General features: G+C 40.0%; 2 protein-coding genes across 3 annotated transcripts; one reads left to right on the top strand and one right to left on the bottom strand.

Moving 5' to 3' along the window:
• The first annotated feature begins 23,989 nt into the window (after positions 1-23,989).
• SYT13 (synaptotagmin 13) lies at positions 23,990-62,955 on the top strand. The gene is made up of 6 exons (XM_060764180.2): positions 23,990-24,513; positions 43,238-43,460; positions 47,936-48,070; positions 49,673-49,986; positions 59,368-59,497; positions 61,771-62,955. Exons 1-6 carry the CDS (start codon positions 24,331-24,333, stop codon positions 62,073-62,075), a joined length of 1,290 nt encoding a protein of 429 aa, XP_060620163.2. The 5' UTR covers positions 23,990-24,330; the 3' UTR covers positions 62,076-62,955.
• A 12,624-nt stretch (positions 62,956-75,579) lies between these two features.
• PRDM11 (PR/SET domain 11) lies at positions 75,580-130,578 on the bottom strand. Of its 2 annotated transcripts, XM_060764192.2 has the most exons (8): positions 130,319-130,578; positions 110,968-111,065; positions 110,601-110,704; positions 108,151-108,413; positions 107,745-107,812; positions 93,378-93,565; positions 86,508-87,158; positions 75,580-85,727 (listed from the first exon to the last, which is right to left on the bottom strand). In XM_060764192.2, exons 1-8 carry the CDS (start codon positions 130,565-130,567, stop codon positions 83,566-83,568), a joined length of 3,783 nt encoding a protein of 1,260 aa, XP_060620175.2. In that variant the 5' UTR covers positions 130,568-130,578; the 3' UTR covers positions 75,580-83,565. The 2 variants fall into 2 exon arrangements, with proteins under 2 accessions (XP_060620175.2, XP_060620182.2); XM_060764199.2 differs by lacking the exon at positions 86,508-87,158 and having other exon boundaries at positions 130,319-130,577.
• Positions 130,579-144,179: the final 13,601 nt, after the last annotated feature.

Raw genomic sequence — 144,179 nt, 5'->3', positions numbered from 1 at the left:
GCCAACTCATTAATCACTGTGCTTATATATTGCTTAATAGCACTTTAATGTTCCGTTCCACCTGCTGCTATTTTGGTACTAAGAACTTGATAGAGCACTTTAAGGCGCCTGCCTCCTTGCTGCTAATCAGAGTTTACTACTGTTGCACTTTAAGACTCTAGCACTTTAGGTACCATCCTACTTTCGCGGCTGAACGTTTACCACTTGTATCACTACCATCCACTGAAGTGTACTGTTTCCACCCATGTGGTCCCCCACCCTCCTATGTATACTGTCCCTGATATTATTGACTGGTGAAAGGGGCAGGGGAGGAAGTGGGCTGGAGCCTGTGAAGAACAATGAGGAGGGGAGGGGGGATAAAGAAGACCAAAGCAACTGGCAAGAAAAAACGCCAACATTCCAAACAGCTGGTGAAACGGAGACTAAGACCTTGGTCATGAACTGCGGCACGGAGGAGGGGAGGTGTTCCACTAGCCGAGGGGCCCCCATAGAGGTCGTGGTGGGAAGGAGGAGATGCGGGAAAAGGAGACCTCAAATTCGGCTAAATTCGGACCATTTATCCACATTAACAATTCCAAATCGGTCTCCTAAGGTAAATTGGTGTAACCAGGTGAGCGGACCCTCTGGACTGAAGGTGGTGCTGTTGAACGCCAGATCTGTCAACGGAAAAACGACCTGGATCCAGGACCTAATCCTGGACGAGCGGGCAGATCTGGCGTGCATCACGGAGACCTGGCTGGATGAAGCTGGAGGAGTAAATCTGACCCAGCTTTGTCCTCCAGGCTTCTCCGTGCAGCACCAACCGAGATCCGGAGGGCGGGGAGGCAGGGTCGCAGTGGTCTATAGAGATTCCATCCATCTGACCAGGTGCCCCATCCCGCAGACCACAAATTTTGAATGCGTCTACCTGAGGGTGGGTGACCGGGACAGAATAGGGATTCTGCTAGTGTACCGTCCACCTCGCTGCACTACAGTCTCCCTACCTGAGCTAGCGGGGGTGGTCTCGAGCCTGGCGTTGGAGTCTCAACAGCTCCTTGTGCTGGGAGACTTCAATATCCATGCCGAGGCGACCCTCACAGGTGCGGCTCAGGACTTCATGTCTGCCATGGCAACCATGGGGCTGTCCCAACAAATATCTGGCCCCACCCACTGTGCTGGACACACATTGGACTTGGTTTTCTGCCAGGGATGGGAACAGGGTGGCGGTGTGGAGGAGTTGTCCATCTCTCCGTTGCCATGGAGCGACCACTTCCTGATCAGATTTAGGCTCACTGTGCCCCCTAACCTCTGCAAAGGTGGAGGACCCATTAAGATGGTCCGCCCCAAGAGGCTGATGGATCCGAATGGATTCCTGACGGCTCTTGGGGATTTTCCCGCCACCTCGGTAGGTGACCATGTCGAAGCCTTGGTCGCTCTCTGGAATGGGGAGATGGCCAGGGCTATTGACATGATTGCTCCGGAACGTCCCCTCTCAAGTAGCCGAGCTAAACCAGCCCCTTGGTTTACTGAGGAGCTGGCAGTGATGAAGCGAAGGAAGAGGGAACTAGAGAGCGTGTGGCGTTCGGATCTGAGCGAGTCAAATCGAGCACGGTTTGTGTCCTTTCTTAGGGCATATGCCGCGGCAATAAAGGCTGCAAAGAAAACCTTCTTTGCGGCCACTATTGCGTCTGCAAAGAACCGTCCGGCGGAGTTGTTTCGGATTGTCAGAGGTCTTTTAACTCCCGCCACCTCAGGCGGGAGCCCTGACAATTCGGTCACGCGCTGTGAAGCATTTGCTCGGTTCTTTGCAGACAAAATCGCCTTGATCCGCTCCGAGCTGGACGCCGCGTTAAATGCAGTCTCCGAGGATGTAACAAGAGCACCTGCTTGTCCTATTTTGATGGATTCTTTTCAGTTTGTGAAACCCGAGGATGTGGACAAGATACTTGGAGGAATGAGGCCCACCACGTCCATCCTAGACCCCTGCCCATCCTGGCTTCTGAGGGAGGCCAGAGGGGGATTGGCTGAGTGGGTAACAGTGGTGGTGAATGCCTCCCTTCGGGAAGGCAAGATTCCAGCGAGCCTAAAACAGGCTATTATAAAACCGCTGTTGAAGAAACCATCACTGGACCCCACTAAATTGGACAACTTTCGGCCTGTTTCCAATCTCCCCTTCTTGGGCAAAGTCATGGAAAGCGTGGTGGCCTCACAACTCCAGGTATTCTTGAGAGACACGGATTATCTGGATCCGGCACAGTCTGGTTTCAGACCGGGACATGGTACCGAGACGGTCTTGGTCGCCTTAGTGGATGATCTGCGCCAGGAGCTAGACAGGGGGAGTGTGTCCCTGTTGGTGCTCCTGGACCTCTCAGCGGCCTTCGATACCGTCGACCACGGTATCCTTCTGGGGCGCCTTGCAGAAATGGGCCTTGGGGGCATTGCTTTGCAGTGGCTCCAGTCATTCCTGGAGGGCCGCACCCAGAAGGTGTTATTGGGGGACTCCTGTTCTACACCACAACCTTTGACTTGTGGGGTTCCACAGGGTTCCATACTGTCCACCATGCTGTTTAATATCTACATGAAGCCGCTGGGTGAGATCATCCGGAGTTTCGGGGTGCGGTGTCATCTGTACGCAGATGATGTCCAACTCTGTCATTCTTTTCCACCTGCTACTAAGGAGGCTGTCGAGGTCCTGAACCGGTGCCTGGCCGCTGTAACGGTCTGGATGAGGGCGAACAAACTGAAATTAAATCCAGACAAGACAGAGGTACTCCTGGTCAGTCGCAAGGCCGAACGGGGTATAGGGTTACAGCCTGTGCTGGATGGGGCCGCACTCCCCTTGAAGGTGCAGGTTCGCAGCTTGGGTGTGACCCTGGACTCATCGTTGAGCCTGGATCCCCAGGTGTCAGCGGTGACCAGGGGAGCATTTGCACAGCTAAGGCTCGTGCGCCAGCTGCGCCCGTATCTCGGGAAGTCTGACTTGGCCACGGTGGTACACGCTCTGGTCACATCCCGCCTTGACTACTGCAACGCTCTCTACGTGGGGCTGCCCTTGAAGACGGCCCGGAAGCTTCAGCTGGTTCAGCGCGCGGCAGCCATGTTACTAACTGGAGCGGGTGGCAGGGAGCACACAACACCCTTGTTGTCCCAGCTCCATTGGCTGCCGATTTGCTACCGGACCCAATTTAAGGTGCTGGTTTTGGCCTACAAAGCCCTAAACGGTTCCGGCCCAAAATACCTTTCGGACCGTATCTTGGCCTACGAGCCCACGAGGACCTTGAGATCGTCTGGGGAGGCCCTTCTCTCGATCCCGCCTGCCTCACAGGCACGTCTGGCGGGGACGAGGGAGAGGGCCTTCTCGGTGGTGGCCCCCCGGCTGTGGAACACTCTCCCTGCAGACATCAGACAGGCGCCCTCCCTCATGTCCTTCCGAAAAAGCCTCAAGACATGGCTGTTCGAGAAGGCATTTAATTAAGTGCTATAACAATGTGGTAAAGATGACTGGAATGGAACAAGGAATATGAGATTGGTTATGACTCCACTATGAGACGAAGCGGATTTTTAGTATAGTTTTGTAATTGTTGTGTAGTTCATATGTGTTGTAATTGCCTCTTTGTAAATTGTCTTTTATATGTGTGTACACCGCCATGAGTCGCCCTAAAGGGCTGAGAATGGCGGTTAATAAATGCATCAAATAAATAAATAAATAAATATAATCTAGTGTGTCTCTTGGAAGGGCCATAGAACCAGAGTAGAGAATATCTGCATGAAGAAGATCCCAGGTTCAGTTCTCAATATCACAAGTGAGCCCAGAAAAGATTTATCTTCAAAACCCTAGAGTGTAAAGGGTTTTGTCCATGCCTGCAATACTAAGCTAGATAGTTAAAAGCTCTGATATGATATATGGCAGATTTCTAAACTGCTATTTTTAGTCTATGCTTGATGCAGGCAACCATTCCTTATAAGCTTTTCAAGTCCTACTATTCTGATTTCTTGACTGCAGTCTGATAAATAATACAGAAAAAGTTGAATTATTTCAATGTCTTTGTTTTCTATTAAATGTTATGTAAATCATATATGGTCATGATTTTTTTCCATAATGTTAACCTATAAACCTGCCTTGAACTTTGTCCTTTGACTTACTTCAACAATTATTTCAAGTCCTTGTTATTTCCTACTAGTAGTTTGGTGTTACCTGTATATCTGAAATTGTTGATGTTCCTTCCTCTCATTTTCTACTCCTCCTTTTTGCATGAGTTGTTCAATGTACAAGTTAAGCAGAAAGGGTAATAAAATGCCTGATACCATTGCCAATAATACAATTTCACTTCCTTCTGTCCCAAGTACATGTTACGGCAAAAAGTGCATGCTTTGTAATTTGGCCAAAAAAGTGTGTATTACTATGGCTGCATACTTATAATTCCTTCTTTAAAAACAAAAGTGTTAGAACACCAAAGCTTTCAGCATTGGAAAAGAAAACCTTGAGTGCACCTATGCTGTAGAATGAATCCACTTTAACTACCCATGCTCAATGCTATGAGGCCATGGGGGCTGCAGTTTGGGATCATGGGGATTACTAAAGAATGCTGATGTTTCACCAAACTGAAATTCCAGCATTGCATAGCACTGAGCCACAGCAATTAAATTAGAGATGACATCCCACAAATAGGAGAGCAGATGAACTCCCTCTGTAAGCTTCAGCTCCCCATGCAGTGACATGAGAGAAGCCTCCCACAAGGATGGTAAAACATCAAAAACATCCGGACGTCCCCTGGGCAATGTCCTTGCAGACGACCAATTCTCTCACACCAGAAACGACTTGCTTCTCAAGTTGCTCCTGACACAAAAAATCAGATAAAGGAGCAGCCAGCATCATGTTTTGACAGTGATGTTGTGGTTATCTTGTTTGACCTTTTATATCACATCGCAATACTCCTTAAGGTGTTTTCATTGAAAGTTCTTGAGATCTGGAGGAGGGGTTTAAAATAATTCTTCATTAATTCACTCAGTCATCCATTCATTCATGGCTCTCTCTGAAGGCTCAGGAAGTAAATTTGGGGCAATCATCCTGAACCCATATTTTATTCGGTTTTCTATAATGGTGGGAGTAAAGCTGGAATACCTTGACCAACATGAGCCTGAGTTATTACTTCCAACTAAAGAAAACCATCTAAGTTGATAGGCATTATATAAATGTCTGCCTTATTCAGTTCCTATTGATTCAGTAAGTCTACTCTGGCTGGGAGTAACAACCCAGTTCAAAGCAGATACTGTGGATTTTCTGCTTTGATATTCTGGGATATAGGGCTGTGTGGAAGGGCCCGTAGAGATGTGTCTTCATAGACTCCTAAATTTAAAGAAACATTTTATATAAGGCTTCTGAAAAGCTTGGAATTCATCTTAATTTTGAAAATTAAAAATGTCAATCTTATTATTTAATTATTTTTAACCAAACATTTAAACAGACATGTCTTTGAACTCCTATACGCAATTTAATACCTAATAATCTACAGTGCTTTTATAGCAGCCTGTATTAAACAAACATATCATTTTCACTTTCCTCTTCTGAGATCTATAGAAATGATAAAGAACAAATCAATACATATATATGTAACCAGAAGCATTATTTTTAGGACAAATAATATACAAATTACCTACTCACAAAGGGATAAAGAGCAACTATATTCATATGCAAAGAAATTCCCCCAAGTCTCATTAGTATCCAAAATGTCTACGAAGTGCTGAAAATGTAAAAATGTGAAAACATAATTTGATGGATGAATAACAATAACATGGAACTCACCCATTTACTAATTTGTATGCCAGGTAGGAGTCCCAATACTTGTTGGTCTATCATTATTGGCCTTCCACATTATTTTCTTCTTCCCAATAACATTGTGCTCATTTGAGAGCCAAATCATCACTCCTGGTTAAATTGTCATCCAAATATAACAAATTCCTTTTACTTGAATAGGATTCCCCTGAGTGAAATAAGATATGGATTCCACCAGGACCACTGCAACTTTAAGATGCTTCTCCAGGTTTGCAGTTGTTCTTGTTTGCAGTCTCCTCTTTGCTGAAAAAGTCTTCAATGGCTCATTTTATATCAACAGCATGTAACCTATGGCCTTTAGCTTCATTTCTTCAAAACTGTTAATTGAACCCTCTGTCGAGAGCAACCTACCCCTGGCAACCCTTGGGTGAAAAAGTGGGTTTGGGAAGCTGGAATGGGATGAAGAAGACAGAGAAATGGTGTGAGGGCATTTTGACGATCTACTGGTGTCAGTTAAGTCTGAATACCCTAAAGGCACCATATCCCATTTGATCTTGACAGGCCCGTAGCCAGGATTTCGTTTTTTTTTTTTGGGGGGGGGGGGCTGAATTTTTTTCAGGGGGGGTTTGGAAGGGGGCTGAGTTTTTTTTTGGGGGGGGGGGGCTGAGTCTGAGTGAAAGAGGGTCTAGCCTAGCAAACCTTTTGTATCATTACCCCAATACCCCCATGCATATGGGATATATTGAGTATGGTGATCAGATCATGATATGAATAAACATAACATTTTAAATAATGCACCAGTAAGGCCTTTTTGCGAACCACCATGAGAACTTCGGGGGGGGGGGGGGCTGAAGCCCCCCCCCCGGCTACATGCCTGGATCTTGATAGTTCAGCAGGGTCAGCTCTGGAGCCAATAAAATCCTGAACAGGAGATTGTCAGGGAATGGCAGGCATTGCAGACTATATTTCAGATTATGGAAAACCACATCTGTGTATCACTTGCCTAACAAAACCCTGCAAAATTCAGAATGTTGCCATAGGTCCCTAAAGGGACATTCACACACAGACATCAACCCCTGAGAGATTATCTCTGAGGAAATACAGCACTTTTGGCAGATGAAATAAAGATCCTACCCTAACTTGATATATTTACATACTGAAAGTGCTCTATATTGTAGAAATGAAGGCAAATTTTGCATGGAGTGATAATTCCTTCATGAATTATTATAAAGCTTCAGGGCTAAGATTTTAAAGAACTGTGTAGTGTATCATTATTCAATTAACTCAAATTGTTCAATTGTATCAAGGAGAAAACCATGATTCTAGTATTCATCCTGATGCCCAAATATTAATTAGCTGAGCAAACACAGGATTATGTAGTAATTATAGTCTGACATAGATGACTATAATTTAGTTTCTAAATTTTTTATCACGTAAATGCCTAAATTTTGTAACCTGAATCAGGAAAGATTCTTATTTCATTCCTATAGTAAGGATAACCTGGGGACCCACAGGTTGAGAACCACTGCTCTAGAGCATAGTTACATGCTTATCCCTTCCGATGTTCACTACTAGAGAACTTTAGAGCAGAGATGAAAAATCAAAGAGAATTAATTGAGATAAAGGTTGAAAAGTCAACACGAAGGAGGGACTTTTACTTGTCATTCCAAGCCTATCCCTTCATCGAAAATATCCTACAGCTACTGCTAATTATGCAGTTGGGAACAATACAGACAGGGCAAGAATGTCAAAGCTAATGCATAAAAGAACATATAAGAGAGCTATCCTAAATCATAGCTGAACGGCTGGAGCACCCACAATTTTGAGATTCCCCTTAGCCACTCTGAGGCCCCATCTACACAGCCATACAAAATCCAAACTATCTGCTTTATATGAATTATATTATATGAGTCTACACTGTCATATAATCCAGTTCAAAGCAGATAATCTGGATTTTATATGGCAGTGTAGATGGGGCCTGAGTGTGGAGCTTTTTCCTGGAATTTCCAACCTGCTCAAACGCAACCTGAAAGTATTTCCAGACCCCCCCCCCCCCCCCAACCTAGGGGATTTTAATTTGGTAACACATAATTCATGACCATGATTCACCATGGCTCCTGATTGTGCTCAGGGCCTTCCCAACTGTATGAAATTTTATCCTAAACATTTCTTTCAAACTCCTGATAAACTTGAGGTTCTACAGACCTTACTTATATGTATTTATTTATTTATTTATTTACTATATTTGTATACCACCCATCTCAGCCCGGAGGCGATTTGAGGTGGTTTACAGTTGGCAATCAATGCCCCACAAAATAAAATACAGTCAAAAACATTACATATAATATAAACCATATGAAAGCAATAAAACAATTAAAACCATAAAGTACAAGTCCTCAGCGTCTCATCATTAAAATCATTTTCCGTCGCATCGTCCAATCGTTCCATGAGTCTCAATTAATCAGTTATACTGTGTCTGAAAATGCCTGCTCAAACAGCCAGGTTTTAACTCTCTTTCGAAATGTTAGGAGGGAGGGGGCCAATCTAATATCCCTAGGAAGAGCGTTCCATAACTGGGGGGCCACCACTGAGAAGGCCCTGTCTCTCGTTCCCACCAATCGGATCTGTGAAGAAGGCAGGACCGAGAGCAGGGCTTCTCCAGATGATCTTAAGCACCTAGATGGTTCATAGGGAGAGATGTGTTCAGATAGGTAAACTGGGCCAGAACTGTTTACCTTTTCCTTGTTCCCGGGTAGTGCCATTTTACATTGTGCTATCAGGGATGATGTGTTTTACACATTAATCTGCACCAAGAAATAATTTTTTATAAGAACACAGGATGCCTCAAGAAGTAACATTTCCAATATAGACGTACAGACCCTACAGAGAACCTATCATGGGATTTTCTTGACAAGATTTGTTCAGTGCCTTTACAGGAGGCTGAAAGTGTGATTTGCCCAAGGTCAACTAATGGTTTTCCATAGCAAAATGGAAATTCAAAGTCTGGTCTCCAGAGTCATGTCCAAACCTCTGCATAACCAGCTGCTCAAGTCTTCCTGACACGAAAAAAGAACAAAAAGAACAACAACAACAACAACAACAACAACAACAACAACAACAACAACAGATACTGACATGATTAAATAAATGCAAAAGTTATTTACCATTTATCGCCTCCAGGTGGCAGTATTGCACTGGTGATGTGCTATTAAAAACAAACTTTCCTTGTGATATTCATAAACATTAGTTTGTTTGTTTCAGGGGGGAAAGGCATGGTTGGACAATACCTTTGAAAGGATAAGCTTGAATGCCTACAGATCCTCTCTGTCTGTCTGTCTGTCTGTCTCTCTCTCTCTCACACACACACACAGACACTAGGAAGAAAAAAAAGGAAATTCATTGAATGACCCATTGAATGACATCCAATGTACAGATCTTCTGTAGAAGTGAGGTATCATGTAAACCATTCTGTGAAGGTTGAAGATATTTGAAGAAAAACCCAGAAATCATAGCATCAGAGCCCACTGAGTTCAACCTCTTACACAATGCAAGAAATCTGGCTAGAGCAACCCCCAGCAGGGATTGCTCTGCTCTCTTTTTGAAGATGTCCAGGGAAAGAGGCCAACTACCTATTTAGTTAAGTGGCTCCATTGTCAAACAGTTCTTCCTGTCAAGACATTTCTTCATATATTCAATCTAAACAAATTTGTCCCTTCATCTCTGTGGCAGTCATTTAGATCTTTAAAGAGTGCGATCATGTCATCCCTGTCTTCTCTTTACCAGGTTGAATATGACCAGATCCTTCAACCTCTCATATATTTTGCTCTCCGTGCCTATTATCCTTATTGCCCTTCTCTGAATCTGCTCCAACTTGTCTATACAGGCAGTCCTCAAGTTACGAACAAGACAGATACAAATTCAACTTAAGAACAAACCTACAGAACCTAAGTCAGAACAGGTACATTTTTAAGGTTAACCCAAGCTGCAATAAATCTTGCCAACCAGAACGTTGACAGTTCAAAGCCCGGGTCAGGGTGAGCTCCTGGCCTTTAGACCAGCTTCTGCATACCTAGCAGTTTGAAAACAATTGTGAGTAGATAAATAGGAACCACATTAAAGCAGGCAGTTATTTGGGCATAGCAGTTCAATCAGAAAAAGGAGGAAGTTAAGAACAAAGAAAGCTCTTTGGCAGGGAGATGGAGAGACAGCACCCCCACCCCATGGCCGGAACTGAACACAGCCTCCAAAGATGCCAAAAGATGAGAAAGCCTATAAATAACTCATCTGTTGTCTGTTCTCATTGTATAATCAGCATTGAATGTTTTCTGTATATGTGTTCTGTGATCTGCCCTGAGTCTCCTTTGGGATGAGAAGGATGGAATATAAATACTGTAAATAAATGAATGAATAAATAAATAAATAAGTGTAACTCTAGCCATATACCTATATAGATATATAGATATATCTTTGGATAGCATAGGTGTTGAGATTAACTTCACAGTTCAGCAGCAGATCAGTTGCACAACTTCAGCGCCTTCCAGTAGCTTCTTCCTGCACAGTTCTTTTCAGTCAACTGCTCCCACAGCCTGCAGCCACGCTGGAACCTTTTACAAACACTTGAGCACATGCCCGGCCATTGTCAGTTTTACCATTGTCTTTCCTCCAGTCTAGATGATATTACAGACTCACCACAGCACGCAGTCATATCTTGTCCTAGCAGACAGGTTCTTTAATTACATATAGCCTTCGACAAAACAACAGCACAACACAAGGATAAATATACACTGTACATGGTTTCCTTATATACAATTCATTTACACATAGCAATCTCTGATTGGTTACCAACTAATTGACCCAACCCAAACCCAGGATTGCATCATTCACAATCACCTGGAGTAGGCCAGAACACATTCCCCAAATGATTCCCCATATACAATCAATGTATGACTCAGCATTCCCAAGAGAAGCCTATTAGCAGTGCATGACTCAGTTTATTACATTACAATACATTGTAAAACCTGACACCACTGTGGTCTTTCTTTTGCTGTGTCCATTTCAGAAGATTTGACCTCACTTTTTGTCCCTTTGATAGTTAGATTTTGAAAAAAATGGCTTCTTGTAGAAACAAGGATTGATGATGATGCTTCACTGGAGACACTTTTTTCCTCATGATAACTCCTTTGGGAGTGAATTTCCCTTCCTAGGAGTAGATTTCTTTCACTTCCTGTTGTCTAACCTTGTTCTTAACTATGAGTCATTTGTAAGTTGGATGTTTGTAACTTGGAGACTGCCTGTATCTTTCTTTTGTAATTAGATGCCCAGAACTAAAAGTAATACTCCAGATAAGGCCTGACTTGGAACCTCATCACATGGAGGTTCTTAAGCCGGGGAACCACAGAATTATCCATTAGGCATCAGAGCAAATCCATGGGCAAGTGGGGGGAACCATCGGGCAGCACCCCACATCACCCTTTACCATCACACGTGGTTTCCTGCCTGTCCCTGACTTAGTCAATGAGAAGATAGGTTCTCATGTTCTCAGAGCAGCCTCTCAACATGCTGCTGATTAATGCTGGCAGGCTCCGTTCTGGCTGCAGCATCCTAGAACTGGGCTTTTTGTCCTGTGATGTGGCCCTTAGTCAGAATATAGGAAACTGTTACTGCTCTTACACATTTGTATACAATTTGGAAATTATATGGAAATTTGTGTATATTCTTTGTTAGCCAAAGTATATGTTTTACAAACATAAGAAATGGGATATACATTTCAAAATACTTGTTTAATCAATGTTTTATTAGTATATTAAAATATTTTATTTTACTAATCAATCATCATCATCGTCAGCATCATCATTATATGCATTTACACCCCACTTTATCTACCCAAAGGGGACTGAAACATCCATCAATTAAACTGAAACCACTATAGTGGTTTTGTTTGTTTGTTTGTTATTGTGTACCTTCAGGTAGTTTCAGACCTTTGACAATCCTAAAATGAACTTATTTCAGAGTATGCTTAACAAGATTTGTTCAAAAAATCTTGCCATTATCTCTGAGACTGAGAAAATGTGACTTGTCCAAGGTCACCCAGTGGGTTTCATGGCTGAGTGGAGATTTGAAGCCTGGTCTTCAGAGTTACAGTCCAATCCTGAAGTAACTACACCATGCTGACTCTGGTTTGTACTCTTCTCAAATCTTTCTGCCTCTATAACGCTTGTACCACGTTTAGCACAGACTGATCTTCCTATGCGTTCATTACAGTTTCAGAGGTGCCTACTTCAGGTTGAATGGCACATTAATAGAAATAGGCCTTGAATAATTAGAAGGGATTTGTTCATCGTTACAATCCGCTGGGTATCTCATTACTGGACATAATGATAACAGAGCTCTTACTTGACACTTCGAGATATGGGAGGCTAATATATGGAGGGAAGGGTCGTTGTAGAGGAGATTAGGAATAGAGTCAAAGAAGTATAGTTGGTACAGTTAAATCAAATTGTTCCCTTCACCTTCCTCTTTCTAATAATAGCTGGTCAGTAGAGACAAATCACTCATATCTTGTATTACAATTTGCAAGCCTAATTCTGACAATATACAATAATTCCGATTACAATAAACTTGTAATTTTTAAAGAGTGTGGAAAGAGATTGTATCCCAGTCTTAAAGAAACATAGAGTGCATTAGAATTTTATGGGCCATGCCTACATTGAAAAAACTGTATATGTGACTTCCTGTGAGTGCTCTTTTTGTTGAGACATTGCCTCACAATTTTCTCTTCCTCTCCCTGTTAACACTTGCAAATTACCTTGCCTTGGGGGCAGCAGGCACCAAGAAAGATTGTATTGTAATATTCATCTTAATACCTATTGATCATATTCACTCTGAGCCCTTAAGATTCCCCTTTTTTCATATATTCGAAAATTATACTAAAATCTTAACAGGCAAAAAAGTATGGCCTCAAGCAAATAAAGGATGACAAATCCAAAATGTCTCAACTGCTTTTTGGTTGCATCAAGAAGGCTTCTTTGTTACAGGCCTAATATATCTTCCTCTCTCTTTCATCTGGACTTGTAAATGGGCAGAGATGTTATTGCAAAAAAACAAACAAAAAAAAAACAACCTTTTTTATCTCTTTTCTCTTATACCATGAATTTAGTGAAATCTTTGGAAGTTATATATTCAGAATTCAAAGGGCCTAAATACCCTGAAGGCACCAAATCTTGTCTGGTGTTAGAAGTAAAGCAGGGACAGACTTGGTGAGTTCTTGGACCATCTCTCAGTATTTCTTGCCTAGGAAAACCTAGGAAATTAATGTTGTTGCTATAAGTTTACAGGTGATCTGAAGACACATACACACATTCTGAGGAACTTTTGACTGAAACAGTGTGGTGTAGTGGTTAGAGCATGGGCTACAACTCTGGAAATTGGGTTTAAAATTCCTGCTTGACCATGGACAACCAGTGGAAGTAAAAAGTTACCAACTTTGAACAAAACTTGCCAAGAAACTCCCATGATGGATTTGCCTTAGGAATGTAGTAAGTCAGACATGACTTGAAGGAACACAACAGCAATAGCAAAAGTATATCCATAATTACCAAACAGCATTACCACTGACAAAAATTGTTACCTCTTTTCATATAAAGAAGATAGAATCAAAGCCATTTTTCATCTTTCTTCTTATCCTAACTGGCACATTAAAATCCATCTTCTGAAGTTTGATGGGCTATTGTTACTATTATTATTCTTAGTCGACAGAATACAGGAGGTGTGTATGTGTAAATCCTATTGTCATGTCATCATGGAGGAGCCGCAGGGTGTTCACAAATTTGTCAGGGCATCCAATTTTTTGGAGGATGGTCCAAAGTGTACTTTGTTCACTGTGTCAAATGCCTTTGCAAGGTCAATGAATGCCATGCACATAACGTTGATTTTGTTTCCTGCATTTGTTCAGAGGTGTTGTGCAGTGAACATCATGTCCACTGTTCCTCTGGAGGGATGGAAGCCATTTTGCAATTCTGAGAGGATGTCTTCTGCGATAGATAGATAGAAGGTGGTTTGCAAGGATTCTTGCAAGGATTTTCCCAGCAGAGGTTAGAAGGGATATCCCTCAATAGTTTTCATAGTTTGCCACTATTAGAAATATAATTCCTAAAAGGAGGAATAAAAGCAGCCAAATGTTTGGATTTTGGAGTGTGGAAGGTAGGGGGCTTTAATCCAGAAAGAAAGAACATTTTCCATTAAGTTGAGAGAACTTTTTGAAAGAACCTCCTTTTCTTTATCTCCTAATTAGTTTATAACCCAATTAGATCTTTTTCACTTTGCAGATGGCATGGCACTGCAGGAGGTCTAGTAGAGATTACCATGCCAAAATTACAAATGTCTTCTTCTCTGAAAGTGTTAATTGCCAAGAACAAGTTCTGGGTACACACATTTATTTGAATCGCCTCATGCTAGTTGTAAATTTTGAGAGTCATAGTTCAAAAAAGTGCTTTCCTTCTAAAATATTTCTTAGGATGCTGTTAACATATGTCCATTCTGTAGATAGCTTTTAACAACTGTGCAAAAGATAAAATGTCAGCAGATGATGTTTGTTACCTAGTTACCTACTTTATTAATATTTTATACAATTTTACTTTGTATCATTTTAAATATGTTGTTAGTAGGTATGTGCAATCAATAAAAATGTTTCTATTGGTAAAGTTACAGGAGTCAACTCCACTTTTCAGAATAGCAACACTTCTCGAGGGGAATTCAGAGAGTCTGTCTTCCTGAATGTGAACATTTCCAGTTTTGAAGAAAAGGGGGTATCATTTTCCTCCCCACTTTGCTGCAACAGGAGGTATTAGCAATTGTGTCTAGAGACAGACACAAAGCTAATATGATGATAGAAAGCCTTCAAAGAGGACAGGTTTTGGTTTCTAAAAAACTCTCAAGGGGATGTTGGGCCTTGCTTCTGGGGAAAAGGTGGGATGCAGATATAATTCACAACTGTTCTGTATGATGATATTTGAATGGCTGCCTAGGCTGAAGCATGTTGAAAGATGAAGAAGTACAAGGAGGGGGAGCAAGAGATGGAACTGATCCCTACACCAAGGGCCAGCACCAAGGCTATGGACTGCACAAGCGCAAGGTTCACATGTCCACAGGTTGCAGCCCTCCCCACCATGGCAAGATATAACACATTACTCTTAAGGTTTATTTGTTAGGTTTGCATAATAGAAATTGGCATACTTTTTCATGAATATTTATTTATTTATTTATTTAACTTGTATACCGCTACTCCCAATTTGGCTCGGAGCGGTTTACAGTAACAGATTAAAACAATACAATTAGCTTTAAAAATAACCATAACAATAACAATAGGCAGCGAGGACAGACATAGCCCAGGTTGTTCATCCATCAAAAGCTTGCCGGAAAAGAAAAGTTTTACAGGCTTTCCAAAAAGGAAGAAGGTCTCTGATGGTTCGAGTTTCAACCAGCAAGGCATTCCATAAATAAGGGGCTACGATCGAGAAGGCCATATGCCTAGTAGATGACAAATGATAGGTCCGGATGTTAGGGACTGCAAGCAAATTTTGATCTTCAGATGAGTAATCTCTGGGGTTGGTAGGGGGATAAGCAGGCCCTCAGGTACGCCAGCCCCAGACCATATAAGGCCTTAAAGGTTAGTACCAGCACCTTGAAAGTGATCTGTTACTCGATCGGTAGCCAGTGCAGCTGTTGGAGAATTGGGGTGATATGACACCTCGCTGGCACCCCAGCGAGAAGACGAGCCACCGCATTTTGCACCAGCTTCAGTTTCTGGATCACTGACAAAGGAAGGCCAATGTAGAGGGCGTTACAGTAGTCAAGCCTCGAGATGACTGCCGCCTGGATCACCGTAGCCAGGTCATTCCTTGATAGGTAGGGAGCCAGTCGCCTAGCCTGACGTAGATGGAAAAACGCAGATCTGCTCACAGCAGAGACCTGGGCCTCCATTGTGAGCAGTGGGTCCAATAAGACACCAAGACTCTTTACAGAAGATGACGGTGTCTCGCCATCCAGTGTAGGTAGCTGGATCTCCCTCCTACCCGGACAGCCCAGCCAAAGGATCTCCATCTTCGCTGGATTCACCCTCAACCTGCTGGCACGCAACCGTCCAGTAACGGCCTCAAGGCACTGATGGAAATTTTCAGGTACAGAGTCCGGTCAGCCCTCCATCCTCAGAATGAGCTGAGTGTCGTCAGCGTACTGGTGGCACTCAAGCCCAAAGCTTCACACCAATCGGGCAAGTGGTCGCATATATATGTTATCATGCATTTTCGGTTTCTGAGGGATGCATCAGCGGCTACCTTCAAGTGGTCTGGGATATAAGAGATGAGCCAAGAACAGCCTATGTGACTGCACGGGGACCCCAATAAGAATACCCCACAAATAATACCCTCACATATTCTGCAACAGCCCTAGCTATACTGTTTCCAATCAGAAGCTTTTCAAGCATTTTTTCTGAAGCAACTCTGTAACTGTTGGCCATGTAAGTAGATCTTTAGAGATTTTTTCTTTTGCTAATATATTATTTTCAATCTCAGTGGTCGGATGAAAGGATGCATTTGACGGAGGCTTCTGCTTTGCCTCCTCAGGTGCTATTTTAATTCATTTTAATCCTTCTGACAGCAGAGTGTGAAAGAAACCTTTACTTTGGTTTCTATGCAGTGTTGTTATTCCATTGCATGATTTACCTAGTCTCATTTTAATGAAAGCATACAGACACAATCTAGGGTTATATCTAAATAAACTATCAAGCTTACCTTCCGGCTTCCTGGGCTGCCCTGCTGAGAATTTTCTGTTTGCACGAAGTGCTGCAAACCAAATCTTTAGGGAAGATGATAGAGAAGGAAAGATGTGGTATATGTGACATTTTACTGTATTGTTCTGAGTTCTGATGGGGGAAAGTATTAATAAATGCAGACGCATAACAGTATTAAGACTATCAATTGCAGCCAGGTGGCAGTAATAGGCAGCTTGAAGGAGGACAATGAACTATGACAGAGGCAGACATCTCCCTTATGACCTCTAGAAAGGTCAACAGTACCATTCCATGTATTAAAAAAACAAACAGAAAAGGTTTTGCATTAATATTCTGCACTGCAATCTCTGTGACTCACAGCCCTGCAGCCTTTTAAAATACATTTACTAGTCTTAAGGAGTTAGGACAGGAATGCTTCCCAAAGGGCACAGAGGTGCTCAGCAGTGGTGACTCATGTACACAAAGCACCCCTCACCTGAAGTTATTTATCCTGTCCTGAAGGGTTTTTTTTAAAGGCCACCCGGTACAAACATAGGTCTTGCAACTGGGATAATCGAGGCAAGAATGGCTAAACAGACCTCTCAATTGCTTGTTTTGGGCATCTTGGCTACAGTATCTGGAAACTGAGTGTTACGTTCTAGTAACATCAAGCAGGAGGAAGTAAAGAACAAAAGCTGTCAGCCTTTTGCTCTGTAGGGTGACATTATAGACATATGCATGTCTATCAAGTGCAAGAAAGGCATGCTTCAAAGCCTCCAACAGTGGGATTATTTTAATAAATGTCTTTTTTTATGTCCCAGTCTTCTTTCTAGCTAGATTTTGATTAGCAACATCAGCATTAGGAAGGTGGTGATGGCAGGCTGAAGAAACCAGCTTTTGGGTGTAGAGTTGCAGTTTTGTGTCTGTACTAAACAATACAATGCATTAAACAATGATTGAATTGGGAAGCAGCATACATCAGCTACTGTAACCACATGTGCCTATCCACAACAGACAAGTTAAACAGCAGCTGACTCAATAATCTCTTAAATTACAAAATGTATAAACAGCAATCTAGACTGAAAAGCAGATAAACCCAGCTTGTTACAAAAACACAGATTCACAAGCTGTACTAGAAAATGGAAATCCTAAGAAAATTGAAGAATGGTTTTAAAAAACATGCACGGTGAGTCTGGAAGATGCCTTTAAGTGAGCTCTGAAAGGTTCTTTTTTTTCTTTACTTACACAAGTTTTAAATTAAAAGCTTCCTGGAACATGTTCAATTGCTTTTCTCTTTTGTGGTACAGGAACTTATTTGTATTCTTTCCATGCTATTTCTGCCTCTAGTACCAAATCTTCTGCTGAAGAAGTCACATCAAGAAATATATCTACTTTGTTAACTGAGGTATGACTACACAAGCCTAGCAAAGAAAGGATTAAGGTTGTCCAAAGTGGCAGAAAGCCTGATTTCTGGTTGATTGTTTAAATAGGTGAGCTTCACATTTCCTGTTAGTGATTTTTACGAAAAGAAGTGTCAAGACTTAAATGGCAAGACTGTTCTCTGCAGAATTGGATGCTTCAGTGGTCTGAAACAGGCAATTAAAAAGCAGTCATCTCAAAACCAGAATGCTTTTAATATTTACTTTTCATTTCAGGCTCTGGTAATGCAAAACCTAGACTGCACTTCATTCTGGTCCAATTCAGTGTGGTCATTATTATCTATAAAACAACATATGAGTCCAGGTGTCTAAAAGCCCACAACCTTATTGCATGGACATATCAATTCGAGGTTTTCTATTCCATAACCAAAGGAGATGTATCTGGCAGTAACATAAGTGAAGGTCTGCAGTGATAACCACCCTCTCTGCCCATGGTCCAACAGTATGGGAAGTCTAGTCTACAATGGTTGAATGGACAGCCCTCATTTCCAAGAGCACAGATGGCTATTAGTGCTGAACCTTAACTGTGGAAATCTTTCCCCAAAGAGATTAATTCTTAATGGTTTTTAGATTAGTGTTCAAGAGATTGGTGTCCCCTGACCCAGCCTTTTTAAAAGGTTTTAATTGTGGTTGCTTTTGTTGTCTCTGTTCTATCACAATTGTAACAGATGAGGGCTTTTGTAAATAGGATTGGATGATTGTAGTGCCTTTGATTCTAGAAACAAAATAAATCAAGGTGGTCTCCATTTCAGCCAGAAAAATGTCTGAGCCTGGCACAGCTCCTGTACAGCTTGACTTGTCAAAGAAGAAAATCAGCAGTACTCTCTGACCTGTGTGGCCGAGCTGTTTCATCTATTATCACATCAGAGTCTCCTCTGAAGCTCTTTGTCTGTGATTCAATTTGTTCCAATTCTGATTCTATATTCACATTCAAAACCTTGATGGTTTTTCCAGCTCCCTGTTCTTGGATATACTCCTCTCCTGCAGAGACTTGTCTTTGGCATCATTGCTTTATTGGATGATAGGGTTGCCAGGTGTCTTTTATAAAAGATGGCCCTTAGTTGAAGTCTAGAAAAGGTGGTCCTTATAAGGATTAGCAGGTGCCCTTTATTATAGGAGAGGCCCCTAAATTTGAGGACAGAAAACTTGCCTCTTTTAGGGTCACTGGTGGTCCTTATTATAATGAATGTCCTCTGTTTGAGGGATATTGCTTTTATATGGACCGAACAAGCAGCAAAAAATCTTGTATTAGGGATGTGAGCCCTTCCATCAGTCTATCATTTTATTTATATCTTACCTTTTCCCACTCTTAGACTCAAGGCAGCTTATAAAAGGCTAAGTACAATATGGCCCCTGTACCTGCAGGGAATGCTTCCTGAATTTACTCTGGAAACAGAAAACTATACATTATAGAAAACCCCATTGAAATGTTGGATGTTACCATAGAGTCTCTCTAGAGGATCTTGTAATTCTTAGAGAGGATGTCTGTCCAGAACATTTCTAGGTCCTCCTATGAAACTCTGGGCAGTTCCACACATACATTAAACCAAATGGATTTAATAAACCTGTTCCAAAGGGGATTTGAATCCATGCAGGCAGGGGTTTCCCCTTTGGTTGTCCACACGCCACCCCAAATACTTCTGGGATGGCATGTGGCCATCCAATCCCCCCCCCAAAAAAAAACCTCTTAAAATAAGAAGGAAAGGAAATAAAAATAAAAAGCATGACGGTATGTTCCCTCTTCCTACCTGAGGGAACATACCACCATGCTGTATAAAATCCCCACTTAATAAAGAACATACAACATCAAGATTAAATGGCAATAGGACAAAAATCAATTAAATTTTACTATAAAACAGACTAAAAACAATGCAGTTATTTTTGTTAAAAATCAGTTTTCAAAGCTTGCTGGAAAAAAATTATTAACCTGCCACTGAAAAGAAAACAAGAGCCATCCTAACTTCCCCAGGCTAGTGTTCCCAAGTGTTGGAGAAGCCACAGAGGAAGCCTTCTATGAAGGCAGAGCTTGGGCAGGCTCACATGTCTTCAAGACAAAAATGTGTGCATCATGTTATTTATGAATGTGGAGAATGTTTTAATTTTATAGGGAATTACATGGCTAGAATAATGGAAATCAATACTTTCATTTGGTATTAGAGGAGAACACAACCATGTTAATACTTATTTCCTGATTGTTGGTCCTACTTGTTATGAATTCCAAGTGTCTTTATTACTATATTTGAATAATTTGGAAGTACAACTGGGTACTGAACCTTGTCACAGCTTGATCACCTTGTTCCTGATGCTGCATGCCAAGCTGCTCACTTCGTAAATTATTGTATTACAGTTGGTCTTTCTGAATATTCTGCTTAGTCTTCAGTGCTCAATTTCCAATATGAGAATGACTCCAAAGATTTTATTTGCTCATTTAATGCATTTTAATTGCCCAGTAACCAACATTGTGAGACTCATAAATAAGCTGTTGAGAATAAGAAGGTATTTTTTCCAAAAACTAACAAGCAATGACTGAAGCAGAATATAAAACCAAGATACTACCAGAAAGTTATGATTCCCGAACTAAAATAATAGCAGCAGTGGTATTCAAATACTATTTTTTAAAAATTAAGTAAATGCCAGTTGACTTTAACTGTTGTCAGAAATATTATCATGTTTAAGTATGCCTCTCTGGGAGGGCATTCCATAAGATATTATGCCACATTTTCAACAATTGCAAATAAAAAGATAAATATTTGTCAAAGCTATAGCACTAGGCTGCACTGGACCATTCCCTCTGCAAAAACAAGACCAGGAACAGATTGTGGCCTGAAAGCACCTAGCCACCTTGGGTCCCACTCTGTGAGAAAGACACATACAACTGCAATCAGTCAGTCAATCAATAAACTAAAACAATGTTTCTCAAACTCTGCTCCTCCAGATGTTTTGAACTTCAGCTCCCACAATTCCTAATTGACTGGGATTTCTGAGCACTGAAGTCCAAAACACCTGGAGGAGCACATTTTGAGAAATACTGAGCTAAAGCAATACATGATAAAAGAGTTCTAGGGTTCTTAGTTGACCAGCATAAATCAATAATCTGAAATGGTGATCAAAAAGCCAATGCAGTTCTTGGCAGCATCAAATGAACATAGACTGATATCCTCTTGGCTAGTCCCAACTAGACTAGACCAATTCAACTAACTGTTGAGTGGTGAGTCAACACATACACAAATCCCTGGCTGGTTTCAGACAGGCCTTTCATCCACACCCAATCGGGTTTAAGAAATCTAATTGGGTGCAGGTTACAGTCCCCACACCTCCCCCAAAACCTTCACTTTGGGAGGGGGGTGGGATATCTAGATGCTCTGCTGTGTGAGTTCTCCTAGTACATAGAAATGATGTGCCAGGAAGGGGGGGGGGGGCAAGGAGTGATTTACCTCCTCGCCCTCTCTCTCCTGGTGTGTTATTTCTACACACCAGGAAGACTCCAGTAGCAGTTTTGTGGTGTGTAATTTTTCATTTTTAGGCCTTTTGGGGGGTGGGGGTGGGATGGGGTGGGTGCTGTCTTAGGTTTTTTAGGCTCCAGCAGATTGGAAATCCCAAGACGGCTGTGTGGACTGTGCATTGTATGATCCCCAGGCCCAATCCACACAGGGCCCAGATCTGAAATAAACCCAGATCTTATGAAAGATCATGGTCTTTCAAGGTGTAAAATTAATTTGGGACAGAGCAGAGTTTTCCTGCTTTGTCACAAATTAATTTGATTTTACCAGAGGCGTTATTTGGATGCCTCCAGTAAAAGTGCACAAGCTTGCATGTTTTGGGCCCTGTCTGGATGGGTCCCCACTGATTCAATGGAACTAACTATAGGATTTAGGTCGCAGTGTCCAGATCAAAGGAAGTAGTAGTGCCACTGTATTGTGCCCTGTTGAGAACTGACCTGGAAAACTGTGTCCAGTCCTGGACACCACAATTCAAGAAACATATTGAAAAGAAGCATATTTGCAGAGCACAGTGACCAAGATGATCCAAGAACTGTATACCATACTTATAAAAACAATTTAATTATGTTGAGTTGAAGGAAAAGCTGAGAGGTAAAATAATGTGTGTGCATGTGTTTGTTCAAGATGACATATGGTACTCCCATGGATTACATTGGGTTTTCATAAGTAAGGAGTACTCAGATATGATTATTTATTTATTTATTTAGAGCTTTTATATCCCATTCTTCTCTAACTCCGTGGACGGACTCAGAATGGCTAACAACAGCAAAAAATCAATGCTACACAAGTAATAATATTTTAAAAACAACATAGATAATAAATAAGTTATAAAATACATATAAAAGACAATTTTCCGAGTTAAAAACATCATCCAACTCAATCCAAACATTGTGGTCCAACAACTCTTAGTCTTTACCGGTTCAATACATCAATCTGCAAATGCCTGACTCCAAAGCCAGGATTTCAGTTTCTTTCTGAAGGTCAGGAGGGAGGGGGCTGTTCTGTCCTCTTTTGACATATAGCTTGCAGCCCCTGGTATTTTTTTGGCAGTATCCCCTCCAAGCTGATCCTATTTAGCTCCCAAGATCACACAATATCTGAAGATGGAGTGAAGTTGTTTTCTCTTGCTCCAAAGACTAGAATGCAGTCCAGTGATTTTCAAATTACAACAAAAGTGATTCCACCTAAACTTTAAAAACTTCTTTAAGAATTAATCAACAGTGGAATAGAACCATAGGATTGCGGCCTCTCCTTTTTAAATAAAGGTTGGGTGTGCATCTTTTAGGAGCGCCATAGTTGTGTTTTTTGGCATGTCAAAAGGTTAGATTAGATACTTTTGTGGCCCATATCAGAGATTACATGGTATCTTGTAATCTTGGTTTTATATTTACATGGTATTTATATTTACATTTTTATATTTATATTTACATATTTACATGGTATCTTGTAATCTTGGTTTTATATTTACATGGTATCTTGTAATCTTGGTTTTATATTTTATCACTGTAATGATACCAGAAAACTGCAAGAACACTAGTTTTATTTTGTCTGATATCCATATATATCCATTCTGACTTGATAAGGAGGAATAAGGAAAGGCATAAGCACACTTTGATTTCTGACAGAACAGGAAACTGAAACACAGAAAATCCAATTATTACTGCATGGTCATATGTGCTACTTCAGTATCCTATGTAGGACATTATTGCACAATGTTGCTATTCCACAGCAGCCATGAGATCAATGACAGCATCTACATTCCGACATGAGCACCTTCATTATCACACATCACTCAATGTATGCTGATATGCTGTAGCACCACACTGATACCTCTATAACCTCATAACTCTGCCTTCTTGCACGTCCAAGCTTTATGTGGTTTTTTTTATTAAAAAATACATAAGCAATTTTACAATTCCAGGTGAATTTAGAAAGCACACCAAATATTACTGTATATTAAAATATTACCAGCTCAGGAATAGCCAGGAGAGTGTGATGTGAAGCAAGAGAGGAGGAAAATCCTACCCTTATCACTTCAGTGCTGGTATGCCAGTACAGAAGCAAGCAACAAACCCATCACATCAAATAGGTGACAGGATTGTTGTGAAATTGGTTGTTTGTAATGGAAGAGCAATTAATGTGGAGACAGGGCAGACCAACAGTGGGATGTGCATGGCATCATGCTATAGGGACCATCATCAAAGGTTGCATGCAAGTTTGCCCCCTCATGCAATAAGGTCCACAGTTTTGCTGGGTTTGCCTTGGATCAGTTGAACTAAATTGCTGGGAAGGCATGAAGAATAACCTGTTGTATCTTCCCTCTGCTTTATGCAGGTATCAGCCTGACCCAGTTTATTATATACCCACTTTGTTTAATTAACTGCAGTTCCAAATTGCAAAATATCAGCATACTTTGCTGGGGCTATTTGCAGCAAGCCCCTTTAAAGGGTCACTTGGTGGCTTGGGTTTACTTTCAATGAGTTGGTCGGTACACGGCCCATCCCCTTCTTGCTGACGTCTGACTCTCTCGCACATCAGAGTTTTCCCACTGGGGCTGGGGAAAGCGTTTCAATGAAAGCTGCCTGCTTGCAGTCTTAAAGAGACTGCAGGCACTGGAAGCGCTCTGCCTCTGTTTGCTTCTTCCCCCAGAGCATTGAGACAGACATACCAGCAGGAAGGATGGATAGATCATCTGTCACAGCCTAACAATGTAGGAGAGATCCATTAGTTTCTTTTGAATCACTTTCCTATAGCAACTGCTGAGGAGGATCTATTCCAGTCATCCAAAGAGGCTAAAATCAGGCAAAAATCCTGCCAGAAGATGAAGGACAACCATGCTGGCTGAGTAAAGTTGAGGTTTCCTATTCAGGGACAATGGTTTTGTCTATTCCGGTCATTGCTCTGGGAGCTACCTTGGGGACAGCTACAAGCATCCTTGCATTATGCGGTCTCACCTGCTTGTGCAAATGCAAGCGAGCTGGGAAAGCAGACCCAGACAAGGAAAAGGGTCTGTGTGCTGAAAATGCCAAGCCCAGCGTGCTCCAGACTGTCCAGCAGGTAAAGAGCACTCTATTGATTTTCTTCACCTCCAGAGTCACAGTGGCTCAAGAAGGGCAGGTTTAGAGCATGGATGCCCAATGGGTGATAAAATCTGATTGATAATCATCATTTTTCTTTGCAGGTTTTCAGGGTGCAGCACGACTTCTGTGCAGGGAGGGGGGATGGAGGGAGGGGTTCAGGTGGCATGTGGGATTATGAAAGCCACAGACTGGTTTTGTTTTCTGAAAGGGAATGGCAGGGTGTGTATTTATGTGTGAGAAAGAAAAGGCAATCTTTCAATCAGTCTATGTGGATGCAGTCTCCAGACAGACAAATGAACTAGGAATTGTGTCTGAATGTTGAACAATGCTGCTTGATCTTTCTATCTATATACATAGGTATATATATGCCTCTGCTACAAAAGAACAATACCTCTTAGAATTGACTAGCATCTCATTTATATATTGAAGTATTTGCTCCCTCTTTACTATTAAACCTACCTAGATTGTGTACTTCAATACTTAATAATTAGTAAACATCATAAAATATTGATTTACAAAACCCAGTTAATCAAAATAAAGAGTTAAAAATAATAACAGCTCCACCAGAGTCCTAGTTCAGTTAAGAAGCAAAGTAAACAAGTGTCTGGTTGGAGAGCTATCATGTTGAGACCAGGTTGAGTTGAATTATGACAAAATGACAGCAAATGCCAAACACCCCACCCCTCAATTCAAACAGCTCTTGCAATGGGACACATGTGTAGGGCCTCTAGTCCTTATCTGAGAATATTATACTATTTATACTATTGAGTGCCCAGAATTGAAGCTTTGTTGTTGTGTGCCTTCAAGTTGACTTGTGGGGACCCTGGAGAGAACCTACATGGGGTTTTATTGGCAAAAATTGTTGAAAGTGATATTACTTTTGCCGTCCTCTGAGGTCCCTTCCACATAACCCTATATCCCAGAATATCAAGGCAGAAAATCCCACAATATCTGCTTTGAACTGGGTTATCAAGTTCAAAGTGGGGTTTTCTGTCTTGATATTCTGGGATATAGGGCTGTGTGGAACGACCCAGAGTCTGAGAGAATGTAACTTGTCCGAGGTTAACTCTTAGCTATGTACTTAAATCACTACACAAATCTGGCTATCTAGAGGCAGCTGATATATTATAAATGCAACAGAAGAATGTAATATGTATTAAAGTATGTGGCCAGATTTTAAGACAAGGCATAAATAAACATCACATTAGGCATGTGTTATGTTGACTGTTGATACTTTTCCACTGTTAATGAATTTATGTTGTGCACTAAAGTTGAATATCATCAACTCTGGCATGGTCCATGAGGTCATGAAGAGTCAGAAGTGACTGAATGAATGAACAACAACAACATTGCTAGATCTTACTGGATGATCCCAATGGGTGGTGATGGTTGTTGTTTGTCATCATCCCCAAATTGGATCCAAAGCAGTTTCAATATGCCTGTCAGGTTATGGCAACCCCATGAATTTCATAGAGCCTTTTTACTATTTATACTATTTATACTATTGAGTGCCCAGAATTGAAGCAATTTATAACCAGAGGTGAGTAGCAGTCATTGCACACTATTTTGAAGGACCTTCAATGAAAACATACAGATCCCATCACAGGTGTTGATTTGTTGAATGCACATGGGCAACTCATTCTTTTGTGGCTTCACATACTCAACTGGACAAGGTTCATGGGCTATCATGTCCACTGTTACTTATTTATAAAGACATTTTATATCATTTTCTAACCCCAAGAAGACCCCATTCTGTTTTTGGTTTTTGTTGCAAGACTAAAAAAGAATAAAACCAAATCACACATAATTAAAACTTAAAGTGAAAAGGAGCAAGTTAAATCTATCAATCACCCCACAACCTTCAACATTTTACAAGTTAGGGTATGTTTGGTTTAGCAACATCAGAATGTGGTCAAAATGGTAAACATGATTAATGAGAGAGAATATACAAGCAAGGAGAGATTGCAACAGTTTGCTTTTGCCCAATCCTTCTAGAAAGACAAAATAACATTCTCCCCTCTCCTTTTCCCCATTGAATTAACTAAGTGCGAATAACTGAATGTAATTTGCAGAAATTGAAGTTAGCTGAGAACAAAGGGGTAAGTGGGAGAAGGTGAGAGAAACTGTGATATTTCAAAAGCAGCTGAAAAATATGGGATGCCAGAAGATTAATTTGGACTGCACTGGTCAAATCTGAATAGTTGGAGACATGTCTTTCTTTTCATATATTAGAAGATACTGGCTATACCTAACATGGCATAATGAATCATAAAATTGTGGCTGTAATGACTAAGCTCTCTAACTATATAAGAGACAAAACATGATTAATTATAGAATTCATTGGTTACCAGTCATCATTATCTGCACACCAAAGGCCATATATCCTGATTTACATTATTTCTTAGAAATGTTTGGATTTTCCTCCTCCCTTTTTGAAGCTAATTTCTGTTTTATCTGTTTTTATTCTTGTGTTGTCTGTTTTTTAAAATGATTTTCAATAATCTGTTAAAAAACACTAAACCACTAAAAGCCAAGTGGAGTAACATTTCCACTGCCTTCACATCACACATAGTACCACATCACATTGCGAGCAAGAATTCTATAACCAGAGGTGCTGCTACAGAAAAGACCCTACCTTGTGCTCTCACCAAGCAGACCACTTTTAGTAATGGGACATACAAGAAAACATCTGAAGATTTTAATATACAGGCAGATTGATAAGAAAGGAGGTGATCTTTCAGATAGCCTAACAATCAGCTATGTAGGTAAGGTGTACTAAATAAGTATGAAATTGCTTATCAAGTACATAGAGACCTGTCTACTTCTGAAAAGTATGCCCCAGAGAGAAATTTGGCTGCTGCATTCTGCACCAGCTGCAATTTCCAAACAATTGTAACAGGAAGTCACACATAAGGCTTGTTATGGAATGAAAGACCTTGTCCAAATTTACTTTATATATAAGTTAATGTGAAAATAACTATCTCATTTGCTTAGTTCTTCTGTCTTATTTCTTTTATGTCCAAATGGCCATATCCGCCTGAATAATAGAAAGTTTGAACTCATTCTCTGGTTTTCTATGGATTCCCTTTGCTAGGTATTACAGTCTATCCACTATTCAGTCACTATCTATTCTTCTAGCCAATGACTGTAACAAGAAAATCCAAATGAACACAGCCAAGGAGTCCCTCCACCCACCCAGTTCCAAGAGAGGAAACAGTATTGTGTTTCATAGTTTGTGACATAAAAATTATTTACCAATCCACTTACTAAATGCAAAACTTTATGGTTAAAGATTATGGTGTATGTTTATACTGCTCTTCACGTGCATCTGGTTGCACTTTTCATTCATTCCAATTGTCTTTTTTTTAATGCCGTTCTTTGAATGTAGAGCAGGATTATAGTGAAGACTGGCCATATACCAGTGATACAGTTCTACAAATAAGATTAGCTTCGTTAAAAACTGATCATGGATCATTCACTCCTGCATTTTTGAAAGCTTAGGTCAAACACCCTCCCTTCATTAGATCTTTTAATATTTACTTAATACATTTGTAATATAGTCATTCCCACTAAAGAATTCACGATGACACGCATTAGGTTAGCCTGCAAGACAAATCACATGCTCAGATCCATCTTTACAACATCCCTTTGCTGAAAGACATTTGTATGCATTGCTATGCTTTCAAAGCATATTGAGTATACCACAGGCATTGATAGTAATAGTGTCATCCATTGATCCTGAGGGCAACATGATAGTTTAGGGGGTGTAGGTCAGGCTGTGTAGCAAACACAGCACTATATTCTTTCCAAGGATGAGAATGGCAAGGGGACAGGAGAGGAATGTTTGACAGACTGCCAAAGCTGCCCTTCCATATCTGCTGCCTGAAGTGGTTCCTTCACTCTGCCTCATGCTTGGCTGGCTCTCTGTGTTAGAAAGTTTGTGATTTTATTATATTTATAGACTACTTTTTTTTAAAAAAATGTTTGTTTTATTCAGATTTTTTGTACTGCCTGAAATTGGTGAAAATGGAAGCTGGAATGATCAATAGACATATAAATGAATATAAATGATAAGGGATTTCAGCTGGGGGTGCTGATACAGTTGCATCACCACTTACTACATGGCCTTTGGTGTTGTGTGCCTTTAAACCATTTCATAGAATCATAGAGTTGGAAGAGACCATATGGGCCACCTAGTCCAACCTCCTGCCATGCAGGAAATGCACAATCAAAGTACTCCTGACAGATGACCCTAATACAAATATATCTGTGGCTGAATGTATTTGACTTGCTCAAGATCACTGTCAAGGTTCCCATGGCTGAGTGGGGAATCAAACCCTGGTCTCCATAGCTGTAGCCAAATGCTGAAACCAGAATTGCTACTTTGGATTTGCTAGCAATGATTATTTTGTCCTGGCTTGTGCGGAATGAGAAAGCTGGATCAGGAAAAAATGTTACTGTTGTTGTATGCCTTCAAATAATTTCTGAATTATAGTGATCCTAAGACGAACATATAGGCTCGTTCAGTGAGGTTTTACCTTTGCTTTCTGCTGAGGCTGAGATAATGATTTATCCAGGACCACCCAGTGGGGTATCACAGCTGAGCAGGAATTCAAATCTGGATTCTCCATGTCCCAGTCCAACATTCAAACTACTACACTAGGCCAGTTGTTCTCAAACTTTTTCAGCTGTGGAGCCCTTTTTAAAACAAAAGTTTCTCGTGGAGCCCCAAGAAATAATAATAGCAGAAACCTTGGAGGCCATCCATTCCAATCCCCTTCTGTTATGCAGGAAAAACACAAAGCACCCCCTGAGTGGTGGGAGAGAAATGGAGTTTTGGAAGCAAAGAAAGCGGGAAGGGGTCTGGGTGGTGAGAAAAAGAGTCTGAGTAACAAGGAAAGTGGGGAGAAAGGGACTGTACCCCAGAAGGGTGCTGCTGCTGCTTTTTCGGCAGCTCAAAACTTTCCCAGCATTTCTCAGGAGGGGGAAAGAGGAGGCTGCTGGAAGCAACGTGATACCATGGAGCCTCTCACTATCACCTGTGGAGCTCCAAGGGCTATGCGGACCACAGTTTGAGAACCCCTGTTCTAGGCTATAGGACTTTTTAAAGGGGAGAGATACAGTTTGGCAAGACATCATATACAGCAAAACACTGATACCAACTCTTGGTGTCTCTAATTAAATATAGATATCACACTAGAAAGGCTGGGAAAATAATAATATGTTTTGAGTGCTTGGGAGAGTTTCTTCTCACTTTTCTCCTCCTCAAAGTAGACAGCACTTATTCAATGGACCTTTGGTCTGATTGAATGGGATTTTCTTCTCATTTAATGAATTTTAAGCACCCTAATGTGCTGCCAGGTTGCATCCATTATGTAAACTTGTAAAGAGTACAGTCAAGCCACCCCATTTGTGGGTTTAACTTGGATCTGATCATTCACTGATTTGATCAACATGGTATCTCAAAGTCCTACAGTGTGACTCCATGATCAACTTCTGCCAGATGTCTACATAGAGTTGTACTAGAGGACCTCTGTAGGAACTCGAGGCCTTCCAGCACAACTCCATGGTCAACTTCTGGTGGAAGACTCAGGCCCCTTCTACACTGCAATATAATATCCAGATTATCTCCTTTAACTGGATTAATGATAGTGTAGACTCGTATAATCCAGTTCAAAGCAGATAATGTGGATTATCTGCTTTGATAATCTTGATTATATGACAATGTAGAAGGGGCCCTAGAGATTCCAAAAGAGGTGCTTTTTTAGATTAAAAACTGTGGTTTCTATTTATGTTTTCCCACATTCATTGAGGTCCTGTGCCCTTAAGCCCACTGAATGAGGAGGGCTGATTCTACTTTTTACTATGTTCCCTTTTCATATGTAAAGTACTTTGTTATTTCGACCAGTCCTTATATCATCACTGTAATGCAAAGCATTCACAACATCCCTAGTACCCATTATCACTTGTAAATACAAGAAACCACGATTTCCTCCAGCTAATCCGTTTGCCTGTGCTTAACGTTAATAATGCATGGAGCTTGTTCCCAAAAGCTGTGCATAAGTCAGATTGATCACATCACATAGATAGACGAATACATACTACCAGTCTTGCTTCATCCACCATTCCCATGTTTTGTATGATTTCAACCCTTAACCATTTTAATCACATTTGTGTTGCTATTGTGTGGCACGAAACCTATGCTGTTGCATCGATGAAGACTATGGTTTCCCATGGTACTCTGCTTTTTATCTTGCAGCCAAGTCAGAAAAGAATATGTGTATATGTAAATCAGCACCATAAGTGCATGATTTTGAAGTTACAATTTCTCTCACAGCAGATGGAAAATGTCCTTAGATAACTTGCCTGTCTAATCTCAAGATTTGTTTTTGCTTAAAAAAGTACCTCACTTGCCAGGAACTGCACTGTTTTCCAATATCTGTTTTAGAAGAAGCACATATGTGTTCTAAATCCGAGGAGTATACTGACTGGTTTGTGTGGGAAGTGTATTTCATCCCTATCCATTTATACCAACTGCTTAGCACATATACTCTGTTAGAGTTGTTTTCCACCAGCAAAAAAATGAACGATATTTGGAAGGCTATCAACATCAAGCATTGTGGAACTCTCATACAGGGAAGGCTAGATTGTGTTTTCATACATAATTGCATTATTGCTTTTTCACACACTACTAAAATGCTGTGAATTTCAAAAAGGTTCTGAAATAATAACTGCATCTTGTCTAGAGCATTTTTTAAAAAGCACCTTTTCTAAGAAAAATGTATTTTTCCTTTGGGTTTCTGTTTTGAAATGAGTTGGCTTGCAGTGGGGAATCTTCTACTCTGAACCACTTGATGTCTGTTCAGCCTAGCAACCAATGTACTGTGAAGCCAGAGAAGAAAGCAGAAGAGTTATTTAAAACCCCAGTGATTTGACAGATTTTCCTGTGTTTTCAGACTTTATCTGTAGTACATATCATTATTGTTGATATATGTAGGTTGCCTTCCTGTTTGCAGTTATCTGGGGCTCTTCTTTCAAAGCATCAGCAACCATTATTTGGAAAACAGAGATCTTCAGTTTTCACCTAGTAAACAGAAAGCAGTGCCCTTGGAGAAGGAGTGGATTGGTCAATACTGGACTTACATATGGCTCAGAGGGAATCTATCAGCTGTTAGGCCATCATGGATTGCCTGATGTGTCTGGATTTTGGCAACGAACTGTGACTGTAGCAATGTTGTATGCCTGCAAGTTGTTTCGGACTTGTGGCAATTCTAAGGTGAACCTATCATAGAGTTTTCCTCACAAGATTTCTTCAGTGTAAATTTGGCTCTACCTTCCTCTGAAGTTGAGAGCAGGTGATTTTCTCAAGGTCACTCAGTGGGTTTCCATAGCTGAATGGAAATTCAAACCCTGGTCTCCAGAGTTGCATAATAATAATAATAATAATAATAATAATAATAATAATTTATTTATATACTGCTTCATCTTCCCGAGGGGACTCAGAGTGGTTTCCAAGTAACATCATCAATACATAAGAGTAAACAACATAAACGTATGATTAACAAAACAATATAAGCATAAAAATTGTCACCATAACACATATATATACACACATATATACAAACCACTGGTACTGTCTGTAGCAATAGCCTTCTCTGCAGTTTTAGTGATAGCTCCTATTTATATTGTGCTCTCAACTTCCAAATACTCCCACTGTTGCATGGATGATAACAGACTACAGGCAATCCCCAAGTTACGAATAAGATAGGTTTTGTAGGTTTGTTCTTAAGTTGAATTTGTATGTAAGTTGGAACAGGTAAATTTTTAGGTGTGACTCCATCCAAGTATATACCTATAGATTTGGATGGCGTAGAGAAGGGTCAATACCCCTGTGGTGTTTGTTTTGCTGCCTGTGTACCTGTTCAGATGATTTCACCGCACTTTCTGTCCCTGTGATAATTGGATTTTAGAAAATTTGGCTTGCTGTGGAAACAAGGATTGGTGAAAAAAGCTTCAGCTAAGACACCTTTTCCCCATGATAACTTTTTCAGGAGTGTATTTCCTTTCTGAGGGGTAGATTTCTCTCACTTCCTGTTTTCTCACCCCTGCTCTTAATTATTAGTTGTTTGTAAGTCAGATGTTTATAACTTGGGGACTGCCTGTGTACTCTTAACATAAGTATGCAGAAATGCATTGGTGTGCTATAAACAAAGATATTCACTTAAGGTCTAGGAACTGAGCAGTTGGGTGAATGCAATCAGAACACCAATAAAACTCTATATGTTTATCAGACCCCTTCAAATCTGCAAGGGAGTGAAAATCTTTTTCAGAAATATTTGCTAGAATAGCAACCAGCAATTGATCTACTTCAAAACTAATTGAACTCTTAAAGGTTTTTTTAAGGAACAGAAAAAAAATATCTCATACGAAATCAGGCTGTTCTCCATCTGACTCAGTAATGGCATCTCAATCTGTTGCAGCCTTCTTCCATCTTCAAAGTCATTGTAACATGTACCATGTTATCCTCCACCTGATCTGCTGTTGAGCTCCCTTCTCACTTCTGCTGGGAAAATCCTTGGAAGAATCCTTGCAAACCACCTTCCACCTGTCTCAGAAGACACCCTCCCAGAATCCCAGAGTGGCTTCCGGCCCTCCATAGAAACAGTGGACATGATCTCCACTGCAAGACAGTTACAAGAAAAATGCAGGAACAAAATCAACCACAGTACATCACATTCATTGACCTTGCAAAGGCATTCGATACAGTGAATCGCAGCACTCTCTGGACCATCCTCCAAAAAAAAGGTGCCCTGACAATTTTGTGAACATCCTGTGGCTCCTCCCCAATGATATGATGGCAAGAATCTTGGACAGCAATGGCCCCCAAAGTGACCCATTTAAGATAAAATCAGGTGTCAATCAAGGATGTGTTATTGCCCCAATCTTGTTTTCCATCTTCATTACTATGATACCTTATCTTGATGGGAAGATTCCCACCAGAGTGAAAATAACCTATTGGACAGATGGCAAGCTACTTAACCTCACCAGACTGAAAGCCAAAACCAAGGTCACAACAACACCTGTTATAGAACTCCAGTATGCTGATGACAACATGGTCTGTGTGCATTCAGAAGAAGACCTACAAGCCACTCTAAACACCTTTGCAGAAGCATATGAGAAGCTCAGCCTCTCATTGAACATAGAGAAAACCAAAGTGCTGTTCCAGCAGTCACCTTCTGCAATGCCCGAAATACAGCTTAATGGTGCAACATTAATAATAATAATAATAATAATAATAATAATAATAATAATCTTTATTTCTACCCCGCCATCATCTCCCCAATGGGGACTCGGAGCAGCTTACATGGGGCCAAGCCCAGACAACATAATACAGCAATAAAATCAAAACATATACAGCAAACAACAACAACATTATCAAAATGACATTAAAAGAAAAATCATAAAATAAACATTCCAATAAACACAATCACAGTAAGGATGACAATGAGCGGGCCACATATTCAGGATAAAAACAGTTAACAAACTATGATGAGATAAAATAGGAGTAGGGCATTTATATGGAACTCATAAAACACACAGAGTTGTAAGGCTAAACAGCCTATTTGAAGGGCACAAACTCCATTAGCAGAAAATGTTGAGGGGTGCAAAATATGCTGTGCACCTACTCACCAAAGGCGCAGCGGAAAAGCCAGGTTTTGAGGTTCTTTTTAAACATTTCTAGTGAAGGGGCTTTCCTGTTCTCCCCAGGTAAGAAATTCCAAAGTCGGGGGGGGGGGGGGGCACAGAAGAGAAGGCTCTCTCGCTTGTGCCCACAAGATGAGCTTGTGAGATTGGTGGAGGACCTCCCCCGAGGAACAAAGGGCCCGGGTTGGTATGTGGAGAGAGATAGGGTCACGAAGGTAGGTGGGTCCCAAACCGTTTAGGGCAGGGGTCCTCAAACTATGGCCACTTCCGGCCCACCAAGGGCACTTATCCGGCCCCCGGAGGAGGAGTGCCCTCCTCACATAGTGCCCCTCCCTTGGCAGGCTCACACTATCCGTCAGGGCCGATGGGCAGCGTGAGCCAGCCAAGGGCAGCTGCTCCGCGTGGCCTACTCGCACGTAAAGCACCTCGCGAGGTGCTTTACGTGCGAGTAGGCTGGACGGTGCTGCTCCTCCCTTGGCAGGCTCACTCTATCCGTCAGGCCTGATGGGCAGCGTAAGCCAGCCAAGGGCAGCTGCTCCGCGTGGCCTACTCGTGTGTAAAGCACCTCACGAGGTGCTTTACGCATGAGTAGGCTACACGGTGCTGCTCCTCCCTTGGCAGGCTCACGCTATCCGTCAGACCCAATGGGCAGCGTGAGCCAGCCAAGGGCAGCTGCTCTGCGTGGCCTACTTGCGCGAGTAAGCCACGCAGAGCAGCTGCCCTTGGCTGGCTCACGCTGCCCATCAGGGCTGACGGATAGCGTGATCCAGGCAAGGGAGGCTGCCCTGGCACTCCATGCAGTCATGCCGGCCACATGACCTTGGAGGTGTCTACAGACAACACCGGCTCTTCGACTTAGAAATGCAGATGAGCACCAAACCCCAGAGTGAGACACGACTGGACTTCATGTCAGAGGAAAACTTTTAACTAGGAAAATTGTGGAAGATCCAGGGTGGGAGAAAGAACTCTTGTCTGTTGGAGGTAGGTATGAATGTTTCAATTGGCCACCTTGATTACCATTTCATAGCCTGACAGTTTTTAGGGAGGATCCTTTGTTGAGAGGTGATTAGCTGGCCCTGATTGTTTCTTGTCTGGAGTTCCCCTGTGTTTGAGTGTTGTTCTTTATTTACAGTTATAATTTTAGAGTTTTTTTAATACTGGTAGCCAGATTTTGTTCAGACTAGAAATAGGAAGATTTCCCATTCTCTGCTCCTGGAATTACTGCCTTAAAGAGGACTAGAAAGAACCCCCTCTAAGGGCCCTTCCACACAGCAAAATAAGATATGTGCAACGTGCATAGGAATTTTTTTATTGATTTTTTTTTTAAAAAAAAACTATATTCTGGCCCTACAACGGTCTGAGGGACAGTGAACTGTCCCTCGGTTTAAAAAGTTTGAGGGCCCCTGGTTTAGGGCTTTGTAGGTGATAACCTGTACCTTGAATTGGGACCGGAAAATAAATGGCAGCCAGTGGAGCTCCTTAAACAGGGGGGTTGCCCGCTCCCTGTAGGATGCCCCAGTTATCAATCTGGCTGCCGTGCGTTGGACAAGTTGTAGTTTTTGGGCCATCTTCAAGGGTAGCCCCATGTAGAGAGCATTACAGTAGTCCAGTCTAGAGCTAACTAAGGCATGGACCACCATGGTCAAGTCAGACTTCACGAGGTATGGTCGCAGCTGGCGCACAAGTTTTAATTGTGCGAAGGCCCTCCCGGTCACCGCTAACGCCTGCATATCAAGTGTCAGTGCTGAATCCAGGAGGACCCCCAAGCTGCAAACCTGTGACTTCAGGGGGAGTGCAACCCATCCAGCACAGGTTGCCACCTCTCACCTAGAATTGTGAAGATGTGCATTAGAAAATGTTGACCATTTCTGCTATCTTGGCAGCCACCTCTCCACGAAAGTCAACATTGACACCGAAATACAACACCGCCTGAGTTCTTTGAATGCAGCATTTTTCCAAATGAAGCAGAGAGTGTTGGAGGACCGGGACATCTGATAGACACCAAGGTGTTTGTTTATAAAGCTGTTGTCCTCCCAACCATGGAATATGCCTATGTAGGCTCTCTACAGACATCACAGTCAACTCCTGGATTGATTCCATCAGCTTTGCCTCCAAAAATCCTGCAAATCTCTTGAGAAGACAGGGGGACAAATGTCAGCATGCCGAAAGAAGCAAAGACCACCAAGATTGAAGCCATGTTCTAGCATCTAGTCCAACTCTCAACCACTACTCCCTGGTGGCTCTCAAACATGACCTAATTATTTCAAAAATCCTCCACAAGTATGCAGGTCAGGCATTTTCATAAGTGATCTATTTCTTCAGCAGCAGCTCACTCGTGGCCTCATCACACGAGCATTTTTCCATTTTAATCCACATTAAATCTTGTGACTGCCTCCTGCAGAATTCTGGGGCTTGTAGTTTAGGGAGGTCCATGGCTTCTCTGGATGAGAACTTTAAAGGTCCCTCTCTAAACTATAAACTCTAGAATTCTGCAGGAGGCAGAATTGGAGTGCAAAAAAGGAAAGTAGGTGGTATTGTTAAATATGATCTGTAGTTTCAAAGCAATTACTTGTAGGGTTTGCATCATAAAACAGAGGGGGGAAATACACAAAATATTGCCAGGTCTGCTATCTCTATACAATAGCATATTAGTTCTCCTTTGAAGATGGAGGGAGTACTCGCTCTGAGTACTGTATTTACACCCCGCTCTTCTCTGGTGTGAGAAGAGTGGGGTATAAATACAGTAAATAAACCTGTTATTGTATGGTTCTGCTGCTAATTCTGAGATGCTCTCAACTGGTAAATATTGCAAAAGGAAGCATGGCAATGAACTGTAATGCTGTGTTGTTGTTCTGGAATGGTTCTTTGAAATGCCTTGGGGACAAAAAAAGGTCTCTAGCAGACATGCAGATTGGCAATCAAATGACCCGTCTTCAATGAATGCTACCTCTGGGGCACTGTGTGCATGTATTATTAACAAAACAGAAATAAACTAATGAAGAAACATTAATTACAGTTGAGAAGATGTTCTCCTTCTCTCAGCTGAGCAGTTAGAGTACTCTCTTTTGTTCACCTTAGTAAGTGCAGTAAAGGAGCACCATTCACATTTCTAAAACCTCTCATTTCCATTTGGAACAAAAATGAAATGGAGCAAATTAAGCACAGTGTAGGCTCCTGCTTTGAACTGAAATGAGGCTGTCCAATCAGTTTTAGGGCACATATTCACATTCAGATCTGACCAATGCAAATGCTGTCTACTATCCCTTTCTTTTCCAAAGGCTCTGTTACTCTGTTTGACCTGTTCTTTGTAGAAGGAGAATGCCAAATAGGTTCTCATTGCATATGCTGACATGCATATAGACAAGCTACCCAGCACATGAAGGGCTGTTCAGCCTGGTAATTGAATAAAACATCAAAATATTGAGCACTAGGAGTGTGCAAAATTCAGGAGGTCAATTCGTAATTTGGGTAATTTTGGCAATTCGGGCATATGGTACAGCTGTACCTACCTACATACCAGTATCTACCTTCATTGAAGTTTGTGTGTGTGCTCTCCAGCACAAGCAGCCTATTTCCACCCCCCACCCCCCCAAATGACAGAAAGACAACCAGTTTCTAAATTAGCAGAAATGGACCAAAATCTTCCCAAAATGGTACTCCGGATCTTGTAGTATGAATCCAAATGCCCCCCCTCCTAATCTCCTATAAGCTATAAAATGGAATGGGATGAGGGTACCCAAAATTCAAAACAAAACAGAATGGATTTCTATTGTTTCACACACCACTATTAAGCATATCTCTGTATTAATGAAAGTAATCTTTTTTAATTCTATCAGTCACCCATATATGATTGAATGTAAATTATGATAATTTAATTGTGCAATGCCATTTGGAGAAAGACAAGTCCAGCAAACACCTACGTTCCAAACCACACCTCAGTCAGAGAAATAAAAAAATCAGGGCTGGAATCCTATATATGAGGTGCATTTTCATAAGTGGACTTGTATATGAACTATTTAGAATTGCGAAGATGTGCAATGTTGATATCCAGTAGAGGTCTGCTACTACGTAACTATGTAGTAGCCAGCAAAGAGACTGACGTGCAATCAAACCAGTGCACAATAGGCCTGATGTGCATCACATTGCCCACCCTCCACAATGTTCACTGGACACATTTGCTGGTGACCTATTACACATCTTTGCAGTTCACTAACAGGGTTTTTTTTTTAGCTCTTCTGAACATACTTAAGTGTACATTTTTTATTGAATGAAAGGTCTTACAGATTCTGGTGCAGATAAGTTCACATTCCATGGGCATACTTAAACTTAACATTTATTGATTCTGATGTGGAATCAAACTTGTTTCAAGTTAGCCAGGTATGTAAATGTTCCTTAAGCCTCAGAAGAATAATTAAGCCTCTCAAGTAACCGAGCTAAACCAGCTCCTTGGTTCAACAAGGAGTTGGCAGCGATGAAGCAAAGGAAGAGGGAACTAGAGAGCGTGTGGCATTTGGAGCTGAGCGAGCCAAATCAAACACGGTTTGTGTCCTTTCTAAGGGCATATGCCGCGGCAATAAAGGCCGCAAAGAAATTTTTCTTTGCGGCCACTATTGCATCTGCAAAGAACCGTCCGGCTGAACTGTTTCGAGTTGTCAGAGGCCTTTTAAATCCCACCTCTCAGGATGGGAGCCCTGACAGCTCGGCAGCTCACTGTGAAGCCTTTGCTCAGTTCTTTGCAGACAAAGTCGCTTTGATCCGCTCTGGCCTGGATACCATGTTAATGGCAGTCTCTGTGGATGTAACTGGAGCGTCTGCTTGTCTGACTTTGATGGATTCGTTTCAATTGGTGAAACCCGAGGATGTGGACAAGATACTTGGAGGAATGAGGCCTACCACATGCATCCTAGACTCCTGCCCATCCTGGCTTTTGAAGGAAGCCAGAGGGGGATTGGCCGAGTGGGTAAAGGTGATGGTTAATGCCTCCCTTTGGGAAGGGAACATTCCAGCGAGCTTAAAACAAGCTATTGTTGCAATCCAGAGCAGGGAACGAGGCCCTAAGATAACTATCCACCACACTTGACTGTGAAAAACAATCCTTTTTTATTGAAGAAAAATGGTTACAAAATAAAGGAAAAATGCAAGTCAAAAGCCACAGCAAAATCAGCAAACATGAATTTAAATGGACAAAGCAAAACCAGAAGCCTCACTGTGAAATACTGGAACCTGTTAGCAATTCACTAACCGTACTTGATATCCTAGAAATCTTCCCAAACTATGGCCAGGGAACCGGGAGAACTGCCAAGGTCTTCATCAATTCTGAAACGATGCCTGAACTGAGACAGTCAGCCCGGCGTAAGGCAATTAAAGCTCAAGAATTGGTTCCGTGAACCGCCCTTCTTCTTTGAAGCCAATGTTTTTAATTCTTGAATTCGGGAGGATCGACGCAAACTGAGTGATTTACTTCTGTCTTCCCAAATTTGGCCCCTTCTGTTGTCATTACAGTTAACAGGTGCAGAAGGGAGGGAAAGGTCAAGGCTTCCCTCTGAAACATTCTCATGAACACTGGTACTTTCATTTTCCAAATCTACAGAAGTTCCTTCCTCACTAATTTCAGGAACATTGGCATTTTCCAAACCTACAGCAGTTTCTTCCTCAGGTTCAAGTTCAAACTCAGGTTGAACCCCAACAGCTATAATAAAACCGCTGTTGAAAAAACCATCACTGGACACCACTCAATTCGTCAACTATCGGCCAGTTTCCAATCTCCCCTTTTTGGGCAAAGTCCTGGAACGTGTGGTGGTTTCACAACTTCAGGTATTCTTGGACGACACGGATTTTCTGGATTTGGCACAGTCTGGCTTTAGGCTGGGACATGGAACTGAAACAGTCTTGGTCGCCTTAGTTGATGATCTTCTCCGGGAGCTAGACCAGGGGAGTGTGTCCCTGCTAGTTCTGCTGGACCTCTCAGCAGCCTTCGACACCGTCGACCACGGTATCCTTCTGGGGCGCCTCGCGGGAATGGGCCTTGAAGGCACTGTTCTGCAGTGGCTCCAGTCCTTCCTAGAAGGTCAATCTCAGAAGGTGTTATTGGGAGACACCTGTTCAACCCCACAACCATTGTCTTGTAGAGTTCCTCAGGGTTCAATATTGTCTCCCATGTTGTTTAACATCTACATGAAGCCGCTGGGAGAGATCATCCGGAGTTTCAGGGTACGATGTCATCTGTACGCAGATGATGTCCAACTCTGTCACTACTTTCCACCTACTACTAAGGAGGCTGTTCAGGTCCTGAACCGGTGCTTGGCCGCTGTGACGGTCTGGATGAGGGTGAACAAATTGAAATTGAATCCAGACAAAACAGAGGTACTCCTGGTCAGTCGCAAGGCCGAACAGGGTATAGGGTTACAGCCTGTGTTGGATGGGGTCACACTCCCCCTGAAGACGCAGGTTTGCAGCTTGGGTGTGATCTTGGACTCATTGCTGAGCCTGGAACCCCAGGTTTCATCGGTGACCAGGGGAGCATTCGCACAGTTAAAATTAGTGCGCCAGCTGCGCCCTTACCTTGGGAAGCCTGACTTGGCCATGGTAGTCCATGCTCTAGTCACATCCCGTTTAGACTACTGCAACGCTCTCTACGTGGGGTTGCCTCTGAAGACTGCTCGGAAGCTTCAAATGGTCCAACGATCGGCAGCCAGGATGTTAACAGGAGCGGCACTCAGGGAGCACACCACTCCACTGCTGCGCCAGCTCCGCTGGCTGCCAATTTGCTACCGGGCACAATTCAAAGTGCTGGCTTTAGCCTTTAAAGCCCTAAACGGTTCTGGCTCGACCTACCTGTCCGAACGTGTCTCCTCCTATGAACCAGTTAGAACATTAAGATCGTCTGGGGAGGCCCTGCTCTCGATCCCGCTGGCTTCACAAGCACGCCTGGCGGGGATGAGAGACAGGGCCTTCTCAGTGGTGGCCCCTCGGCTGTGGAACGCCCTTCCTGCAGATATTAGATCGACCCCCTCCCTGCTGACATTCCGGAGGAAAGTAAAGACCTGGCTGTTTGAACAGGCATTCGACTAAGCAGTGTGATTGATTGACTGACTATCGGAACACGGAATATTGGATAATGAGTTTGGATTCTGATTTCATTGATGAGACCTGATGGATTTGTTATACTGATGTAGTGATGTATTGATATTGATGTTTAATGATTTGTGGTGCTATTGCTTTTAAATGCTTAATGATTTTGTATTGTGTATACCTAAATTGTTGTAAACCGCTCTGAGTCGCCTAATGGCTGAGAAGAGCGATATACAAATAAAGTAAATAAATAAATAAATGATCTCATTTGCAACTGAAGAGGTTTTGTCCAGGATTACCCTTTCCTGTGCCCCAACACAGCTATAATTCCCCATTACCATTTTATCAAAATAAGCAATTAGCAACTATCAATAGATCCTTTAACAGTCAGCAGGAAAATGTAAGAGGTACTTGAATTATTATTTTAAATGAGAATTCAGGGGTGATTTAATAGAAACTTTGAAATGTAGAATGTGTAGCAAGGAAGTGAGGGGGAAATGCACAAACCTGTTTCCCCGTTTCAAGTTTGAAGTGTTTGTAAAAAGTCATTGACTCCAATTGCCAGTCAAATCTTGCCCCTATGTCTACTGGAAACTAGCACCAGCTTTCAGGAGATTTTGATGTCCTATAACAAGCTTTACAAATGTGTACAGACCAAGTCAATCAGGGAAAAGTGTCACCATTTAGGCATGTGTCAAAATGAGTATATTTCAAGATTATCTCAATTTCTTGTAATCTGTTTTTAAAAGAGTTAATGAGGATTTTAGTGTGTAAGATATAATTAAATCTGTCCTTATTTCTGAGGAAGTTTGAACATTTGCATTTGGAATATAGGAAGGAGTAAATCCTAGAGGGAGTTTTTCCTGTCATTTTAATGTCGTCTTTCCTGTTATTTTACTGTATATCATCAGTCCCTGTTTCTTGCATAGCTGAAATGAAACAGAGGTAGGATGGAACAGTGAAGCAATTGGCACATATACTCCTGGGACCTTGTCAGATGGGCAGGGGTAAAGCAGGGGAAATCATGGGGCACTGGAGGGAGCTGTTGTTTTTCATTTATATATTATTGTTGGCATTGCATGTTTGCTGCTGTGTATTTTGTTGTGAGCTGCTCTTTGGGGTGATAGGACAGGCTGTAAATAAAGTTTCATTTCATTTTCATTTCATTTCATCTCTGTTACCTGCCCTCAGTGTCCATCATTTCCCTTCCACAACATTTCCCTGTCTGTTCCCTCTTCCTCTTTGCTCATCTGTCTTTAGGGTATGAGGAGTCGGATGTACTGGCTCCGTTTCTCTATGCTGCCAGCACACTGCCATCATGGAGCCCTACTTGAAGTAGTCCTGTGTCATATGACGGGCTCGGGGGGGATGGGGGGGACAGGGACTCAGTGCCAGCAGTGTGCCAGCAGCACAGAGAAGTGGGGAGAAGATGCTTCTTGGCATCAATGTAATGAGGTCCCTAGTGTCCTGATTTTGTAGGGACAGTTTGGATTAATTCTCTGCCCTCCTATTTTTCACCTGCTTTAAAAAGGTCTTGGCTTCTTTTTCTTATTCCTGCTTTCCCCTCTTTGCACAAAATATATTTATTCCAAGGAGAAGTTGGAGTCTTGCTCTTCCTAATACCTTCAGGTGAAAGCAAACGGCTTTAGCCTCTTCTGGCTTGCATGTTTTTCCTTAATATTTTTTGCCATTTCCCCCATATTCTGTTGTTGCTCAGCAACCTGTGTCCTAGTGTTCATTAGTGAAATGTTGGGTAGTATGTAGTAGTAAAAAGCATCTTGTAACAGAAAGGCAGAAGGGACAAAATGATCTCATCAGGGGAAAAAAACAGTCATGAACTAGGAAACAAACTAGTGGATTGTGTCCTTGGTAGGTTATCTCTCTAGTTTAACATAGTAAGAATGACTGATGCTGTGTTGTTTCAGTTCAACCTTGAGAAGACAGCAGAACCTGTACAGCCAAGGACAATCCTAAAGTTTCCCAATATCTATGGTCCAAAGCCTGTTGTGACTTCATCAGAAATTGTTAACTATGGAGACTACACCTCAAAGACAACAAAAGAGCCAAGCAAGGGAAAATCTGAAAGTCTGGATGAAAAACGGGTGAACATACAAGTCAATGAAGAGTTATTTACTATTCCTCAAAATGGTAGGCACCTTGCCAAGTCTTGTACCATTGTTTGTTTGAATTAACAACCATGTTGCTTTCTCTGAGTATGGTGTCCAGAATAATAATATGGGATGCAGCATTATAATTGGCAAGTTAGTTAAAACCCCACAATTACATTCAGGGGTTTCACACAATATAAATTTGATGTTCCAGTACAGAGTGTGACCATCAAGGATTTGAAAAACATTGAGTCCAGATTATCATATCATCGAGCAAAATCTGTGTGTAATTGTTCACATCTGGAGATATATATCATCCCAATGGTTCCATTGATTTTTCCATCTTCATAGCTATCATTTTAACAGCACAATTTGTTTTAGGGACAGTATCAATCATTCAGTCTTCTAGAAGATTTTCCAGCTCACTTATTGAAATTTATAGATGGTTTATAGTGAAATTTATTGCAACCTGAAAAATCACTTGACACTGACTTTTTTCTTAAGGGCAAAGTGCCACTACTTCAGTTACTACTGCCTACATGATTAAACAATAAAAAATAGTAAGCCTTTCTGGAAGGCCCAAGAAAATATTAAGTTTGGTTTTCAGGTGGGAACAAGAGCCTAAAATGTATAGGAGGTGTTAACTGCTCAGTTGACTGGAAATTGCCTGTTCCAAGAAAAAGTTAATTTATATTGAAATCAATAAATAAAAGCCCAAAATGTGCTTTAAATTCCATTGTTCACACCTGCAAGTTAAAAGTATGATAGTAAGTAACATCTCTTGTCCCCTCACCCCTCCACCCCAGCACACCATAAGAGCTAGGCAAAGGAGCTTAGTTCAGCTACCTATAGATGAAAATGACATTGTCATTCCCATTTACCAGCCAATGGGACTGTAATGAGGAATTGTGACCAGGGTCCTGTTTCTGACTATCACAGCCTCTCTTACTGGTCATATGAGTCTGTAAACATAATCTTCCCTACAGTCTATCCAGAGCTTTTTCATGCAGTATGGTTCCTGGCTCTTAAGATGGGCTGTGACTACACATAATTACTGAATATGGAGCAGACATGGATGTGTACATCTACATTAGGAATCAATCAGTGCAATACAGAATGTCAACCATGTATTTATTTCCATGGAACAATAGTCCCAATAAAAATTTTCTTCATCTATTAGGATTCTGAATTCTAAAGAACAAAGGTGTGTATTCAAGGAAGTCAAATAGGGAAATGATCCTAAACTCTTAAAAGTATGACTGTTAGCTAATACAAGCCATAGTCCTGGGAATACTATAGAAAGGGGAAGGATGTTGAAGTTCTCCAGATGCCTCTAGAAATCCTCTGGAGAGAAGTATCCACGAACTTCCCTTGGGATTCATAGCTTCTATTAGTGTTCATAGATCTTTGGCACTTTAAATTATGTGTGTCTGTATGTTAAGTTCTCGACTCTGGACCTGTTTTGATCATGCCATAATGAGTCCAGTAGTATAAACCTGAGGGCAGAAGTACACCGGATAGCAACACAGGATTTGTTAGATCACAGAGGACTATCAAATATATCTAGTGGTAAGAAAAAAATGTAGGCCATAAAACTAGTTCTGTGAGCACAAGAAGAATGATGCATATAGCTATTTAGGCTAATATTACAGAGCCCCATACTACACAATTCATGATGAAAATAGAAAATTTAGAGGAAAGAAACAACATGGTAGCAGGTTAAATAAACCAGGTCTCCAAAAGCCAGTCTCATTTCAAAAGCAGACGTATGAGTAGTAGACAATCAAATGAGAATGATTTAATCTCAAATGTGCATTAAGGATTAAGGAGGGTACAAGATATGTGGAAACAAGATGGAGAGATAATTAATTGGCCAGAAGTTTTGGAAAATGGGGGGAAAGAAAATTGGTTAAAATTAAGAGGGATTTGGGAAAAAGTAAAAAAAGAGGGTGCAAAACCCACTGAAGAACTAAAGGTAGATAAATTGCTAAATGCAAGAGAAAAGACAAGTAAAGGAACAGTGGCAAAAATATATAATTTAATGGTAGAAGATAAAGAGTTTATGATTAGAGCAATAAGTAATAAATGGATTGGAGTTAAATCATTACAGACAAGAGAAATAGAGGAAATAATTAGGAACATGAATAAAATAAAAATAGAAAAATATAATGAATTAGAAAAAAAGATGATATTAAGATGGTATAGAACTCCTGAACAATTGGCTTATATGTTAAAAGGAAAGAATTCGAAGTGTTGGCATTGTAATAAAGAAAAAGGTACTTATTCACACATGTGGTGGGAGTGTTCTGAAATAAAAAAAATCTGGCAAATCATACAAGTAAAAATTCAGGAGATATTCCAGATAAGAATTCAAATTAATAATGATTTGCTACTTTGGGGAGTGTTGGATCATCCGAGTATAATAATTAATTGCCAGGAGTCATTTAAGGTAACAATAAGAGCAGCCCATGCAGTGATTGCCAGAGGATGGAAAGACAAATCGAAATGGGCGTTAACTAATTGGAATGATTATATGTACGACCAAGTGCTGTTAGACATTATGGGAATTATGACCAAGCAAACACCAAGAATGGACAAAGAAAAGATCATTACAAACAGATGGAAGGTCTACTTCAACTGGGTGAAAAATGGAGGAGCCAACGATCACATCAAAGAAAAAACACAAAGACTCTACCAGTGGCTGGATCTGCAAGATTAGCTAGAAATACACTGTGGTTGAAGAGGGAGGGTGGGAGGGAGGGAGGGAGAGGAAGGTGGAGATAAGGTAATATACACCAGTGTAAATTAGTATAATATCTTTAATATTTGTTGAATTATTTAGGTTTTATATGTGTAACACTTGGAATTTGGTTTACTGATCTGTGTGTATAATATAATAAAAATATCTTTTTAAAAAAACTGATGGTTGCACAAATAAAATGTCATTTCTTCAGGAATCTCTGGGGAAATAGAGCCACAAGAAATGGTCCCAGAAGAGGCTAAACAACTGCCAAAGCTTTCCTGAAATTCTCCATCAAAAAAAGTTTAAATTTGAATTGCAGATGTAACACTACAGCACAGCCTAAACATTATTAATTTAAAAACTAATAACTAAAATAGTAAAATAAACACTTTGCATCGTTAAACTTTTATTTGATGCATTCTAAAGGATTTATGATTAACATACAGTATAAAACTAGTGTAAATAAATAGCTAATTAAATAAAAGTATTGGATAAATCAAAGGCAGACATCTAAATTCCAATCAGAGTATAGAAGTGACTTACTACAAAGAACTAGTTACTTGCATTTAATTCTTTTCATCATAATAACAAAGTTAAAACCATTTTATCCTGTTCTTGCATTGTAATACAGAGATACAGAATGGGGGATGCCTGGCTTGACAGCAGTACATGTAAAAAAAGGTCTTGGAGTCCACGTGGACAACAAGTTAAACATGAGCCAACAATGTGACACGGCAGCTTAAAAAGCAAAAGGGATTTTGGGCTGCATAAATAGAAGTCATGCTACCCCTCTTTTCTGCCTTGGTCAGACCACACCTGGAATCCTGTGTCTAATTCTGGGCACTGCAGTTGAAGGGAGATGTTGACAAAGTGGAAGACGACTAAAATGATCAAGGGTCTGGAAAACAAGCTCTATGAAGAGCAACTTAAAGAGCTGGGCATGTTTAGCCTGCAGAAGAGAAAGCTAAAAGGAAATATGATGACCATGTATAAATATACGAGGATAAGTCATAAGGAGGAGGGAGCAGGCTTGTTTTCTGCTGCCTTGGAGACTAGGATACGGAACAATGCCTTCAAACTACAGGAAAGGAGATTCCACCTGAACATGAGGAAGAACTTCCTAACTGTGAGAGCTGTTCAGCAATTGAACTCTTTGCCTTGGATTGTGGTGGAGGCTCCTTCTTTGGAGGTTTTTAAACAGAGGCTTGATGGCCATCTGCCAGGGATGCTTTAAATGCAATTTTTCTGCATCTTGGCAGGAGGTTGGACTGGATGGTCCACGAGGTCTCTTCCAACTCTCTGAGTCTATGATTCTTTGATTAATAAGGAGTAACACCATTTATTTTATGGTATAAATGTATTGTTAGATATAGGGATGTAACCGCACTATATGGAGAAGGGCGAATATCACCTGGATCAGGTGCCAGTTTGTGCACTGCCTTGTGCACTTGATGGAAATGGTCCTGCAAGATCTCATGATCCATGGTGTCAGAAAGGTAGCAATCCCACTGTCTTTTCCATAGAGTGTGTTGCCAGTCAGAGGGTTCTTCCTTGAAAAGATAAACATAAACAATTACTTTTTTAAAGTAACTTTCCACGCTCTGGAAGGCAAAGACTGAGCCAATGGCAAAGGTAGAGATATCTGTTTTAAAGGCCAAACATCAAGAAAGTATCGTGTAATGATACCCAAAAAGAAAAAAATAATTATAATGTAGTCAGAAATTGTGTTGAATGGCTGACATATTTTACTAACTCATTTGTGCATATTTCAGGTGGAATGAAGGATGTGTGTGTCACCGAGCGCCTGAGTCCTGAGAAGGCCGCCTGCTGCAACCAAATGCCAGAACTTCACTATTCTCTAGGCTACAACCGACAGAAAAATGCATTGTGTGTCACTTTGCTTGAAAGTAAGGATCATAAATTACTTGACTGGGAATAGACTTCCCTTATGACTCTTCTCTTTTTGCCTTGCATGCCCAGCCTTAAGAAAACCTTTTTGGCTGCTTATGGCACTTTTTTTTTCAGTGAACCATCAGTTCGGAAACATAAGTTGATGTTTCCTTATTAACCAAGATATCATTATTATTATTATTATTATTATTATTGACACAAAAGCACAATATGTCACAGCAAACGAGATCTATATGCTGGATTTCGTATCACAAAATCACAAGCAGATCCAAGTAAGGTGGCTTTTTGCAGTTGACAGATCGTGATTTTGTCGATGTTTATTATTTCCAAATGTGGGCTGAGATCTTTTGGCATGGTACCCAGTGCTCCAGTGACCACTGGGACCACCTGTAGTGGTTTATGCCAGAGCCTTTCCAGTTCAATTTTGAGGTCTTGATAGCGGCTGAGTTTTTCCTGTTGTTTTTCCTCAATGCGACTGTCACCTGGTATGGCGACATCAATAATCCAGACTTTTTTCTTTTCCACAATCGTGATGTCTGGTGTATTGTGTTCCAAATCTTTGTCAGTCTGGATTCAAAAGTCCCACAGTATTTTTGCATGTTGTTGTTATTATTATTATTATTATTATTAGTAGTAGTAGTAGTAGTATTAACTCCTTGCTTTATTGCCCCAAAGAGGATTCAAAGCATCTTGACATAAAAGCATTAGTATACAATTTAAAATATACGAACATTAAAATCAGTTTAACAAATCGGTTTTAGGTTTAAAATTCTTAATTTCCTTTTTCAGATGTAATGGGAGAATGTAGAGAAAGTGCATGGGCATGTAACTTATTCCTGATCCAATAATCATGATGAATTGTGATTCTTACATCACAGTCAAAACTCACTTGGGGATTTTAATTCTGTGCCCCAATTTTCAAGATTCAAACTTAACACAGTTCCCTGGACTATATTGGCTCTCTCATTAGCAATGAAGTTTCCAAACTACCATAAAACATATATATGAATACTGCTAATTGCACGGTGTTGCTTTTATTCCCATCTGCCCAAATCCTAAAACAATTTGCACAACTATAAAGCAATACATTCAATACAAAGATAAGAGTACCACATATGTGAGAGTTCCAAGTTGTTCATGGAATTGAAGGAACCAAGCTAGAAGAACAATGCTTCAAATAAATTAGGCCTGATGTAGTCCAAGGAGGAGATCAGTCATGGTAAAAGTCTTACCCCTTTGTTTTTGTCTCACCAAGATGTGTCTAGTTCCCTCTTTCTTCCACTCAAGCCATTAGAATCACATTATTGGGAACCTTTCTTCCCAGAATTTCCCACTATGCTTAGTATAAAAACAAATTTAAATATCTTGTTGTAATATTTACACAGAGTTGTTGAATGAAGAAATGGAAGAGTATATGCATGGGTACACGTGTGGCATAGTGATTTGAGTGTTGGATCCTGGGGATCAGGGTTTGAATATCTACTGAGCCAACAAATCTGTGTAAGAAGCCTTAAGAGTTGCCATAAGTTAGAAACAAGAACATATGCTTCTGCTGGATTTAAGTGCAATCTGAGCCCCTTTCTTTTATGACCCTATAGTTCTATATGAAGCCACACTAGGAGACCAGAACACTGGCTGCGATTGCTACATCCTAGGCACTTTGGTGAGCAAGTCTGGCACTACAGAAGCTCAGACGATACTGAAGAAGAAACAGCTCCATGTGGCCTGGGAGGATGCTCTGCTGTTTCCAGTCAAAGAAGAGGAGCTGCCAGAGGGGACCCTGACCCTCACCTTGAGAAACTGTGACAAGTTCTCTCGGCATATCATCATTGGGGAAGTTAAGCCAAGCCTGGCTAGTGTGGGTGAGCCATATGGACCAGTACAGTCTGAGAAGATGAAAGCCTTTGACAAGGTAACATGGCATTTCATTTAGGCTTCATTGACAAAAGTGTGAGCTTGCCTCAATTTGTATACCCTCCAACTGATACCAAGGGAAATATCCATTAATTCTTGTCATCCCACTTTCCCAACTGCTGTTAAAATGCCCAGGTTTCTCTCTCCTCTTCCTCCTTGGTTTACTTCAAATGCTGAAAACTGAGTTCAAAGTTCTGAACTAATTTGCACTCAGTTGACTCAGAGAGAAGGAGGGAGTGGGTGGAGTCTTGTCCTTCCTAAACTCAGTATATAAATTCCATAGATTTTTTAAAAACACGTATTAACAATACTAGTTTTATGTGTTTTATGTGTTTTTCTGCATGAACATTTTTTGCTTTGTTGCCTGTCCACTCTCTTTTGACCACATGTGTCTTACTTTTTATTTACAAAATGCTGAAGGCCATATAGCTTGCCATTTCATGTCTAAGCAGCCCATTTAGAGACAGTCACTAGGTGTGTGGGAGTTAATTCATAGATGGCATTGGCTACATTTTACTACTTGAGACAGGGCAGCAAATGGTGCATATAGCACCTGGAATCTGAAGCAGAATTTCCCACAAGCACTTCTCTCCGTTGTCAACATTTAAAGATGTTGACCTATCATGACAAACCAAGTTTCTAGAGAAAATGAAGTTACAAGACTTGATTCAAAATAAAAAAATAATTTAGAATGCTAGAAATAGATTATTAAAGCTATTGAATTTTTATATACAATAAAAACCCTGCATCTATGAAGGATGCATTGTTGTCCAAACCATGGTTATGTGAAGCTACAGATATGACCAAAAATCATTCGGTTACCTCACTTCCAGTCCCAGCATACCATCAAATTACATTGGTAGACTTAAGATATTCCTACAGCTTTCCTTCTTTGGAGTCTTTAAACAGAGGTGAGATTGACATCTTTCAGGAATTGTATGTTCTGACATGACAGGAGGTTGGACTAAATAGCCATTAATGGTCCCTTCAAACTATAAGATTCTATGATTAGATAAGTAAATAAACATGCTCCAATGAGATAAGTGAGGTTGAGAGCTATAAGTGGCTGAACAGCATCCAATGAGCTGTCTGACTGACACATTATATAAAGACAATGTATAAAATAAATAAGCAGCTCTATTTATTTCTTCAAAATAACCAGGAAGCCAAGAGTAGGAGTTTTGATAGTCTGAGGGCACCTTTCCAGCCTGGAAAAAATAATTTTGGAATTGCCAAGACATGGGTCGCCACTTGCCAAGTTGTCCTAGGTCAGTTGCTCCTCATCCTAGGGGAGAGATAACGGGTGGCTAATTGCACCCCTGAAACAGATGGCCTCTGTCAATTTAACAGATGGTCTCTAAGAACACAGAATAACACAAATGCCAAGAAACTGCCTGTGCAAAATTAATACAGGAGATAATAGCCAATTATATTGTGATGCTGATGGTAAAGTTTCTTCTACACTTGACCCTCTTCACAGCCACCCACACACACTTCAATGAGACCGCAATTCTCCTGCAAACCAGAACGGAGCAGGTTAACAGGCTCTGTGGGTTGTGCCCCAGTTTCTGCCATGGAAGATATACATAGAAAGCCAGGTTTGCGTCATTGGGGACCTGAGAGAGAGAGGCAACCATTACACAGCCAGCCGAAACAGAAATGTTGAATCATTAATCAAGAGCTAGAAGTAGGAAAGAGCAAGTGGGAGATGATCAGAGAGAGGAAGAGGCATGGGTTTTGTCAGTGAATTTCTGAAAATAAGCTTGTTAGGATTTCATGAAATCCTCAGATGTCCTTGCAACAACAGCACGGCTGTAAAAAATGACAGCTCTGTCTCCTTTATCATTCTCACACAGAATCCTAGAATGAGCTCACAGCTAACCTGGTTAAGGGCATCAATTGCATTCATGCTGGTTCAGAACAATGCTTCCCATTTCATAAAAACAGCATGCATCACAACAGTCGAAGGTTACTTTTGCATTCCTTCCTCTTGGCTTATATAAAATAAAATGATGGTATAATACCACCCCACAATATGCATTTGAAGCAAGGCCATCATAAAGATAGCTCATAGGATATGCACATTGATTTGTTTAGGCAAGATTACACAAGGATCCAGATTGTGAAGAGAGAGAGCAGCAGGCTCTGCAAGCAGATGTTGAGGCAGCAGCATGGAAGACAAGACAGACAGCTCAGACCCAAGGGGCATATTCTGTGTAATTTCTCAAGCCAGAGCTGGTCCATAATGGTTTGCAGCCTGAGGCAATGGACACGATCACATACTTGTATATAAACAGACACACATTCTATGACAGTGACATTGTATCCCTGTATACAAGGAAGAACAGTGTCTTCCTTTGCACTTGTGGGATATAGATCAGGTTGTAAGGAACATGGATGGTATGTGGTATGCACAATTCTGAAATGAAACATTTTACCACCATTCTTTGGCTTCTCCCAGCAATTGGCACCTGAAACATCCACCTCAATTTGCTTAATGGTAGGGCATGCCATGGCCCAGCTTTAAACAAGCACTACCACCTATTTTTTACAAGCTGAAACAAATGAGAACTTATGTGAGGTGCAAGCGGGGGAACATCTTGCTTGGTTATGTTCCAGCCCAATTAATTGGGGGGGGGGGTTGTTTGGATTTTCTAGTTCACTACCAAAATACTTCGGCTCAACCTTGCAATTAATCTGATGTAATTGGCAATAGCCTCCGCAAGTTAGCACTGATGAAAAGCTGCAGCATGTTTTACAGTGGGTAGTAAATTTATCTTCCTGCTGCCTTCCTGACTAATCACTTAATTTAGACATGAGCAATTGGAGGCATTTTGCCAATCTAGCTCAAAATATTGAAACAACTTCCTTAATAATAATAATAATAATAATAATAATAATAATAACCTACGTGCATCATTCGCAAATACATCACACAGTCCTAGATGCTTGGGAAGTGTTCGACGTGTGATTTTGTGATACGAAATCCAGCATATATATCTCGTTTGCTGTGACATACTGTGTCTTTGTGTCAGTAAAATAATAATAATAATAATAATAATAATCTTTATTTGTACCCCACCACTATCTCTCTGAAAGGACTCGGGGTGGCTTACAAGCACTCTTAACTGCCGCATATAAAATAAACAATACATAGAACTGAAAACAATAAAACCATGAAATTACAATCACCTATTAACTTTCTTCCGCTGCTTCTTCCACTCCACTGTCCATGTGAGCTCTTAAGATCCTGTCTCTCTTCTTTACCTGTTCCACTTTTATTCTGATTTATTATGTCCTTTTCTCTATATTTATAGAGCAGTCCCTGAGTTACAAACATCCAATTTCCAAATGCCTCCTAGTTAAGAATGGGGATGAGACAAAAGGAAGCGAGAGAAATCTACCCCTAGAAAGGGAAATTCACTCCTGAGTTATTATGGAGAAAGGGTGTCTCCTTTGAGGCTTTCTCACTAATCCTTGTTTCCACAATAAGGCAAAATCTTTCAAAATTTAATTATCACAGGGGCAGAAAGTGAGGTGAAATTTTCTAAACAGAGGCACAGATAGCAAAACAAACACCACAGGTGTGTTAACCCTTCCCTACGCTATTCAAACTTTGCATATATATATATACACACACATACATACAAACATACACATACACACATGCATGTACACCCCTTTGGAGATATTATATATAGAGAGAGACTGGGGTTACACTTTAAAAACATGCCTGTTCCAACTTAAAACAAACATTTAAGAACAAACCTCGTTTGTAACTTGAGGACTGCCTGTACTTGCTATGTAGTGGGTAGCACAGCTCTTTGTAAGTAGCACATCCCTTTGTAAGTTCTAAATATTCATTTCTCACACCAGTAATTTGTGGTGGCTATAGTTTATTTGAAATGGCTCTTTTAGTTCTGGTAAATGGCAAGGAAAGCAAACATCTCACATGCCAGCAGGCATTTTCAATTCCACCACATTTAAATAATAAAGTAGGACAAATTATTAAGCAAGCTCATTATCATTCAAATACAATATGATTCATATGTGAAATATTTTGAATCCCATAGAATAGTTCTTGAGGATCTAGTAATGGCTAGAGAAGTGTTCTCTCTAGGGGCTTCATCACAAAGACCAGGAGAAGCATCCTGCTTTGCCTGGCTTCATGGCAAAAAAGAGAGGAACAGCAGGGTGAATCTGTCGCCCCACACACAGCTCCCTCTCAGCGATACTTTCCCTATCACATGTGGGAAGTGTTGCCATTCTGCAGATGATCCGTACTCAGGGGCGGCTCAACTCATTACGCAAAGTAAGCATTTGCAGTATAGTTGATTTTGCCCAGGGGCGCTCTTGAGGCACTCTTGGGGAAAAATAGACCTTGCCATATGCGAGTTGTAGTTACTGGGATGTATAGTTCACCTACAATCCAAGAGCATTCTGAACTCCACCAGTGATGGAATTGAACCAAATATAGCACAGAGAACTCCCACGACAAACAGAAAATATATATCAGTGATTGGTTGGGGGGGGGGGGATACTGTTTGCTTACCGTTGAAAATTTCTTAGGGCCGCCTCTGTCCGTACTGGCTCCATTAGGGCCAGCACATCATAGGAAGCCTCTCGTGTTGTGGGGGAAGCATCCAACAATGATTCCACCCCAGCTGGAGGTGGAGCCTCCACTGGAAGTCACACAATATCATGTAATAACCAGCATGGGGCTACATCCCCAAGATAGGGTGGAAGCATTGTAGGATGCTGATTTAGGTGAATGATGAGGTTGTTAATCTCTAGTTGATCCGTGGTAAACTTCTGTCTGAAGTTCTATTGGAAGTGCCAACCTTTTGGTCAGCAGTCCTGCTGGCACAGGGGTTTAACCCATTGTACCATGGGGACTCCTAATTAACCATATAATCTCACTGGAAACATACAAAGAGCGCTTCTCTAGACATCACTACATTCTCCAGAGCAATTCTGTGTACTGCGCATGATGAAAGCTCATGACATTTCAGATAAGAACAATAAGATACCAGTTTATGTGAAAATCAAATTGTGTGAAGAGTACCATAACAGATCCTTTGCATAATATGCAGACAATCTGTACTTCAATGGGATTTTTTACTGGATGAGTCCTTTTCTTATAGCCTGCTCTTGCTTCATTCAACAATATATAGAGAGAGGTTCTAGTCCAGTGGTTCTCAACCTGTGGGTCCCCAGGTGCAGGCATGTCGCCGGGGGGGACGGGGACTTGAGGGGCTTCAGCCCCCTTCCCCCCCCCCCCGAAATTTTCAGGTTACTCCACGAGAAGGCCTTACTAGTACATTATTTAAATGGTTATGTTTATTCATATCATGATCTGTTCACCATGCTCAATTTATCCCATATGCATGGGGTATTGGGGATAACGATACAAAAGGTTTGCTAGGGTAGATCCTCCCCCCCCCCGAATCAAACTCAGCCCCCCCCCCAATCAAAATCCTGGCTATGGGCCTGGTGTATTGGCCTACAACGTCCAGAAATCCCAGCCAGTTTACCAGCTGTTAGGATTTCGGGGTGTCGAAGGCCAAAACATCTGGGGACTACTGTTCTAGTCCAAAAAAATGGCCGCATACACATATGCAGTAAATCAGTCAAGGAAGACTCTTTCTTCTCCTGAAACAACAAAAGATTTTCAAAATGATGCCTAGAGGAGTTGCAAACGCAATTTGTATACAGGCTTGGGGAAGATGTGTCACCAGTGTTGAGAGCTCTCACTAAAGACATGAAAAACCTTGACACTGATTTTCCATTTTGAGTTTCTCTAGGGTTGCTAGGCTTTGTAAAGCTGTGTGAAGCAGGAGTGATTCCAAGCAAATAAAGGTTGCCTGGCAGCTAACATTCAAAGGAGAGAGCACCTGCTACCTCTGTGAAGGAAACATAAGTGTTCCCATAACACCTTCCAGCAACTGAAATGAAAATTGCTCTGAAATATTTATAGCTTTCTGAATATGGATAGCAGGTCACAATATTGCATGATCTATTTTCTTTTCAAAATATTTAGATTAAATTTTGTTGTTAAGACTTTTGTGTTTAAATTAAAAGATAATTTATTAACAGGAAATTATTGAAATTACTCTTTAACATCTATTGCCATTGTTTTTGTTTGTTTTAGCTTTCATTAAAAAACTCTATAGGTAGAATCATGGAGCTGGAAAAAAACCCCAAAGGGTCATCTAGTCCAACATAGAGGGATAAACAATTAAAGCACTCCTGAAAAATGCCCATCCAACCACTGTTTAAAGACTTCCAAAGATGAAGCATCAACCACCCTCTAAGGAAGAATTCTACTGTTGAACAGCTCCACATTTGCGAGTTTAACTTTTGAGGATATGATTATTTGTGCATTTAAATATTATGTTCTTTCACAGAATCTCTAGTTGAGGGATCCCCAGACTAAGTCCCACAGGCCAGATACGACCCTCCAAGGTCACTTACACAGGTTACCCAAAGTTTGAAATGACATGAAAGCACACAACAACAATCCTAATTAACTTGACTATCTCATCAGCCAAAAGCAAGCCCATGCTTCCCATTGAAATACTGGCAAGTTTATGTTGGTTAAAATTGTTCTTCATTTTAAATATTGTATTGTTCTTTCATGGGTTTTCTTTTTTTTGCACTACAAATAATATAGGTGCAGTGTGCATAGGAATTTGTTCATTTTTTTTTTCAAACTATAGTCTGGCTCCCCAACAGTTTGAGGGAGCATGAAATGGCTCTCTATTTCAAAAGTTTGAGGACCCCTGCTCTAGATTCTCCACCCTGACGCAAATCTCAACTCCCATGAAGAGGAGGGCTTGACACACAGCTATGCAAGGCTCTCAAGCCCCACACAGCCACATGTCCTGCAGGATGCTCCTATTCATGGGAGGACACGGTGACCCGCCATGTCATACTGTGAAGAGAAGTGCTAGATACACAGCTGTGCAGAGTTCTCTGGAGAGGTCTGTACAGCCACATGTGATTGGGAGGGCTGGGACCAGGGTTATGTCACATGGCTGGTGCCCAGGACAAAGCTGGAGATAAGCACCTAAGGGGCTACATTCGGCCCAGGGGCCTAGTTTGCCCATGCCTGTTCTAGAGTCTCCTTGGCAGAAAACAATGGTGGGAGTAATGCAAATTATTATCTTTTGTAACTGGAACAGGTGTGATGACCATAATGAAAAGCTGATCGAAGTTCTTACTCAATGCCAAGTCCTTGAACAGTGCCAAGACCAAACCAGAACACTCTTGTCTGGGAGCAAGCATGAGGGGTCTAATGTCCTCTGTGCAAAAGACACGGCTTGGAAAGTTTGCAAGGGATATTTTTAAAAGCTTCATTTTGTTTAGCATGCTGAGGACAGTAGGCAGGCCAAATGTTAAAAAGACTGATAAAGTTGGCTCTCCATGAAAGCAAGTTAACTTTCTGTAAGTGTATCGGTTGTTTTTCACAAGGTAAAAGCTGACTGAGAGACCTAAATAGTGTGGGTTTTTTGGAGACCCATTGATCTCTCTTTATACTATTATTTAAAATTGACAAGGAGATAGACTTGGATGTAGGTAGCAATTTTTAAATGTCTTTTTGATCTGCTGACAAAAGGCTGTAATGTGTTCATTCTAGACGACTCCCCTCTGCCGGCCGCGTCTTTTAGAGGTTAAATATTCTCAGAGATAACCTTTAATATATTTTCCTTTTGTGTAATCAGGAGTGGAAACTCTGTCAGACTGGAACTGCTCATTCTGTTTCTCTCTGATAATTGTAAAAGATCACTAAAAAGTCAATTTTGTTTTGTATTATAGTCAGCGAGTCAAAAACTGCTTCAACTCTTTGGGCTGTAAAAAGACTGTGCCATGAAATTAAATCAATCCAGTTCTGGAGTTTCTGGCAGCCATGAGTTGGAGGCTCCTCAAATGCCATATGGCCAGGATACTGTGCAGGGAAGAAATCCCTTTTGGTGAAGGACACTGGCTCTTTGACCTCTGGGGGTTATTCATGCCCTTCTCTTCAGGCCCTTAACGCCAACCTTAACTAGATGGTTACTCTATTGCCTCTAGCGCTTTTCTGCTTCTTTCTGCTCTTTCAAAAACATAAATGAACATTGCACCCTCTTTCCATTAGTACAAATAGTAGCAGCAGCCATGTTACCATCAGCCCATACTTTTGCTCTGCTTTGAGAGATTATTGAGGAAATTCAGAAAATATGACAAAAAGGAAATGAAATGAGTGTGGGTGTGCAGAATACACAAGAATGGCCAAAAGTCTGCAAAGTCAATTCAGTTTTTTAAAATAAATTGCTTCCATGGAAACTTCCAACCTAAAACAAAAAGCATTGAAGTTGTTTTTTAAAAAAACTTCCAAGATTAAGTAGAGATATATAACCAAAATAATTCTCTGCATAATTTACAGTAAATTTCCTGAGATTTCTGACATCGGTTGTTGAGCTATTGCTGTTGTGGTACATAATAAGCTACTAGGGGGTATTTCTTAACAACAGGCAATAACCTTCTCCTCAAATTAGGTTGCTAAAACACAGAGACATGGATAGGAGACTGGAATGCCAGTTCAAGTGAAGTCCATTAGCTCAGTTCTGGGATGTGTGTGTACATGCCTTCAGATTTCCTGTTGGTTTATGGAGATCCCGTATGTTAACATAGTTATCTCAGGCAAAGGCTTTCTGTGACATATAGTCTACAGTATCTCATTTTCTTTTGCCGCTCTTCATCCAAATACTAACAAGATCTGAACCTTCTTCCAAGATTAGATGGGATTCAATCTTTTCAGGGCATTTAAACCAGTTCAGCTCTGGTTGCTGTTGCTGTGTGCCATCAAATCATTTCCAACCTATGGTAAACCTATCACAGGATTTTCATGGCAAGGTTTGTCATTGTTTCCCTCTGAGGCTGAGAGAGTGTAAATTGCTCAAGGTCACCAGTGGGTTTCATAAGATTTAAAAAACTAGGGCCAGTCCTCTTTTTGAGGCACCCTTTTACACACTGATAGCTCCAGTTGATAGATAAAAATAAAACAAAATTAAAACCAAAGTAACCTTTTAAACATTAAGTCTGCCAGTCAGTAGCCCCTGATCACAGGGGAAGTAGCAGATTGGCAATGGGTATCACACTACTGTGATAGTTTCCATCTCCATGTGATAAAGTCCAAAGCCATGGGGATTTATTATGCCTTAACCCCATGGATTTCATGGGGTCACCATAAATCGACAAGTGATTTGAAGGCAGACGCACAAACAGTCCTTTCAATTTTCTTTTATCTCACTCTGTAATTAGCCACTTGTCTCCTCCACATGGACAATAGTAGAAGACATGTGGTAATTACTTTTCTGTTTGTGTTATTGGATTACAGGAGCCAGATGCAGGTTATGGAGAAGTTCTCCTTTCCATCAGTTACCTGCCAGCAGCAAACCGCCTGCTTGTGGTACTCATAAAGGCCAAGAATCTCCATTCTAAACAGCTGAAAGAGCTTCTTGGGAAAGGTGAGTGAGAAATATGGGCATCTTAAGGGAATGTAACCAAAAGGAAATGAATGTGTCACTTAAATCCTATTACAGTATTGACATTTAATTACAGCCTATGAAAGTATATGAGCTGGGTTGTTGTAGGTTTTTTTCAGGCTATGTAGCCATGTTCTAGAGGCATTCTCTCCTGAGCTGTGAGCCATAATGTTCCTTTACCTGAGAAGTCATTAGATGAGTCAGAGGCATCACAGGGTCTGGAGCTCGGCAGCTATGGGTAGTTAGGAAATACTAATACACAGCTAATTACATACAGTTGCTTTTACAGATGCTGTTTGATGGTATCTATACAATTCTTTATATCTGTCTATTATCTACATGCCTATCTATCTATCTATCTATCTATCTATCTATCTAATCTGTCCATCCACCTATCAATCCATCCATATAGCCATACACACTTGACCACTCTATACTGGCACATTGATTATAAGATCACTCAGTCACGAGAGCACTCTGGGCTCAGCACACCAGTAAATTGTATTACTAGAGTCATACCGCAAATATTGTACATGTACATTATGGAAGATAAGAAGTGATCAAAGCTATAAAGGTTGAGTATTCCTTATCCAAAAATCCAAAATCTGAAATGGCCCCAAAATTTGAAAGTTTTGCCACCAGCCACCCATTTCAGTAATTGCAGCAGTGAATGTAGCATTCCTGCTTGTTTTTTTGTAAGGCAGAAGCAGATAAAAGACAGGCTCCCCAGAGAGCTCCCATACAGTAGTATACTGTACTGTATTTTTTAAAAATCAAGTCCATGATATCCTCAGTTTGTGAGATCCTTAGTATCTTCAGCCTCATGTTTCATATGCAACATAAATCACAAAACAATGAGATATTAGGGTCTCTCAAAAGGCAGAGCAATTGATGCAGTTAATAATAATAATAATAATAATAATAATAATAATAATAACTTTACTTATATTCCACCCTATCTACCCAAGGGGACTCAGGGTGGATTCAAACAACAAAAAGGCAAACATTCAATGCCTGAAACAACAATAAATACAAATACAGTAATAAACCTATCAGAACTCAAAATAAACCAACATATACCACAATAAACCCAGATATACCAAAATATATGACCAAATTATAACATTATAACATTACAAGCTAAAATTAAATTAAATTTAACTTAAATTATATCAACATAAAAACATGAACCTTGCCAGTGATACCAACAAGGCCAATCGGGCCAACAGAGCCAGAGTATAAAATCAATTTCCAGTCAGAGGTATATTAGCTGTATATAGCCACCTAATCCTCCTCCTCTCCATATGCTAGCGAGCAAATATGAGTTTTTAATTGTTTTTTAAAGGAGAAAAGGGAGGGGTCCCTTTTTAATCTCTATAGGGTGGGGGGAGTTCCAGAGGTGCGGGGTGATCATGGAGAAGGTCCTCTCTCTCATTCCCACCAGCCATACTTGAGATGAGGGTGGGACTGAGAGTAGGGCCTCCTCCGCTGTCTGCAGTGTCTGAGTTGGTTTGTAAAAAGAGACGTGATTTTTGGATAAATAAACTTCTTGTTTAGACTTGAGTCTATCTCCAAGATATGTCATTATTGGAAATATTGCAAAATTTGAAATACTTCTGGTCTCAAGTGTTTCAAATAAGGAAGAAGGGATACTCAACTGATAGCAGATATGATGGAACTGTCATTCATGTTTCTCCACCGCTCCTGTGTGAAGCAACATGATTAACCTTTTGTTGGACATTAACCATTTCTGCACAACTTTGTAGACCTCATAAAGGATTTATAGGCAGATGAGTTAGTTGGTAGGGAAAAACTATTTTAAATGCTTTTTCCTTTATGGAAATGACCCCCCACCCCAACACCTTTTAGCCTGGCCATCAGCAATTACTGATATGTACTAGTAATTGCTGTGACTTTATGAGCCTTATTTACAAAACTAGAAGTAACTGGAATTGAATCATTTTTTGGGAGGAAAGACAAAAAGCATTTTGTTGAGGCTTAGAACATCTTAGAATAAACTTATCAGTGTTGTCCTTACATATCTTAGAGAGTGTGAGTGCCCCTTTTCAGTTAGCAGAATGGCAGAAGGAGAGAGAGAGAAACTCTTAATTTCTTTGTGTGAAGAAGTAGTATGGTGAGAGGAGTACTTTTGCCCACCTGCACCTTTCTTTTAGAAGGCCAGGAGAAAATGTCTGAGAATGTGGATCAATGAAGGCCAACCCTCAAATAACGTAGTTTCATCCTTTTTCCTGCAGATATATCTGTTAAAGTAACACTGAAGCACCAGGCCCTGAAACTGAAGAAGAAGCAGACAAAGCGTGCAAAACACAAGATTAACCCAGTATGGAATGAGATGATTATGTTTGAGGTGCCCCATGATCTGCTCTGTGCCTCTAGTGTGGAGCTGGAGATGTTAAGTCAGGATGGTGATGGGCAAAACCACTTACTGGGCAAGTGCAGTCTTGGCCTGCATGCCACTGGAACAGAGAGGAGTCACTGGGAGGAGATGCTGAGAAACCCCAGAAAGCAGATTGCTATGTGGCATCAACTTCACATGTAACTAAGGTGGTAGGAATGCTGATCGACTGTCGGTCAGTAAACTGGTTTCAGTGCTGAGGAGAGAAAGAGCTGTTTCAACATCCCCAAAACTTGAATTAGATCCATTCACACGATCAAGCACAATTCTTCTACTATTTCTGTTGCCCCTAAATATTTCTTCCTAAAAGAATACTTTATACATTAGCTGAGCAAGGTGTTGAGTGGTTCATTGATACATAATAATTCCTAATTTAGTTGCATGATCATTTTTTCACTTTTTTAGGCCTTAGCACCTGGGATAGAATTTGTTTTAATTTTTTTTACTAATTTATATATTATTTTTGAAAAGCAAGTTGAAATGAAAGTAGAAATTATTCCAGACATTAAAAAAACGAAAACGATCTTGTTGCAACAAGATTCAATATGTCCCTTCCAAACGTGGCCAGGAAATAAACCTAAAACCAAGAGGAACATGACAATAATCCTGTTCTTGGAACCAGCATCATTAGTGAGTGTCTAACTCTATTTATTCACTTGCTGTTTGCTGGAAAAAATATTTTATCATTTTACAACTCCTAGAATCATCCAGGCATTGTGCCCATTGTGCCATCTACATTATATACAGTCTACATAGAATAAAAGAATAGATATCTACCCAAAGGTACTTAACAATTTAAAGCCATTGCAAGAACACCCCGAACACTCCCAGTCTTCAATTTTGGAAACTAAGTAGTGGTGGGCTAACTAGTATTCAGATGAAGGATCTCCAAATAGAGCTAGGATTGAATCTGAAGGCTTGAAGAGGTGCTGCAAGTCTGAGTTAAAAATAATGAGACCAATGGTTTCAGTATAAGGCAGGTTCCTACATGCTATTATGCCCCCAAGGAAAACAAGTGACCAAAGGGAAGGAAACTGAGATAAATAACAAGTTATTAATAGTTAAACTTAAGGTCAAATATTTGACATGATATTTATTAACTTGCATGGTTTTTGTTATATATTTAGCAACCCTGAGGTTGCAATTGCATACCAAAACCCAGGACCATGGCAGGTAGGAATGAGTGGGTTGAACTCTGCTCTGCCCTGTCAAAGATAGTATTCACACCACAGAATTATAGCAGTTTGCCACCACATTACCTGTCATGGCCTAATGTTACAAAATTCTGAAATCTATAGTTTTATAACATATTATTTACCCTTCTCTGCCTTGTGAGCTCTCATGCCACAAGTTATTTTTAGAGTACAGCTTTCAGACTCTGCCCATTGTGATAATTGACCAGAAGTTGAAGATCTGGTCTATCAGAATTGATTTCTGATTTATTTTCTAGTTTGCAAAAGGCTTATCCCAAGTCTAATGCAGTTCCATGGCAAAACTGCACCCCCCCCCCCCACCAGCCAAACTCAGCCTAGTATGTGTTTTGAGTTATTGTTTCAAAGTAAAACAAAACAAAAAAAATTAGGACAGAACTCAGGTCAGATCAGGTCATTGCTTTCCAAGGTCCTGAAGGGATCTAATCCATTCTATAGTTACTGGTAGTTATGCATCTCTGGACTAGACAGTCATCCAGCCGCCCCAGTTTGGCAAGGACAGTACAATTAATCCTGTGTTATCTCACTGTTTTCTCTGAAAATAATCCAGTTTCTCCTGTCCTCCTTTGCTTCATCCTCAGTTAAATTTAATTGGTGCAAAGTGATATGAAATACAAATATAGTTTGCAGTCAGTTAAGTATGCAGGGAGGGGAAAAGAAGAAGGAGCAGAATCTTGCCCTTCCCAAGGTGTTCTTGCAAGAGCAACCGGCTGTGGCCTCTCCTCAAATTTGTGTTCTTCCTCCTGCCAATTCATCTGATGTTGCTGTTTTCATATGTGAAAGGTTGAAGGGTATGATGTTATAGCTGCACAATCTGAATTCTAAGTTTCTATATAATAATATATATTCCTCCTCCTCCTCCTCGATTTCACAGTCAACCAGGCATTACTGACTGAAGGTTTAGATCATCAGTTATTTGCATTCTAGTTAAGAACCTAGAATGAATCATTGAATAACATGGTACATTTCAAGTAATGCAAATTGTTTATTGTTATTACACTACCTATAGCAATTTCATTCAGATGTTTTGTCAGTCCATTTGAAATTGCTCCTAGAGAACCTATCAATACTGAAAACACAATTATTTTCTCTTCTCAAAAGCCTTGGATAGGTTTTGAAATTTTCATAATAATTTCCTTCCCTATCTATAATCCAAGCTCCCCTGTTATGTCTGACAGTTTATGTTCTAAATCTTTGCCAATTTGAATCTTAACATTTTTGCTTCAATACTTTTGACAACCTTTTCAGACCCATCAATTCAGCTGGCAAATCTTATTCTTTGCATAAATGCCAAAGTACAATTGCACCCAATTTATCATGGTATTTCTTATATTTGTTCTGTGTGATCTTGTAGCAGGAATTGGTAGGGTGCACAATAGATTTATTATTGTTATTATGGCTATTCCATTCAAATTCTACCTTCTCCTCAAAATTGAAACTTAGCAATACTAAAACAAATGCTGATAAAATGCATGGAAAAATAAAATAAAAACACAGAAAAGTTTGTTAAAAGACACTTAAGCTAGCCACATAATTAAGACAAATATACTAACATAAAAATAAGTGTAGCAGAATACAATTAAAAGTACCTAAAACCCTGTTGGAATAGAAAAGTTTTTTTCTCACCTTCAGGTAGGGTGGAGATGTCTGGACCTCCATAAGGATGAAATTTCAAAGCCACCAAGAAAACTTCCTCCTTTGTTCCCACCAGACTTGCCTATGAAAGTAGTGGGACCAGGAGAAGGTCTTAAAGCTCCAGTATGCTACAACTCCCACTAAGGCATGGATCATAGTAGTGAAAGAAAAACTCTGGGCTACTTGACAATGATAACTTTTGGTTTTCATGTCAGTGCAGTGATGGGGTGAATTTGCTCTGGGTTTTAGACATCTTGGATCTCTCTTTGAGAGAAAGACGGGATATCAATTAAATAAATAAATTTTAAAGAAGCTGCTGGTCAAGGTGCCAAATCTTGTCACCTCAAAATAGGTTTAGCAGTTTGTATAGATCCTCCAACATGAAGATTTAAACTCAGAGCATGTTCACTTTCCAAGGGATGTGGAAGCCACCCACTATCACATAAATAGGAGTATAGCATCTTGATACAGGGAAGTCATGCTACCCCTCTATTCTGCCTTGGTCAGACCACACCTGGAATACTGTCTCCAATTCTGGGCACCACAATTTAAGGGAAATGTTGACAAGCTGGAATGTGTCCAAAGGCAGGCAACTAAAATGATCAAGAGTCTGGAGAACAAGCCCTATGAGAAGTGGCTTGAAGAGCTGGGCATGTTTAGCCTGCAGAAGAGAAGACTGAGAGGAGACACAATGGCCATATATAAATATGTGAGGGGAAGTCATAGGGAGGAGGGAGCAAGCTTGTTTTCTGCTGCCCTGGAGACTAGGATGCTGAACAATTTATTTATTTATTTACTTTACTTTACTTATATACCACTGTTCTCAGCCCGAAGGCGACTCACAGTGGTTCACAACAAATAAGAACAGCAAAAATTCAATGCCACAGTGTAAAAACAGTTAACAACCTAACATATTACATAATTAATAAACAATGGCTTCAAACTACAGGAACCTGAACATTAGGAACAACTTCCAAACTGTGAAAGCTGTTCAGCAGTGGAACTCTGCCCTGGAGTATGGTGGAAACTCCATCTTTGAAGGCTTTTAAACAGAGCCTGGATAGCCATCTGTTGAATGAGATTTTCCTGCTTTTCCCAAGGCTGGGCTGGTTGGCCCATGAGGTCTCTTCCAATTCTGTGATTCGATGATTCTTTCAACAATGATGTTTAGCCTGCAAATCTATATAATTTGACGAGGCATATAAAGCTGTGAGTTAGCTATTGGACAAGAGCTGCAGTTTGATATGCTATCCTATCTGTGTGAGCAGCTCCTATGAGACCTTGGATACTGCATTAATTCATCGTCTAAACATTTGCATAGTAATATACTGATAGTCTCTTTCCTGGTTGCTTTAGCTGGGAGCACTAAAATGGAAACTAATTGGCACCATTATGCTTGCTTCAAAAGGAGCTCTGGAAATCCAATTGGTAAAAGTCATTCCCTTAAAAAAATATAGGTGTGCAACACAGAGGCAGAGCTTAATTTCCTTCTTTATTTTTCAGTTTTTAATTCTCATGAAGAGCAAGTCAAAGACAAATACATCCATTAACTGAACTGCTGTGACATAGAAAACATTAGTTCAGACCAAGGATGCATTAAATTGCTGAACAGATTACTGTCCTCATGGTTGCTTCTAAAGATGCAAATTATGTGGGGTTTTCTTTGAGGGGAGGTAGTCAGGAAAGAAAAAGAAAAGGTAGGAATTAATTCTACATTTTATCTTTTAACATAAAAATATGAGTGTCCAAGTTACTCAAAAAGATTGCCTGTTGGAGAACATACATACATACCTTATTTAGTAAGAATAATTGGAAATATTAATTTACTATTTTTGCCTGCACTGATTAACTTTCTTATGGTATTTTCCTCTTTGGCTATTTATTATTATTATTATTATTATTATTATTATTATTATTATTATTACTTTATTTGTACCCCGCTAGCATCTCCCGCAGGATTCGATGCGGCTCACAATAGGCCGAAGCCCAACACAATGCAACAATACAATATCTAGCAAATAAAAACAGTTAAGCAGAAAACAATAACAATATTTGGACAAGTGAAATTGTATTGTCGAAGGCTTTCATGGCTAGAATCACTGGGTTGTTGTAGATTTTTTGGGCTATATGGCCATGTTCTAGAAGTATTCTCTCCTGATGTTTCACCTGCATCTATGGCAGGCATCCTCAGAGGTGTTGCGGTCTGTCTGTCAGGTTGATGATGGTTCTTGTTTCAGTTGTTGCTTTTGGCATTTGTGAACCATATACTCCAAAAACCTATAGCAACACAACTGTCCAATGCAAACAATGTGAAAAATCTGAAAGTTGTTGGTTATGTTGGACTTGCATTTTAAGGATAAGCAAAGCAATCTGGTTTCTTTACTGGTCCTATTAGATAACTTTTCAAGAACTTGCCATCATTTTGGAATTTTATTAATAGGAAGGAGAAAGTTAGTCTAGTCTCCGAAATGTTTACGGATTGCTTTACCACTGATCTTTCTTTTGGATCAATTTAGTTGTTGTGACCCACAATTGCCAAATTGTGCGGCTGAAGCAGAAACTCATTCTTGGCAAAGTACAAATATAAGCCAACACACTCTTTGGTCATTTGTGTCATACCTTTCCACATTAAAGATGTACCATGTAGAAATTGAGGCTGTAACAAAAATACAATAGTACTGATGTCAGGTTCAGATCTAAGCACAAAGGTATAGATTTTTCCAACTGTAGATCTCATGCCAAATTGTATGAACACACTGCATGATAAGGGTGAACAATTCGATAAAATTAACTAACTACATTTGGCAGAGCATGTGTACACACTGTTCCAGCACGGCCCAATCTGAGTCCTTTATATCTATATGAATTGGTTCTTTCAATTGTTGCTCACCACAGTGAGTCACGATCACCATTGTGATGTGCGCTTCTATTAGATTTAGTTTATCAAATCACCTGCACATACTGAAATCACATGTACTTTACCTGCGCTTTGTAATGTGATGATCTGTCTTAGTCTTTTTTTCTGAAGCAAATTGATTTGTAATGTGAATTGTGATGTAGCAGCAACAAAGGAGAGGAAAAATAGCTGTCAGCAGGAGAGGAGACAAAGGACAACTTTGGTCATATATTTACCAGCTCAGCTTGACTATCTAAAGGCAACAAGGTGATATGGCTTTTTCTTGTATGTGCATATTTGAAGGTCAGTTTGAGAGATGTCTGAATAGATCTGATGTCAGAATTCTGCAAACACACACACAGTTTGGAAGGCTGTAAAAAGGCTGGGAACATTCATCTGATAAAATGTAATGGATGGGCCCAGAGGGACAGATCGCATTGGCCCTTTCAAATTATATATTTATTGTTTGAAAAAAGCAAATATTTGTTGTTGTCATTGTATTCAATGTTCAAAGCACAAGATAAAAGCATGAGAGTTGGTATCCAATTTTACAACACAAGAAAACCAATAAAATTCAGCCATAAACAAGTGGAATCAATGTGTTGCTTTGTTTATATGTATGTTGTCTCAGCTTCCCGCAATACCACTGCAATACATGCAGTTAGAAAATCTACATTTTTATTAGTCTTTTAATGAGTGTTTGAACACTGTCAGTAAAAGATGATTATACAACCAAAGAACATTATAGTAGTGATCATAGTAAAACATCAGCACAGACAATACACAAAAGAACTGTAATGATAACCACAACAAAACTATATTTGATGGTCGAACTGAATATATTTTTGAGCAGTCTTCTATTCAGATAGAAGTAAAGGTTCCCAAATCCTTAGTACAACAGTCGTCCTGACAGGCTTTTTCCTCTATGGTTCACATTTAGCTGTCTTCAGTGTCTTATTTGTTGTATCAAATAGATTTTAAGAACTATCTGCTAAGATATTGCTATGTTTTAGTGAAGATCAAAGAGGAAACAGAAAATCTAAAGACACAGGTACAATGAAAACTTATGACTAATATTCATTCTAGACATTCTAGTGTTCCCTTGAGAAGTTTTCAGTTATGTAGTTCTCTGAGATCTTATAAGAGCATGCTGACTAGCAGTCCCATAGCCAGGATTTCAATTCGGGGGGAGTCTGAGTGAAAGAGGGTCTACCCTAGCAAACCTTTTGTATCGTTACCCCAATACCTCCATGCATATGGGATATATTGAGTATGGTGATCAGATCATGATATGAACAAACATAACAGTTTAAATAATGTACTAGTAAGGCCTTCTTGCAGACCACCATGAGAATTTCGGGGGGGAGAGGCTGAAACCCCCCAAGCCCCCCCCCCCCCCCCGCTACATGCCTGGCTATGTTCGATTGTTGGAAGAGTTGTATGTGTGTTATATTTCTGAACACTCAAAAACTGGGCAGCCATATGCTGGGGATGGTCTAACTCTGGATTTCCCACATGTTATAGGCAGGTTGGATTAGATGACCTAAAAAATCACTCCTATTCTTTGATTACTCAGTTCAGTGACGAATATTACTGTTGCTGCAACTGCACTAGGATATTTGTACAAAGCAAAACAACTTTTAAAGGCATATTTAAAAATGAACCTGTATTGCTCAGGGCATCCTCATACGGATCTCCATCAAATACATATATCAAACATACATTTTTGAAAGTAGAAGCACGTTGGTATATATGTTCCAGTTTATCTAAAGCTGTAGTGTTTGTGCTGCAAGTTATTTCTGACTTAATGGGATTTGTTCAGATGGCGTTGACCCAAAGTCACCAGGTAAGTTTCCATGGCTGAGCAGGCATTCAAATCTTGGTTTTCAGAGTCATAGTTCAGTGCTCCAACCACTCCATAACACTGGCTCTCTAACCAGTTAAACCATCCAATATCCTACTAATTCCAGAGGAGAAATTCAAACATTTTCTTTATGAGATCACGGATACTAAAAAGCCATTAAAATAGATTGTACGAGTGACAAACAATAATCTATATTTCCAACTTTGGCGGCAGAATTCAAAGACATAGCCGTGTGGGCCTAGATCAATATATAAAGAGATCATGTAGCATCTCTGAGGCTAGTAAAAAAAAAAGACGGAACTAGACAAGGGCGTGAAGTGTAAAGCTATAACATAGAATACCATTATTAGGACTGTGCATGCTATCATATTTGCCATATCTATGTATTGTTGTTAGAGCTGGACAGTGAAGACAGGTAATAAGAAAAAAAAATCTACTCATTTGAAATGTGTCATTAGAGAAGAGTTCTACAGATGCTGCAGACTACTTAAAAGGCAAATAAATGAGTCCTAGAGCAAATTAAACCATAACTCTTCCTAGAAGCCAAGATGTCTAAACTGAGACATTCCTACTTGGGGCATATGATGAGAGTACATTTTGCACTAGAAATGACAATAATGCTTAGTAAGATAGAAGGCAAAAGAAAAACAGTATGACTACAACTGACTGGGCCTATTATGGTTATTTATACCCCGTTTTTTCTCTCTACTTGATGAGAAAAATAGACATGTCACAAAGCAGTAAGAGCTCCATTCTTGTATGCATATTCTTCTTTTCCCAGCAGAAAACCTGTAGTCACTGAAAGAGACCATCAGAAGGGAATAAATGCTGTGTCCAATTTGGCTATACCCAAATATAAACTTCTATTCTGTTCCACCTTTCTACCGTTGACAGACAGTGTTACGTTGGCAGAGTCTTTTATTCTTCAATAGCTTTTCAGCACAGTTTCAACACTAAGCAATTTAATCATCATTTGAGGATACTGCACATTTAGCACAGTGCAAATTAAAAACACTTCATGCAACAAACAGGGTTTGCTACACGATCATAGTGACAAAATATTATGCTGCAATAAAAGCTTGTGTCAGTAAGGGAGTAAGTACAATACTGATGTATTTTAACTCCAGAAGCAGCATCTGAGCACAATCACAATGATTTAAAGAACGGCATCTTTACGTTGCTTCAGAAGACTTGTTTTATACACATACTAGCTGTACCCGCCACCATTCCTCCCTCTTTCTCTCCTTCTTTCCTTCTATTCTTCCCTACCTCTTTCTTCCCTTCCCTTTTTCTTTCTCTTTCTTCCTTCTCTACCTCTTTCTTTCCTTCCTTCTTTTGCTCTTTGCTTCCATCCTTCTTTCTCTCTGTCCTTCTTAGCTTCTCTCCCTCGTTCTGTCCTTCAGTCCCTCCATCTTTCCTTCCTTCCCTGGTGGAGGCTCCTCTCTCACCGGACCCACCATTGCACCGTCCGTTCTTAGCTCCTGCTATGACTGGAAGAGGGAGGATGGTTGGCGGTTCCTCTTGCACTTTCTGAGTACTCACACAGGAGGGGGCTGGGCCAGGGAAGTTGTTTGCATGCATGAGCTGTATCATCTATCTTTTTTTAGATTTTAAAGTTCTTTTTGCTGTTTTTGGTGATTTTTTGAGTGATAGTCACTCCTTGGGTTAGTAGGTGCCTTGTGGCCAAATTTATTATCATTTCACCCAGTGGTTTTTGAGTTATGCATGTCCCACAAACAAACATTACATTTATATATATATAGATAAAGGTATCCCGACTTAACTGATTAAATGCCATGCTGAGGGGAAGATGTATTGCAGAAGGCAAGAGCTTCTACCCCTGGTTTGCTGTTATCAGCAGAGATCTTCTCTCTCAAATGCCTGGGACAACTCTGACTTTGCCTAAGAGAGAGTCCAAAATAATTTTCTGCATTTTGAAGCTTTGCCAGGAGTTCTTCATATGCTGATTCAGATCAGGAAGCAACTAAGAGGCCACTAGATTTAACAAATATCATATTGCTGAATGTCAATTACACTTACCTGCAGTGACTATTTCAAGACACTCTGCATTCAGCCTTTCCAGAACATGGAAACATCACGAATTCTTACCATTTTTTCAGTGGAAGAGTTAGGGGAAAAGTTTTACCTGTTTGTTTCTTCTTCTTGCTATGTTGTTGCAACTTATCAAAATGTGAATCCCTGTAATTAACAACCCCATAGGAATGGAACAATGGATGACGAATCTGGATCATGTTTTTTAGTGAAGAGACGCTATTGAATGGTTATTATGGTAATTGTATACTAACTGTGTATTAGATTTGTTTATTAGCTGTTTTATATTGGTGTATTAAACTTTGCTGTGTCTTGTGTCCTGTAAACCGCTGTGAGTCGCCTCTGGGCTGAGAACAGCGGTATAGAAGTAAAGTAAATAAATAAATAGTCTCACAAACTCAGGCTTTGGTATCCTCTAAGTTTGTATTCTTAATGCAATCTTCAACTTTTCATTTCTGCCTTAATCAGGCCACAGAGCTGAAGACAGTTCCTTTGTAATTATACAGAAAAGACCATCATATATACCAAAATGCAGAATGATACATGTTGATCATGAAAAGACTTCCCAATCCTACATTGTGATTGTGCCTTTATCAGGCCAATGAGAAAGGTGTAAAATCCTTTCCAAACGCAAAATGGTTCAATTTTCTTTTAGAGTCCCTCTGAAACTTGAAGCATCTTTCCTTATATATAATGACCCAACTTTTCTTAGTATTCATTGCCTGAGAAACCCCTATGAAATTCATGAGATTGCTGTAAGTCAACATGCAATTTGAAGGTACCTGCACAAACACTCATACTGATGCTTTTCTTTATGCTCCATTGGTGGGGGCAATTCAGTTTGACCTCACATTAGAATCCAAGTTTTGGGAACTGTGGGATCATAACATGGAGCTCCGATGAAATGTACATTGTTCTGAATTGTTGGTTTGCATTTGTAATCTACCCTAACATTTTTAACAGGCTGGGATATCTTCTAGAGTCCTATATGCATACTACACTATGGGAGAAAAGGAAGTGCGACTTTACTGAGTTCCTTTTCAGAAAAATATAGTGGAATTATGTGTACAACACAAAACAGAAATACCTTATTGTAAATAGTTTGTGATTTCCACTTTTATAGGAGGATAAACTGATTGTCTCGTAGTTCTTTCATGAGTCCTCTAACAATTACAAAGCCGAAAGCTCAATATTGTCTATATGTTTATGAAATGAAATCCTCTCCTGGATTTTAGCCATGTGCTTTTCCAAGGCCTATTTGGAATTGACTGAAGTTGAATCTAGGATATGCATACATTTCACAATACTGCACTCATATTATAGGTAAAGGTTTCCCCTTGTTATTAAGTCTAGTCGTGTCCAACTCTGGGGGGTGGTGGTCATTTCCACTTCTAAGTCAAAGAGCCAGCATTGTCCATAGATACCTCCAAGGTCACATGGCTGGCATGACAGCATGGAGTGCTGTTACCTTCCTGCTGGAAGGGTACCTATTGATCTACTCACATTTGCATGTTTTTGAACTGCTAGGTTGGCAGAAGCTGGGGTTAATAGCAGGAGCTTACCCTGCTCCCTGGATTCAAACTGCCGATCAACAAGTTCAGCAGTTTAGCGGTTTAACCTGTTGCGCCACCGCAGCCTTCACACTAACAAATTTGAGATACTTTGGGCAGTCAGTGAGACAATTAGCTTCCTCAGACAGAGCTATGGAAAGGGGGGGGGGTGGCAGGATAGCGGGGAAATTTTTCTGTGCATGTAGAATTTTCTTTGCATAGGATTCCATCTTTAAAGAAGATGGATAATTTACTTATTTACACACAGGATCGCCTCTTCCCGCTTCTAGTTCAACCATCCGTAGAGGAGACAGAAGGCATCATTCTTAAGGCAGACATCACTTCTGTGGGCTCCTTTCTTTTCCTCTCTATTTCCTTACTCTTAAGGAGACATAATGCATAGGGTCCTCAAACTAAGGCCTGGGGGCCGGATGCAGCCCTTCAAGGTCATTTACCAGGCCCTCGCTCAGGGTCTACCTAAGTCTGAAACAACTTGAAAGCACATAACAACAATCCTATCTAATTAGCCCACACTTCTCATTGAAATACTAATAAGTTTATATTTGTTAAAATTGTTCTTCATTTTAATTATTGTATTGTTTTTAAATGTCTTTTGCACTACAAATAAGATATGTGCAGTGTGCACTGGAATTCATTCATGTTTTTTTCAAATTATAATCCGGCCTGCCAACAGTTTGAGGGACTGTGACCTGGCCCTCTGTTTAAAAAGTTTGAGGACCCCTGGCATACACCATTTCTTTCTTTGGGTTCCTTTTCTTTCCTCTCCCTCCCAATCTCCTTACTCTCAGTTGCAGAAGTCTGAAACCTACTAGGCACAAGACCTTCCTGTGGTTGGTAAAACAAAAGTGAAAACAAAATTTAAAAGCTAGCAGTAGCACAATTTCAAAAACCAAGATGACTATGATGGAGAAATGACAGAGAAAACAAAGTTGCGGTATCTTGAAATTGTGGTATTCCTAATAATTAAATTAATTAAAAAATTACCATTACCATGGTTTGTTGTAGGTTTTTTCAGGCTATATGGCCATGTTCTAGAGGCAATCTCTCCTGACGTTTCGCCTGCATGTCAGGAGAGAATGCTTCTAGAACATGGCCATATAGCCCGAAAAAACGTACAACAACCCAGTGATTCCGGCCATGAAAGCCTTCGACAATATACCATTGCCATGCTCATTTGGAAACCACCCATAAGAACACACATCCCTTCAAGTCATTTTTAAACACTTTTTAAACAGTTAACAAACAAAGCATCACAGACAACAGGCAGAAGTCTGTTTATGTCGTTTGTTAACTGTTTTAGAAGTGTTTAGAAATTGAGGGGCGGGGATTGTGTGGGATGCCGCTTAATGAAAAGGTGGTATCATGTGGCTCTACTTTACTTCACATCAAAGATGGTGGATGTAAGGGCTTGGAATACTTGAGGGTAAATGTTATAGCAAAACTTGATTCCTGGTCAAAGGCTTTGATTTATTTTACAGGGAGAGCCATCAATCTTTTATTTCTCACAACTGTGTCCTTTATCAAGAAAGTCTGAGATCTTGGGCAGCATTATGACCCTTTCCACAGTAATGCAGTACAGTACAAGCCCCATATCCACAGGGCTCGTACCTATGGTTTCAGTTATCTACATCTAACAAAATGTGTCAGTATTTTTAGGTCCTCCAGGCAACTATGAAATTTGACCATAGAGATGAGAAGATAAAGCTGTTCTTCCTAAGTTTTCTAGGTGTCATTTTTTTGTTCCATGGAATTTGCTATTGGCTGCATTTTTGCGAATCCATGCCAACATCTGGAATGTATCTCCTGAAAATACAGAGGTCATATTGTACTGGTTTGGAAATCTTGTTTAAATGAGAAAATAGAAATTTGTGTCCCTAATAAGTACGAAAAATCTGCTGTTACAAGCTGAAAAAAACCCCTGCAATCACTGTTCTAGACAGCCAGTATATTCAATAAACACAGTGAACATGGGATCGTAGAGCCACATTCTTCTTATTCAGTGCTAACAATAAGGAACCACTCTTGTTGACTGCCAACTAATATCTATACCACCACTCATCCCCATGAAGGAGAAGCAGTGATTTACTTGGAGGGAAAAGAAGCTCATCAAGAAGCTGTCGCCCATTTGCCGTCGCCCTGGCTGCCCCCATTGTTTGTATGTGACATGGGAAGCCTCCTATGTTGTCGCTGTGGTGGCATACATCGAGTCTCCTTCCTTTTACCATGGAGCCCCGCTAAAGTTGCTATGCATAATGGGATGGGAACCAGTGGGTTCCATGGCCAAAGAGAAGGGGAACTGGCATTGCCACCAAATTCAGCCCCCTCTGGTGAGGTTGAAAGTCTCTCAAACAGCGTCTGTAGCTTCACGCTTAAAATAAAAGATGACATTTTGACATAAATAATGCCTTATACATCTTGATAAATTGAAGGTTTTTTTATTAATAATCATCTTACATTACAAGTATGATGTATGACAAAAGCCAAGTTCTCGTGTACATACTGATATATCAACATAGCTCTATTCGTATCCAGTGTCCTAGCCCCTCTCACACAGGTACTATAAAGCATAGTCCGTAAAATAATAACATTTTAAACATTGTCAGAAAAAGTGTGATATTAACATTTTAATACATATGTAATAATAGATTTCTAAATTGTTCCTCCCCCTCCCCTCCTTTACATGTGTGCATGGTCAAACGAACTGTTTGAGACTGGGGTTGTGAGGGGAAGGGGTGAGGGGAAGGCCAAACACGAGGAGGTATTTCCATCCCCTTGATGCTTCTGAGTTATGCAAGGGTGCCTGAAGAGGAGAAATCCAGCAGCCCTCCTTGTTGCATTTATACAATTAGAGTTTGTGTGATACGCCTCCCCAGTGTGGGCTGGGGCAGCTTTTCTGTACATGAGGTGCAGTGCTTGAGGGATTTCAATACAGAGTGAGAGTGCTTTGTTGGCAGCATGCGGGCCAGAGAAGAGTCCAGTAGCCATGAGAAGGTAAAACTGTTCATGAGGTTGATCCTGAGGAAAACATTTTCTAGGTAGCTGTTCTTGTATGGATTGACACTCTACAATCCTGAAGCGTTTCAGGTAGGCCTGGTTTGTAACTGAGGTGGGTTTCCAGAGTTGTGTGGTGGCAACGCCCTGATGTATCACAAGAAGATAAACAAACCTCCATTTCCAGAGGTATGTGGCACAAGTTCGCTCAACATAAAGCTGCACAACACCAGTGCAAGTAGTCACTTGATTGAAGGAAAACCGTTTCTACATTTTCCAAAAAAATCCTCCCAATGATCAGAGTAATTGTAACAACAAAACTTGCATAAAATATTACATAGTGCCTGGATGCTTGAAGTCTGAATGTTTTATCCCTCCCCCCCCCCAAAAAAAACAAACAAACAAACAAACATATTTTGGGATACCTGTCTTACCAACAGAAAACAATTTTCAGCTGCAGAATCAAAATGGCTTTGTCGAAACCTGGGCAAAGAAAGGGAAAGTTCAGCTCAAAGACCTCCCAGCATGTATTTCACAAAGGAATGATCAATGAAAATGGTGGTTGGATCTGCAACAAATGTATGATTTTGTTAGTCATAGTTTTAAAGGATAACATCACATCAACAGTGTTTTTGTCAGAGTGGTTCAGTTGTAATGCCTCAAGCCAGAACTACTGAAATGAATTCAGCATTCAGGATAGTGTTTGCCATCTGATGACTTCAGTTCATTGTTCATTCTGAAGCCATTTGAATGGCCAATCAATTTACCTTCAACAATGAAAAATTGTATTTTCTTAAAAAGTGTAAGCAAAGAGTATACTAGTAGTGAAGGTACAGCAATACAACTGCACATACAGGGAACATCTGTGGCATGACTCCCCAGCTAAATACATTCACCTTTTAACATTGCACTTAAACGTTTTCTTCTTATGCCAGATCCACTTTCCAGATACTATCTTCTCCCTCATTTTTGAGTCTCATTGTCTTTTATAAAAACAAAATAATCCAGGTTGCACAAATGTAAGTGCCGCTGAAAGTCAATAAGGCTTGGCCAAGTGCAACTAATGCCTGTATTCCACTCAAATGTATCATACCATTTCAATTTGCTAACTACAAGGCAATACCAATTAGGTACAGCACAAGCTGTATTTCCACCTGCAGTTAATTAGCAAAGAGGGAAAGTGCACAAGTGGATTGAATACATATTATCCAAAAGTGAGAACACAGGCATCTACAATCTACGTTGCAGCAAATGCGTTCACTATCATTTATCACAAGATATCCCCAGTACTGCTACAGAGGCATCTGTTAACACACTGTGAACCCTGTTGGTATGCCTTTCCAACCCATAGCAAAATACTTTTCACTAGACAACTTTCTTTCAACAGGCAAACACTGGAGTAAAACTAAATGCCACACCTCTAATTTTCTGTGCTGTATACCTGTCGCTTAAACACAGGGCCAGCCTTTGCACCAGAGCAGTCAGTTCTCTAAATCTATTTATATCTATTGAAAACATATAAATATATAAATATATAGTCTATTATATATATAGTGACATGTAGCCATGTGAATTAATTTCTTATATGGTGTGGTCTATATGAATTATTACATGGGGTATGCTATACAAAAGCTATAGGCATAATCTAGCCACTGATTTCAATGGGAGGATGAAGCTCATACTTAAGTTTCTCCCTCTGAAATCATGTGAGCATCAAAATGCTCAGCCTTAGTCAGATCATGTCCAGTGAGAGGGCAACCCAGAGAAAGTTGGTTGAACCAAAATCCACCTGAAAGCAATAGGATTTAAAAGCTCAAGTCCCATGGATTTCTTTAGATTGCACCTTTTGGGGAATCAGTATTACATATATACACCAGGTTTCAAAGAGACACGTTCTAACTACTTACAAAGGGAAATAAGAATTGCATAGATATTACTGGTGTGAAAGTATTATTGGAGTGAAAGTACAATGGCTGGAGAGCAGAGTTATGTATTTCTAATAGTTGAGGAACTACTTTTATGGATTGAGTTGATTTTTGTTGTTTAAATTGAGGAGGGAGAGTGGCTATACTGGCTGGGGATTCTGGTAACAGCCATCTACAAAAAAATAAGTTCCAAGCAATGCAGTAAACAGGGGAAAAGTGGGCATCAGCTCTACTACACAAAATAGAAACAATGTTAAGTAGAAAAATAACCTGAAAGACTTTTTTAGAAGTTCAGCTTGTGCTGTAGGATCAAAATGTCTGAATAGCCTTTAAAACCCCATCCTGACAAAAATGCAAGGAACGGGCACAATCAACACAAGGATCAGTTTTGATGCAGAGGGCATGCCTCTATAAGAGGACAAACTTACATTATCCATGCATGCATCCTCACTGTGCTTTTGCAAATGTAGAAATAGCTTTGGTTTTCTGTTTAGTTGTGATACTCCCTGTTGAGTTTGGCTTTTGGCCCTACGACTTTGATTCCACGCATTACTGGTAGGTTGCATGTAAGATGATACAAGTATGTGTTTGGTAAGTTTCAGCCAGACAGAAGCATGCTGCTGTGATAGAGCCTGAATTAAAAGATATTTTGGAAATATGCAACAGAACTCCAACATGGTAAAAGTCTTAGTAAGGAGTTAAGGTTTACAGAGTGATATGCACGAATTATTCACAGAAACTGAAAACAACAGAAAAACTTGATTACAAACTGTTTCTTTATATTATTCAGAAATATAAGCGCTCATATATTCTTAACTATAATATATTGTCTGAACATAACAGGCTGATTAATTTGGTTTCTAAAGACTGGATCCTTTACAGATTGTCCATTTTGATCTCCTTTTCACTGCAAAAGAAAACTATACAATTTTTTGAGTAAGAACCATGCAAGCAATTATCCAATGGATAAATATCCAATTATCCAATGGATAATGTTCCCTTGTGCTCTTCTGCTACCCTAGACATCTACAAATACTTTAACAGCTGATGCCCTCTAGTGTACTTTATTTTCACTGCATTTTACCTGATCGAAATTACAACCAAACAGATAGCTAGAACATAAACAACTGAGTTTAGACAAATATTTGATCCAGTATAATTACCAAAAGTTCTATCTCTCCAAAAGTGACATGCGAGGGCAATGAAATCCTTCTTTGACCAACAACACAATCATTTCACTTGAAGCTTTATCGTGTTTCCACACACCTGGGCTATAGACATTCATGTCTCAGGAGCTCTTTATCTGATCTAGCATTGCTGACATGCAACCCACATATCAGATCAAGCTTAACCACACACAGGCCCCATCCACACTACTATGCAACACATTTTAAAACTGCATTATATAGTTTGAAACTGCATTATGTCATCGCTATAGATGAGAACACAATCACTAAGTCCTCATGACACTGCTGTCCATTATATGACTTTTTTCAATTAAAGCAAGAAACAAGCAAATACTATAATGCAGAGTAAAAGATTGTGTGTTTAATTCTTGGGCAGGCTCCAGTCCTGAGTGCTATTATATTTCTCCCCTCCTGTAATCCCCACCCCGAGGCTTCCCAAAAATCTGGTTTGGAGCATTTCCTAGCCCCAAGGAACAAATTGTGAATACACCATATAAGGCGTAGCTGAGGGAGACTAAAATTGCCTCAAAGGATGGTTTCCCTGGTTTGAAGATGATATGTTTGACTGAACTAGAGATTTACTCTAGGAATCTCTTTACAGGCAGTAAGCAACAACCAGGTGTAACATGTTTTAGAAGCAAAATTCTACCATTTCTATCAAATGTTAAAAACTTGGATTATGACTAAATCACACAGGCAACAATTCTTTAAAGTGACAATTTTGGCAACCAGCTGTGGAAATCCCTCATGTGTCCAACAGAAAGATATTTTTTGTAAAATTGCTAAGATAAGACTGTAGGTGTAAACAGAGTTATATAGTTTTGATCATGCTATATTAAGACATGAACAAATAACACTTTTTTAAAAACTGTAATGCTAGGAAATATAGAGTATGATATAGCCAAGGTTATTTAAACAAGACTGATTTCAATGCAAGTGGATTAAATACATAATTGCTTCTTTCACTTAAAATAATAATACTTTAAATTGATTAACTTTGGTGGATTTAGTTACAGCATGGCCAGGTTTTTTTTAAATGCGGATGTCTCTGAAAATCCTGAAAATGGAATAGAGGAAGATTGCAGGAAATTATTTTTCTGTTCTTAGCAATTTGTCTGTTTTATTATTCTCTCACACAAAGAATATTGTATAAGCATCCCACAGGTAATTTAATTGTGTGCCTCCTGAAACCCGTTAAACCTTGAGCATTGATCAAAACATGAATTTCCTTACCTAATTAGCAAACATAAACAACTATATATCTGTGAACATTGAGTAATATCTTACTCTTGTGTCATAATCCAGTAACAACTTGTACGATAGAAAAAGCATTCTTATCCAAAATAATAAGCAAAATAAAGTGTAGCTTACCCTAGCACTTGCCAACAATATTTTTTTAAATGTATGGAGTTTCTTTTGACATAACTTGTTTTAATATAAATCCTAATTTGGATTAAATCTGTCCTCTCTATCCAGTCCACCATAACACTAGCAGCTACGGAAAGAGAACTCTATCACGTATAAACCATATTTATATTTTAAAAATATTTTTGACCATAATTTGTTATTCAACCAGATCGCTGGACATGGCTAGACAAAAGAATTTACAGGAACTATAAAATGATTTTTCTTTTTAAAATGATTTGGCTTTATATAATCAGCCAAGTGCTATGCTCTAATTGAGTGAGTAACAATTACCTTTCAGTTAATATTGTTACTAGGTCGACAAAAACTAGTTTGAATGGGGATTTCTCTGTAATGTAATGCTGGTCTAATGTAAAGCCTATGGTACACAATTGGCTTTGAAGATATCAGTGTTCTCCAAATTACTACAGTTGTTGCTATGTTCAGAAAACTGATGTGGTATAATCCTTTAAAATGTGCTCTTTGTTGTTGTAGCATGCTGATATTTCTCATAATGCTATAGTTACAGTCAACAATGCTCAAAACTATGTGGCACTGCTATTTCCTAAACAATCTTCCTTCTTGCTCATCTTCAATCTCATTTTCTACCAGCAGCTCAAAGTGAGTAGTAGTGGAGGAGGAACTTTTGAAGTCCAATTCAAACTGTTGTCAGAGAATACAAGAAAACATCTTCTTCTTCCATGGTAGTGGTTGTGGGGAATGGGGTTCTGGAAAGCTGAATTGACTAAAGATGTATCTATACTAAGCATTTATATTTCTGTGTAAAAGTTGCTGCATTCTGTACCTCGTGCCATTTGCTCCCAGATCCTGCTTGCCTCAATCCATCTTCCATTCCTTATCCCTCCCCCATTACCCAGTCCTGTATATCAGTATGACATGACAGAAACAGAAACTTGCACTTGTTTTGTTCAATTAAGTTGGACAAATATTTGTCATATCATATCTTTCATGTAACCCATACTTCTCCTTAATCTCGAAATAGCCCCCCTTTATGATCCTTACACTGATGTACACTTGCTACAGACAACTCCTAACTTGTAGGTTTTCTCTTTTTTTTCTGGAAGGCGGGGAAAGCCATACTACCTTGACAATTGCATTTACTGTTATAATATTGTGGAATCAAGGCTACTTTCATATACCATATCAAGTTCCTGTATTTTTCTTTTCAGTAATGTGTCTGGAGTCCTGAAAGTAAGAACCAAATACGCATGAAAACAATGCAGGACAAACAAGAATTAAAAGAGATGCAGCAAAGGACACTGCTGTAGATATACCCCAAGAGAGACTGCTTTAACATGCTACATCATCACTTAAAACATACTGTTAAAAATAAAATTATATATCTATATAAATGAAAAGCGATAATCTAGCAGCAATGGTTCCAGAGATATCTTAGCACCAAGACCAACAGGAAGGGGGTGGGAAAAATGAGGATGCTGGGAAGGAATATAGAAAGGTTCAGTGTAACTGACATCATTGTGGTAGGCTTGTCCAAAACAATGCAGACTGGCATGAGGTTAGTCCCTCTGGAAACATGCCATCCTAGTAGTTCTTCGGGACAAAAGGATTCCTTCCATTCATTTCTGTGACCATCTAGCACTATTATGATACTGCAGTCAGCAGGACATGGCAAACAGTTGTGGAGATTTTGTGCTCATTTAGGCTTATTTGACCTGAAACACTGAAGTTAAAAAAAAGATATCTCCACAAATGCATTTATCATTTCATCTACAAATCACATTTTGTGCACCTGCCCAAGTGCATCCTTTAAAAGACCCCAAACACAGAAATATAGCACCTTTCATTTTCCTTTTGCCATACAATGGAAAATTAAACCTTAGTCAAAGGAGGATATGTGAACCTATCAAAGGACATTGCCATGTGATAACAACCAAATATGGTTCTTGCATTGATACACCCTGCCACAGAAATATCGCAGGCATTTCATTCACTTATATATATATAAAAGAATAAAACAGAAGACACAATCTATTTATGATTATAAAGACTGAGTATAAATAACATAAAATTAGTATACGTTTATTTTAAGCCAGTGTGTCTCTTTAACCTATTGTGGGTTTTGACTCACTGGCTATCTAGCTTCCACAGCAGCCCAGGTTTTCAGTAAAGAGTTTAATTTCTTTCTTATCCCCTATTATATAAAAATATAAATGCAAAAACAATCCCTCCCCCCAATTTCCCAATTTCTGCATTATGTTATTTTCATCTGAACATGCTATCAATATTGTAAGATATATGCCTTTGTTAGTAGAATTTTCACAGGAGATTTGCCTTAAGCTGAAAATGCCCACTGGAGTGTAATACCAAAAAGGGGGCATCACAAGCTGATTGAAAGAAATAAGACAAACAATCAAAAAGTTAACCAGATCATCAGAAGAATGGATAAGGAACCACTCTGACCTAAATTAAATTAAGGAGTTGGAAAGGACCTCCACGACTTACACAGAGGGCTCAGAAATCCCAGTGATCATAAGGAAAGGCGTGTAATGGCTCAACAGCTGACTAAAAACAGGGAAAAGGCAGAGAGAAAGCAGACATGGACACACAAATTATAGCAAGAAGTAGAGTGACATTGACCTGTGATGTCTAGCTTATAAATTGATCAGTTTGAAATACAGCCTATGGCCCCAGCATGTTTCTGAAGAATGAAATGTTGCCACCTACATTGCAGCTGCCACGGTTGAAGATGTCAGTAAATGTTAAGTGTTGTCTTTAAAAAATCTTCTTAGCTTTCATCTGATAAATTTTCAGTGTGGCATTTACATATATATATATTTCCATATAACATATCAAAGCTTAGAGTATTGATTTTTAAAAAAAAGATTCAACAGCTTTCTAAATGAGAGGCATTCCTTGTTAAATATCAGGATAAAATTCTGATCCGTGGTCCATACTCTGCAGCATAGGTTTCTGATCCAGGGAGGACATCCTACTAAGCATTTCTGCAGACAGTGCATAACTATTGCTAGATTTCTCTTCAAACCAACTATCTAATGCTCTCTTGGCTTCAAAGTTGGCAATAGGTGGTCCATTAACAGCAATTGTCAAAAGGTCACTGAGCTGTTCTAGGGTAAGTCGAGAACGATTGTTTTTACGCACTCGCTGAAGGGCGTTACGTCCTTTTTCACAGCAGGCTGTCGAAGTGGGAAGGACTTTGAGGATCTGGATTATTTTATTTAAAAGAGGAAATCTCTGCCTATATTTACAAATGTGACTGATTAGATCTTTAAAGCCATTTTTGGTATAATAATCCACCTTCAGTTCTCGCCACTCCATCAGCAAACTCCCTCTGGTGTCCATGCCTTCTCTGATGATGTCAGTGGAAAAGGTTGGCACTGCTTCCAGATGCTCAAATATTTGCACCATGTCTTCCCTACCATAGCTCATAAGCTCCTCTGCACTTCTTGGCCAAGTTGCAAGGTCAAACACCTGGCATGCTTTCACAAATGCCCGGGTGCGAGGCTCAAACCTTTGAGCAAGAATGACCTGGGTCTTCTGGCATATCTTTTCTCGAATCGACTGGAATTTGGCTTCAGCCACCCGTAGGTTTTTCACAGCAACACCGTTAAAGCTTTCACGGAAGTTCTCCTCAAATTCCTGCAAATACTCACCAGGGGAATCTGCTAGCCTGCTGATCTCTTGGATGGCCTCCTCTATCTTGTCATCCACTTGTGACACAAGGAGGTATTCACCTTGGAAGATGAAGGCAAGACGTGAAAGTACAGCAATTACGTCCAGCAAAAAGTATATCAGCTTAATCGACTGGTAGTCCATAAGGAACTGCAGGAGAGCCAAGGCAATGGCAGATGCATCTGCTCTTTGTGTCTGCCCACTGACATCTTTGAGATGGGCCACCACTTCCAGGTAATCCTTGATCAGTGCATTGAGGACATTTTGCTCCCCAATGATCCATTTGACAGCTCTAATGTCTCCCAAGAATTCAGTTTCCTCACAAAGAGTAGCTGCAGTGACTCTCAATTCACACATCAGCCTTGGGGAATAACGGTAAAAACTGAGCAACTGCTTTAGGTTGTTCTCTAGCTCCTCTAGGCATGGAAGTTCTTTCCCACTGATTGCATCCAATACTTCCAAGTGTGGCTTGTGTACCATGAGGGGTAAACAAAGCAACCAAGGCAGAGTTTTTCTGATTGTCATGTACATGTTAGCTCTAAGACTAGCAGTAATGTTAGCACCATCTATTCCCAAACCAACACTTGGCCTTTCATCTTGCAGTCTAATTCCCAAGGAGGAAAAGGCCCTGTCCAATGCTTGGATGTAACTATCTGTTGCAGAAAACCCCAGCTCTTGGAGAGAGAGAAATTCAGTGGCTGGTGGCCCATCACTGCTGATATACTGTACATAAACAGCAACTGTGTCAGCAAGTAGATCGTCACTCTGCCCATCCAAAATGATGCTGAGGAAGGGAGACTGCCTGACTCGTTCAACTAGGTCTTCTCTCAGAGCTCGAGCGATATGATGGATTAGGATTTGACAATCTCCCTCATTCATATACTGATCCACCACTTTGAGTTCACACTTTCTCAGTAGTTCTGCAAGGGGCCGAAAGTCACAATAAGGCCGACCTTCCATAGCTAAATGATAGGCTGTGTTGAAGAGCAAAGTCATATTGCGGCACATTTCTTCTGTCTTCTCGGGGTGCATCCTGAGCCTGTAGAGCTGCAGGCACTTTTTGTGGAGGTTGCTCTGGCTATGAAGTTTTATAGTGTGTATCTTAAATTGCTTAGAGCCAATGATAAAGGCTGAAGTCCGAGAAGATTGCACTGTGTACTGCCGGCAGACATGGCACCACATTTCATTCAGGGTAGGGGAGTACCTCAAAAACCAAAACTTTTTAAGCCATTCTTGCTTGAAGCGTCGAATTCTCCTGGTGACGGCAGACATCTTGGAGGGCTCATCTGTGGCTGTTATCATGTCGTTCGAGACTGACTCATCTGCTGAATCCACCTCCTGGTCATCATCCTCCATGATGGTGGGAACAGACATGATAGTTTCTGAAGCTGCACAAGGATAACAAACAAACAGAAAGAACAAGAAGTTTAAAGTAGAGTGCTTAAAAAATTAACATAAAAAAGTAGAAAGCTGCTACCTCCCCCTCCCCCACCGCTTACATGCAGTTGGGCTATATATCATTTTCAGTAAAACTAAAACTATTACTGTAACACATTTTGGTCCATAAACATTTTGAGACCTTTTCATTTTTAGTATCGTGATTTCAAATAGTCAAATAGCAAACCTCAGTCTCATTTTGACTATTTTCTTGTTCACAAAAAGCATAAATGAGATACACAATGGAATAAAATTTGGAAGTTCTTCAAAAAATAAAATACACTTCAATCAGCAGATTAAAGAACAAGGTCTTTTACAAGACTGAAAAGGGAAAAACCCATTATATAGTTCACACACATCATGAGCTATTACACTTCCTGCTTGATATAGAAAGCCAATCATACTTCCTGAATAACAGCATGCTATTATTTCTCCAGTAAGGGAAAACATCAAGAATACAGCAAACAAATTCCCTGCAATGGATTTTCTTTTTTATTGAAAATGCACAGATTACAGTAAAAAGAAATAATAGCGTTTCATCATTACAGACAGAAACTCAGAATTAGTTGTTTTACAGGACTGTGTTCCTGTTCCAGAGGCCCAACAATGAGACCACACTGAGTAAAGATGCTTCTCAGAACAGTAAGAGCTTGACATTGTTTAGACATTAATGGCAAAAAGGACTCTCCTTATACAGAATTTGCAGGATACTTTTATTGTGTGCAACCTACCTGTGGGATATGAAAATGCTTGGTACTCAGGTACCTGTGGAGGTAGTAAAGGCGGTTCCACTAACTTGCCAGATCTTAACATATTTAGTTCAGCCTGCAACTCACGAATCTTTTTCTTTAACCGTATGCAGTTGGGACATAATGAAGTTGTTGGGAGGCCAAGGGCTTCATCGTCAATTGGTGCCAGAGTGAGATCAGTGGGGCTATTCAATTTAAATGACAACGGTTCATCACCTTCATCTTCCAGTAGGCCAGTTTCTTTGGACACAGAGAAAGAGGGGCCATGGGGGACCTTCCACTCATCTTCATTTCTGCTCCCACTGTGATTTGGAGAACTGTGTTGCATACCAGTTTCACAGCTCTCTGAGGCATTTTGCTCTCGGAATCTAGAAGACTTTCTAGTGGAAGGAGCAGAATTTCTTGTGACCTTATGTTCTTCCATCTTAGTTGACTCTAGAGATGCTTCTAGGACATCTTTGAAGATGAGATCTATTTTCTTTTTCTTTGCTTGAGGTTGAGATACACCTTCTTCAAAGCAGCGTTTGTAGGGACTCTTCCCTTGCTTTGATATTGTGAGCTCGAGGGGATAGATCATTTCCATTTGATTTTCTGTGTTTCTTTCAGATCTTTCCCTTAGTGATTTTTTATCCCCTAGAAAGACAAATTAGGAATTGTGATTATCAGTGGGAACTGTGGAACAGTTCATATCCCAAATAAGTGATTAGAATTTTTTTGGGTATTTTCACTTACATGAATAATTAATGCTAAGGATACTTACTGGAATAACACTTCAGAAACTAAATGTGGAGAATATTTTTCTCAAAAAGTCAAGCAATATCTAGATAGCCATATAATATTTGGCCTCAGACATTTGAGAGAAGACAGACTATAGGCAGCTGTTTAATATAACTGGTAGCTTCAAGAATGAAACTAAAACGATCAATATGTTAGTTTGAAGAAAATGTAGTAGTAGCTTTGACTTGGTAAAAGTTATCAGGCAAATGGTATACAAACTCACAGATTCCAATGTGAAAACAATACAGATGAAAGAGCTTTTCATTCTTGCCCACAGTGATGTGAGACGTGAGAAAACAAGGAAATTACAATCTCATTTCCCATTTTATGTGTTAGCAAACTGAAATGGAACTTGGTGAATTCCAAAATTGGGTTCTGCTTCTAGTTCCACTAGATTGCTAAATGTTATTTCCTCTGTTAAAAACTATTTTAAAAATATACTAGCTATTACACAGAACAATGGAAATAGCCAAATATCCTTACCTGGAAATTCAAAAGATGTTGGGTTTGGCTCAATTTCCATCTTTCTTCTGTCTTGTTAATTACTCCAAACATCCAGAAACATGGTTGCTTTCCAAACAAAGTTTTTATCTCGTTCTTTGCAAATGTTTCATTTTAAAACACACTTGTGCAGTATCATAAATGTGATAGAAGTAAATATGGAATATGTGCAATCGACATTTGGAATGGCCCGGTATACGAGTTTGGATCATGTGATTTTATAACACTTTATTTTAATGTTTTATTAGGTGTTTTTTAATTTTTATATTTTCATGTTTAAATATTCTCTTATTTTAGGCTTAATTGTCTTATTGAATGTATGCATAGTTATATGTTTTGTTTAGATTTGGTTTTTATGTATGTAAGGCATTGAATTTTTTCATTATTTGTTGTAAACTGCTTTGAGTCCTCCCAGGGGTGAGAAAAGTGGTATATAAATATTGTAAATAAATAAATATTCTACATTCAGGCACCATTAATTCTGAACAATTGTAACAATATCTTCTGCTTGCAATCTAGACTAAGAAAGGTGTGAGCCTCTACAATTGCTTAGATACAATACAAAACCTATACTCCTAAATTTTAGCATTAAGCTAAGAGTTCTGAGGGTTTGCATCTTATAGTTATTTTGGTCATGAAAGGAATTAATTTTAATTAATTTAGCCTGTCATATCATCTTCAGCAACTTGGTGACAGATTTTTAACCATGCAGTCTAGACCCACATATTCTTTTCTCCATAGGGCCTCCAGGCAGGGGAAGCACCGCACCAGCTATGATTGATGTTTTCCCAAATCATTCAAAAAAAAAAAAAAAAAAGGATTGAGAGAGAGAGAGAGAGAGAGAGAGGGAGAAGATTCTGTTTCCTGGTAAAGGAGAGGTGGAGAGGTGGAGAAAAGTGAGCAGCAGGAAAATATGACTGGACCTCATGTTAGAAATAGACTATTCAGAACGAAAAGAGTGCAAGTAACAGAAAGAAACTGAACCTGGATGGAGCAGATGAAGGAAGAGAAAGAACATGACTGTGAGTAAGTAAAGGGAAAGATCACTCAGCTTCAAGGTAGCTGGGTGCATTTAGGGGTTGGGGGGGGGTGCTAGGTAGGTGATGGGGGAGAAACAGTAACTAGTTGGTGGAAGGGAAAGAGCATTGGGGCTTGTGACACTATGCTTGTATACTTACACAGTCCCATTACAAGTACTGATCTATTAGGATGGCAGTCTTGAAATCCTACTACAGCAATATAAAAAGTCAGTTCCATACCGCTAACTACTAGACTTGTGCATTTGTATGGAATTTCTATCCGTTTCTGTGTGTTTCATTCGTATGCCCCCATTTTCATTTTCGGGCCCCACTTCTGAAATTGGGTGCCTACATAAATGGGTATTTTTGGAAAAATTCAAAAAATATATGAATATTTCATGCCTGCCAGGGCTGCAGGCTCTGGGAGGCACAGGCACATCTCTCTTCTCCCCCCTTAACTGTGTAAAGCATCGGGGGGGGGGGGGACACACGACCTTACTGTAACTCCAGCAGCGTGTGTGGACACAGTGCATCTTCAGGGCTTGGCACTCCGCTTCAGGGCCTGCTTGCCAGATGCACTCTCCTTGAAATTCCCACTTTTTATTCTTTTCACTGGTGTTTCCGTACCAGAGGGGGGTGTACCATTCATGAATTCCGAATAAACAAAATGGTACGAAAACACGAATGAAACGGATGAAACAGTAACTAAGCCCATGTCTCCTAGCTACTATTAGGGCATAACACTGATTAAAGGCCTAGATTTGAACAGCATTTTCTTTTAAAATTTATTTTGGTTAATGTTCTAATACAATGTGATAGAGTACAGGAAGGCCCTCCATATCCATGAAGTATTTGTTCCTGAACTTCAGTGAGTACACAAAACCATATCTAACAATCCCTATTGAAATGAAGGATTTCTAGCCCACAAATACCATAGAGTCATATCAGAGGATTTTGAAAATGTCTACAGAAGACATATATTTGTGGGATGTGAAAAAATTAAACCATAATTACTTGTCCCATGGACACTGAGGTCGCACTGTAGTTAACACATTGGATTCTATTCAAGTTTTCAACTAAAAAAAAAGGTTTGCAGCATCTGTGAGTGTGAAAAATACATGTGAACATTTTGGGAAGTTTAAATCACCCAGAGGACCAAATGTTAAGTACAACTTCTCTAAAAATACATTCACATCCTTTGTTTTTAGCAGTTTTTAATGACCCAAGCTTTCTATTTGGTCAATTAAAAAGAAAACTGATCCTTAAGAAAAAAAAACTGTAGTAAGGACGTATTGGCTTCATATCATGTTTGGTGCACATACTTGCTATTATCATACACATACACAAATAACAGTGAGTCTGAGAAGAATCCCATTTAAAAAAATATATCTTTTACCAAGTCAAAGCATCAAAATAGCACTTGCATATATCAATGATGGCTCTTAATTATTCCAATGAGTTTTCTTTTCTGCCAAAAGAGGAACTCTTGGAATTCACTACTAGGTAATAGAAAACCACAAAAGCGATACAACCAGTTTCACGCATTCTGAGTAATATTTCTTTACCGCATCATTTACCCATCCAAAGATATCCTCCCATTTCTTTGCAAATATACATTTCAAAAGATGATTCGAGAATTGTGCAACATCTAGCTTTCTGGATGTTGTCAAACTGAACTTCCCATCATCCCTTATCAGTGGCCATGCTGAATAGGACTGGTGACATTGCAGTCCAGCAACTTCTAGAAGGCTACAACTAGACCACCTTTTTGTGGACATGCTACTGCAAAAGGGCAGGGAAAAGACAAATCTATGGTCCCGCCAATATATTTCAGTGAAGCAAAACAGAGAGCCAGCCTGTCAACCAAAACCTGCTTTAATCTGAATATGTTTTTAAAGGGTGGGTTAATTCTTTTAACACAGAGAGGTCTAAGATTCACCTCTGAGGTATAACCTCAGTGTTCCTTGGCTAAGGCATAACTAAATGACACAGAGAGAAATCAGGAACAAAAAAAGGGAAGATTACTTGTTCCTGCTGAGAGAAGGTATGGGTCAGAAAAACACCCAATAAAGTTAAAGCCTTAAAAATGGGGTTATCAGCAGTATTTTCTGTTTTCTGTATTTTCTGTATTAGCATAAAAGCTTACACACACTGCAAAGGATATCCTCTACTTTAGAATTCAGGGCATAAAGCTGCTCTGAGTCCCCTTTGGGGTGAGAAGGGTGACATATAAATGTAGGAAAGAAAGGAAGGAAGGAAGGGAGGGAGAGAGAGAGAGATTCACCCAGAATTCTACTAAGCTCCTGTAGAAACCAGATTATAGACATGTAGAGTTGGAAAAGACCACAAGGGCTATCCAGTCCAACCCTCTGCAATGCAGGAATACACAATCAAAGCACTATTTATAGAGGGCTCTATCTCACTCCAAGGTCGCATATTTATTGCTGAATAGATCCTACTATCAGGAAATTCTTCCCAATGCTTAGATGGCTCTGTATTCAGCATGACATCATTTCAAATATTTAAACATGGCTATTGTGTCACCTCTTAGCCTTCAATTCTAAACATACCCAGCTCCTTAAGCAAGTTTCCAGAACTAACTAAGCCTGGTTTTATGATCATATCTTGTTGCATCAAGTTTCATAAAAACTGCTTATCTGTAAAACAGCATTTTCTTTATTCTGAACTGAATTTTCTCTAAATTATATTGTGACTCAACATTGTCTAACATTGTAAAGAAGTGAGAAACCTCCATTATCCATTTGCTCTTTCATTTTATCATCACAGCTTCTACCAATCTGCTTATGTGCGATAAGGCCGTAGAGTTCCAGAATATATACATTGCCTTTCATCAAATGAATTGCAACAATTTCCAGGATGCCGGCGCCAGAATTACTATTTTGTGATAATTGGTTCAAGATATTCTGCTATTATGAAGCAAACACTGAAAGAGTAATTTTTATGCATGTAGAAATAATTATAGCTTCAGAAGTACTGCAGCATATCCCACAAGCAAAAATGTGGATGGCCCCAAACAAATAGCAGAATCAGTGTAGAGAATACATGTGCCAAATTGTACCTTTTCAACCACTATTTGCTTCCTGCACTTCTAATATAGTGGTAGATCTAGGCTCAATGCAGATATGGGCCTTAGACCATAACACATTGCTTTATGCTGAGTGATATCATACACCTGCTTAAGTTCAAAGTTCACTGGTAACAGACTTCTAGGATATCAACCACATGAGCATCTCAACTATCTTGCTAGAAATCTTTTAATATTGCTTTAACTGTTTTTGATTGGCTTTAGATTGTGTATTGTTATGTTATGTTTGGAGGCCTTGGCCTTTGTAAGCCGCATCGAGTCCTTCGGGAGATGCTAGCGGGGTACAAATAAAGATAATAATAATAATAATAATAATAATAATAATAAATCTTTTTAATTGATGGATAACATCAGAGTTGGAACCTGGGATCTTAATGAGATGCTACTCCCATTCAGCTACAATCCTGCTTAAGATGGTTAATACATAAAAGTAGTTGATTCTTTTAAAATGAATTATCTTAACCGTTTACACCATTAAAACTACTGAGTGGGCACGTTTCCTATGGAAAGACAGTCCAACAGATTTGCAACTCAGTAGTGCTCTCAAGTGCATTTTCAAATACTGTTTCATATTTCAGGAACAATTTGTACATGACATTTTTACAGTTCTAGTGCAACATGTTTTGCACGTGTGGAAATACCCAGTGTGTGGATGAAGCAATCAGAGGAGGATGGAAACTCTGCAGTTTAACTTTGTTCATCTACATTTCTCTCTCTTGCCAATATTGGTAATTGCTGGATTTCCTGCAGACTGGGAAAAACACATCTAAAGTGATTCTTGCACACTGGCCCTTGCTTGACCATGGGAAAAAAGAGAGCTGTTCCTGAGGTGGTATCCTAAGGCTAGTGGACATAGATATATTTGTGGAGTAGTCTGTTATTCCTCCTGAATACACAGACATTATTTTAAGAATGCCTGGAGTCTTTATCAGTGATAGAAAACCCTGGATTGACCCTCTCCTCACTCCAGATCTCAGCTATGATTATCTACACACCTTGCTGTATTTATTATATGGACCTGACCAGAGTCCTGATACACATTTTTGTCTGTTCCTCTTTGTCACACGGTAACATTTTTTAAAAAACGTTTTCCACTAGTATATCATGCTTAATATGACGTATTCAGGACCAGTCTTTTGCAATGAGACAAGTCTGACATAGAATGTATCATGAGACAGAAATCCAGTGAATCAAGGGACACTTCTTTCGAGGCGGCCTGTCTCCTGGTTGCTATTAAAAGACACTTGTTCAGACACATCTATTCACACATTAACTACCATTACTTTTACATTTGCTTCAATCAAAATATATGCTTGATGATACCAGATTTTTTAAAAATCAAAAGCCTCTTTGGTGTATGTAGTTTTCAAAAAGATCGCTGCATGCCTATCTTATAAGCATACCCAGATGGTTTTTTAAGCAGTGAAGAAAGGGATAAAAAACACCCACCTCTTGTGAGGTTTCTGTTGATGGTCTCCTGAGACATGCTGTGCAACCTCTTCATATAATCTTCACTGTACCAGACCCTCAGTCTCTCCCCTGGCCTGATGTCCCGACAGGTTCGGAAGTAAATCCTCTCACTGTGCTGGAAGGCCATCAGGTTCTGTTCTCTCTCCTCTCGGGAGATGGCCACATACCTGAGGACAAGGACGAGGCAGGCATTGACTCACTAGCAAGGCTTAATCGAAATTACACAAACCTCAGCCACAGTCGCAGCAGGGGTGACCTTCAAAGGAAGCCACAGATGCAGAAGTGTTGGATGGCATGAATAATGACATGCAAACTGACAGAGCTACGAGAAAATAACATGCACACCTCAGGAATGTTAAAAGATTTCTTAAATCTCATCTAGGCCTGTTGTTTCTGCTTGTGAAGAGACTTAATTGCCATTGATACCTGAAGAATATATAACCAACAAAAAAGTGTATACCTATTTGTAAAAAGTTTACAGTGGTTTAAAATACAATGAATGCCCCCCACCCCCTCCCAGGGACTTCTCTCGCCATCTCACTCTTTGAGCCAAAGGTGCTTTTTTAATGGACCACTGAAGGGAATTGCTGCTGTAAATAAGCCATTTTGACCACACACACCCCTTCATGAAGTGTTTGGGAGAGACAAACCCTGTACCATCTGATGCATCCAACAGAAGGATGCAGCTGTGGATAGAGCTGGATGTACAAGGAGTAAAAGCAGTTCTCAACCAGTCATGTGCTGCCATAATACCAGTGTAAAATGAATGGCCGGAGTACCCACCCAGTGAAACATAAGTTTTCACAAAATTAGTATCACTCCCATACCTTCAGAAAATCAGTTATCTTTACATTCACTAACCCAAAAATTAAATACGAGATTGATTGCTGTGTTCCTTCAAGTTGGATGAACCTATTATAACATTTTCTAGGGATGTTCTGGTCAGAGGTTTGCCTTTGCCCTCTTCTGAGACTGGCTTGCTGAAGGTCCCCATGTGGTTTCCATGCCCCACCAGGACCTTAAATCCTGGTCTCCTGAGACATAATCCATTGCTTAAATCCCTATGCCTCGCTGATAACGATGTTTAGATATGTACAATAAATTCTTATTACACAGTTTGTCATATTTCAAGGATCTCAAAGATACAATGTGTTACTTATAGAAAAGCATACATAGCAGCCCTTAGTGCTAGGACACCACTCTAAATGGCTTACAGCTACTTATTTTTTTCTCACAAACATCCTCTAATGTAGGAAAACTCTGCAGTAGCTAACTGGCTCCTTGTAGCCAAATGAGCTCAATGGCTGAATACAAATTTGATCTTGAGTCTTCCTAGTGACAGCCTGGCTTCCATTGTTACAAATGAAGGGAATGAGAAATTGAAGTTAGCAGTCATGGAAGATAGAATTGCTGGATCATGGTTATTCTGAAGCATAGGCTTCTCTTTAAGCTAACTTGCTAATGAAGTTTCTTCCAACTGAGGAGCAGGGAACTCTGCAGCATGCTGTCAATTTTCCCAATTTGCTCCAATGCAATAGCCTTAAAGCATACAACCTTGCCAGTTTGTGAACCAGTATTCCTGTTCTATGCAGAATGTTGTCAGTCTGAAAAAACAGAGCTCCTGTTTCTAGCAAAACATTCCAGAAAAAAAAAAAACAAAGCTGCTTAAGGCAAAACCTTCCATTTCAGGAGATGAGAACTCATTTCACTGCAAAATCTTTGTACAGTTAAAGCTGATCACAGATGGATGACAAGACAGAAAACTACAAGCTGGATGGCGAATGACTGAAGTGTACCCAGTGGCCAGGGGTTCCCCTCCTCTGCTCTGGTTCATCATGACATTTTCAGGTATTTGCATTTTTGTAATCTAAATGCTTAAAACATCCAGAAGGTTGGAAAAGTTAATTACAAATGAAACATTACAAACTCTCAAACATTCTATTTTTACGTAATAAATAAAAGAGACTGGCAGAGCAAGGGAGTGTTTCAGGAATTTAAGAGAGGTCTTCTGCAGATTTAATTGAAATTAATGAGGATTGCACATTTGTGTACATAACCAAATAAGAGAGGAGCAGAGGTTATGCTGTATTACTTCTGCGAAAGCAGGAGCAGCTCCTGGGAATAAATTTTAATAGCTGGAATGGTATTAACTTTTACCCACAATGTAATTTATCATATTTTTGCTCTGAAACTTTCATTTCTGCAAACATATTTTTAATCAAAGTGCATTAGGTCAAACCTAATACCAAAGTTTGCATTATAATTTACATTTTTGGTGGCAGAAATAATTAATCACAATGCTGGGGAAAAATAGTTTCCAAAGTAGCTACTACAACTTTTGAGCCATATTTATGTAACAAGCAAGAGAGAGCTAGAACAGTTTAGAACTTGCCATACACAAAATGAATATAATCACTTAAGATTATACATATACGGATTGGATTTAATTAATCAAACTTAATTATCTACTGATCATGGAAACTGTGTTCACTAACTCCTTCAACTTGGTACCTTACAAATATTGGAAGAAGTGTATGGGCACGCCAGGCACAAAGAACATAGCTGCTTTTGAATGTGTAATTTAGTTTTCTCACCCAGCTTCATTGCCATCGATTGCAAGAACAGAATGAAGGCAACCAGACAATGGGTTGAGTGTTTTATCATGCTGAGTGAAAACTCTCAAAACTCAAACATTTTCAAAGAATTTTAAATATCTAGTCATGTATACGTGGCACATCCCCAAAACCTGCTTCAGAAAAAGTGTTCAATACAAACTGACATAAATTCCTCATTGAGTATATTGTGTTGTTGTTGTGTGTCTTCAGGTCATTTCAGACTTATAACAACCTAAAGGGAAACGTATTACAAAGTTTCCTTCACAATATTTGTCCAGAGGGTAGTTTGTCTTTGCCTTTCTCTCAGACTGAGAGTGTGTGATGACTTGTTCAAGATCACCCAGTGGGTTTCCATGGCCAAACAAGGATTTGAACTTTGCCCCCCAGGGCTGTAGTCCAACACGCAAGGTCTTGTCATTGCATATACTTACCTATTTTTCCTGAAAATTATTTAATGCCAAAGAAGTGTCACTTGTGTTAATTTGATGAGCAGATAAATAATTGTCAAAGTTATTACATGTCTGATTTTGTTTAAGCAAAACTTCAAGGCAGACACATGGAAAAAATAAAATATGACCAACAAAGAGTCTGAGATGTAAGCATTACACATTTATTGTTAGCAAAAGTAGCCATAAAGATATATTTCCACCATATTTAAATAGCACCAAGTCAAGCACAGCAATATAATCAGGGCATTTATAATATGCCATATTTTTAAACCATCACATAAAACGAAAGGTTCCTAGTGGGGTGATACAAAAAAGCATTTCATATACCACATAAATTTTTTAATTGTGGAATGTATAACCCACTTCACTCGACAAAAGTTTAACATGCAAATAAATCTTGGTGGGGCGACTCAAGACATCAGTGGTGAGTTAATAATGGCACTTGCTTTATTCAATCCATGTATCATTAAAATGTATACTTTTCAGAGTTAATTAGCAAAATGAAGTTTTGTGACGCTAACAGCCTAATTGCTTTACTTTGGAGGTGGAATGCCTCAAGCATAAGACCTTCATTATTTACTTCACATTAACTTGCAATTAGCTCATGCTATACCTGGCTCAAAATCTATATAAATGCTTAATGGGGTTAAATCATACAATCTTGATATGTATCTTAGGTCACACGGATTCCTCTTTGATGTCAAAAAGCTTCCTCTGTGATAATGCGTGTAAAGTCAGTCTGGTCACAGTCTCACTATGTTTATCTTATGCTTGCTACAAACAGGGCTTTAAAGACTATGCTTTTCTGCAGTTGTCCTTTAAGGGCATTATCATTTTATATGATTTTTGTGGTGAATTATATTTTACATGTAGTAGCAGAAGAGGTGCAGGTATGGTGCACCTGCACATCAAGTATTCTACACTTTAAAGAAATGTAATGGTTATTTGATTCAAAATGTCCATAGAGGCCCAGCTGAGATACACTGGAGATGGATTTGAGAGTTTCCACATATCACTTTGGGGTGATAAGTGGAAACTTTTATCTCCATTTGCTTGTCACTATCTTAAATAGTAAAGAAAACAAGCAAATCTGTGCTATCACAAAGACAGAATTGCATCTAATATAACTGCCATTATAAATAAAACAGCCATTCCAAAGACATCAGGAGGGCAAAACTGGTGTTACAAAAGCAATGTTTGAGATTGCTTCCGCTGCTTTTGCAAAAACAACTCATTCCACAGTTCTCACAGGAAGTTTTTGATACAGTACAGCATGCTGTAGACCAGTGGTTCTCAACCTGTGGGTCCCCAGATGTTTTGGCCTTCAACTCCGAGAAATCCTAACAGATGGTAAACTGGCTGGGATTTCTGGGAGTTGTAGGCCAAAACACCTGGGACGCACAGGTTGAGAACTACTGCTATAGACATTAGATATACTGCAGTAATATTGTCTTGAAAAATTGCAGTTACATAAAAAAAGGCTGTCCAGGGCCAACCCTTCTTGAAGACGTGTTGTTACAGGTTAAATACATGATTTCAATGCAACCGATTTTCAGGAAGTGTTATCTAGATTTATTTTAATGTATTACAATAGTATATTACCTGAAATGAATATTTTTCTATGACTTTAACACCTGAGAACGTATATATAGGAAATTCAGTAAGAGGCCATTTGCTTGTTTTTTAACAAATATTTTTTATATAGTTGGCCTTCCACAGAATGGGAAAGACGTGCATTAAAAGGGTTTATAATCTGACAGCAGAAAGAGAGTGGGGAAAAATGTGAATTATTGGGAAAGGACTTTAAAATCTGGCAGCAGAAGGCAAATGAGAGATGTACATTGTTGGAAAAGAGGTTTAAGATCTGGTAGAAGAAGGAGAGACTCTGTTGTGGGAAGATAGTAAATGGAGTGAAAGGCTGACCAGAGATAGGGAGAAAAATACATTTCGTAAATTGCGCAATTATTTTAAGTGCAATAAATCATAAGGACAAGGAAACCAATCTGTATGCGCCTAGGTTTTTATTGAGGGAGAACCATCTGCGGCCCTCAAATTTCATTATTTATTATTAATTTATTTCCAAAGCATGTTCGACACGTTAGGCACTATATTTTCAAGCCTACTTTTGAGGTGCCACAATTTATATCACTCTTAAAGGGAACTCTGACGGACTTTCCCAATAATCATACTCAATAGCATTTCTTAATGCAACAGCAGTTAATGTTGTTTCGGGTTAATGTCAAGGGCACTAGCAATGGTGCTTTCTCTTTCGTGACCTAGTAGTCCGAACAAGAGGAGTTTGCTTGGGATAACTTTGGTTAAGCACTACCTTAAGTTCAGAAGGGCTTTCTGATGCTGTAGTCTGCTGGTTATCCCCCTGCCTACTGTTAGAGACCTGACCACTGTGCACATTTTGAAGCTCACTCTTCATTTTAGTCAAGGTCTGGCACATCTGGATAACCTGTCCAGTTAGATCAGACACATTCTGGCTGATTACATGCATGCTATTTGCCATGTTTCTGTGGATTGCTACCAACTCGTGACAAAACTGTCTGAATAAGTCATTCTTTGGCAGATGGGTGTCAAGCAGCTGATCACCAAAGCCACAGAAAGGTGGACTATGAGCATATGACTGAGAAGGCCTACTGGTGGAAGGGAAACATGAATTTGGGTGCTTTGATTTTTGCCTTTGGCTAATAAAAGCAGAGTGATCCAATAGAGATGAGGAATTAAGAAAAGATGGTATGGAGAGATGATCGTTTTTTCCTGTTTCCTTCTGTAGTGATGAAAAGCCATGTTGACACGAAGGGCCTGGGACTTCCTCAGCTTCATCGCCTTGGGGAAAAACACAAGAATACCAAATTACTTGCACGAAGGCATTATTTAAACAATTGTTGTTTCAAGACCTTCAAGTAAGTCCAAGATTAAGCTTGAGATTTTAGTAAAACACAATAGTTTTTTGTTTGTTGGTTTTTTTGGTTTTTTTTTTTTTTTGTGCAGATTCTAGTAAGTATAACCTCTCGTGTTAATATAGTGTTTTTAAGAAATACAGTTTAATAAACCATGAGAGAATTGACCTGGAAGAGCAGGCGATGTAATCAGGAATTAAAGATGAGAAGTCAGTTTAGCTGGGCCATACTAACAAAGGAAAAATAATAAAGGCTAGGCAGTATCAGTGGATATAATAAAGATCTCTAGAATTGTGCTTCTTGGGAGAAGCCACAGTTTCTAATTTCCTATGGGCCAGCACTAAATTTTATCCCTTTGGCACAACTGCTTTATTTCCTGTAAACTTGCCAAGGATTGGCTGCCAATGGCTGATCCATGGACTGTCACTTTGAATAGAAATATTCTAGAAAAATTGTCTATTAGATAATGTTAGATCGTGTTCATTTCTAGAATACTATTATGGTACTTCAGAATCTTTTTGAGTCTTCACAAAGTCTTTTACTTTAATTAACTAAGTGATTGTGTATTACTGCTTTTATACCACTAGATGCAAGGCAACTTTCTGTTCTCATTATTAAGAGAAACCAAAATAATGCACTTTCTGCAAATGAAGTCTCTGAAGAATACTCCTCACAAAAACATCCATAACTGTTAGCACATGATTGCAACAATGAGGTTCCAGGAGCTTCAGGGTCAGCAGCAATCACTTTTTTTGTTTATCTTTCCTACTGAAGGAAGTTGTACCCTTAAGCAGTATTTGCCATTTTTTAGTAGTTCAGAGATCCTAAAGCAGCCCACAGATCAATGATGGAGTTCACGCTTTGCATGGCAAACGTCTCAAGCATCACCTAATAATGTTAGGAATGCATGTGACTGATGTTTCTAACAAGCTGCAGTAGACAGGACTCAACAGATAGACTAAGTCTGTATAAAATCAGCTTGCTATAATGACACTAATCCCTCAAGAATGGCTGTATGTACAAGCCCATTTCATACACACCACAGCATTCTTTCCTAAAGTTAGTCTCTGTAGCTTTTTTATTTTCCATCAAATACAACCAAGAAGAGTAACCACATGAATACTGAATATCAAAACGGTTGAAGAGGGACTTGGTCATACTTTACTAGTGGGTTAAGTGCAAGAATTCTGTTTAACATATACTGTGAAATGATTAGTAGTCCAGGCTAGAATGAGGTATGATCTAAAAAGACCGTAGACCTGTTTGCTTACTCATATTGTAATATCAATCCTTACTGTACCTAATTGAAGCCTGGACCAGGACTGGGGGCCTGTGGCTATATGACCTCCCATCCTAGCCTATACTACTACTGTCATACCTCTGGAAGGTGAACACCAAAAGGTCTTATTTAGAGTATAATCTACATACACCAAAAACCTGCCCCCAGATTTGGTCTACTAAGGCTAGATCTATGCTGCCAAAGAATGCATGTTGAATTGCACTGAACTGCATTACATGGGTGTACAGCAGGCCTGCACAACTTGGGAGTAGTAACGGGTCGAAATTAAATAGGCTAAGCCTCTGGGGGTCATAAATAGGTTTTTAGCCCCAAACTTTCCAGGTAAGGTATAATTTAATAGTTAATTAAGATTGCTGTTGCTGTGTAATGTTGTTTCAGGATGACCCTAAGGCATTTTATGCTAATATATAGGTTTAAATGTTTTTCAGCACTGTCAAATACTTGGTTTTATTATGTACTGTTTTTAATGTTTGTATTGTTTGTATTTTATAAATGCTGTTAGCCGCCTTGGGCCCTTCAGTGAGGAAAAGGTGGGATAAAAATTACCTAAATAAATAAATAAATAAATAATAAGTTGTACAATAGATCCAGCCTATATTAACTGCTTAATACAATACACCAGAAGTGTATTAGTTGCTGTAGGCCTTTGCATGCTTGGTGTTTGCTCTCGATAGTATAGGGCTAGATCTAGATTTAATCATACTTTGAAAAGATACATTGAAATCAATAGGAATTTTTTTTTCGTGTCAGGAGCATCTTGAGAAACTGCAAGTTGCTTCTGGTGAAAGAGAATGGGCTGTCTGCAAGGATGTTGCTCAGAGGACACCCCCATGTTTGATGTTTTACCACTCTTGGGGGAGGCTTCACCCTTGGGGGAGGCTTCTCTCACATCACCACATGGGGAGCTGGAGCTGACAGAGGGAGCTCAACCTGCTCTCCCCTGATTCGAACCGCTGACCTATCAGTCAGCAGTCCTATTGGCACAAGGATTAAAATAACACACTCATAAATCTACTCTAACCTTCCCAGCCTGGATTCAATACCTAAATATTGTGAATATGGTGCTCTGAATCTAGGATTACCTTTAACACATTACATATTCATTCACACGTTTATTAATATGAAAATTCTTGATGGGAGATTAGACACAGGCATAGGAACTACCATGTAAACTGGGTATGTTCACCTGTATGTTCTATGCCAATGTCTTGAAAGATCAAAGCTGGCACCACTACAAATTATGTGAAATACAGACAACTCATGTGGTTTCCCCTTTGCACAGTAATGATCCAATTGTAAACATTTCCACACTTATGTGTTCCTTGACTAATCGCTCATGGTTCACATACTGAACTTCTTAATGGTAAAGAATGACCACTCTTTTCGTTTTCCTTCTGTATGTTATAATCCATAAGTTTTTAAACATATTTGTTGTTTACAACTAGAAGTGTTCATAATATTAATACTTCGTGATAATCTGGCCAGAGAATCATAATTCATACTTTAGTTACAATACACTGGAATACTATCTGTTTAGAAAATAAGAATTGGGATGGCAACAGGGTAGAAAGATCAAGTGGAACGGGAAAGATGAAGCAGATAATATAGCTTCACTTTTGTGCCAGGAGGTTGTAATACTTACAGATGGTTGATGGGCTGTCAACCACGTCCAGATCCGCTCTCCGGAAGCCGCGTATGTGGTGTGACGAATGCGGCGTCGACTTGATGGCTCTCTCGTGGGCGGTCAGGACAATGGCCGAGGGCCTCCCCAGGCTGCTGGGACTGGAGAGGGACCTCTGCATAAACGCCAGTTTGTCTTTGGTCCTTCTCTTCATGTCATCCCATCTGTGCTTAATATCTTTCACAGACCTGGGGACTCGGCTCACCGATGTGATCTTTCTGGCTATACCTTCCCAGATCTTTTCCCTGTCTGTATGGGATAGACGTATTGTCTCCCTTCCAAACAGCCTGGCTTCGTTCCATGTCACTTCAGTGACCAGAATGTCCAATTCCTCCCTGGAGAATTTGGGTTTCCTCTTTCGTTCGGTAATGTTCCTTGGGTTCAGTATCCCACAAAGCATAAATGGGCAAAAAGAAATAAATGGGAAGTACTCATACTACTACAAGCAAGACGCATGACCAGATGTGCAGAGTTCCAGCTTGGTGAGCCTCCTCTCCTTGAATTAACACAATGTTTTCCATTACACATAGAAAGTGGTAAATATTTTAACTGTCAAATAGCCATAATCAAAGTTGTATATTTGGGAGTAGAGATGGACAGGTGAAGATGCATGTTATTGTAGGAATTGCAACTTTTTAAATATTTTATGTTTTTGCACATGTTTGTTTCTGTATTTTATCATCCAATTAATAAAAAGGTTTTTTTAAAAAATGATCACATTTAAACAAAGCACAACCACTCAACAGTAACACAAAATGTTATTTGGTGCAGTATTACCAGATTTTTGTTTGTACTGCAGAAGATTAAAAAAATCATCTTTTTTCAAATAGCTTATGAATGAACACAATTTTGCATCCTCAAGACTCATAATATGTTGAATAGAATGCTTGCATCACCTGTATGAATTTCTCTAGAACAGCCAAACAGATTAGTACAGGATGAATTTATCATACCACAAAAACCATGCAATTGAAATTACACTATCTTTGTTTCTAAATGCCTTTAGTAATCTGCTGTATTTTATCTAACATAATGGTAGCATTTCTTGAGACTATTCTAAAATTAAGCAATGGGTACTAATCATAATGGAGATATATTCCACCCAACTTTAGATACAGGTATGTCTCTAGCTTCATTAAGGCTTATGCCTAAATAGAGTCATTGCCTGTAGGACTCAAAATAGAAGGTATACAATGGGAACTTTGTAAATGTGTTTAGTCAACTTGAGTTCCAAAGTGGTTACAAAGTATTTTTCAGCTGTTTGTAAACAACAAATGACAGTCAAACATTGTTCTAATACCTGAGGGATGGGGCTTACATATACGGTACATTGCCTCCTCTTCTCCAGTTTTATTTTCAGGTATTTCATGCAAATGTCTATATATGCACATTAAAATGTTTGTCTCTCTGTACTAATGTACAAGAAGTCCAGCCCACCAGCGTTTTGGGTTCTTCCCATAACCATTTCTTAGAAGGCTCCAAATAAGCATGGGTTTTATGAAAAGCTCATAGGGTTCATTATGGAAACGTTTTCTCCTCATATAATTTCAGTACTGTTCTGAACTACCAGCATGTATCACAAAGTCATTTATGTATTCAAATATTTATTTATTAAAATGTTTTTAAAAGGAGAGAAAACAATGTTTTCAATTTTTCTGAAATTTTAAATGTTTTAATCCTTGTAACTAATGCAAGTCATAAACAAGTTCTTTCAGCAACACAGTCTCAAAACTGTCCATTTTTTTAAAGAGAGTAAGCACAAATAATCATCAGGCATGGTCATAGTATTTAATTGAAGGATGAAGCAACTCTTATTTACCTCTTGTAGCCCTATAGATGCAACTAGCCATGTAGAAAAAACATATTCTACATCTAGTAGAAATAAGTGGCTTTGATTTCCTTTATGTCTAATCTCCCATTTCATAGCTAAGATGACAGAAGCTTTTTGAAAGCAGCGGTTCTCTGATTTTTCATCCTCCAGATGTTTGTTGCTTCAGTTCCCAGAATCTCAAACTACTGAAGTTCACATCTGGAGAACAAAAGATTGAGAACCACTGCAAGGAACAAAGCAGGCTCCAGGAAAGGAAAGTATGAGCCAGTTATAGCAAGAGACATTTGAGAACAAGAAAATAATGAGGTCATAAACTGAAAAACAAATTATCCTTAAGACTCTACAGTTCAGACAACAATGTTTCATATGAACACTAGAACACACAGATAAGTTCTTTCGTGTATTATAATATCAGATTGCTTTTTGAAAGAACTAATGGGATAATTTGCAGTTGGACTCTAGACTGCTTCTCTAGAGCACTGCTTCTTACACTGTGGGTCTTGCCAAATGGGGTCCCTTAGCTTGGGATCACTAAATATTTGGCAGCAGTAAAGGGTTTCTGAATACCACCTAGACATATACATGAATCTGTTAGTAATATGCAGTGTTTATAATCAACTCTGCAGAAATTGCTTCAGCTGTACTTCATTAAAAAGGAAAATCAGCCTGTTTAGCAAGTCTTGCAAATGCTGATTTATTATAAGTAAATGTTTGATTTTTAAAACTATTATCCACCTGGGTTCACATGAAAATTTCTCAGGTGGAAAGGGGTCATAATATAATTGCTCAGGCAAAAAGGTATGCATGTGGAAATGGTTTAAGAAGTCCTGCTGTAGAGAACCAAAGGTGCATCTGCTCCCTGACTATTCCACAGCTTCAGAATATTTTATAGATAACAAGCAGAAGCTTCGTTGGCTTCTATTTGCTTCAAACTACATGAAAGGAGATTCCACCTGAACATTAGGAATTACTTCCTATGAGAGCTGTTCAGCAGTGGAACTCTCTGCCCCGGAGTGTGATGGAGGCTCTTTCTTTGGAGGCTTTTAAGCAGTGGCTGGATGGCCATCTGTCAGGGGTACTTTGAATGTGCTTTTCCTGCATGGCAGGGGGTTGGACTAGATGGCCCATGTGGTCTATTCCAACTCTATGTTTCTATTAACATTTCTTCATTAGCATTAGCAAAGGCAACAGCAAGACTAACTGATGGAGTCCCACTGAATTTATTAAACCCTCAATCTGAAAACACTTGGCCAAATCATGTCAGGAGTGCTTTGAATGTGATTTTCCTGCTTCTTGGCAGGGGGTTGGACTGTATGGACCACAGGTCTCTGCCAACTCTATGATTCTATGAAACATACCATTTCTAATTTGTAATTAATAAATAAAAATAATTAAACAATTGAGCTGTGGTTATTCCAATGTAAGACTGTCAATTAAAATTTAAGTGGTACAAGTAACTTTAAGAACTCTAATAAATTCTCTCTATTCTCTGCTTTGTCAATACACATTCCTATCCATGAAAGCTTCCAGTTTTTCTTTTTCTGTCATCTGAAAATTGAATTATCAGAATTCTGTAGAAATTAATTCCCCAAGAAAATGCACAAGATAGACCATGGACAAAACTGATATACATTTATTTCTAGTTCATTTATTATGATGTTATCCTAGACCAGACCAGATCAAACCAAAAACATTTAACATTATATAAAACCTACTTAAGTTATAATATTTAATGACAAAAGCAGCTAGGCTTATATGTTCTTATGTTTGCCAATTCATACATAATAGATTTACAAATGGTAATCTTCTGAAAACTATATGATGGGGAGGGAGGGGGATGAGAAGCTAATATTGCCTCTTCTAAGATGCCAACTGATGCTTGAAACGAAAAACCAAACTAGGACCAAACAATCATAGATCATTAATTAGACAGTGAGAGTGAACAAATTCTTTAGCAAATGTGAATTTAAGGTTGCATTTTCACCTATAACCTGTTTGTGGGCATCCAATGGACAACTGGTTTGCCACAAATCACTGGACTAGACAACTTTCTGGTGTGCTCCTACTTAGGTCTTAAGTTTTGAGGGCTAATTCTCAACCAAGCAAAAAACAGCACCATGCATACTCAATAAATAAACTTTTGAAGAAAGGTCAGGTTTACCAAAGAAAATAATAAATATTTTACAAATGTGCCCCTCCCTCAGGAGTGCTATGGGGAGGACTCAAAACAGCTCACTGATCGATTGGACATTATAACTAGCCAAAAGAGATGAGTATTTCTGAAAGTTGAGAGAGCAAAATAAAGCAGCCTGGAAGAACACATAGCTGTCTGGCCGGAGTCCTGAAGAAAAATGCAATCCATAAGGTAACCTTTAGTTCAGTCCCACTTCTAAACGTTTCATACCTACAGACATTTTGTATTTATAAGCATGTATATTCTGCTTTCTATGCTCCAGTTGAATTATCTTCTACATATTCTACACACTACACAGATGAAAACCATTTTTAGCATATTTTTCAAAAATGGTGGATTTCAGGGGTTCACTACATGGGTTTATGATTTCTATCCAGTTTAAGGATACCATATAAATACCAAACACTATCTGCTTATTTGGAAAAATCCAAAACTATTATTAGTATCTCCAAGGTGTTTTAAATTCAATTGTTATGGAGTTCCATTTTGTTTACAGTGCACACATTTAAAGGGAGATTTTGAGAGAAAGATTGATTTTCTCTCGAAAATCTAAGTTTGGGGCATGAGAAAGCAATAGTACCACTGTAAAATAGTGTAAAACTTGTACCCTCATAGGATACATTCCAGCACACACACACACACCAGGCGATGAATTAAAAGTTGTATAAAATCCTATATTTTTACTATATTCAGGTCAGAAGCTTTCCATAAAATCTCACTGGAGGACCTAGAGAGGCGCACAAACACATCCAGGGCGCACAAATACATCCAGTGGAGATGTATTATGGAACGTGGACAAGTGAAATCATGAAATCTGTGGATATGGAAGTGACACTAAACTTTTTTTTAAGGATTGGTCAAAATCATTTAAGTAAAGTAAGAACACATTATACTTTCTGCAAAATTAATGAGAAGCCTTTGTAAAGGCCACACAGAGGCATTTCATCCACAATGGGATGTATTACAAATACTTTTTCTTTAATTCTACTATTACAACCATTAAAGCTAATAACAGACTCAAACACAAATGTTAAAAGCAGATTGCTATGGTAGAATTTACCAGTTTAGAAATAGACCAAAAATGCAGTTTTCCCAAGAATTATAGAGTTATTATTTAAAAATACATTTTAAACAAATTGGAAAGTTAAAAAAGCAATGGAAATTGCACTTTTTTCCACCCCCAAATGAAACCAGACAACTGAGTGCAGAAGAAGCAAACGAAACAAATATTTTCTCCTAATAGGATGTTTTAATGATAATAGTGACTTCCAGAAAAATGACCACAAAATGGAAGTAATATGTACTGTTCTTTCTGTAGGCTGTAAATACCGAGGTGGAGGGGAGATATGAATGAAAATTAAACTCACCTCATCCAATTTGATGTAGTTTCATCTGTTCCATCTATGGATTTGTAGCGGTTGTTCTTATCAACAATCTGGGGGAGAAAATACAAGGCATAACCAGAATAAGGAAATGGCTCTGGCACTATCTTACAGTTACTGTATTTCCTAGACAACATCAGTTGAGACCTGGAGAAGGTACTATTAAATTGTTTACTTCTAAGCAGCCATTCCAAGCTTACTTTAGCAGTATTAAAATTCCACCCCAGACATCCAAGCTTGCTTTTCCAGGACTTTCCATGGCTGCAAACAGAAAGAACTACCCATGTAACTATAAGCTACAGGCATTCATCATCTTAAAATTCTGAAAGCATCTATGCAACCAACTGCTACAAGACACATATCACTGGGAAAATGAGAGCAGAATACTAACCAGCCAAGAAAAGAATCCAGCTGATTTGTCCTGACTGGAGAGTTTCCCTTCATATGGTCCATAGATACGCCCTTTGGGGATAACCTCACCCACGCAGCGCACATCCCGCTCCCCATTTGCCTCTTTCACCACTTCCATGCCAGGTGGGACAGTCAGTGCAGCTCGGTCAGGGATGCCAATGGGTACAGGGACATCTGACAGAAACATGGGGGGCCCATGATTTGGACATTCATCCACAAAATACTCCTGGCACAATTCACAAACTGTAGGAGGAGAAGGAAGAAACAGGAATTATCTTGGCCCACTAAGGTATCAACATGTATCAAAAAGGGGACTACTTTTCACATCAAAGCTTCGTGGTGTGGCAAGGAATTTGCCAGCAAGGTTGTAGGCAGGCTTTGTGAAAAATGTTCAGGAGACTTTTCAGTGAAAACCAGTTTCTAGCCTAAGACCTTGGGAAGAAGAGATATGTAGTCTCTGACTTGGACCAATCAAAATAATTTCAGTCCAACTATTGTTTGGGAAAGCAAATAATTAATTCTAAGACACAGGCATACTTCACAGCCTTGTGGAACTGAAAAGAAATTAACTCTACCATTTCCAAGAAGCAGGATGAAATGCCTACCATTTTCCCCATCATAATGGCCCCATCAAGCTGATATGGCTTGTTTGACATCTAGTGAAAGCTCTTCTGCTGATTAATATACAAGGAATCACATTGTCCCCAATTATTAAAGCTATATAGACAAATTACTACCCTCTGTCTCATTCTGAGGACATGTTCAGAGTGCAAAGATGAGCTTTTGAGAGAATGGTCAAATACAAATCCCTGAATTTGAGAAAATGCCTCCTCAGAGCCAGATATCAGCATGTAAGTGTTCTCAGAGACTGCCAGCGGCCACTGTATAGCCAATGGATGCTCAGATGCACAAAGAACATAGCAGGGACAACCCTGTGCATGCCATAACAAGTACACACTCTTTGAAAAAAAAACTGGTATTAACCCATACAATTCCTTACAAAAATTTGAAGTAGAAATTAGTCATGGGTCCGGTTACCATTTCATCAGTTTATTTTGTGTTTTTGTTCTGTTTGTTTTATTCAGATAGCACGAAACGGTTCAACCCCCCACAGTAAAAAAATAGTGAAACAAAAAGGAAAGTAGCAACGGTAACTGTGTGGCTGCCTGCTTTTTGGGCCACGTGGCATGGCCCAGAGAGTATTTCTGTGTTGTTTTATCTCTGAGTCGAGTCGGGCCAATCAGAGGAGAAAAACATAATGACATGCACTGCTCAATGTAATCACTGGAGCTTGCTCCTGTGCCTATTTGCCTTGCTGACAGCCAGCCACTGATTTTTGCCTTAGCTTGGCTTTTATGCTTGGGTGCTGGTATCTTTTTAGTGTCTTTATTTTTATTTCATTCTTTTTTTATTTAAAGGGACTGGGAATTTTGAATGGGTATGGGTGGGTTGTTCTGGGTGTCACCGTATGGCACTGGTGCACGCATCCATGCTGGGCTTTTGGGGAGAAGGGCGTCTGTTTGATAGCTGATCAGATTTTTTCTTTTCTTCTTGTTTCTTTACTTTTAAAATATTTTAAAATCTTCGGGTGTCTCACAGAGCCGTAGTCAGGGTCACCCTAAATTTTTCTCCTCCCTTCCTCTCCTATCCCTAAAAAGCCTTGTGAAAGGTATTAATTATAATTATATTACTGTAATAGCAATTCTAGCAAAAGGAAAACCCTCCAAATCCACTTCCTTTACCTCCCTCTCTAGTACTATATTTGCATTACTTCTACTTCTTATATATTTCTCTCTGTGAGTATTCTGCCTCCTGAATTTTTTTAAAAATAATTATTTTTCAAAGGAAAGTAGTTGTTGGTCTTCAGTAGAATAATTTCTCCACCCTTGAAAACATTATCTATCAAACGTTCAATTTCTCTCTCTGTACCTGGCCTGCCTCGTTCTGCCCTCTAAATCACTGCATTTCCAGGAATAGTTCCATCACATCTGTGATACATTTTAAGAAAAACAGCCATAGCGTTGGGAAAAGGTGTCATCTTCAAAAGACTTTGACCAAGTTAGTGGGCTAAAAGTGGTAGATATGCCCTCCATGTGTGGTGATTTTAACCCTCTAGCCCTAAAGCTGAGGAGAGGGGGAGCCTGGGAAGCCCTCCCACTGCCTCTAATGGTCTGAAAATGTTCATTCTTCCAGATGCGGAACAAAAACGCCCATTCGGAAAGGTGCACCTTTTGGAAGCGGCACTTGAAAACGAAAATGGGGCAATATAAATGAAACAAACAGAAATGGATAGTGGTTCTATACAAATGCACAAGATTAGTAGAAATTAAAATAAGGATTCTAAGCATTAAAGAGAAACAAGTTAACATCATGGTTACAGACATAGAATTTGCCTTCAAAATGTCACTGCATTTAATTCAAGAAACTTACACCAGAAATCAACTTGCTGAAAACTCTTCGACATGATCAAATCCTGTTTTCCTTTCAGTTTTTTAGGCTCCACATCCACAGACTGGGAATCCACCTTTCCAGAGCTAATCAGAAAGCAAAATAAAAAGGTGGAATATTAAAGTTTTATATTGTGATGTAAAACTTTAGTAGATAACATTTTTTTTAAAAACTTCCAGACAAAAAGTAGATCTGTGTTTTTTTTAGCATCCTTGTATTACTTTAGTCGGTTATTGTAGTTCTGAATGCTTTGCAATATGCGTGAAAGGTACACAGGCACTGCTTGACAAACAGATCTGTGTGGAAAGAAGTGGGATTTGAAATATTAAGGCTCAAGGAATTCTCTTACCAAAGTTGTCCATATTCCTCTTCCCGGCATGGAGAGCAGGGTTCTGTCTTGATAGTCACCATTTCCCCCAAGCAATCTTTCAGTTTTTCGCTCATCTTCTGTAAAAAATTAAAAAATGGATTACACAAAATAAATCATTTGGAAACACCAGTTTGCACATCAAAAAACTACTGTCATAGTGACATAAAAGGCTCTCCTTACATTGAACATGGGCACTTATGGTTCAGCATTTTCAATTCTGATCAGCAACAAACAAGTTTCATGCAGCATTTTTCCCAAGTTACTGGTGGAGATACTCCAAATTCCTTGGTGATCTCTCACTGACCATTAACCAAACCAACCCTGTATAGCTCTTGAAATCTGACAACCTCAGGGGTGTTCAGTGGTATGCTGGATATAATATTCCACATAGTCCTAGTGGGGAAAACCTTTGTGACAAAATAGATAATGAGAACAGAGGTGATATGATAGGCCATTCTCCACTTGAGAAAAGGCAGGATAGGAACAAACAACTTTTTAGGGCTATGGTGCAGTACTGTCCTGTCAAAAATAGGGTTCAAATGGAAAGTTACTTGGGTTCCACAATTGGTTACTAACTTTAGGAAGTGATTAAGAACTGACTTGCTAGCATTAGAACCATACCACAAACCCTCAAATCTTCTCCCATCCCATTCATTTTCATCAGGAGACCGTTCATATTCTCAACACTATTTGAACTCTATTGTAAAAATGGCACAATTGACATTTTATTCTTCTGTACTAGATAGGTAGATGATACTGAGACAGTTCTTGACATTAGGAAACTAACTGATGTAATGAATTATTTGATTATTTATGAAATCCATACCCGGTCTTTTTCTTAAGAAAGGATTCAAGGTGGCTCATAATATATTTATTTAAAGGGTTAAGCTAAACATTGGTTTACAGAAGTTAAAAACAAATGAAATATAACAGTATTGTTTAAAATTATTTAAAATAGTTGAAAATATTTAAAACATATTTAAGCATAAAACAGTTGAAAACATCTAAAACACAGTAAAAGATTTAAAATGCAGTACTATGTACATGTACTCTTGTGTGCTTTCAAAGTTGTTTACAACTTATGGCAATCCTAAGGCAACCCTATCACAGGGTTTTATTTGGAAGAGGTTTGGCTTTACCTTTCTCTGAGAGTGTGATTTGCTCAGAGTCAACCACTGAGTTTCCATGACTAAGCAGGAATTTGAATCCAGGTCTTCAGAGTTGTAGCCTAACACCCAACCCACTACACCATGTTGTCTCTATGGTTAAAATCCAAAGCCCTCAATAAACCCTCTGCTTGAACAAAAAAATCTTTACCTACCATCAAAAAGAGATGGCAGGGAGCCAACTGGTCTTCCACGTTTGTTGAGGACTCCAGAGAGTGTGGCTTTTCCCAGACTGTGGAACTCCCTTCTGTGGGAGGGAGCCAACTGGCCCTCTTGCAGAAGGGAGTTCCACAGTCTGGGAGTAGCCACACTCTCTGGAGTCCTCAACAAACGTGTTTCTGAAAGAGGTACAACTGAGAAAAAGCGCTCCCTGCAGACCTTAAGATGTGAATTGACATGTAAAAGGTCTAGTCTGGTCTCAAGCTATAAAAAGGCTTTAAAACTGAAAAAAGCACTTTGAATTTTATCCAGAAATTGACCAGCAGGATAGCTAATGCACTCATTTAAACAGTGCAGGCTCACCTTTGACTACAGCTGAAACCTAAACATCCAGACTTCGATCTGAGTATAGTAGTGCAATCCCATTCATTACAGGAGGAATCCCTACCTGTGTCTTGTCTGGATGAAATTTTAATTTGTTCATAGTCTTGTAGCCTTCTGACGGCAGACACTGGCTTAGTACAGAAAGGTTCTTTGGAAGATGGAAAGGAATGATAGTGTACTGATGACACTGATCTACTAAACTCCTGATGATTTCTCCCAGTGATTTCATATAAGTACTTAGAAGCATGAGGGACAGAACACCAAAAGACAAGCAAATAATAAACACAACATACCAGAACTCTTAATTAAAAGAGTTCTAGTATGGTGTGTTGATTTGAGTGTTGGATTAGGATCCAACATAGTTTAATTCCATTGACTGTTTAATATTATTTTAATCTTAACTATCTGTGTTACACTGGAGGACCTAGAAATTCCTAGAGAGAACATATTAATAAAATCCATGGATAATCAAATCCACAAGAAGGAAATCCACAAATGTATAGTCATTTGTAGTTTTTAAAAAATATTCCTTTAGCAGCCGAGGAGCTCTGCAGTATGGCTTTTCTTATGTCATTTGGGATCATGGAAGATCACCATCACTGGAAGAATATTCTCTAGTTTTCTATTACTGTTCCTATAAAAGGTGACATGAAAAACTGTATTGGTATAGACTCAGTCCATCTAACTGAAGACTTCTAACATTAATGAGTTGCCTGAAAAGGAACCACATTTCAGTACCCCTGTCATATGCTAACCGTAGAAACAACTTATTTATAGAAGTTTGGAAAACCAGCTGTATTCAGAAACATCTATTTTTAAAACTTCAACAAAAGCATGAAAAGCTGAAAATAATTCGTCTGTGCTCATCCTTATTTGCGCCTCCTTACAAGTCAACAGTGATTTCACAGTACAACTAAAATTCTTCTGGGGTAATAAATCTTTTGACATGTTTGTAGTCCTCTTAGACAGCATGGTCGGCACAGGTCACTTTGACCCCTCATTTCCAGTCTAAATACTACTCCAGTACCAAATCATAAGTCCCTGGATTCCTGTATACTTTCATTGTTGTTGCTAATTTCTTTGCACATATATGTGAGAAAAAGAAGAGTGGAAGGAGTTTGAGCCTGGTGTCTTTTAAGGTTATCATACTGAAGTCCAAACATATATTGAAAAAACACAGTCCTCTAAATTCTACCTGTTGCTCTTGGTTCTCAAAACCTCCCATCCTACATTGTAAATTAGAATATATGGAACATCTTTTTGTGACAGATGCATCTGTAAACTTATGGGATTGGTAGGATCCAAACACAAATATCCGCTTAGGCATACAGCTCTCAAGTCAAGATTGGAGGAGTCATTCTCTTGAAGTACTGCAGAGGTATTTGATAAATAATTTGGTGTGGGAAGGGTAAAATAGGAGGAAACTCCTGTTTTAATATAATCTATCCTTGGAAGACAACAAGCAAGAGGAAAATGTAACATTCAAACTTTTATATCAGCTCATGGGATTGTTAAGTTACGAACTTGCATAAAAGCTATGAGGGGCGAAGAAAGAGAGAAAATACCATACCCACTATGTTAAAAAACTATTTTTCTTCCTTTGTGTTTTATTTATTTATTTCATACATTTGTATCCCGTCCTTCTCACCCCCCGAAAGGGACTCAGGGTGGCCTCACAATCGGCAACCATTAGATTAGATCAGGGGTCCTCAAACTATGGCCCGGGGGCCGGATACGGCCCTCCAAGGTCATTTACCCGGCCCTCGCTCAGGGTCAATCTGTCTGAAACGACTTGAAAGCACACCACAACAATAATCCTATCTCAGAAGCCAAAACCAGGCCTACACTTTCCATTGAAATACTAATAAGTTTATATTTGTTTAGATGGTTCTTCATTTTAATTATTGTATTGTTTTTAAGTGTTTTTGAACCACAAAGAAGATATGTGCAGTGTTCATAGGAATTCATTCATGTTTTTTTCAAATTATAATCCGGCCCTCCAACTGTTTGGGGGACTGTGACCTGGCCCTCTGTCTAAAAAGTTTGAGGACCCCTGGATTCGATTTTACATTGTTTTTGATGCAATTCTTTTCAATCCATCATACATGTCCTCCCCTCATGTATCTGTGGGCAAATCTTTGAGTGAACTTCAAAAACAAAAGAATATAGGAAAATAGGAAGGACCACCTATTAGAGAAGGAATAATACCTAGCAACATTTCACAGAAGAAAGTAAGATATGTGTGGCTATGCAACATCAGAATGTGGTCAAGATGGCAAAATTATTAGTGAGGAATAACACATAATCTAAGAGATGTTACAAAGGTTTGCTTTTGCCTGAAGAGCAATAATCCTCTTCTTCACTGAATTAAATGAGTACAGTTTTTTTTTTTCACTTTGAACTCAGTATGTAGAAACTGAAATCAGATGAGAACTGAAGGGGAACGTGAAGAAGATGGAAAATAGGAGCTAAAAAGTGGAAAATAGAAAATTAATCAGGCCTACCCCAGGTAAACCAGGCTAATGGGTGAATATGGAATTGAGATGGCTCTACTACAACTTTTCATGAGATATTGACTTTCACAAGCAACAGCTCAAAGAAAAGAACTCATGGAGTGAAATAATGATAAAGGTAATACAAGTCAAGTAATTTTTAGGATTTTCCAGAAGTGTGTGCACGTGCCTTCAAGCCACCTATTGACTTATGGCATCCCCAAGAATTCCATAGAGTTTTCCAAGGCAAGAAATTGTCAGACCTGGTTTCACATTGTCTTTCCCTCAACATAGCCTACAGCAGCCCCCATATTCGCTGTGGTCTTCCATCCAAGTACTAACCTGAATTGACCCGGCTTATATGATCCGATGTCATTAGGGTATTTCGATCACATTATTTAAGGAATACCCCATGTAAAATAGATAACACAGACTTTGCAGTTCATTTTAGGACTGGAAGCAAGAAACGTACCCAGTAATTTTTATAGTGATAATGAAAGAGAGCATATAATAAAGCATGAAATACACAAAGACAGATGAATTGTGTAATGCAGCTATTTTTCAAGATGGTGAAGAATTTTGTCACAACCCCAAAACTGAGTGATAAATATGGAGTTCAAGACACTTTGCTTACTTTAAAAAAAAGGAAAATGGGGAATTTGTCAATTTCACTCTTAATGAAGGATATAGAGCCCTTTCACACTACATAATAACACTATGCTTTCACTTCAATTGTTATGGTTCCATCCAGAATTCGGTCATTTGCAATCTGTTCTTGTTGTTGTGTGCATTCAAGTAATTTCTGATTTAAAGTGACCCTATCATAGGCAAGAACAGTGAAAGTACGTGACTTGTCCAAGATCTCCCAATGAGTTTCCTTGGCTGAAGGGAAGGAAAGGTCTGAATTCTGGTTTTCAGAGTAGCTGTCCAACAGCAAAATCATTGCACTATGTTGAGTCTCGAGACAAGATGTCCCCAAACCAAGGTCCATGGACCAGATGCAGTTCTTCAAGGTCATTTACCTGGCACCGGCTCCCACCCTAAACTTTTGACTTAGTGTCACCCTAAGTCTGAAATGACTTGAAGGCTCGCAACAACAATCCTAATTTACATGACAGAGGTATTGCACTAATCCACATATTAAGTCAGCATTTTTTTACGTGTTTTGTACTTGTACACAAATATATGTAGAATATCTATTCTTGGCATCTGAGACAGCATAAACTGAGCAAAACATGAAGACAAAAATCTTTTTAAAAAAATAACACTAGCATAGTGTCCTGGAATACAAGACAGCAGCAATGCAAAAAAAGTCATAAAGAAAAAAAATTCCATGCGTGCAACTGTTTTTGAAGGGAGTTGTTTCCTCTCAGATTTTCAGTGCCAAGCAGTATATACCATGAATGCTTTACAAAACAATTCAAAACAGAAATGTTTGCTCTAACTCTTCCAAAGTCAGAATGTATGATGTATTCACACCCACACTTTCCATTTTAAAACCCAAATACTTTTCCACGTTTCTTGCCAATCACTGTGCTGCTGACCCCTTTCTCTTCAGCAATTTGGGTTCTACTGCATTTCAGTGCAGGGATTGTGAAAAGAAATTCCAAACTACCTATCATTGCACAGCTTTACTGAATAGAAACTTTATTTTTTCCAGGAACAATGGCTACCACAAGAGATTTCATGATTGGTGAATCCTTGATGAAGAAACAACCAGAAATAAACATTTCTGAGAATAGAGAAGAAAGGCCTAGTGAAAACAGACTACAGACTCTTTATATTCATGACAAACAAAACCTGAATTATGTTGAAAATTAACAAATGTATATGCTTTCATTTTATGGTTTCAGATATAGCCAAATCACAAGACCATCAATTATCAAACACTGAAGTCGGGTTGTTAAAAAAATTAACAATAGAAAATGTTCACAAGTGTGCTAATTAGAACGAGTTGCAGCTGAAAAATGGCCAGGATGATGAAAACAATCCCTTCTCAGTATCTGATCCCATGTCGTGTGGTCAAATAAGCCCCCTGCTTTACTATGACCAAAGAAATGGGTCAAACACTAGAGCATCAGTGGTGGAAAACCTAAAGTGTGCCTGAACATGGGCTAATGCTGTGGAGGGGCAGTGAAGAAATCAAACTTTTCTGCTACCCTTATGTCTGCAAGCAGGCCTACAACTAGACTGTTTTCATAAAAATAGGGGAGAAGGGCTTGGGTGTCAATCACTATAAAAGAAGTTTCTGTGGAAATAAGTTTTCAATTATAAAAACAATTTATACAATTAAAATAGGAAGTATAACTGAGGCTCACAAAATAAATCAAATAAATTTGCAATACAATATTTTTCCAACTAAAAATTAAGTAAAGAGACTGGAAAGTTAATGCATATAATGTAAGTCATTCCATCATAACAATCTAATGCACTCAATTAAGTCCAAAACACCATGACTTCTCTGTAAACTTGTGGAGAAACCGTTTCTTTGACATTCCTTCCAATAACATGCTGAGGAGGGCATCTAAAACGATCAAAGTTCTGCACGCCATACCCTATGAGGAGCAGCTTAAAGTGGTGGATATGTTTAGCATTCAGAAGAGAAGGTTGAGATAACCATGTTGAAATATTTGAAAATATGTTATATTGAGGACGTAACAGGTTTATTTTCTATTGCCTTGGGGACTGGAGCGCCTTCCACACAGCTGTATAAAATCCACATTGCACTGGATTATATGGCAGTGCAGACTAAGGTAATCCAGCCCAAAGCGGATATTGTGCATCTGGAAAGTTCACTCAGTGAAATGCATTGGGTAGGATGAATAAAATGAAATCAATCTGAAGTATGACCCTTCAAGTTCCTATCAGTCTACGTTGACCCCATGCATTCCATAAGGTTTTCTTAGGCAAGGAATACTCTGGCAGTGTCTTAAAATATAATCTACAGCACTTAATATCCTCTGCTACCAAGCCCAACTCTGCTAGGGTTCTGGGTTCTTGTGTCTCCAGGGTATTTAAGCAATTTTGATAAAATTATCTGTATCTAAACTTTTTAGAAGAAGGAAGAAAGAAACCTTTTGATGAATAACCTAAAAATTAAGAAAGTGGAATCTGCTTTCAAAAGTCCTGTTTTTTTCTACAGACAGAAATCATTCAAATTCTTACAAAATTCTGTCAACACATGAGAAAAGCAGAACAATGGCCTTCAGACTGTACAAAATCAACATATATTCAAATCCGCAGGAATTGTCCTCTTGGTTATCCTACTATAGCAGATAACCTGAATGTTGTTACATACAACAGGCTGCCTCCAGAATCACTTCCAATGCACACATGAAGAGCAAAATGGAAATAAATGAGGAAAGCAGATTAAATTGTTTCACCAGCTACCCTGACATGTTCAAAAAGCACAGTTTTACAGGTTTTCAATAAAATGGAAATCATCAGAAAAGTGGAGACTGAAGAAAGAAAATGCATCCTGGAGTGCATTTTGAAATAAGCTTTCAAGGACTCTTCAGAAGATTTTTTTTAAAAACTTTCTTTACTTATGCCAAGCTTACTTGACCTTGTTGTTTCATCTCACATGTACATAATAGTACTTTTAAATAAAGGGTTTGCTGAAACATGTTGAATTGCAAGAACACATCTACTCTATTAACCGAGGTATACCTGCACTACTTTTATTCATACATATTGGTTCTCAATACTTTAGCCATGGCCTCATCAACCATTAACAAAATTAGTAATAGATATATTGTGCAAAAGTGCCCAGAGAACACTTGGTGAAAAAATGTGTGATGTCACGAGACCTGCTGGTAAAACAAGCAATAAAATAACTACACTATATTTTCAGCTGAGACAGGTAGCATATGTAGAATTGCTTTGTAAAGAAGCATTAAGCTTTGGTTGCACGCTACAGAGCACAGTTTGATGAAAAGCAATAGTGACTGCAAACAAGTACCAAAATCCTTCCTTGTCGCTTGCCAAATAAATATCTTACCAAAGCAAGGTATCTTGTGGCTTACTTCTAATGTTTTAATTCAGGTAAACAAATGCTGGAGCAGAACAGAAAGTGTTTACAACCCTTAATACCCATGCCCAATTTATACACCATATTTTCTTTTAATTTACCTGCCTTCATTAAATCACTTTTCCTCCCATGGACCCCCACCCCAAGGTTCTATCATACTGTAAATGCATAGTAGAGAATACTGACAAACATAAGGTTGCCAGGTAGCTATTCCCCCATCCAGTCAAAAAATATTAGTCATACTAGCTTAGTTCTTTGACAGGTCACTTCAGGCCACAGCCCAAATTTTGACCACACAGAACATTTAGGAGACTCTTTTCACACATTGTTTCTATGTTGCTTTGAAAAAAAATGTTTAAAATATTTTCTGGGGTTTTTTTGTTTTTGTTTTCTCTCTCTCTCTTTCTCTCTCTCTCTCTATGTACACGTGCGTTGAAGTAAGTGTGGATATGTTGAGGAATCAGACTACTAGACCTCTTCATTCACCCCCTCGGTTTCAGTGGAAGGCCTCTTAGAATTTACATAGCTCAGGTCCAGGCTATTTGGCTAATCACATCTCCTTATATGAGCCGGCACGAGCCCTAAGATCCTCGAGAAAGGCCTTTCTCTCAGTTCCACCTTCAGTAGAAGCTCAGCTGGTGGGAATGAGAGAGAGGGCCTTCCCTCTCGGTAGCTGCCCCTCAAGTCTGGAACTCCCTACCCAGGGAAGCTAGAATGGATCCCTCCATGCTAACCTTCAAGCAACAATCGAAAGCTTTTTATTCAGGCAGGTCTTTAAAGGAAAGGTTTCTTAAAATCAAGTCACAGGGGTTGTGGTTTTAGCTACAAATAAGTTTTTAATCAGTTTTAAGGGCTTAAACACTTTTAAAATACCATTAATATTTCATTCTATTTTAATGTGTGGATGTTTTTCAGGTTTTAAATTGTATCAGTTTTACTGTAAACTGCTTTGAGTCTTTGGAGAGAGAAAGCTGGGTATAAATAATAATGATGATAATAATAATACATGAATACAAGAATGCAAGACAGAAAGACAGACAAGATAGGGAAAATATGATAATTAAAAAAATTACAATAAGATTCTACAGGCATAAACTAAGATAATTTTAATAAATAAATATAATAATAAATTATTCCTGATACATGAAGAAATACCTTCTCATTATTGAAAGGCTTTCTATTTGAAACAGCATGACATACCTGTTATACTGAGTTGTGTGTACACTCCCTTATTGTCAGTAAAACAATGGATTTTAATATAAGCACAGTGTTCAGTCACATTTTCATTCTTCAATGGCATTAACATCAATGTCACAGAAATAGCAAAATAGCTATGTCAAGAGAATGGCTGCACAACTAAGGGATGTGAAACTAAGGGAAAAGTTGAAAATAAAGGTTAAGCAATATGCTTGTAGAAACTCTTATTTCTCCTTCATTACCTTATGAATGTCCTTTGAAGTAACAAGTACAGTAATATCAAATCTTTCCCACATTCTCATCCTCTGTGTTTAGGGATGACTGGAGAGGTGAGTAGTACATACATTTTAAATAGACACTACTCTGTCTGTGCTTCTGCTTTCTCTTAAACATACACTACAGTTCAAAATGCCAAAAAAAGCAGTCAGACTGGTTTAAAACCGGCCACGTGAAAGCCTAGGATATATTATAGACAAACACTGTATTGTGAGTATAGTCCATTAAAGTTACCACTATGCTCATGATTTCCAGCTCAGACCTGCTCTACATCTTTTCAAGGTTTTTTGCAATTCTTTGTCATCATATATCCATTACATAAATTCAACCTGCAGTTTAGCATACTCATATCCAACCCACTCCTAATTTCTTCTTTTTAACACTTATTTAAAAAGAGGAAACTAAAATGAAAGAAGAAAACTTGTGAGAATGGAGATCCTATGCTAATATTATCATAAAAATAATATGGGGGAAACTTAACCAATGACAAAATAGATTTAAATAAGCAATCTCTTATCTGCATTATTTATAAAAGCCCCACCTGGCTCTTCCACCTGCCTCTGAGATGGAGGCGGACACATCAGTTAGCTGTTAGTGAACAGCTGGCCTCTCACAATTTCCTCTGTTTAAATAAAATAGCATGAGCAATGATGCACATTTTCTAGACATTGTGTACTATAGACCTACCATTCCATGATCCTCACATATCCTATAGTCAGAGAAGCTTGAAAGGAGACATGATAGCAATGCATAAATATGTGAAAGGATGTCTTAAGAAAGGAGGCTTATGCTCTGCTGCCCTGGAGACTAGGAATCGGAGCAGTGGGTTCAAATTACAGGAAAGGGGATACCACCTGAACATCGGGAAGAACTTCCTGACTGTAAGAGATGTTTAGCAGTGGAACTCTCTGCCTCAGAGTGTATTGGAGGCTCCTTCTTTGCAGGCTTTTAAGAGAGACTAGATGGTCATCTGTCAGGGGTACTTTGAATGTGCTTTTCCTGCATAGCAGGGGGTTGGACTAGATGGCCCATGTGGTCTATTCCAACTCTATGTTTCTATGATTGTATTAACATTTCTTGATTAGGAGTAGCAAAGGCGACAGCAAGACTAACTAATGGAGTCCCACTGAATTTATTAAACCCTCAATCTGAAAACACTTGATCAAATCATGAAAGGAACTGCTATGTTCAGCCTCCCATCACAAGAAAAGTTGAGGATGGAATTGTGTGTGGAGAAAAAAAAATCAAGAAATTCATTAAAATTTTGCCATTTGCTAAAATCTCATCAACTTCACAGCTTTCAGATAACTCAGCATTTACCTGGGGTTAATTTTTATTCAGAGAAGGTAAAATGCCTGAATAGCAGCTTTCTTTATGCCAACACAGACCACTTTCTGACTATTATTTATTGGAGGTGGGACTACCAAAAAGATCTTGTTATTGTTTAGTTTTATTTTTTTCTGCACCAGCTGGGTGGCTCTTCAGCAAAAAGCAAACAATTAAAAAGGCTGAGAAAATATGATTTTGTAGACAATTCCCAGAGAATACAATTCTTAGAAAAATATACTAGGTTGGTTCTATCCAGAGAGTGAGAAGACTTAAAAAAAACCCAGCTTGCGCTGTAGATAATACTCTAAAAAAACCTGGATACACTAAATCCACTAAATAAGAATTTTCATAACAGCTAGGTATGAATGCTATTGTTTATCCTATCTAGAACAGACCAAAAGCATCAGCTACTAAATAGTAATCCAACATATAGGCAGTCCTCAAATTATGAACAAGATAGCTTCTGTAGGTCTGTTCTTAAGTTAAATTTTTATATAACTCAGAACAGTACATTGTTTAAGTGTAATTCCAGCCAAACAAATATACCTTGTAGCGTTGGATAGCACAGGAAAGGGTTAACACCCCTGGAGTGTTTGTTTCACTGTCTGTGCCTCTGTTCAGAAGACTTTACCTCACTTTCAGTCCCTGTGATAATTGGATTTTGAAAATTTTGGCTTGTTGTGGGAACAAAGATTGGTGATAAAGATTCGGCTGAGATACCTTTTTCCCATGTTAACTCTTTCAGGGGTGAATTTCCCTTCCTAGGGGTAGATTTCTCTCCTGTTCTTAACTCTGAGTCATTTGTAAGTCTGATATTTGTAACTCAGGGATTTCCTGTATATGGAAGTTGCATTGATTCAATGAGACTATTGAGGCTCAGATTGTCAACAGTATTAATGCCAGCCACTAATTATAGACATGACTTTACCTACCATCTCTGGTTTCTGGTTGCTGGAGCTGATGAACAACTGCACTGCATCCTGTCAGATCCCCAAAATCTGGAGGAAAGCAAGAGTCATCGCCATCTTGAAGCCAGGCAAAGACCATAATGATCCAAAAAGCTACAGACCAATCTCCCTGTTGTGCCACCTCTACAAAGTTCTGGAGAGACTTATTTTGCATAGAATTATGGAAAATATAGACCCCTGGCTGATCCCACAGCAAGCTGGCTTCAGAAAAGGCAAAAGCTGCACATCGCAAGTGCTGAACCTGACCCAGCACATAGAAGATGGCTTTGAAAGGCAGCAGATCACAGGAGCTGTCTTCATAAACTTGTCAGCAGCCTATGATACTGTGAACCACCGCCTCCTCCTGAGAAAAATGTATAATATCACAAAGGACTACCACCTCACCCGCCTCATAGGAAACCTGCTACAAAACAGGAGCTTTTTTGTTGAGTTCCAGGGCCAGAGAAGCAGATGGCGGAAACAGAAGAACGGCCTGCCTCAGGGGAGCGTGCTTGCTCCATCCATGTTCAACATCTACACAAATGACCAGCCACTGCCAGAAGGGACAGAGAGTTTCATCCATGCTGATGATCGTACCATTACTGCTCAAGCAGGGAGCTTTGAGATGGTAGAACAGAAGCTCTCCGAAGCTCTAGGTGCTCTTACTGCCTATTACAGGGAAAACCAGCTGATCCCTAATCCATCTAAAACACAGACATGCGCCTTTCACCTTAAGAACAGACAAGCATCCCGAGCTCTGAGGATTACCTGGGAAGGAATCCCACTGGAGCATTGCAGCGCACCCAAATACCTGGGAGTCACTTTGGACCGTGCTCTGACCTACAAGAAGCACTGCCTGAACATCAAACAAAAAGTGGGCGCTAGAAACAACATCATACGAAAGCTGACTGGCACAACCTGGGGATCACAACCAGACACAGTGAAGACATCTGCCCTTGCGCTATGCTACTCTGCTGCTGAGTATGCATGCCCAGTGTGGAACACATCTCATCACACTAAAACAGTGGATGTGGCTCTTAATGAGACATGCCGCATTATCACGGGGTGTCTGCGCCCCACACCACTGGAGAAATTACACTGCTTAGCCGGTATTGCACCACCTGACATCCGCCGGGAAGTAGCAGCCAATAGTGAAAGGACCAAGGCAGAGACATCTCCAGCTCATCCCCTGTTTGGGTATCAGCCAGCACGTCAACGACTTAAATCAAGATATAGTTTTCTTAGATCTACAGAGACACTCGCTGGAACACCACAGCAAGCGAGAGTCCAAAAGTGGCAGGCCCAAACCCAGCACCTCAATTCATGGGTGATACCAGATGAGAGACTCCCCCCTGGGCACTCAGAAGACTGGGCGACTTGGAAGGCACTGAACAGATTGCGCTCTGGCACCACGAGATGCAGAGCCAATCTTAAGAAATGGGGCTACAGGGTGGAATCCTCGGCATGCGAGTGCGAAGAACAAACCACTGACCACCTGCTGCAATGCACCCTGAGCCCTGCCACATGCACGATGGAGGACCTTCTTGCGGCAACCCCAGAGGCACTTCAAGTGGCCAGATACTGGTCAAAGGACATTTAACCAAATATCAAATTTACAAAATCTGTGTGGTTTTTTTTCCTTCTTTTTTTTCTTTTTCTTTTTAGTCTCTGTGTTTGTTTTGCTCTGTTAGAATTGTAATACAATGGTTGCTGATGACACGATAAATAAACCTACCATCTATTTCTTAAAGGTTTCTGTTTATGGTTCTGCAGACAAGAAATCAATTTTAAAAAAACAAATCAAAAAGTTTTTAAAAGTTCAAAGATGTTTTCATTCTACAGTACAAATAAGTTGAAATAGTAGAGAGTATATTATGGCATAATTATTTATTTTATTTGAACTAAGAACACCAAGAGACTAGCATATTCATTTCTACAACTCAAGTTAAATCTCCTAGAAAGATACATGAACAAATAAATGTTTCTTCAAAAATTACATGTTTGGAAAATAAAATAAAATGATCAAATAACCACATAAAATTATGGTTACCATATCAATGCAAACTTGGATACACTAGTTTACTTGATAACTTTGAAGATATGCAATACACAAGCAAACAAAACCCTATTCTAATAACATAAGCACTCCAACAACTAACTTGTAGTCCCATCAGAGTCATATATATCTCCAACCCCAATCACTAAGGCTATGATAATACGCTATTTTGCAGATTTTGCTAAGCAATACATGAAAAGACTAACTGTAGTAAGCCTATATTCCAGTTAAGTATATCTATACCCCATGATCAAGTAAAAAAAGCAAAACTCTTCAAGATTCAACACCACACATTTTTTAGATTAGAAATAAATTCTATACTAACTGGGATAAGTTACTTGTTTTCACTGGGTCAGAAAGTAAACAGACATGCTGGGGATAAGAGCCAGTCCCTCGGGTCAATATTTCCATCCTCACATTTCTCCAGTGGATTGCATTGATATGTTATGGGCAGTCTGGGAGCACTGGGACATCATTTCCAGCTTTGATTTTTCAGAAATTTGGGGTTTTGGGGTGGAATGCTTTTATGGAACAAAACAGCACAATCAGACTCATTTTGGATGATTTGGGAGGTTTTCAGGAAATATCTCTAGTATTGTTTTTCAATTGGGAGTCCAGAAGACAACATGATGTAGTGGTTTGAGCACTGAACTACAACTCTGGAGACCACAGTTTGAATCCTTACACAGCCACTGCATAATCTTGGACTGTACTCTGAAGAAGATGCTTCAGCTGTATTTCATAAAAAGGAAGAACAGCCTGTTAAGGAAGTCCTGCAAATACTGACTTATCAGTAAATGTTTGATTTATATACCTATTTTATAGATATACCTAGAGCATTTAAACATTTCTTGAGTGGAAAGAGGTCAGGAGTGGAAAAGGGTTAAGAAGCTGTGTCTAGAAGATGTGCAGGGCAACAAAAATGAGTTGAGGACCATGCTCTTCTCATCCCTACTTTAGTCCACTATCATGAGTAGTCTAAAAGAAACATAACCTTGAGCTATTTCTTCCAAATCACACCTTAGTCCTTCCATTCCAATAACAGTAAAGAGCCACATGTCTTTCCAGTGAAATAGGGCAAAGGGATCTAAGGTCACATTTCCCAATTTGATTTGGAATCTTTCTATATCCTAGGAAGGGAAAATCTAATCTTTCCCATGGGCAAGGAATACAATTCAAGGGAGCATAGGACTGGTTTTTATTTTACTTGTAAAAGTAAGAGAAAGAATATTTGTGGATCCTGGGGCTAAAGCAGACAAAGTAATTTGAAAATTATGTTTGAGATCTACTTAAAAACAGAAACTAATCTTAAGAGAATGATTTTCACCCTCAAATCTGTTAACTTTTAAGGGTTAGGATGGTGGAGGGGTTAATTTACCAGAAGCAGTAGCTGTCTAGTCAACTGTGTCCAGGGCAATGATTGTGGGTGCAAAATTGATGCGGCAATGGCAGCTCTGCCACCAGATAGGGTAGTCTGAAAACAGGGATAGTTTTGCATTTACCTCCTCTTCATTTCCAATACTCTGAAGACACTAGATGCCTTCTGATATTGGAAGTTATCCAGGGTGAGGCTTGGTTATTTATTTATTTACAGTATTTATATACCGCTTTTCTCACCCCGAGGGGGACTCAAAGCGGTTACAACTTCGAGTGGAGACTACCAGGTAATATAAGGTGCTGGATGTTATAAGGTAGGCAATAACTAACCATCTCTGAGCATTCCCTGCCTAACACAATTTATTTATTTTTTTACTCTATTTATATCACATCTTTCTCAACCCTGAAGGGGACTCAAGGTGGCTTTACAAATGACAACTATTTGATGCCTTTAGAGAACAACAATTAAATACATTTAAGTTAAAAATTTAAAAATTTAAAATTTGAGTTTTAAAGCACATTAAAACATATACACATTATAATCACTATTAAAATCACACCATCCACAGTCATAATCTGGGGCTGTTCCAAAAATCAGTGCACATTATTTTTGCACCTTATGAAACTCATGTTTCAACCATATGAAAGTACTTTTCTTTGAAGCTTCAGTATGACATATGTGTTCATTGATTTCAGAAAAAGAATAGGGAAATTAAGAGGAAAAAAAATGGAAAAAAAAACCTCACGACCCTCCCATGGTTGTTGTCATTCTATAATTCTGCAATTCTTTAGGTTGTTCTGTTCACAATCCAGAACAGAGGCAGTCAGAGATAGTTGAGGACCACCTTCATTTCAAACAGCTGATCTGCAAGTCACACAACTCTTTTAAGGTTTCAGTTCCACCCATAAGATATTTCATCCAAAAGTGGTCATCACTTCTTGCGTCAAACAAGCTGTTTGTAGTCCGGCACACACCGGACTACATCAATACAGGCAGACCCCCTGTTACAAACATCTGACTTACAAAACAACGGGGATGAGACAACAGGAAGTGAGAAAAGTCTACTCCTCAGAAGATACATTCACCCCTGAAAGAGTTATCATGGGGAAAAGGTGTATCCACTGAAGATTTATCTCCAATTCATGTTTCCACAACAAGCTATTTTTTTTTTCAAAATCCGATTATCACAGGGACAGAAAGTGAGGTGAAATCTTCTGAACAGGGGCACAGGCAGCAAAACAAGCACCACAGGGGTGTTAACCCTTCCCTATGCTATCCAAAGCTAAAGGCTGGAGTTACACTTAAAAATATATACATATTCCAACTTACAAACAACTTAACAACAAACCAACAGAAGCTATCTTGTTTGTGACCTGGGGACTGTCTGTACATATATGATAGCCCCAGGCTGGCCTACTCCAGTCCAGCTATTCACATAGCAAAAAGAACGAAATCAAAAATCAGATTCCAAGCTGTAGTTCTTCTGAAAATTATAGATAGGCAACACCACTTTTGTATCAAGGTTGTGTGCAGATAATGGGAGATTAATACAAATTGGGCATCCTTTAACCAGAATTTTGGAATCTGAAATACTCCAAAATTCAAATCTGTCCATATGGGTGGCTGATAGTGACACTTTTGCTTTCTAATGGTTCAATGTATACACACTTGGTTTCACGCACCACATTATTTTTAAAAAATGGATATAAAATTGCCTTCAGATTACGTGTATAAGGTGTATATGAAACATAAATAAATTTTATGTTCAGGCTTTGGTTTCATCCTTGAGTTATTTCATTATATTGTTGTTACTTCAACAACAATGCCTTCAAGTCGTTTCTGACTTATGACAACCCTATCATAAAGTTGTCCTGGAAGAATCTGTTCAAAGGGTTTGGCTTTCCGCACCCTCTGAGACTAATTATGCATCCACACTCTAGAATTCACACAGTTTAACATCACTCTGAATATGGCATTCATTGCTATGGAATCGCAGGAGTTATCATTTGACCATGTCATTAGCCTTCTCTGCCAACCAGTGCTGGTGTCTCACCAAACTACAACTTCCAGCGTCCCCTAGTATTCAGCCAAGGCAGTTCAAGTGGTGTCAAACTACATTAAATGCACCCTGAGGGCCCTTCCAGACAGGCCCTATATCCCAGGATCTGATCCCAGGTTTACTGCTTTAACCTAGATTATATGAGTTCACACTGACAGATAATCTGGTATAAACAGAAAACCTGGGCTCAGATCCTGAGATATAGAGCCAGTCTGGAAGGGCCCTGAGAGAGAGAGAGAGAGAGACTTGCCCAAGGTCACCCAGGGCCCTTCCACACAGCCATATAACCCAAAATATCAAGGCAGGAAATCCCACAATATCTGCTTTGAACTTGGTTATCTGAGTCCACAATGCCAAATATTCCAGTTCAAAGCAGATATTCTGGGTTATATGGTTGTGTGGAAGGGCCCTCTGTGTGCTTCCATGAATGGCTGAGGATCCAACATTTTAAAGTTTCCAATACTCAAACCACACTATGTTGGCACGTATTCTATACATGCATGCACATATTCCCAAGATCCAAACTCCAAAACACTTCAAGGCCCCAAAAATTTCAGATAAGAGATGTTCAAGAGTGTAAACATTGTTCAAGGCACAATGTGGCACAGCCAGCATTGCTTTTCCCTCCTAAAAAGGCCCAAAACACCCAAGGAACCCTTGCAAAAAGCCATGATCCACCCAGGGCCTTTCCACACAGCCATATAACCCAGAATATCAAGACAGATTAACACACAATATCTACTTTGAACTGGGTTATCTGAGGGCCCTTCCACACAGCCCTATATCCCAGAATACCAAGGCAAAAAATCCCACAATATCTGCTTTAACCTCGGTTATGTGAGGGCCCCTTCTCACAACTCTATATCCCTGAATATCAAGGCTGAAAATCCCACATTATCTGAGTGTGGACTCAGATAGCCCAGTTCAAAGCAGATGTGAGATCCTCTGCTTTGATATTCTGGGATATAAGGCCGTGTGGAAGGGCTCTCAGTCCAAACTCTGATAATGTGGGATTTTCCTGCCTTGATGTTCTGGTATATAGGGCTGTGTGGAAGGTCTCTGAGTCCACACTGCCCTATATCCCAGTTCAAAACAGATGTGACATTTTATTCAGCTGTGTGGAAGGGGCCCCTGCCATCACAATCCACCCTTTGGAAGCTTCTTCCCTGCCTCTGTGTGGAAGAGCACTGAGTCCACATTGCCCTATATCCCAGTTCAAAACAGATAATGCGGGGTTTCATTCAGCTGTGTGGAAGGGACCCCAGCCTTCACAGTCCACCCTTTGGAAGCGACTTCGAGATCTCCTTCCCTGCCTCCTCCTGAGCTCCTCTCTTTAGAGAAAAGCCTCAGAGTGTCTTTGACGCGGGAACCCCAAAAGCCCCTTCGAAACCCTGCGACCCACAAACACCCTCCACCGTGTTCCTTCTCCCTCCTTCCTTCGCGAAAGCCATTGGCTCCTTCTCTGGCGGCCCCGCCCCGAGAGGAGCTTCCTCGCACTTTCATTGGTCCGCGGCGACGCCACTCAGGAAGGGAAGGGGGCGATGAAAAGAGAGCGCCAGAAGGGAGGAGGCATTGGAGAAGGGAGGAAGGGGCCGGGTTGTTCCGCGCTCAGCACTCGCCTCAGGAAGAAGGAGAAGAGGAGGAGGAGGGGGAGAGAGAGAGAGCGAGAGGGAGCCAAGGCGGCTACTTACCTGCCTGCTTGGCCGCGCCCTTTCCAAACCAAAGGACCCCCCTCGATCTGCACACACACACACGGCGCCCTCCCTCGCGCCCCCTTCGCCCCCCCTTTTCTCCCCCTCGCGGCGCCCCCCTCGGCTGTGTCCGTGGCCACCTTGGCGAGCGAAGGGGCTGACTCACCTCGGCCCGGGCTCGGCGCCTGGGGGCTCCCCGCGCCCGCCGCCTCCCTCCGCCTCCGCCTCGTCGCCCTCCTCCTCCTCCTCCGGCCCGGCCTGGCTCGCTAGTCCCGGGCGAGGAGGAGAAGGACGAGGAGGAGGGGGGCGAGTGGCTGGGCCGGGCCGGGCGAGCAGGCAGGGGAGGAAGCGGCGGCGGCGGCGGCTCCCTCCCTCCCGGCCGTGACCACCATCTTATTAGCACAGGAAATGACATGGCGAACGGAAGAGAGGGGCGTTCGGGGGCCGAGCCCGGGGACCCCCCGAACCGGGAGGAGGAGGAGGGAGGCAGGCAAGGAGGGAGGCGGCGAGCAGGCCCAGCCTCGGGAGGAGAAGCCTCGCCTCAGGCCCCCGCCCGCCACCTTGCCCTCCAAATCCCTCGCCCCGAGCCAGGCTCGCCCCCTTCTTCGGAAAGAGGAGAGCCTGACTTGAGGCGAGGGATTTGGAGGGAAAGGTGGCAGGAGCCTGACAGGAGAAAAAAAGAAGCAGAAAGGAAGTGCTTCGCGCCTCTGCAGATCCCTCACAAGTCTCCTTTACATTATTATAGTTATTTTGGCTTCGTGGCTTCACGCGCTTCCCTCCTCTCAATTCTCAAAAAGTTGCTGGCCTCCTGGCAGAGGAGCAAAAGCTTTCAGCCATGGGAAAGAGGAACCTTTGCTATAGAATAGGCAGAGGCAAACTTAGGCCCTCCAGGTGTTTTGGATTTCAGCTCCCACAATTCCTAACAGCCTCAGGCTTAATAATAATTCCGCTTAAATTATTAAATAGCTGGGTTGGAGATGAAGTCCAAAACACCTGGAGGGCTGAAGTTTGCCCATGCCTGCTATCAAGTGAATCCACTGTCCTGACTCGATTCTATGGAACAGGCAGAGGCAAACCTTGGCCCTCCAGGTGTTTTGGACTTCAGCTCCCACAGTTCCTAACAGCCTCAGGCCCCCTCCTTCCCCCCCCCCCCCCGCGTAATAATAATTCTGCTTAAATTAGTAAACAGCAGGGTGTTTTGGAGTTGAAGTCCAAAACACCTGGAATGATGAACTTTGCCCATGCCTACTATTGAGTGAATCCACTGCCCCCCCCCCCTTTTTTTTTTTCTTTTGTAGTGTCAGGAGCGTCCCGTTGTGAGAGAATTGGCCGTCTGCAGGACGTTGCCCAGGGGACGCCCGGATGATTTTGATGTTTTATCATCCTTGTGGGAGGCTTCTCTCATGTCCCCACATAAGGAGCTGGAGCTGATAGAGGGAGCTCAACCGCCTCTCCCTGGATTCGAACCTGCGACCTGTCGGTCTTCAGTCCTGCCGGCACAGGGCTTTAACCCACTGTGCCACTGGGGGCCCATCCACTGCCCTGACTCGATGTTATGGAACAGACATAAGCAAAACTTTGGCCTTCTAGGTGTTTTGGACTTCCCACAATTCCTAACAGCCTCAGGCCCCATCCTTTCCCCCCACATAATAATAATAACACTTAAATTATTAAACAGCAGGGTGTTTTGGAGTTGAAGTCCAAAACAACTGTAGGGCTGAAGTTTGCATGTGTCTGCTATGGAGTGTTTAATGAATCCACTGCCCTGGCTCGATGCTATGGAATAGGCGTGGGAAAACTTGGGCCCTCTCTCCGGGTGTCTTGGATTTCAATTCCTAATAGCTTCAGCCCCCCCCCTCCCCCCGCTTTCCCTCCGCTTAATAATCTGCTTAAATTATTAAACAGCTCGGTGTTTTGGAGTTGAAGTCCAAAACACCTGGAAGGATGAACTTTGCCCATGCCTGCTATAGAGTGAATCCAGTGCCCTGACTGGATGCTGTGGAACAAACATAGGCAAACTTTGACCCTTCAGATGTTTTGGACTTCAACTCCCACAATTCCTAACAGCCTCAGGCTCCATCCTTTTACCCCACTTAATAATAATTCTGCTTAAATTATTAAACAGCTGGGCATTTTGGAGTTGGAAGTCCAAAATACACAGATGGCCAAAGTTTGTTTGTGTCTGCTATAGAGCGAATCCACTTTGAACCTGCTGTATAATAAATCCACTGCCCTGGCTTGATGCTATGGAGTAAGGTGTTTTGGACTTCAACTTCCACAATTCCTAACAGCCTCAGGCCCCATCCTCCCCCCCCCCTGCTTAATAATAATAAATTATTAAACAGCAGGGTGTTTTGGAGTTGAAGTCCAAAACACACGGCAGGCCGAAGTTTGCCCATGCCTTCTATAGAGTGAATTCACTTTGTACCTTGTATAGAATAAATCCACTTCCCTGGCTTGATGCTATGGAGCAGACATAGGCAAACTTTGGTCCTCTAGATGTTTTGGACTTCAACTCCCACAATTCCTGACAGCCTTAGGCCCCTTCCTTAATAATAATTCCCCTTAAATTATTAAACAGCGGGATGTTTTGGAGTTGAAATCCAAAACACCCAGAGGGCCAAAGTTTGCTGGGCCAGAGGAGGAGGACGAGAGTGAATCCACCTTGAACCTGCTATAGAATGAATCCACTGCCTTGGCTCGATGCTATGGAGCAAACGTGGGCAAACTTTGGCCCTCCAGGTGTTTTGGGGTTCAATTCCCACAATTCCTAACAGCCTCAGGCCCCTTCCCCGCATAATAATAACTCTGCTTAAATTATTAAACAGCTGGGTGTTTTGGAGTTGAAGTCCAACACGCCAAGAGGGCCAAACTTTGTCCATGCCTGCTATAAAATGAATCCATTTTGAACCTTCTTTAGAATGAATCCACTGCCCTGGCTCAATGCTATGAAGCAGGCATGGGCAAATTTTGGCCCTCCAGGTGTTTTGGATTTCAACTCCCATAATTCCTAACAGCCTACTATGCCTGCTATGGAGTAGCAGGCTGGAGTTTTACAAGGTCTCTGTGAAAGAAGTCTGGTGCCTCACCAAACTACAAATCCCAGGATTGCATAGCATTGAACCCGAACAATTACATTTGAAATGAGGCCCCGCAAATAGAAGTTCCAGGTACAGCTTCCCCTTTTACTTTGGCACACCAGTAAGATAACTGTATCATGCAAATCCAATGCAAACTCTAGGATCATAGAGTTGGAAGGAACCACATGGGCCATCCAGTCCAACCCCCTGCCAAGAAGCAGCAAAATTGCATTCAGAGCACCGCTGATGGCCACCCAGAGTCTGTTTAAAAGTCTCCAAAGAAGGAGCCTTCACCACACTCTGGGACAGAGAGCTCCACTGCTGAACAGCTATTGCGGTTAGAAAGTTCTCCCAAATGTTCAGGTGGAATCTCCTTTCCTGTAGTTTGAAGCTATTGTTTCAGGTCCTTGTCTTGAGGGCAGCAGAAAACAAGCCTGCACCCATCTCCCTATGACTTCCTCTCACATATTTATACATGGCTATCATGTCTCAGCCTTCTCTAAACATGCCCAGCTCTTCAAGCCACTCCTCATAGGGCTTGTTCTCCAGACCCTTGATTATTTCAGTCACCCTTCTCTGGATACATTCCAGCCCTTCAATTGCGTTGCCCAGAATTGGACACAGTATAACAGGTGTGGTTTGGCCAAGACAGAATAGAGGGGTAGCATGACTTCCCTGGTTCTAGACGCTACTATTTATGTGGGCCAAAATCCCATTGGCTTTTTTAGCTGCCACATTATTGGCTCATGTTTAACTTGTTGCCCACTCTAATTTTGACAACTACAGTGATACCTTGAGTTAACGGTTTAATTAGTATGGGAATGCATTCTTATTAGTTCAAATATTACGTATGCACAGGTCAAGTAACTTATCCAAAAAACTTTGGACCACAAATATTTGGGATTTTGGAATGCCTGTTTTGGAATACCTGTGCATACATGTACATAGTGAGATACCTTGGAGATGAGATCAAAGTCTGAACACCAATTACATTTCATCTACATCTTATACCCATTTTTTAAATGCACAAAACAAAGTTTATGTACATTAAATTATTATAAGGCACAATCTTAGCCACCTGTGCAAGCAGTTTTGGGTTTTTGATATTTTAGCTTATGAAGACTTCACAAACATGCATTTTAGTTCATTCTTTTTATCTTTTTTCTATCCCATTTTGATTGTAATCCACTGCTGGTCTCAGTTCAGACTATGATATGCAGTGTGCAAAGTTTAAAAATGAGACAGTTTACTTTGAAATATGTTTATTCAGAAATAACTTGTCTATCTGTTGCTCATAAGGGTGACTGTAAACCTATACACACAAGGAATGTCAAGTAAATTTAATGGGACTTGCTTCCAAGCAATCACACTTGATGTTAGGTTGAGGCTATAGTGATGGGAGTGGATGCTTTGCGGGAAGAACTTGAATCCATGTTTAAACTATAACACGTCCAGATAGACCAATGGTTATTTATTACCATGCCTGGTAGCATTGAATTGCATACTTTTAATTAGAGGTGCAGTTACTTCCCTTTATGCTTAATTGACTTTTTGACACATTGATAGACGTACTTGCCAAATAGAGATGGTACAATTTGCACACCAAAGGGACTGGTGGTAAATTCTTTGTTGGATATTGTTATGCTATGAGGCAGTGGGGTAGATGTGTCTTATTTTGAATGCTAACCTCATGGAACAAACAGACCACAAAGGGGAGAGGACTATGGAACAGATCTCTATTTCACAAGCTAGTTTGCTACAAGCAGGAAAAGTGATTTTGTGTTATGCAGGAATTCCACTTTTTCAGTTTCATATCTCATTTTCATTCTGCTGCAAAGTTGAATGTGACTTAATCCAAAATAAATGGGGACATGATTGAAAGATCAATTAAATAGGGAGATCTTGGCATTTCCTTTCTATGATGTTTTTCCTCCACAGTGTTTCTTCTCAGCATTGTGAAAGCTGGACAGTGTTAAGAAGAAAAGCAACTCATTTGAAACACAGTATTGAAGGAAAGTTCACTCACTGGATGCCATGGATTACCAGAAGAAGGGGGGGGGGGGTTGTTAGAGAACATCAGACCTCAACTGTCAGTAGAAGCCAAGATCACTGAATTGAAACTTTTGTACTCTGGACATCTCGTGAGATTATTTGATCCTCAAAATTATCTGCTTCATTCTAAAAAAATTCTGCATTTGCAGAATTCAGATGGTGTTGTATTTTATTATCGATATTGACTTTTGTGGCGACATAGCTGCCAAAGTAGCAGAAATTGTCAACATTTTCTAGTGTTACACCATTAAACTGAATTTTTGGCATTGCAGAAGGATTGGGTGGTGCCAGCTGATAGAGCACTTTGATTTTCTTGATGTTCAGTGAGAGGCCAAGCTTTTCATATGCTTTTGCAAAGGTGTTTAGAGCGGCTTGTAGGTCTTCTGAATGAGAACATTTATTATTTAAAACTTTTATATCCCGATCTTCTTTACCGCTACAGAGGGACTCAGACCGGCTACATTAAACAGATTAAATTAAACTATGTAACAAAATTTGAAAAAAAAAATCTGTTCCTGGTTTGAAAGTGTTATGGCCAGAGATCAAAATCTCATCTAACTCTTGCATTAAAATCACCCAGGAAGATGATTTTTTTTCCTCCAGGTATTTCTGATAGGATGGTGTCCAACTGACAGTATAAGTTTTTCTTGATGTCTTCATCAGCATCTAGTGTTGGTGCATAGGCACTTATGATAGTCGCTCACTGGTTTCTGGCAAGATTAATTTGGAGGATTGTTCAGTAGTACTGATGAGTGCTACAGACAGATACTTCACCTGCTCGTTTCTGATAGCAGAGCCAACTCCGTGTATTCATTTTTCTTCAGGCATTCCCTTCCAGAAGAAGATGTAGCCTCCTTTTTCTTCCTTCAGCTGTCTGGGTCTATTGGAGCACTGCTATGTCGATGTTAAAGCGTCTCAGCTCCCTAACAATAATAGCATTTCTGGGTACAGGGCGTTCATTATCTGTGTTATCCAATAATGTCTGTATCTTACACTTTCCTAAATGCATATCTTTTTAACCACAAGGTGGTGACCTCTCCTGATGCGGCAATCCAGTCAGGGATGAGAGAGGCAGACTAAGTTTAGGGCAGATTACAGTATTTCAGAATTTTAAACTCTTAATTTATATTTCCCCTTTGTGTAATGTACAGCATAAAATGTTCTGAGAGAAGGAGATTGAATTAGTTTTCCTAATATAAAACTATCTGTCTTACAAAATAGAGCAAATGTTGCAAACCATATAACTTGCAATATTTACATGGTTCTCATGGGCCCTTTAGACAGGGTGTCAATGAATGTAGTTTCCCTTTTTTCACATTCATTTTCAAAAGTAATTTTGCATTGTGAAAAGATTTAGCCTTTCATATTCGGATATTACAGCTCTTCACAGTGTATTCTATAGCATGTTATTGGTATTAGTCCATAAGTCATAATGTAGAGAGCATCAGTTGGGCATACATGTTGTATAAATCTACTGAAGTCACGGAGAAGCAATACAGTGTCACAACAGAAAGTCTCTTAAGAGGAAAAAATACCTGCTGCCTTTTGTTGCAGGATCTTTGTTCAGGGGCTTCTATAATGTGTAGTTGGCTCCCTTCCTTTCAGAGCTTGGAAAAGTTACTTTTTGGATTGCAGTGGTCAGAATCCACTAATTGTCATGCTTGCTGGGAAGTTCTGTGGGTTACATTGAGAAATAATCAAGTTTTCGGGCACTACTGCTTGTTTCTGGTTTTTAATTATTTCAGTAAATATGAACATTAAAACACCTTGCTAAAGATACAGCAAATTATATCTTAGTATATTAATTAAAAAGTGTACACTTCACATTATTAACTATGATGTCTAAACATTATGCATAACATTTTTGCATAGGTCCTGATGCTATGAAGCTCTTGGAAGTGGGCTTAATGTATTCAATAATGGGAAGCCAATCTTCAGCAAATGTGCCTGTGCTAACAAAATTGGTATGTGGTGTGACATTGCAAGAAATGCTTTGGTCTCCAGTGTCATAAATTGGATATCTTGTAATAAATAATACCAGCCACAAATGTTAATTTCCATACCTTCCATAACGATATGGAAAACCATACCTTTCTAACCAGTTTTAGATGGACTGCTAAGCTGTAGCACATCTTGGTAAGTTTGCCTGCAAATGCCTTATAGATGAGCTAGATTATTTGGTTTTGTTTTTCCTGATTTTATCTGCCTACCAGCTTCCCAAGGTGTATTTATTATTTATTTATTTATTTATTTACTGTGCTTATAGACCGCCGTTCTCAGCCCTGGGGCGACTCACGGCGGTGTACAACATGTAAAATAAGGTGCAATTCACAACATAAGCTAACATCAACTAGCAATATCAAAAACAACATCAAACAACAACATCAATATCAATAATACAATTACAATAAGTCATTTGCGACGTCTCATCATTGAACCACAATCCAAATATCGTTTTCCGTGTTCCGTTCCTATCATCATTGCCAATTGTTGCAGCACTTATTCAAACGCCTTCTCAAACAACCAAGTCTTTAGTCTCTTGCGGAATGTCATAAGGGAGGGTGCCAGTCTGATGTCAACAGGAAGGGTGTTCCACAGCCGAGGGGCCACCACTGAGAAGGTCCTGTCTCTCGTCCCCGCCAGGCGTGCCTGTGAGGCAGGCGGGATCGAGAGAAGGGCCTCCCCGGACGATCTCAAAGTCCTCATGGGCTCATAGGCCGAGATGCGGTCAGACAGGTATTTTGGGCCGGAACCGTTTAGGGCTTTGTAGGCCAACACCAGCACCTTGAATTGGGCCCGATAGCAGATCGGCAGCCAGTGGAGCTGGTACAATAAGGGCGTTGTATGCTCCCTGCGTACCGCTCCTGTTAGTAACATGGCTGCCGCGCGCTGGACCAGCTGGAGCTTCCGGGCCGTCTTCAAGGGCAGCCCCACGTAGAGAGCGTTGCAGTAGTCAAGGCGGGATGTGACCAGAGCGTGTACTACCGTGGCCAAGTCAGACTTCCCGAGGTACGGGCGCAGCTGGCGCGTGAGCCTGAGCTGTGCAAATGCTTCCCTGGTCACCGCTGAGACCTGGGGCTCCAGGCTCAACTATGAATCCAGGATCACACCCAAGCTGCGAACCTGCGCCTTCAAGGGGAGTGCGACCCCATCCAGCACAGGCTGTAACCCTATACCCTGTTCGGCCTTGCGACTGACCAGGAGTACCTCTGTCTTGTCTGGATTCAATTTCAATTTGTTCGCCCTCATCCAGACCATTACAGCGGCCAGGCACCGGTTCAGGACCTCGACAGCCTCCTTAGTAGCAGGTGGGAAGGAGTGACAGAGTTGGACATCATCTGCGTACAGATGACACTGCACCCCGAAACTCCGGATGATCTCACCCAGCGGCTTCATGTAGATATTAAACAGCATGGGGGACAGTATAGAGCCCTGTGGAACCCCACAAGTCAGAGGATGTGGCGTTGAACAGAGGCCCCCAATAACACCTTCTGGGTGCGGCCCTCCAGAAATGACCGGAGCCACCGTAAAACAGTGCCCCCGAGGCCCATTTCCGCAAGGCGCCCCAGAAGGATACCATGGTCGACGGTATCGAAGGCCGCTGAGAGGTCCAGAAGCACCAACAGGGACACACTCCCCCTGTCAAGCTTCCGGCGCAGATCATCCACTAAGGCGACCAAGACCGTCTCAGTTCTATGTCCCGGTCTGAAACCAGACTGTGCCGAATCCAGATAATCCGTGTCTCTCAAGAATACCTGGAGTTGTGAGGCCACTATGCTTTCCAGGACTTTGCCCAAAAAGGGGAGATTGGAAACTGGTCGATAGCTGACGAATTGAGTGGGGTCCAGTGATGGTTTTTTCAACAGCGGTTTTATAATAGCTTGTTTTAAGCTCGCTGGAATCTCGCCTTCCCGAAGGGAGGCGTTAACCACCACCTTAACCCACTCAGCCAATCCCCCTCTGGCCTCCTTTAGAAGCCAGGATGGGCAGGGGTCTAGGATGGACGTAGTAGGCCTCATTCCTCCAAGTATCTTGTCCACATCCTCGGGCTTCACCAAATGAAAAGAATCCATCAAAATAGGACAAGCAGGTGCTCGTGTTACATCCTCAGAGACTGCATTTAATATGGTGTCCAGACCAGAACGGATCAAAGCGACTTTGTCTGCGAAGAACCGAGCAAAAGCTTTGCAGCGCATGGCCGAATTGTCAGGGCTCCCGCCTAGGGTGGAGGGAATTAAAAGACCTCTGACAATCCGGAACAACTCCGCCGGACGGTTCCTTGCAGACGCAATAGTGGCCGCAAAGAAAGTTTTTTTTGCGGCTTTTATTGCCGCGGCATATGCCCTTAAAAAGGACACAAACCGTGTTCGATTTGGCTCGCTCGGATCCGAACGCCACACACTCTCTAGTTCCCTCTTCCTTCGCTTCATCACTTCCAACTCCTCAGTGAACCAAGGAGCTGGTTTAGCTCGGCTACTTGAGAGGGACGTTCCGGAGTGATCGTGTCAATTGCCCTGGACATCTCTCCATTCCAGAGAGCGACCAAGGCATTGACAGGGTCACCTACCGAGGTGGCGGGAAAATCCCCAAGAGCCGTCTGGAATCCATCCGGATCCATAAGCCTCCTGGGGCGGCCCAACTTAATGGGTCCTCCACCTTTGCAGAGGTTGGGGGGCGCAGTGAGCCTAAATCTGACCAGGAAATGATCGGTCCATGGCAACGGAGAGATGGTCAACTCCTCAACACCGCCACCTTGCTCCCATCCCTGGCAGAAAACCAAGTCCAATGTATGTCCAGCGCAGTGGGTGGGGCCAGATATTTGTTGGGACAGCCCCATGGTTGCCATGGCAGACATGAAGTCCTGAGCTGCTCCTGTGAGGGCCGCCTCGGTGTGGATATTGAAGTCTCCCAGCACAAGAAGCCGTTGAGACTCCAACGCCAGGCTCGAGACCACCCCCGCTAGCTCAGGTAGGGAGACTGTAGTGCAGCGAGGTGGACGGTACACTAGCAGAATCCCTATTCTGTCCCGGTCACCCACCCTTAGGTGGACGCATTCAAAATTTGTTGACTGCAGGATGGGACTCCTGGTCAGATGGATGGAATCTCTATAGACCACTGCGACCCCGCCTCCCTGCCCTCCGGATCTCGGCTGATGCTGCACGGAAAAGCCTGGTTGACAAAGCTGAGTCAAATTCACGCCTCCAGTTTCATCCAACCAGGTCTCCGTGATGCACGCCAGATCTGCCCGCTCATCCAGGATTAAATCCTGGATAAAGGTCGTTTTTCCGTTGACAGATCTGGCGTTCAACAGCACCACCTTCAATCCAGAGGGACCGCCAACCTGGTTACACCAATTTACCATAGGAGACCGGTTTGGAATTACTAATGTACATCCTCTTATGTTCCCTTCTTGCAATTCCAGTTTGTTTTTGAAATAACTTGCTTGATTATTTTACTCTTTAATTATTTCTCTATAATTGCATAAACCAACCTGTAGAGGTTTGAGTGTTGGACTAAGACTTTAAGGGACAAGGGTTTGAATATTTGTTTGGTCATGGTAACCCACTGCTGACCTTGGGCAACGTAACCTCTTATTGGCCTCACAGTGAGTCAAACTATCTCTGAACAAATTTTGCCAAAAAAATCCCATAGTAAGCTCACTTGGGATTGGCATGAGTAAAAAATGAAGGCACACAACAGCATAAAACTGGGTCCAGTTTATTCCCTTTTGCAAGCAATAAATAATAATAAAAATAACTAATTCGAACTCTTAAATGTCTCTTAAAATTAAATGACATTGACTTTCACCAGTTCCCTCTGCAAGATTCCATACCATCACTTTCAGCCATTAGTAACAATGTTCTGGTGCAAAAATCAAATTACTAGGGGAAAATTTGATTTGCTGTGTGCATCTGCTAAAACAAAGCTAACCCCAATGGAGAAGCATAACAGCAAAGTAAGACAGACTTTGTAAGAAGAAAATTATATTAAAAATACTTTCCGTAGTCATAGTGTTGGCACTACTGCTATAAAATGGGTCTGTAGTATTCCATGCAGGAACTTGGCCCAATATTAATAGCACATTTTCAAGATAATAAAAATAACATAGAGGTTATCTGGTGATGCTTCGGCCTGCTTGTTTCTGTATCTGATTTGTTTTATTTATGGCATTTGCATGAGATGATACAACCATAATCTGTAGTGCATTCAGTGTGAACACCTGAAAAAATAACTAGCTACTTAAGAAAGCTATTCTATACACATTTGGAAGTACAATTGAATTCAATTGAACTTATTTCTACCGTAGGTTCGGTACCTCAGAGCAGATATACATCTAGTACAATTGGAGGAACACGGTGCCTCTAAAGCACATAGCTCAGACCAAGAATTAGTTTTTAGCTTCAGGACTGAGCTCACTGCTCACTCATGCAAATTCAAGCATGCTTTCTTAACACAAGCTATTCATTTTTCAGTTTTTTGCGCCATCTCTTAGGGCAAGAGGTCTTTTGGTAATTCTGCTATTGAATATCTGCTTATAATCATCTAGAGATCCACCAGTAGATCCTGGTCAATCATATACCTACTCCAACATATGGTTTCAGGCACTTGACCTATATGGCTTCAGTATGCATATATGGAACAACACATCTGTACATAGGTTTAACTGACAAATACAAGTGTTATGGACTGTGCATTCTGCAGTGCATGTTTAAATGATGTGTGTGTTCAGACAGATCCCACTTCCAGTCTTTAGACCAGGCCTGTACAACATACAACCTGCAGGCTGGACATGGCCCGTGAAGGCCTTATGTGTGGAAATGCACCTCTTTATTTCCTGTTTGCATAAAATCCTTTTAACTTCATCTAGAATGTAAGGATTATATATAGTAGAGAAGCTTCTACCAACTAACCATTGGAATGAGAAACCTAGAAGGAATCTCTTTTTAAATGCCTTCGTATGCAATAGATCAACATTAACTCCCTCTAGAAGACTAGAATTTTCCATTAAAGTATAGGAACACAGTAATAATTTACATAAGATTCATTCTGAGATCAATTTTATCTTTCATTCCTGTATGATAAAATCCATTAGCTGGAAACCTGTTAGTTAGTCACAAATAGAGTAGACCAGTTGAATCATTTGAATCTTGAGTCAACACATAGCTGCCATTCCGTTGATTTAATGGCTCCATTCTTGTCATTATAGTAAGATTTAGATAATTAGATTGTAGAGCTGTCGGTGTGTCCAAAGAAATGGATGGTATTCTGTGAAAGGTCCTGATGAAATAAATGTGTTAGTGTTAAACATACTGCATGATTACGCCCCCCTCTTACTTATATCAGTCACATGTGTAAAATAACACCATATATCTCTTTTCATGCAAGCTTAATGGTGACAGTTTGATCAGATTTGCAAAGTCTGCATATGTGTCTACAGTTAAGCACATATGAAATACATCTTACAAATTAACTCACACATATTAACTTGTCAGAGTTTGGTGTCAGATGGTCAATTGTCCTCAAAGTGATTTTATAACTCAAAAGAGTACTTAGTGATAATCTGATAATCTGAAAAGCAGGATTTTCATTTATCACTTATTAATATCTACAAAAAAGTGTTATCACATAATTGATTTAGCATTCAAGATATGGTTGTAGCTATAGAATAATTTAAAGAATGTTAGTTTTCCTGTATAATTTTATGTATTCATAGACAAGAATCTTGCAATGTCCTATTGGCAATTTCATGATTGTTACAACATAACTGGCATTTGATGGCTAGTGTCCTCCTGGTCCCTTACACCTGTGTGAGTTGCTCTATATAAATAGATAAATACTTTTGACCAATGGAGAATGGCTATATTCTGTTGATGGTTATAGAACCAAGTTGTGACACTACACATCAATAAACATTGCTGAATGTTGCCCATTGTGGCTGTTTATACAATAATTGTGTGGCTGCACATGGTGCATTAATATGCAATTCATATTAGTTACACAGTGTTGCAGCCTTGTAATAAAGCGATGCACCAGCATTTAACTTAGTGGCTGCAATCCAACATCCCGCAGAATAACAAAGATCTGCATGGATTCCTCTTCTATACTGAGCCATATACCTTTCTTGTCCCCAACTAATTTTAAAAAAATCCAAGTCCCACTGCATGGTCATTGCATCGCAATGGCCAGATCCAATTTCATTTCAGAAGCACTGAGACTACCAGAGGACACTATTAGATCTCAGTACTGATGTCATTTTGCAGCTAATATGGGGCATAGTCAGATGCTTCTGCAATTTTTCTTGCTTGCAAGCAAAAATAGTTGTGCAGGACACCTTCAGGTGCTTTCAGTAAGTGGGAAAAGAGCACTTTGAATTCTGAGGAGAGAAGAAGGGAATACCTGCTTCTGAAAAGGGATGTCTGCACACATAAGCAAACTGTAGCTCTGTATGTCCCTAGCAGAATTCCAGTGACTGCGTAAAGTTATGCTATGACTCGATCAAGATTGTCAGCTGGTGTTTCCTAGTTTTTAACCTGCTTTCTTGATACATTCATATTAGTTCCAGATGACTATTGTGTGAATATGACTACTATTATTTTATGCTTACAAGTTTTATTGTTGTCTAGGTTAGACGTTTAATTGTACAAAGGTGCCTATGCTTGGTTCAATTGTTGGAGGTGATGTGGAAATTAATGAATTCATCAGCTGGAATGACCTGCCTATAGAGCTCCAACAGCTAGATCAACTCTTGGATTTTTAAAACCATCTAAAGACACATCTCTTCCAGCAAGCCAACCCAGACAGATTTTAACCATGAATCTTAAAATCATGTCCTTAGTTTAATGTCTTTTTATACATTTAATATGTATTTTATAGAAATGCAGTTTTAATATGGAT

This window comes from Anolis sagrei, chromosome 1 (assembly GCF_037176765.1).
Source record: "Anolis sagrei isolate rAnoSag1 chromosome 1, rAnoSag1.mat, whole genome shotgun sequence".
In the NCBI taxonomy this organism is placed as follows: domain Eukaryota; kingdom Metazoa; phylum Chordata; class Lepidosauria; order Squamata; family Dactyloidae; genus Anolis; species Anolis sagrei.
Note: the sequence above shows the minus strand (reverse complement) of the source record. Positions and strands in the feature narration are given on the sequence as shown.

Excerpts from the sequence above, each read along its gene's own strand:
- SYT13 (XM_060764180.2), top strand. The coding sequence starts at position 24,331 with ATGGTTTTGTCTATTCCGGTCATTGCTCTGGGAGCTACCTTGGGGACA. Across the intron at positions 43,461-47,935 it reads ATTTACTATTCCTCAAAATG|GTGGAATGAAGGATGTGTGT; the intron begins GTAGGCACCTTG and ends TGCATATTTCAG. Across the intron at positions 48,071-49,672 it reads GTGTGTCACTTTGCTTGAAA|TTCTATATGAAGCCACACTA; the intron begins GTAAGGATCATA and ends ATGACCCTATAG.
- PRDM11 (XM_060764192.2), bottom strand. The coding sequence starts at position 130,567 with ATGTCATTTCCTGTGCTAATAAGATGGTGGTCACGGCCGGGAGGGAGG. Across the intron at positions 87,159-93,377 it reads CAACAGAAACCTCACAAGAG|GGGATAAAAAATCACTAAGG; the intron begins GTGGGTGTTTTT and ends TTGTCTTTCTAG. Across the intron at positions 85,728-86,507 it reads AGCATTTTCATATCCCACAG|CTTCAGAAACTATCATGTCT; the intron begins GTAGGTTGCACA and ends ATCCTTGTGCAG.